This window comes from Miniopterus natalensis, chromosome 10 (genome assembly GCF_054644295.1).
Source record: "Miniopterus natalensis isolate mMinNat1 chromosome 10, mMinNat1.hap1, whole genome shotgun sequence".
NCBI classification, from domain to species: domain Eukaryota; kingdom Metazoa; phylum Chordata; class Mammalia; order Chiroptera; family Miniopteridae; genus Miniopterus; species Miniopterus natalensis.
Window position 1 is genome coordinate 41,700,396 of NC_142090.1, and position 144,179 is coordinate 41,844,574.

Consider the following 144,179-nt stretch of genomic DNA (forward strand, 5'->3'; position numbering starts at 1 on the left):
CAGATGCGGGGAGTACCAAGGCCAAGGGGGGGAGACGCTGGACGTGGTTGAAAGTGTGTATAGGGAAAAGAAGCTGGAGACAGAACCCTCAGGAGCACCAAAGTTTTAGGGATTAGAGAAGGGAAAGAGAAATGAAAGAGGAGGAGTCAGAGCCCTGTGGGAATTGTGTCCTAGAAGACAAAGAAAAAGGACTCTCAGGAAGGAGGGAGTGACCCTGTGAAGCAGATGCCACAAAGAGATCCAATAGGCTAATGCCCATTGCATTTAGCAACTAGAGGGTTGGAGGTAATTACTGAGAGCACTGGTGGAGCTGTACGTTATTGTGATAGGAAAACGGGAAAAGCAGGAGGAAACTGTAAGTGCAGACTATCCTTTCAAGAACCTGGGCGATGAAGGCAAATGGAGGAGAGGAGGAGAGTAGAAGGTATGTAGAATAAAGGCAGGTTTGGGGTATTTTTTCCTCTTCAGATGGGGAAATGGAGCAGGTTTGTACGTGAGAGCACTGTTCTTAGGTGAGAGGAGGACACACTTCCAGGACAGAAGCACAAAAGATTAAGGGTGGGAATGAAGGTGGACAGATTCATAGATGGAGTGGGCAGAAGGTGAGTGTTATACATGCCCTCCCCTGCACATATACATGCAAAAAATAAATAAATAAAATAAAAAAACAACAAAAAACCAACAAATCTCTAGTTTTCTTAGCAGTGTTAAGTTTACTACTGAGTGGGGTGGTCAGGAGAGCAGAGGGGCTTTAGAAGAGTGTTGGAGGTGAGAACTCTGCCCTTTGGAGAGGACACTGACCTGGGACAGGTATAACTGTCTTGTAGCCAGAAGGGCTCAGCTGCTGTGAGAGCAGAGGCCAGTCTCAGGAAAGAGGCAGAACTGAACCACGCTTGCAATTTGAATAGATGAAAAACTGTAATAATCTACTCTGGCCCAGGGTATTTAATACTTGACAGGGTGAAAAGAGATTTGTCTTTCAATATTTTTCTTTTAATTAAGCTCTGAAGACCATGCATTGCAACATCAGACCCTCTCAACAGCACCTGCTTTCTCAGCACTCTCAGGGCTGCCCAGCCAGCACCTAGGATCCTGAGCAAGTTAGAGACTGTAGCAGGGCAAGTGCTGATTTGGTGAATAATTAATGCATGGCTAAGACCTGAGGCTCCTGCCCCCCTCAGCGGAAAGCATGTTTATAAACTCATAAAGCAGCTTACTGTATGGTCTAATGATTAAACTTTCCTGGGCCCTATTTCATTACAGCTAAGTTAAAAACTGACCAACTGACCACTCAAACCTTCTCCCTGGGGTGATTAATTAGAAAACAAGCAAAATTTCCTGACTGGACTAGCAACTAACTACGCTTCCCTCATTCCAAGCACTTTTGCCCAGAGCAGGACTCAAGAAAGCTTAAGCCTTGACTCCAGGCATTGCTAAGGCAGGAGAGCCCGGCGAATTCGCGGCAGGGGTGTCAGGGCGCTGCGGCCCGCCGGCCTCTCCGCCTCTCCGCCTCTCCGGCCCCGGCGGTGAGTGCGCTTGCTTTTACCACTATTTAACCAGACAGGTCACACACGGCGTCAAGGTGAGAAGGGAAAAGGCGTCACTTAACAAGCGTCGTTCGAGAAATTATCTGAATTAGAGCCATCGTCTAGATTAAGGTAAAGAGCACATTTTTAAAAACAGAATCAGATGGGTAATTCAATGCCGTGGCCAGCTGGCCAGGCCCTGGGTAAATGTGTGCGCAAAGGAAGCGTAGTAAAGGGCAGTTTCCTTTCCTCGAATGAAGACATAGGTGCCGCCTAGCCGAAGCTCAACGATGCTGAGACCAGACGGTTCTCTCCTTTCTCAAGAACCAGCCTGACCCGTCCACCCTTGCCAAGGTTTAGCCCGCCTTCCCAAGTGCAGGAGTTAGTAGCCTTGGGCACCTTTTAGTGACTCACTCCTTACAAATGTAAATTGCACCAGTGCGCGGGAGGTCCCGACCAGCCCCCCAACCCGGCGATCTGAACACCCACCTCCGAGACTAGCCCAGACGCAACGCGCCCCCTTCACACAGCTGGGGACACACACCCGGTGGCAGCCCCGTAGCCCCTCGCGGGGAACTGGAAGAGCCAAAACTCGGCAGCGACCCCAAGCGCGTTCCTAAAACAAAAGCTTCCCGGGAGGGTGGGACCTCGCCCCCTCCAGGCCAAGTTGTGGCCTCCCGCTGCCCTCCCCCTTCGCTGGCTCTCAGAATGCGCATGAGCAGAGGCGCCTCCCTCCGTTCCTCCCAAGGCTAAACTTTCTAATTCCCTTCTTTGGCTTGGGCTGCGGGCCGCCGGGAGAGCGCTCGCACCGCAGGGTGAGCTGAACAAAGTGGCTGCGCTATTTCCCCCTCCCCACCTCCTACCCTCCCACCCCTCGCTTCCGTGGGAGAGGCAGGAAATGGAAGGGCCCCTCTGCTCTCCCTGAACATTTGCCTTTTTCCCCCCACTCCACCTCCATAAAGGAACACAGGGCAGGCGGCTCGGTGATCGCTCCTCTGCCGCGTCCCCTCGGCTCAAGGGACTGGACATGGGGCCGCTCCAGGTGTTCGCTTTCAGTGTCTTAGGTAATTCCGAGGAAACGGTGGGGGAAGGGGTGGGCTTGGATGTGGGGGAGGAAAACCCCAAAGCTGTTTGACCCAGCTTTGAGGGCGCCTGGGGGATTGGGAGAGGGGCTGGAGTGGAAATTAGTAAATACCAGTGCCCTCGGTGGCGGCTGAAGGAGCGCGAGGATCGTCGCGGAGCCGCATAGCCGGCTCCGGGTCCAGAGCCCCGAGTCCCGGGGCCGCGGCGCGGGACTTTACACCTTCTGCGCGCTCCTGCTGGGGCTCTCCACCGCCGGGGCAGGCTCCCCGGGGGAAGGGCTAGCCGCGGAGGGTTCCGCGGGACCCCATTTCCCAGAAAAGGGCCGGAGCTGAGCGCTGGCTTCGTCCTGGGAAGAGACTGGGGCCATGTGGCTTTAATTAACCAGAGCTGTCTGCCCCCGGATGGCGCCAGAAACAGCTGGACCGGGAGCTTCCCAGGAATGGCGAAGCGTTGAAGCCGCTCCAAAGCCTCAGGGATTGTCCGCTGGCCCCTTGCTCGGGGAAAGCGGCGTCCCACGCGAACCCGCCACCTCACCCCCAACCCAGGGATCTTTGCGCGTGCACGCACGTGCGCGCACACACATGCACACCCTCTCATAGACCCCCACGATCACAGATTTCCGCGCGCACACACCCTCGCACGCACAGCGAGGATGCACAGGCTGCCACATGCACGCGGGTTCACTTACACTCCAGTGCAGATGTACGGCGTCTGCCTGCCCGCCTCCCTGCACCCAAGCTTAGTCACGTCGGAATGGTGGGTTTGCACTTCTGTCTTTTGTGCCCGGAGCTGCTCCCCCGGGGCAGATCGGGGTGGACGCGGTGCCCTTGGCTGCTGGACAAACCTGAGATCGTTTGTGTGTTTTTCCGAATTCTCTCCACGTCTCTGCCTCCCCCGCCTTTCCCTCACTCACCTCTCCATTGTGTCGCTTTCCTGTGCATTCTGCTTCCTTCTGAACCTACTCTATCCCGGCCCCTGCTTGTTCTTTTGGCTCGGGCTCGCTACCTACTCCCAATCCCTCGCCCCCCCTCCCCGTGCCTCTGTCTGCCGCTTCCACAGCGCTGTTGGGAGCCCGAGCGCGCGCCCAAGAACCGGAGTTTAGCTACGGCTGCGCCGAGGGCAGCTGCTACCCGGCCACCGGGGACCTCCTCATCGGCAGAGCGCAGAGGCTCTCGGCGACCTCGACGTGCGGGCTGCACACGCCCGAGCCTTACTGCATCGTGAGCCACCTCCAGGTGAGGGCGGAGCCCAGCCGGACTCTGCGCGCCTCCTCCTGTCCGGACCAAAGGGGCAGGCCCAGGGGACTGCACATCCTGCCGCCATCCAGATAGGAAGCCGCGCCAGGCGGGGAGGTCCCGGGTTAGGCTGGTAGCTCACCCTTTTCCCCAACTCAGTTTGCGCAGTTGCATCCGCCACATGTTTCCTGCGGCCGCCGCCGCGGGCACGGGCTTTAGGCAGAGGCAGAGATGCGCGCAGACGGGCCCGGCGCTCCCCGGGATTCCAGAAGTGTGCGGGCGCGAGCGCGGGCGGTTTAATCTTTCCCCTTTGAAAAACGTCTGTAGAAATGGTTCATCTTTCTTTCTTTCTTTCTTTCTTTCTTTCTTTCTTTCTTTCTTTCTTTCTTTCTTTCTTTCTTTCTTTCTTTCTTTCTTTCTTTCTTTCTTTCTTTCTTTCTTTCTTTCTTTCTTTCTTTTTCTTTCTTTCTTCTCCTTCCTTCCTTCCTTCCTTCCTTCTTTCCTTCCTTCCTTCCTTCCTTCCTTCCTTCCTTCCTTCCTTCCTTCCTTCCTTCCTTCCTTCCTTCCTTCCTTCCTTCCTTCCTTCCTTCCTTCCTTCCTCTCTCTCTCTCTCTCTTTCTTTCTTTCTAATAACGAGTAGTGATCTTGGACCTTTTTTTCATACCTTGCACTTGGATGAAGGATATTCCAACACTGACAGACGCTTTGTCTCCAACATCGGACCTGTCTTTCTCCCCTCTCTCGGTGCTGTTCTCCAGCTACATTTATTGCTCTCGGGTTCAGATGCTCTTTCTCAAAATGCGCTGGTTGCCATGGCACCCTGGTAGCTGAGCACCTGAGTGAAATTTCAGGGCGTTTTCTGTTTCTAAAAGAGAACCAGATTTTAGATTTAAGAAGTCACATTTTTACAAAATCAAAACTAATTTTAAAAGAAGACAACGTGTAAACTACCCAGAATGAGAATTCCTTTCCTTGATTTTTAAAAAGGGGACTGGTATCTCAGGCCTCTCTGGCAAGCAGGTGTTAGTCTCCCACGTGGGGCAAGTTCCAAGTCAGTTGCTCTAATTTTGTTCACTCCACCCACCTGTATACCTGCCCTTCAGGAGCAGGACAGAGAGCGATAAGCTTTACACAGCAGATTCCTTAGGATGGAGTCACTTTTACAGAGCAGGAGAGCCCATTCTGGAGACGTGATAAATTAAACCAAAGGAATGTGGTAAAGTAGATTCCACTCCCACTCCTTTGCTTCCAGATTTATGCAGAGGTGTCTAGACTGCTTCCTCCTGATTAAAAGGGAGGCTATAATTAAACACATTGTAAGTTCTGGTAATTGTTCTTCAGTATTAGTATCCTTGACTACAAGCTAATGAAGGCAGTAGATGTTACTTTTTCTAATATTAGCATATAAATTCTATCTAAAATATTATGCTCACATTTACCTCAGAGGCCAGGATATCCTGTAAATGAATCACCCAATTCTGAAACCAGCTTTGACCAGAATGAGAATTGGACTATTTGTGTTGAAAGCAAGTAGAGCTGTACTCTCTGGTTTACATGATTACCCAAGAAATTGTGGAGTGCTCTGCACAGATATCAGAGCCTAAAGAAAGGGGCCGGGTGTGCACTTTTCTTAGGCATTTAGTGGGTGTGAAATTGAATCAGGAAATTTATGTATTTTGTTCAGGGTCTTACTGCATCCCTAACTTCTGGTCTCTATATTTTCATTAGTGCATCTTGCCAGGCTCTGAATCCTTTTGTGGGGAAGGAGATAGATAAATTGTGAAAGTACAGTTTATATTGTACTCGTAAGAATATCACCCTTGCTTAAATGTTGTTTGTAACGTGTGTTGATCTCTCTAGATTTCAGTCTTAGCATCATTTTCAGACTTAAGGATAATCTGCATTTCAGAAAACTTAGGTAGAGAACAGAGCTCCATGTGGAAGGGGAATGATTAAGTTTCCCTATTTATGATTTGCCATGCTGGAATACCAAGAGGGTTCTCTGAACTCTCCTGACCCAATGCCAGAGTAGCTGAGGTCCTCATTTTAAGGAGAAGGAAACTTAGAAGAGAGCATTTCAAAGCTACTCTAAAACCTAAAGTGTGCCTCAGTTCCAGTTCAGGTCCACTTTGGTGTTCTTTGAGTTGGTCATAGTGTATAGTGCTCCCAACACAATAGGACAGTTTGGTCCCTGCTTCCCCAGGTATCCTAAGAAGTTTGTAGTCTGCAGGCAACTATCACTGGTTCATAGCTTGGGCAGAGTAGAAGCTAAGAAATCTTGTTCTGTTCCTAAAGGTTCTTAAATATGTCTGCCTAATACTTGGGTTTTGCTTTATGTAGGTTTTAGAAAATCAGGCCAAATGAATTGTGTGAGTTTTTTCTTAAATTTTCAGTCAACAAAAATTCTCTATTATTAATACCTCTTCTGCATTTTACTTGAAGAGTAAGCTTCTATAGTTATTTATTGAGATTAAGGCTTAAGCCTAGAAATTTCATTTTGATTATATTAGCTGGTGGAAACAATGCTTTCTTTTACTTTTGACCTTGAATTTGCAAGAGAGGAGGAAATTTTCAGGATAATTTCATACTGAGTAAATTAAATTGTGAAAGGCATGTGATATGTCATTTAAGTCATTTTGGCATATTCATTTTTCTTGAAGCAAGTAGGTTTGATTTTTGTATTGTGGGCCTGATTTTTAGCGTGTGTGCGCGCGTGTGTGTGTGCGTGTGAGTGGTTGTTTCCTAGACTTATGAAACTCACTTTGCTTTCAGGAGGACAAAAAATGCTTCACATGCAGTTCACAAGATCCTTATCATGAGACCCTCAATCCCGACAGTCATCTCATTGAAAATGTGGTCACTACATTTGCTCCAAACCGCCTTAAGATTTGGTGGCAATCTGAAAATGGTATGTGGTTGGTGTGGGAACAAGTGTGTGAACTGCGATCGGTCACTTGAAAGGGTTTTACAGACTCCTGGGTGTTGGGTGTTTGCAATTACAATTGGTTCCTCTGACCTGTGATCATGGCCTTGGACAGATTTACTGCCTGAAGCACTAACTTCTCTTGGTAAAATCTGTCCTTCTTCCTGAAGCATGCACGTCCTATCAGAAAGCAGTCTTTCGTGCTAGACCAGAGTATTTCGCAGTTCTCGTTCTGAGGGGGGCCTGTGGGGAATGTGTGTAGGTAGGTGCTGAGGAGGGCGTGGGAAGGTCCTGTACTATCTCAGGGCCTTATTCTTCCACAAAAATGTAGCATCTTTCATTTTGATTAATCCCAAATGAAAGGGCAGAATCAACCCCCACCACTATCACCATTTTCTTCTATCTAAAGAAAAATTTTTTTTATAAATATTCCTTACTGTCATTTATTTATTTATTTTATTTTTAAAAATATATCTTTATTGATTTTGAGAGAGGAAAGGAGAGGGAGAGAGAGAGATAGAGACATCAATGATGAGAGAGTCATTGATCTCCTGCCTCCCGCAACCCCCTGACTGGGGATCGAACCTGCAACCCAGGCATGTGCCCTGATCAAGAATCGAACCCCGATTGCCTGGGATCCTAGGTCAACCCTCAACCGCTGAGCCACGCCCGGCTGGGCTAAAGAAAATTTAATAATAGGACTATGAGTGAGCACTGGCTGTGATTTTTCAAAGACTCGGTCAACATAGATAGGACCCCAAGTCAGTTTCCTTAGTGAGTGTGTAAATTCAATCCTTTGTCCCTTCTTTGCCGTTTAGATTTTGGTTTAATAAATTCATCAAATGTGATGTTATTATTGCTGTGGAATTATGCAAAAAATTAGTTTTGCATTTGTTTCAAACTTGAGTGCTAAACTTTGGGAAATAAAGGTAGAGTTATTATGTTTGTTAATTAACAATGTATCATTAGATTTTTTTTTAAAAAATGAGAGAAAAGGCTCTCAGAAGCAAACCTAAGCCTGGCCATAGAAAGCATGGACACTACTCGATCTTGTTATTATATGCCCTACACCTGAGAAGTTTTTGGATGCTTGCAGTCATTCATCATTCTTAAGAAAAACTCCCTTAATAGACTTCCTCATCATGACTATAAAATCCCTCATGCTTTCTAGAAAGCTGTTGGTTTCTGAGGAGGCTGATTATTCACTGGTTGGCCTGGGGGCTCCATTGGTTACCGGCTTGATTGAGACAGACTGGTCCTCAGAAAGCATGTATCACTTAGAGCCTTATTGATTCTTTCAAGAGTGTATCTTGGTTGATAGATCAGTGTGACAGAGAAGTTTCTGTAACTCTGCACCTGAGTCACAGAAGATTCTGAAAGAGCACAGAGCTTGTTACAAGCAGACATTTCCTGACTGCTCATGTTCTTCCAGTGAAATGGAAAGACAGAAGAAGGATGCCTCAATGTTAGAACAAGACTGTTTCCATTTTAGGTGATAGATATTAAAATAGTTCATCATTTGCTACAATTGTAGAGGAGGGGTTTTTCTTGGTTACATCAGGAGTTTAAAATTTTCTACAACTTAATTTGTGTGGCAAGAGAGGCCAAATGCCAGAAAGAAGAATTTTTCAATGAGAGGGTCTTGATTTCTCTGTCACTCTGACACAAGATTAGATGATGGGACTGATGGAATTTGGCCTTCAGAAAGTCGGACCCATTGTTACTGTCCCTTGTCATCTCTCTGTTGTCTGATGGTTCACAATTAAGGATTTTCTTTGTTAATGTGATTTCATCTATTTTCTGTGTGTTTTGTCCAAATTGAGCTTTACATGATGGCATTAAATTATCAGTTCTCAGGCATAGAATCAGGCTTGGCATGTTCAGCTACTTTTAACTTACCCTTCATAATGATCTATTCCTAGATCTGACAGAAATCAAATACACTAGAAGAATGATCTTGTTTCCTTTCTCCATGGATTTTTCTTCCCACATTAAAAAAACTGTAGTGCTTTATTAGGTTATAAATCTAAAGTGGAATGTGCTTTTAGGCCACACATTGCAGCACATGGTCTTATGTTGCAAAAATGGTACTAGTCTTATTTGTACTTTATGATTTTTGTTATCTCTTCATTTTGAACAAATATTGCAAGTTTTTAAAAGCCGGGGAGAGGAGAGACATATAGTTGCTTGGCTAACATTTCATCTGAAATGAAATGTCTAGAACAGGTTTATAATATGGTTCTTTTAAATAATTTAGATAAAGTTAGTGTGATTATAACGTTTTTCTTTTAACATTCCAACTAACTCATATCCATTCCAGTGACCACTTCCTCTCCCCCAGTTGATGTGGTAGATTTCCAGCAGGAGAGTTTATTGCAAAAGTCCTACTGATTTCCTGAAAATAACACCAGCTGGTGACATGATTCATTCTGACACATTCCTGTCTTCTTACATTTAAAGCTTCTTTTGCTATGGAAGATGGACCCCCCAAACTCTCTGAAGCACAAGAAAGATATAAAGATCTCCTTTACCAAACTGGCAGGGCCCAAAGGATTGGGGCGGAGGTGTTTTCCATCTCTGGAATTCCAGTGGCCTTTCAGTGTGTTAAAGCTGGTCTGATGGAGCCTCGGGGCATGGTGCAAAGACTCATTTGTTTGTTCAGGCTCTCCACTAGAAAGGGGGGATGTTAGTATTTGTCTGGGCTAGTTTGTTTATTGGACAGACCCTTTGTCTCTTTGGCATTGTTTTTCATTTGTGGAAATGCATCCAAAGCCTTCCCCATAAGGGCTGGGTTTTTCTAAAATGGAGTATAATGTATGTGGTAGACTCATTTCTTTTCCTTGCTGCTGCATAGGAAAAAAGGAGTATTTGTGTTTCTGCTGAAGGGGGATTGTGTCCTTGTGCTTTAGACTGCAAGCTGAGCCCCTGCTGTGCACAGGAAGCGCCCCTCTCCTCTCCCCTTGGAGAGCCTCTTGGCTTCTTAGACGGATGGGAAGATTTTTCACTGTTTCCTAAGTAAAGATGTCCTTGATGCAGCAGGAGGCATTCTGCCAGACGCCTTATTCCAGTGAGCAGATTCAACATGCTGAGCTCCAGAAGGTTTGTGGAAGACGGAGGATCCTCTGACTTGTGCTTTTCCGCTTGAGTCAGGACAGAGGTTTATTGTCATCTTACCTGCATTTTCAGATTAAGATAGAAGGCAAGGAGGATTTCTCTGAGGAGCATAAAGACAACCTAAGAAAATAGTCTCAAATGTTCACAGATGTTCCTGTTTACCTTACTGTTTCCTTTTTATTTAAAAATATCTATAGGCGTGGAAAATGTAACCATCCAACTGGATTTGGAAGCAGAATTCCATTTTACTCATCTCATAATGACCTTCAAGGTAAGGAATCCATAACTTTCCCACAAATGACACATGAGAACACCATGTAATCCCCCTTTCAAAACAGATGTCTGTTGTGAATTGACTGAAACGGGAACTTAAATATTATTGTTGCCATAAATTGGGATAATTGAGCAGTTTTTTAAACACGGGCATGAATAACTATGCTTAATAAATACTCTACACAGCAATAATTAGAGAAAGCCGCTTTTCTAAGGTAATTCAACTGTAAACTTTTAATTAGGTATCTTTTTATTTCCCCATGGAGAGAGGCAGCTCTGGCTCTCCCACACCACAATGAAACATCTGGAGAGTAAATCCCAGATTGCTTGTGTTGACAATTTAATGCTGAGTTTGGTATCTGAAAAGGAAGTGTGTTATCTTTAGTTTCCAAGGTTTTGCAAAATTGATGGGAACAGTTTTACAGTTCCTTAAGAAATGTGTATGCCTTCTTAAATGTAGATTTTCTCATTCTTTTTCTTTCCGAAATGTAAAATGACTCCGGGTCTAGGGAATGCCTCTGTACAAAGTCCCTTTGTTTCTTCTTAAGCAGCTGCCTGGAAATGACAGACGTCACATGGCTTAGAGTACATGTTGGTTCACACAAAACCCATCATTTACTTATTACTTCTCAGATTAAAATCACTTGTGAATAGTTTTCAGTTGGAGTTGGGGACCTTATCTATAACCTCTCAGGTTAGGAAAAGGTGCCAGCGTAGATTTACCATGTGGGCAGGTAGGCATGAAAGTCTCACTTGTGTCCTCTACTGAAGCCTGGGAGGCCGGGGGCATGGCTGGGAGCGGAGGTCAGAATGTGACCGGAGGGGTACTGGGCTGTCGATTCCCTGCCGTTACTGCTGGGGAGGAAGGTTTACACTGTGACACCTGATACTGAGAGGGTTTCCACTAAACATCTGTGTCTTTTTTTCCTTGCCCCTTCATTGATCACACACTCAATCTGGCAGTTAGAATTAACACTCAGCTACGCATGATGATATTACCTTCACGTTATATACACCTGAATATACTCAGTCATCTTTATTAATGTTTATGGTCCTATCTTTTACTTTGGAAAGGCCATATGTTTACATACATGGGTAGTTCTGACATTTTTTTTTATATCCAAAAGTCCTTTGGACACATGTTCTGTAGTTGAAACTCATTCACATGAATACAATGGGCCAAAGGTGAAATTCTGCACCAAAGTGCAGGTTAAATGGAGGAGGTGGTGATTTAACTGAGATGTGAAGGATGGGTACAAGTTGTCAGACTTTAGTTTATGAGCGAGAACTCATCCTTGGGTTCTAGTTCATGTGTGAAAAGCAACATCTGTGGGGTTGAACAAACTTGGGTGTGAATCCCCAGTCTGCCTCTCACTGGCATGTATGGAAGCTTTGGCATCCCCTTTGGTAAATGTGAACAATGCTAACACCTATGTTAGAAGGTTGTGTGACATATCCCTCTCCTCTGGTTATAGGGGTGATCTTGCTACCCTGGCCCATAGTGGTAATGTGATCATTTTTATATGTGCTAATGCTTAGCACATAATTGCTCTACACATATTTAGTGATAAATGAATAAGTGAATGAGTGAATCCAACCACCTTCTGTTTGTAAGATACTGCTTCAGGCTTTATGGGATTTTTTTTTTAAGATTTTTTTTTTTATTGGTTTTTAGAGAGAGAGGAAGGGAGAGGGAAAGAGACAGACAGAGAGACAGAGAGAGAGAAACATTGACATGAGAGTGAAACATCAATCGGCTGCGTCCTGCACCCGCCTACCAGGGATCGAGACCCGAAACCTGGGCATGTGCCCTGACCAGGAATTGAGCAGCACCCTTTTAGTGCATGTGATGATGCCCAACCAACTGAGCCACACAAACCAAGGTTTAGTGGAGAAACATACTTACAAATAACTCGTAATACAAGACAGAATGTGTTAACTGCTGTAGTAGAAGTTCAAATAATGTACATTAGCACAGAGCATTGGGAGAGTAACTTGAGCCTGCGATAAGTGAGAAAGCTTCATGAGGAGAGGACTGGGGCTGCACTTAACCTGGACCTGGAAGAGTGAGCAGGATATTAGTGGGAGGAGGTGGAAGAAAAGCCATTCTGGGCAGAGGAAACAGTGCGAGAGCACAGCTCTGGTGGCAGGACTGTTCTGGCAAGGTTTGTTCAGCACGTACAGTGTAGATGTGCCTCGAGCTTTGGGTAGTGAGGGGAGGAAGGGAAGTAAGATGACAGAAGACCGTGATTCCTTGCTGAGGAATGTAAACTTTACAGGAAATAGGGAGCAATTGACAAGGAATTGAGAGCAGTATTTCAGGAAGGGAGCCTAGTGGAAATGAAAGGAGAGCTGAAACAACACTGGGGGCTCTTGTTGAGGTCACTGTAAAAGACCGGCTGACTTTGCTGGTGTGCACACAAAGGCTATCTATGGTCCTCAGGTAGGAGGGAGCCACCTCCTGCAGCCCAGACGTCTTGAAAGTGTTATGGGGAGCTTTTTCCGATCACACATATCTGTTACCCTTGCTACTACTTCCTCTGAGAATGATCACTGAGAGGTGGAGCCTGTTTTCTAAGAAAGTTGGTTGGATCTTTTAGAATCAAAGGTTAAACCAAGAATTGGAGAAAGATCAGAAGCAGAGCAATGGAGGGAAGGGCAAGGAAAGGGATGAATCAAAGATTACTGGGATGTCGAAGCTAAGTAACTAGAGGGTAGTGATACTGTTAACGGCAAGGACAGGAGGGGGTGAGGATCAAGAACACGCATCCTTACGCGTGCTTGCCGTGGAGATGGCTCATTGCCAAGGGGATTGTGTCTACTTAGGCTAGCAACATTTATTTAGCATATATGCAGTATGTTCTTATGTATAGCCAGATGTTTCCAAACTCATAGCTCTTTTATTTAGTATAAATTCAGAGGCAACTCTACAGCAGTGTGAGGCTTGAAAAGGTTGGTGACTAAGCAAAGAGCATGGAAAGGCTTCCATTCTGTAGGTAAAATGTGTTGTTCTCATTTGCAGCAGCTTCTTAACTCCACAGGAAATTGGATAACCGGTCAGTGGCCCTTTGGGACTCAGAAATTTCCAGAAGGGAGGGAGAAGGAAGCCTGGCCAGGACTGGCTGTAAGGCTTTTCCTCTCTGCTCCCTTGTGACACACACATCAGGCTAGTCTCTCCCCAAGTATCTCTATCCAGGAGCTCTTCTCAAGGGGAGTTTGCCCTGGTTCAGTTAGCTATTGGGTTTTCCCCCCCTTACTTTAAATTCTAATAAAATATCATTTTTTTATATTCCTGAATAGGTCAAAAAAACACACAAAAACTTGAACAACTAGCAGTTGCATAAATCAAAGGATCTGTCAAAATGTGACCTTTATTTTCTAACCCTTGTCTCGTTTTATCAGTGGAAAGGACCATCAGGATTATTATTATTTTTTTTTTTTTACTTTTTAAATTGATCTTTATTGTTGAGAGTATTAACAGGTATCTCATTTCCCCCCCCCCCCCCAATTGATCCCCTCCACTTCCCACCCCCTTCCCAGGCCTTCACCCGTTATTAACTGTGTCCATGGGTTATGCATATAACTTCTTTGGTTAATCTCTTCCCACCCTCCACCTCCCTTCCCTCTTCTCTCTGAAATATGATCTGTTGCATGTGTCAATGTCTCTGGATTTATTTAGTTAATCAGATTCTTTTGTTCATTAGCTTCTTCTTAAAGAAGACCCTTCAACTTTTCCTGTAGTGCTGGTTTGGTGGTGATGAACTCCTTTAGCATTTCCTTGTCTGAGAAGCTCTTTATCTCACCTTCAATTCTAAATGATAGCTTTGCTGGGTAGAGCAATCTTGGTTGTAGTTCCATGTTTTTCATCACTTTGAATATTTCTTGCAACTCCCTTCTGGCCTGCAACGTTTCTGTTAAGAAATCAGCTGACAGTCATATGGGTGCCCCCTTGTAGGTAACTAACTGCTTTTCTCTTGCTGCTTTTAAGATTCTCTCTTTGTCTTTAACCTTTGGCATTTTAATTATGATGTGTCTTGCTGTGGGCCTCTTTGGGTTCCTCTTGTTTGGGACCCTCTGTGCTTCCTGGACTTGTAAGTTGATTTCTTTCCCCAGGTAGGGGAAGTTTTCTGTAATTATTTTTTCAAATAAGTTTTCAATTCCTTGGTCTCTTTCTTCTCCTTCTTGCATCCCAATAATAGGAATGTTGGGCCTCTTGAAGTTGTCCCAGAGGCTCCTTATTCTATTTTCATATTTCTGGATTCTTTTTTTCTTTTTGCTCTTCTGGTTGGGTGTTTTTTGTTTCCTCATGTTCCAAATTGCTGATTTGATTCTCAGTGTCCTCTTCTCTACTGTTGATTCCATGTAAATTATTATTCATTTCAGTTCCTGTATCCTTCATTTCAAATTGGTACTTTATTATGTTATCGATTTTCTTAGTTATTTCCCTAATAGTCTGCTTAAACATCTTTATAACCAAAATTCTGAACTCTCTATCTGTTAGCTTGCTTGGATCTATTTCATTTAGTTCCTCTTCTAGAGATTTCTTCTGTTCTTTCCTTTGTGGCATGTTTCTTTGCCTCCACATTTTGGCTGCTTCCTGGTGTTTGTTTCTATGTATTAGGTAGAGCTGCTATGTCTTCTGGAATTTGTAGAGTGGCTTTGTGTAGTAGGTGTCCTGTAGGGTCCAGTGGCTCAGCATTCCCAGTCACCTGAGCTGGGCCTTCTAGGTGCTCCCCTGTGTGGGCTGTGTGCACTGTCCTGTTGTAGTTGACCCTTGGTTGCTGTTGGCGTCCCTGGGAGGAACTGATCCCCAGGCCAATCAGCTGTGAGGACCAACTGCAACTACAGCCAAAGAGCTTCTGTGCTGGAGACACCCTTATGCATCAGGATTTATTTCAGTGGAGCTTTGGTGTTCACCAAGTGCGCCCCTTGAGTGTCACTCGTGGATGTGGTAGGGTTGTAATCCAGCGTGGTCAAGTCTGAGCACCGGGTGCACTGTCTCTGGGGCCTCCCAGGAGATGCAAAGTCAGCCTCTGCCAGTGCCTTGCTCAGGGCCACCCAACATAAGCTACACAGCAAACTGTAGTTGGCTGCTACTTGTGCTGGGCTTAGTGTTGTCCAGGAGGGGCCAAGCTATGAGCCAGTGCAGGCTGCCACTAGTGCCAGGCCTGGGGCCACTTATCAAGCTGTATGGGGCATGCTGTTGCTTGTTTGAGAGAATTTAGGAAAGTCCTAAGCATGAGGCTAGAGAGGCCACGGGCACAGAAAATCCACTGGAAATGGCCTGGATGAGCCTGCAGGTGGGGAGGGGCGGGGCCTCCGGGAATCATGGGGCGGGGCCAAAGGTGCAAGTCAGGTGCTGGAGATTCAAATATGGCACCTGCCTGCCGGCTGTGTGTGGGGAGGACTCACCACAGGAGCCATGGCCTCCGCCAGCCCTTCTGCCTGGGAGAAAGCTGCCCCTCTACCTCTCGCCTGGTTTTCAGGCAGGTTAGTTCCTCCCTAAGTGTCCCAAGTTTCTTTCAGGCTGCTGCCCAGCGCTGGGCTCGAGGGAGCGCGTCCTAGTGAGTCCATGCGCCGGCCCTTTAAGAGGAGCTGCTGGGACTCCAGCTGGGACAGCCCCCGATGGTTTCACAGCCTGAAGTTGTGGGGACATCTGTTCCCGGCCTGGAGCCCTGGGCTGAGGGCCTGCTGTGGGGCTGGGAACCCCTCCCTCCTCCGGGAAACCTCCACCGCTGAGATTCCCTCCTGGGTTTAAACCGCAGCACCGGGTGTGGGCCCGAGGCCGGGTCTCTGTGATTCAGCCCCGACCCGCCCGTGACTGCGCCCCTCCTACCGGTCTCAGTGCTTCTTCAGCTCCCTGGTTGTAGGGCTTCTTTTCAGCCAGATTTCAGGAGGCTCTGAGTGATGGCGGTTCTGTAGTTTAGTTGTAATTTTGATGTGGTTGTGGGAGGCAGCGGGTGCAGCTGTTACCTACGCTGCCGTCTTGTTTCTCCACCATCAGGATTATTAAGAGAGGAAGAGGAGGTCTGGGAATGTACTAGTTTTCACCTAGATTTCTGTAAGGCATTGGTTTTAATTGGAAAGTGTCTTTGTTCAGCTTCTGTTTGTGAGGTCCGCTTAACTTTCTTGATCTTCCCCCATTGGAATCTGACTTCCACGTCCCAAAATGCACTTACACTGTTCATCAGTGTTGAAGCATTTGCTCACTTTTATTGCTTGTTGACCTTGCCGCCCCCGCCCCGTCCTGCCTCAGCTTCCAGGGTTTTGTCTTTGTATTCCTTCTCCTCTGACAGCCGTTTTTCACTTTTCTGTTATGCCGTTAGCTAGTGAGGCAGAAAGATAGGTTTGGTCTTCATTCAGCCTGGATTTGAATCTAAGCTCTGCCGATAGTTAGCAAGTCAGTTGATGTCTCTGAGCCTCAGTTTCCTCATCTGTAAGACCAGTGTGCTGTGAGGCTATAGTAGTTCCCCAGGGCTGCCTTACAAAGTACCACACACTGGGTGGCTTAAGCAATAGTCGAGGTCAAGGTTTCAGCAGTGTTGGTTTCTTCCATGGCCTTTTCTTTCTTTCCTTGACTTATAGATGGTTGTCTGCTCCTTGTGTCTTCACATGGTCTTCCCTCTGTACATGTCTGTAACCTAATTTCTTCTTATAAGGATACCAGTCATAGTGGATTAGGGCGCACTGTAGTGACCTCATTTTACTTTACTTTAATTATCCCTTTAAAGACCCTACCTCCAAATACAGTCAGTCTGAGGTCCTGGGGGTTAGGTCTTCAACATAAGAATTTTGGAAGGCGCAGTTCAGCCCATAACAGAAGGTTAAATGAAATAATATAATTAAAGTTCCTGGCACCACTCTCCTTCCTTGTCTAGCCCTTTGTTGATGCATTTCCTGGAGCACCGACTTTGGGTCTCTTTTATCTTGCCCATTGCTTTTGTTGGGTTTGTGTGTGTGTTTTCCTTAGAGAGAGAAAAAGGGAGAGGGAGAGAGAGAGACATAGAGTGGCTGCCTTCTGCATGCCCCCAACCAGGGACCAAGCCCAAAACCCAGGCATGTGACCTGACCAGGAATTGAACTGACGACCTTTTGGTGCACAGGATAACACTCAACCAATTAATCACCAAGTGCAATTCAATATATTCTACTTTCACTAAATTTTAAGAACAGTCAATTGCATCCCTTTATCTGTATTCAAACTGTAAGGTTTGAATTAAAACCTTCATCTTTTTTCTATTACTTGGTTTCCTTGTCTCACTTTTTCCATGTCCAATATCTCTGCCACAGAGTTATTTTTCTAAAGTACAATCTGATCATTTCATTTTGTCCAGTCAAATCTTTGTGTTTCCCTTTCATTGCATAAAGATTATGTAAACCCCTGCCCAGCCGGGCGTGGCTCAGTGGTTGAGTGTTGACCTAGGATCCAGGCGATCGGGGTTCGATTCCTGGTCGGGGCATATGCCCGGGTTGCAGGCTCGATCCCCAGTTGGGGCGTGCAGGAGGTGGCTGATCAATGACAACTCTCTCATCATTGATGTTTCTGTCTCTCTCTCTCCTTCTCCTTTCCTCTCTCTGAAATCAATAAAGATATATTTAAAAAAAAAAAAAGATTACATAAACCCCTTAGCATAGCAAACAAATTCCTTCCTACTCTGCCCCAACCAACCTCTTCTGTCACCTATAGCCACCTCCTCCTCCTGCCTGGAAAATACCTAGGTACCCTTTTAAGATCCAGTTTGGTGCTGTCTCCTCTCTGAAGCATTCTCTAGTTTTGTGTGTGATAAAAATATACAAAACACAAAATTTGCCTTTTTAACCCTTTTTAAGTGTACAGTTTGATAATAGGTATAGTCACAACATTATAGTTTCTATTTGGAGTCATGAAAAAGTTCTTGAAATAGAACTCTGTACCAATTATGCAGTAACTCCTTATTGACCCCTCGCCACAACTCCTGGAAACCTCTAATCTACTGTCTGTTTCTGTGTACTTGCCTATTCAAGTTATTTCATGTAAGTGGAATCATACAATATTTGTCCTTTTGTGCCTGGCTTATTTTGTCTACTATAATGTTTACAAGGCTCATCTATGTTGTAGGAAATAGTCGAATTTCATTCCTTTTTATGGCCGAATAACATTCCACTGCATGTGTATAGTTTTTATTTATCCATTCATTTGTTGAGGGACATTTGAGTTGTTTCTGCTTTTGGGCTGTTGTGAATAATGCTGCGCTGAACATTCATGTACAAATATCGGCCTGAGTTCCTGTTTTCAGTTCTTTTGGGTGTATATCTAGGAGTAGAATTGCAGGACTCCCCAGATGCCTGAGTTAGTAATTCCTTCCTCTTGTTTCCCCAAAGCACATCACATGTGACTCTACTGTGGGGTTTGATGTATTGTGTTGTAAATGATTTATACCCATATTGATAAACTTATTGGACTATTTACAGCATATAGACCAGTGTGTGATACTGAGTAGCAATCACTACACATCTATTGAATAATTAAATGAATGGTTTAATAAGTACTCAAACTAACCAATCATATTATGGCACTGTGACTAAATATATCAAAACTTTTATGCGATTAAGGCCTGTTTATAATCAGCTTCTAAAGAGAAACAGCTTACTAATCTTTGGTAGGGTGGGAGAAAGTGCAAAATTTAGAGGCTAGACACTTTCCTTGCAAGAAGAGGATCTACCAAACAGCTTGAAGTATTTGAAATCCGGCTATAGTCTGAAATATCAACCACAACATTCAAGGTTGTGGCACACAGTTGAGTGATATTTTCATTTGAGATTTAAAAACAAAACAAAACATTACAAATAAAAAACATCAAATGAACCTTTTCCACCCTGCCTTTAGACATTCCGTCCAGCAGCTATGCTGATAGAACGATCATCTGACTTTGGGAAAACCTGGGGCGTGTACAGATACTTTGCTTATGACTGTGAGAGCTCGTTTCCAGGCATTTCAACTGGCCCCATGAAGAATGTTGATGATATAATTTGTGATTCCCGATATTCTGACATTGAACCCTCAACAGAAGGAGAGGTGTGTTTGCCTTTTTTGTATTACATTGTACTTGCAAATCTAGTTTTTGATCATTGCAAAAATACCAATTACTCTTTTATCTATTTTTAGGTGATATTTCGTGCTTTAGATCCTGCTTTCAAAATAGAAGATCCTTATAGTCCAAGGATACAGAGTAAGCTTGTTTTCAAATAAAAGTTTGATGCAAAATAACAATCATGGAAGAACTCTTACTTAGAGCACTGCTACCTAGAATCTAAATATTCAGTGCTAAATTCACCCTCTTCATTTCTTTTATTCTCTGCAAAACCCTACCAGAAGCTCTAGAAATTGGCAGTAATCAAAGTCCTCTTTGATGGGGATCATGTTTTAATAAAAGCAAAAGATTTATGTTATAGGTACTCAAATAGTTATGCTTCTCATAATACCTTATTTAATTTTTTGCTCAGTATAATATGTGTGTGTGTGTCCATACACACACACACAGCTTTATTAAGCTATTGTAACAAAGTGTCTCAAAAAATACAGTGGCTCAAATAAATGGAAGTTTATTTCTCTTTTACAAAATTACCCACAGAAATTTTCAGAGAAGAGTAGCTCAGTTACCACATGTAGGCTCACTACATAAAAGACACCCAGTTAAATTTGACTTGCAGATAAACAATGAGTTATTTTTTTAGTATAACTATGTCCTATGTAATATTTGTGACTAGTACAAGTGTATCTCATAGTATAACTATGCCCCATGTGATATTTGGGACATACTTATACTAAAAAATGATTGTTTATCTGAAATTCAAATTTAGCTGAGTATCTTGTATCTTTAATTGCTAAATCTGGCAACCCTAGCTAGTAGGTCACCCAGGTCCCCAGGTTCCTTCTGTCTTATTGTATTTGTCCACATGGTTAGAGCTGAACCAATGTCCTTGTCTCAACCTGTAGGAGGGGAGGAAGTGGAGAGCAAGTGACACACAAGTTATTATCACTTCTACTTACATCCCATTGGCCACAATTAGTCACATGGCTATACTGCAGGCAATGCTGCAGGACAGCTCTAGCTAGGTGGCCACGTGCTCTCTCTCATACTCTTAACTGGGGCTCTTATTATCAAAGGAAGGAAAGAAAGAGTAGTGGGGGAAATCAGAAGTCTCAGCCATGTTCAGTATGTTCAATAAGGTGAGGGTTCTATTTCCATTTTACAGTTGAGTAAACTGAGGCTCAGAGAGAGAGATGTCAGTCAGATCCTAAACCCATGTTAGGACTCTCAGTTCAGAGCCTTTGCAACATTCAATAACTATGCTTATGTTTTTTTCAGAATTACCTTTTGATCTTTTTGGGAGGCAGAATGTACATGAATTGAAAGAATGGGATTTGGAGTCAGACAGATTTGGGTTTAAATCCCAGTGCCAGCATATTATAGTTATTTGACATAGGGCAAGCCATTTGCTTAAAACTTTTTTAATCCTCTGGTTTCTTTTCATCTGTAAATGAATAGTATTGACCTTAGGGTTGTTAGGGAGGGAAAATGAGTTAATGTATATAAATCACCTACCAAAGTGCCTGACGCATAGAAAGTGTTTGGTACATTGAAGCTGTACTGCTACACTGTCGGCTGTGGCTTAGGTCTTATGGAGACCTGGTGCTGTGGTCAGAGTGAAAGGGTGAGGCTCCCCCCTCCTACTACTGAGTCATCCAGTCAGGTAAGCAGGGGCAGGGCTGATTCTTATTTCCCAGCTGAGCATGGCCCTGTTTTAACCAAGGCCCTGTGAAACCACCCAGCCTAAAGCATGGAAGAATAGAATGGAAGAAGACCAGGGAATATTGCCAGAAGAGTGCTGTTTCTCCACTTAACTTAATTTCACATGTGGCCCGGACTGTCTCTGGTCTGTAATTTACTCTTTCATTCTGTTGTAAAACAAATATTTAATGGCACATCCAGCCCTGTGCTTTTTCTGAGTGAGTTCTGTGAGGCCTGCCCTCCCTCTTCTCAAAATCCAGTTGTGAGAAATGTCCACCTGGGCTCCCATGACAACCCCCCATCCCCACTCCATTGCCAGGTACCTAAAAGCACTCATAGTTTGCTCCTTTTTAGGTGAAACTTGTGGGACTTGGGGAATGTGTTGCCATTATAATTCTGTTGTTCAATGGCATCAGAAAATCTATTTCTATATCAAAGAAGCACCCATTCTAGCTGTTCATGCTTTTGATTTATTTTGTAATCAAGGAAACAATAGCTCTTTAGTTGTTGCTATTGTCGAGACCTTTGAGACTCACTTCAGAAGTGATTTTTGCCTCTTGGAACAGCAGTCAATTCGAGACTTAGTTGTTGTTAAATATGGCAGGAGAGTGGAGGGGAGTGTATTTGCTCTTCTGAGGGCTTCCACAAAGATCAGTTCAAGGGTTTCTAAATACTCCAGCTGCTCTTCAAGTTTGTTGTTTGGCCTTTTCAATAGGCGTTTGTGCTCTTTCTGTGCAGGAGCATTTGTGCAGGAGGAAATGTTGGCATTCATAAATTCCATTCAGCTCAGTAGGCCACAGTTTCTCTGTTTAGTTTTTGATTTTACAAAGAGCTCAAGTTTAATGCATGGACTCATGGACTTTCTCTTTCAACCCACAGCTCTTTCTATAGTCACTATTATAAGCTATGCATATATTATAAGAATTTAAAATTGTACTTGGGCTTTGAAAGTACCTGATACACTGGGCCAGTTCCCTGTTGCCCTGTGTTGTAAATTATCAGACTGCATCAGCAGAAATGAAAGTAAAGCTTAGGAGCAGTTTCAGGCTACAGAGCTAAGTGGGAGGGCAGATGGAACAATCAATCTTTTGGGTTCCGCTTTAGCAAGAGCAACTTAGTAATTAATGAAAACACTGGTAAGAAGGTAGAACAGCTCGTGGTTTATAAAGTTACTATAGAATGCAATTGACAGCCCAGCTTCTAAAATCATCATAGGTCTATAGGCCCAGGGAGAAGAAGATAAGAGAAATTGAGAAAAAATGATTTGCCCCAACATGCTAATACTAAGCTCCTTTATCCTTCTGCCACTATATTGTATTGGTAATTATATTGCTAAATTTGTATTGTAAAACTAGGGCAAAAAAGCAGATTATCATGCCGCTTAAAAACTTGGTTGAGATATTCTGTACCTGGACTGTGGTTATCATAGTGTTAAATCTGTTTTAGTAACTTGGATTTCATCTAAATGATGGGAAATTTCAGAGAGTATTTATGTCTTCAGAAATAAACACAGAAATACAGCGTATGGGAAAAATAGGTTTACCATTGTGAGTATGTGAAACAGAGTTTATTCTTGAATTATTATTTATTATTTATTGTATTATTTTCTATAAGAACAACTATAAACCTACTTTTGCCCCACCCTGTATGTTTCTTTCTAAATATCTTATAATAATGTTAATAAGGAGCTTTGATAAACTCTTTCCCACCTGAATGGAATGTTCTCATTTTGAGACTGACACTAATTGCTATGGGAACCAGATGGTATTGCAATAGTTTAAGATTACTGTGTACCAGTGGGTTCTGGCAATCATGCTGCCACTTTCTTAAATTTCTCCACTCTTACATTCTTCCTGAAACATCAATCTGCAAACAAATTCATCACAGAATAAATGTTCTCTTTAAATAATGGGAAGACCTTAACCTTTCTTTCTTTCAGAGACTGCCGCATTATGTTAAAATTTACTATTATGATCATCTAGATCATACAAGCGGGGTGAACCTGACTTCTGCTATTTCATTTGTCATGCCTTCTGTAATGAGAAAAGGTGTTTAACTGCAAAATAAATCTTGATTGATTGATCAGACTTTTCATCTTGGTGGCCTTCACAGATCTCTTAAAAATCACCAACTTGAGAATCAAGTTTGTGAAACTACATACTTTGGGAGATAACCTTTTGGATTCCAGAATGGAAATCAGAGAGAAGTACTATTATGCAGTTTATGATATGGTGGTTCGAGGAAATTGCTTCTGCTATGGCCATGCCAGCGAATGTGCCCCTGTGGATGGAGTCAATGAAGAGGTAGAAGGAATGGTAAGCAAGTGCTCTGTGTGGCTTTCTCCTTCACACAGGTGAATCTAAAGAAAATTGAAAATTAAAAAAATATATAAAGAAAATTGAAACTAGTCTTACCTTAAGCCTTTCATATTTTCTAGAGGTTTTATTTTTCCAGACTTACAATTAGGCTTGCACAGTAGTTGATTTTCTCTTCGCTGAGTTTCTTGGACTATGAGAATGTAAGAACTCCTCATAGACAAGTGAATTCATTTTTGGAAATTGTTGCTATGGGCTGATGCTACAGTAGATATTTTAATCAACAAATATTAAAACATTTTCTAAATAACAACACATCTTTCTTTACTTTAAGGGAGATGAAGAATAACAAGCATTCTGGTCTTTATGCTAGAGGGAATAAATTGATGCCAGTCCAAAGAAACTGGAAATTTGAATCTAGAACCAGAGGGTATCATTTAGGCATCAAATGGACTTTGTTTGTTTATATCTTCTAGTTTCATTCATCCCCCTGTGTTTTTAAACTATGTACTTTTAAAATTTGGGGATTTGGGTGATTTGCAAAAATGGGTAGAGTATTTTACCAGTTTCTAAGTACACTGATAACTCTCGTAGATCCGTAGGATTTTAAAGCCAAACAGGATTTATTAAACCAACTATCCTTATTAGAAGAGACCAGGGATTAACTAGTTTGCCAGAGGGCTCTAAATAAGTACGTGACAGTTGGAAATTCAAACCTGGCTCTCCTGAGTCTGCCGCAGGGTTCCTTCCTCTGGACCGTGGGCCTCCCTTCCTGGTGAAGGCTGTACCCTGGTGGCTCGCTGTTTGCCTTTCCAGAGCTTGGTAGTCCTTATCTAAGAAGGTGCAGGACTGAGTACATTCGACTGTCTAAAACTTGTCTTCCCTTTACTCTAGTGAGAAATTTATTGCATAAAGTTGAATTTTTAACAGAGCCTAAAGGGAGGATTTACCCCAATCTTGTTGCTACATCTTTCAGAGAACCCTGTGAGAGTATATTTACTTTTAGAGTAACAGATTTGGTGTGTAGCTAATGTCTTGCAGTCATGTCACTATCACGCATCTCGCAGTACATTAGACTGTTTATTTAGAAATTGTCGAGTCCTGTGGTATGTACTTAGGAGCTATTTTTCAGTCTATGTGAAACCACCTTGTGATGACAGGATTTTAGTCTTCTGCTAACTGCATTCCTGTCAAAGTGGGTCTGGGGTGGACCTGTCTGTCCTGTTCCTGAATTCCATTCTGTAGAAACAAGTATTAAAGTGAGATGCCTGCACACATGCATATTTGGTAGACTGAAAGAATTTATGATGTATGTGCCTCAGGGGCTTAGTGTGTTTTGCAAAATAGTGCATCATGAGCCCTCATAAAGAAAAATAATGTGTATCTTTTTCTGAGATTTTATATTTCTTTTCTTAAAGGGAAGAAATAAATGTAAAAGGAAAAATGTAAATGTAAAATAATTGGTTGAAAAAAAATTTTAAGTGCTATGCCTGAAGTAAAAAACAAAACAAGCAAACAAAAACCTTTTAAGTGGCATAGTGATAAAACTTACAGTAATGTGAGTTGTTCCCAAGTGGTGTGTATACATTTAATTCTCCATTATAACTTTTGTTGATTTCTGTCATAATACATTTTTTAACTGATAAGTAACTAGTTTTTGTTGTTGTTGTTTTAATTCTTAAATTACTAATTTTGTTCATCTGGGTTCTTTACATTGATACGTTAATAAAATATTTATTGAGTATCCATTATATAATAGGAACAGTTCCTAGAGATGAGAGTTATCACCATCAACAAAATAGATAGAACGCACTGTGGGAGGAACAAAATAAAAACAGAGAAACCCTCACTGTGGTGCACTAGAGATTAGAACTGGTATGAAAGGAGGTTTATATTTTCCATTGACCGTGGAGAAAATCTAGTCATTGGCATATCTCTTACTCTGCTCTTTCCTGTTTTTACAACTTTCAAGGTTCATGGACATTGCATGTGCAGGCATAATACCAAGGGCTTAAACTGTGAACTGTGCATGGATTTCTACCATGATTTACCATGGAGACCGGCTGAAGGTCGAAACAGCCATGCCTGTAAAAGTAAGTTTCAGTCAAAGGGGCATTTTGAGTCAGTTCAGACTCCGGTACCCATTTTTTGATAAAAGATAGGATAATAGTACACTATTTTGCAAAAAAAAGAAAAGTTACTACCCTTTTCCCAGCTTTACCCTGATACTCATAGGAAACCAATATTCACTCAATTAAATTAATAAATTACTATTTACTGAGCAGCACCTATGTATTTAGCAGATTCAGTAGAAGATGAAGATGTTGTCCCTGACATTGTAACTATTTTTAAGGCAAGATGCTCGTGAGAGGAAAATGAAAGAAATATATGGTCTGGTTGATCATTAAGGTTGAGCTATGGAATAGAATGTTTGGCCTATTACTTTGCCCGCCCAGCTGCAGCCTCTGGCTTATTTCCACCCATCTATCCATCCATCTAACCATCCATCCATCCCAGGGGTGTTCTCTTGGCGGAGGTGTTTCAAACACCACCACCACTCTGACCCCACACACAGTGATTCTCATATACTGCCCCCCCCACACACACACAGCATGTCTGTCTCTGCCCACACTGAGAAGGGCTGTTCTAGTTTACAAAGCAGTTAGGGCTGGAGTAGTCAAGGTTTTGTTAGTAATACAACCCAGCTGACCCTGGATGAATAGTTAAGGTTGTTTAGGTAAAGAAGAGAAAGAGAGAGAGAGGGAGGGGAAGGTGGGAGAGAGTTTAGGTGAGGAGAACAACATTTAGCAAAAGGCCCCAAAGACATTTTAGTGACCACCACAGAGTCTATGCTGGAAAATGATTCCCATGTTTAATTCAACCAACATGTCAAGGGCAACATTCTGCTGGGCACTGAGGATACATCAGTGGATAGTACACATTCCCTGTTTCCAGGACTTGTGTTACAGGGAGGACAGGTTAGGCTAGAATGTAAAGCCCCGTGAGGGCCAAGCTGAGTTAAGCTTCATTGTGAGAAGATAAGAGGAATCCATGTGGATTGTTGATCATAAAAGTGAGATGATTATGATTAAAGCTGGATTGCCAATCCAGCTAGATGACTGCCGAATAGGCTAGAGGAGGAACAGACTGTGCTGAAGCCAGCTAGACTGCTGTTAAGCAGACCTTAATTCTCACCAAAGAGCCTGGCCTAGTGCAGTAGTGGGAATGGGGAGGAAGGGAATCAGGCCTTCAGACCATGTTCCTCAAAGCTGGCAGCCCACACAAGCTCTTCTAGGAACGTATTTCCTAGAAAATCCTCTAGAGTGATGTATTCCCATCCCACCCTAGCGGGACCGAAAGGTGTCCTCTGTGCAGTGAGACATCCTTCCTTCTAAGAAGTTTCCATGGGGACTTTCTCCAAAGGTTTTCAACTTTTTGTAGCTATTCTTTCCCAAGGAGGGCAGATTATTGAGTTTATTTCATAAAAATCCACACTTTGAAGGTTTCCAGCATAATATAGGATTTGAACTGCTGTCGTGAGTGGATATGTCCTTTCTCACCACAAGTGCCTTCTTGTTAAGTGCTGTTTTTCCTGAACTTCATCTCTGATGTCCAAAATGAGCTTCCTTCCTACCAGCCTCATCCTCCATTGGTAAATAGACTTAAAAAGGCTTTACTTGACATTGGTCTTATCACGCAGAATGTAACTGCAATGAACATTCCAGCTCATGCCACTTTGACATGGCAGTCTTCTTGGCCACTGGAAACGTCAGTGGAGGAGTGTGTGATGACTGTCAGCACAACACAATGGGACGCAGCTGTGAGCAGTGCAAACCATTTTACTATCAGCACCCTGAAAGAGATGTCCGAGATCCTAACTTCTGTGAACGTAAGTGGGGAAAGGTCATGAGGTGGGACCTATTTGAGGTCACCTTTCAATTTGAACAGTTGGGTAGTCACCATCCCTCTGTTGGAACTCATAGTATAGGCATTAGACTCAGCCTTATTTTATCTGCTATATAGGATGCTAAGAGTGGAATTTACTTAGTGGTAAAGCCTTCTTTAATATATTTTGTGACATATGAAGGGTGAAGGAAATATGTGTATTTATACAAACACACATTGTGTAACCTGGTGCTTTTCATTCCGTTAGAATGTACCTGTGACCCAGCCGGTTCTCAGAATGGGGGAATCTGTGACAGTTACACTGATTTTTCTGCTGGTCTCATTGCTGGTCAATGTCGGTGTAAATTATACGTGGAAGGAGAACATTGTGATATTTGCAAAGAAGGCTTCTATGGCTTAAGTACCGAAGATCCATTTGGTTGTAAATGTGAGTATATTTGTTAAAAAGTTTGGGAGTTCTCATTTGTGCATAAGTCTCATTCTACTTTGCAAATCTAAATCCAGACTCCTGCTTCCGACTCACTTTGTTTATGTTTCTTCTTTTTTTGTTCAATAAAGCTTGTGCTTGCAATCCTCTGGGAACAATCCCTGGTGGGAATCCCTGTGACTCTGAGAGTGGTTACTGCTACTGTAAGCGTCTGGTGACAGGACAGCATTGTGACCAGTGTCTGGTAGGTAAATCCTAATTACATTGGGTGGATAGGTTGTGAATATGACGTTTTAATAGAGAATCTTTTCCCTATTGTAGATTCTGTCATCACTCTTATATGTAAATGTTAAAAGACATGAGTAGATACTTCACAAAAGAGGAATTACTAAGGAATAATTTTGACAAGCTATTCACCATCACTGTTAAAGTTGTAAAATAAAACCTCAGTGAAATATCCTTTTTACAGACAAAATTAATAAAAGTTTTAAAAAATGTGAATGTTGACTAGTGAAGACAAAAATGAGGGGCTGTGTACCCATACGCTGCAGATAGAAATGCAAACTGTCTCATACTTTTGAAAATGTGGGGATATATTTCAGTAGCCTGTAGAAATTCACATACCCTTTGACCCAGTAATCACACTTCTGGGAATTGATCCTAATGAAAAAAATCAGAAAATTGGACAAAGATGTGTTCACCAGAGGACTCATTGGTAAATTATTTTACAGTTGACATACAATATTTTTGTATTATTTTTCAATTACAGTTGATATACAATATTATATTAGTTTCAGGTGTACATTATTTTTCCATTACAGTTGACAAGCAATATTATATTAGTTTCAGGTATACAACATAGTGATTAGACATTATATACCTAATGAAGTGATCACTCAATAAATCATTGCATCTTTTATTAATCATAGTAAAAAACTTAGAAGCAACAGTGGTGGAAAATAGTTAAGTAAATTTGGAGGTTTCTATACAGTGTGATATTTGGTTGCCACTGAAAATAACAGCAACATGAGGAAATGTTTATGATGGTATTAAAGAAAAGCACTCATAATATGAATAGTATCTTGATTAAGTAGGAAAAAAAGTCACCAAGAAAAACAAAGTCTGGAAGGAAATACACCAAAGAGGTCATATTCTGAATTCCAGGTGGAATAATTATGAAAATTTTAAAAATTATTCTCTATCTTTTATAACATTTATGTGGTTGCTTTTATAATTTGGGAGAGGAAATCTACTGAACCCAACACTATATTTATGGTCACTAAATATGCATATTGCATATATCCTGATAGATTCTTAAATTTCTGGAAGTCTGATTTAAATAGTGAACCTGGTTTTTTTACCTGCTGATTAGGAAACATGTATATGTTGAGGCACAAAGAGATCTTTTCCTCTACATAGATTCTGTCCCATTTCTTTTATTTTCATCTCTAGTGGTTTCAGGATTCCGTGGTCTCTTCACCTTTCAGTTGTGAAAATAGTCCTTGCTTTGTAGGCTATGTTTCCACATAAACAAATCCTTGAAAAGCTTTCTTTATGGAGTTTATGACAGACTGAACTGAAGAAAAATTTTAAATCCTGCCAAATATTTGCCAAAACTCTTACTGCAGAATAATTCTGTTGAAGAAAATTGGCATCTTTGCTACTTTCTCATGGTGATTATTGGATGCAGGCTATTTGCAGGGCAAAGAAACTACTCTGGTCTGGCATTATCATGTGATTATGTTTAACCCTCTCTGACCCCAGGGACCTGCAGCTTGGGTTTCCTTATTTCAGAATATTTGTACTCATTTCTTTTGTAGGCTTTCTTCTTTTATAGTACAAATGAACGTTTGGCAGAACAACCAAAACATGCCATAACTTGTTTTTTGCTGAGTTTATTGTGTAATTACAGGAACCCACCTTTAGATGTTTAATCTTTTGTTCTACAGCCAGAGCATTGGGGCTTAAGCAATGATTTGGATGGATGTCGACCTTGTGACTGTGACCTTGGGGGAGCCTTAAACAATAGGTGAGTGGAGCTTCACTTACGCTCCTGTACTCAGTCACCCAGGGAAGCACTCATGATCCCTCGGAGAAGTGACATTCATTCTCTGAACTTGGTATTCAGAGTATGTTCACCTTGGGTTTGAATGCCTGATAGTTACTTTTACCTGTGGTCTCAGTGCTTTCAAAGATTTGTTTATTCTGAGAGTTAGCTTTGAAATCTTCTAGTATGTTTGTGTTTCTTGGTTTTAATAGTGTTGTTCCTTGTTTTTGTGCTTTTCCTTTATAATATTTTTTAAATTATGGAAACTGTATGCCCATAGTTCTAAAAACTTCAAACAGTTCAGATATCCTGCCCTTTCACTCCCCAAGTTCCACTACCTAGTGGTGCCACTGTTTACAGTTTCTTGTATCTCTGTAGAAATTAATAATAGTGCTCAGAATACCTGTTAAAAATTACAATTTCTTTCATTTCTTTTAAAAGAACATGTTAGGTTTTATTTTTTAAAACAGACAGGTACAAATAAAAAAAAAGCCCATGATTTCCCACTTAACTTTACTGACTTTTTTTTTAATCTTCACCCAAGGATATTTTTCCATTGCTTTTCAGAGAGAATGGCGGGGGAGAGAGAGAGAGAAACATTGATGTGATAGAGACACATTGATTGGTTGCTTCCCACACACGCCCCAACCAGGGCTGTGGATTGAGCCTGCAACCATGGTACATGCCCTTGGCTGGAATCAAACCTGGGACCCTTCAGTCCCTAGGCTGACGCTCTAACCACTGAGCCAAAGCGGCTAGGACACTTTACTAACATTTTTTGAAAATCAAAGGAATAGATGTTATGTACACAAGTCCTCAGCTTTTTTATCTAGAGATCTTTTTTCATATCAGCGTGTATTTATCTGCCCCCTTTTTGTATTCCATCATGTGTAAGTGCTATGATTTATTTATTTCTAGTCTTTGTGCTTTTCATAAAAACGTTGCAGTGAATATCCTTGTAGCTATATCTTCATGAATGTTTGTAGATATATCCATAGATTAGGTTCCCAATGATGGAACTTCGAAGTCAAAGTGGATGTACATTTTTTATTTTAATAGAATGTCAGGTTGTTCTGCAAACAGATTGTGCTAATTTATTTTTCTACAAACCAGTTACAAAAGTACCTTTTTTTCTATTCCCACCAGAGGTTGGTATCAACATTTTATTTTTCACCATTTTATAAGATGAAAAATGAACTCCCATTTTGATTTTTTGTAAAGAATCATTTCATTTTCTTCTTTCATTTTATTCAACTTCCAAGCCTATTAATGATAATTACATGTAATAACTTTTAGTTACTTAAATATGTTGGTATTCTTTGAATAGATGAGACATGAAGCTCACTTGGCAAGATGTTAAATTTCTGGGAGCTTAATTAACCACCTTTGAGCCAAAGAGAGTTTTGGTCTCTGTTGGTTACAGGATCAGATTCAGAACATCTGGTAAAGATAGCATGAGTGACTGCTGAGAGAACAAGCAGGTGTTCCCTTGGCCCTGAACTTTCCCAGAGAGAACATGCTGAATTCATTGAGCAAGCTTTATGTACTCAAAAATTGACTCTTTTACAAGGTTATTTCTCAACACCATAGTAGTCTGCTGGCAGGGAGCTAGATTTCAGGCAGCAAGAATGTGTTCTGTTTGTCCTCTGTATTTGGGTTTGTCCTATTCTGGATCGTGTAATAAACTCAGTACAGCATGTATATAGCTCTCTGAAACTCCAGTATTGAATGTCTGTTCTTCGAAAACCTGCAGAGAGGAGGAAGCAAGGACAATTCCATAAAAATTGGAAAGAAAGACAAACTACTTTCCTGCTTATTGAATCACTTCTCTGACTTTCCTTTGTGAATCCCAGGACACATACTAATTCATTTAGTAATTTATTCTTCAATTCAAGGCTGTCATCACACCTAGGATTCTTCTCGACTAGATGAAAATGGCATCCATAATTCTCCAAATTATGTTATAAACTCAGGAATGTCCCTTTACCGTAAATGGTTTATATTACTTACACTCCCTTCCTCTTTTTCTCTAATGCATACATGTTTCCTGTCTCCGAATCTACCCATACACAACTCCTGAGCTGCCCCTCCTATGTCCTGCAGAATTTTATAAAAACCAGAATATGCTAATGAAGAGAGTTTGTGAAGCAAAATTTTTAGTGAAGATTTTAAGGCAGGTAATTTGATCTCTGTGACGTGATTGATGAGACACTGTATCTTTTGGCATGATTGATGGAAGAAACTTTCAAGATGCCTCTAGTCCTGTGACTCTACTGTGCTTTGTAGTGATCCTTTTCCAAGTTTTCCCCCACAAGGACTTTCTCTAGGACCCCCAAAGGAGTGGTTGAAGCCCAGTTTTCTGAAGCACCAATTCCACTTGGAGAATGCTTGGTGTGTAGCAGATACTCAGGAAATACTTGCTAAATAAATGATTTGTTGCAACCACTCATCAATATCTTCTATCTCATAATATTCCTTTGCTTAGCCTTGGACACATTTAGGTATTGACTAAATGTTGATTGAGTTAATGAATTTGAGACACAAAATATTTTTGAAATATAAAAACTAAATGTGTACTCCTTAGGAGAGCCAGTCTCTACGTAGGATCCCAAACATTCCTTAGTTACTTTGGCCAGGGACAGAACTAAGTGTAAAAATCAGGTGAAGTGGAAAAGCTTTTAAAATATTTTATATAATGAGCCAAATGGATTTTTGTAGAACAATAAAAGCTTAGTAATCCATTATGTTGATAGCTAATCTGAACTTTTGAATATTTTTAAGCGGTAAGACCTAATTAATGTAAATAACCCAAGCCAGGTTAATGAAGCTTTGCCTACCAGATAACCTGCTTTGATGAATAAATAAGAATGGTTGCTAGGTAAATAATACTTGTAAATGTTTTTAAAACATTGAAAAATGTAAACACCTTTACATCATTCTTCAAAATCATTTCATTAATTAATTTAGGGCTTTGATTTCTAACTTGGAGGCTTCTAACTTCTAGACCAATTCCCCAGCCCTCATTTGATGTTTCAACAACACATTACTTCTGCATCTCTTTTAGCACTTATTTTAGTTGGCTATGTATTATAGCTGTTTGTATTTGAAAGGTCGCTTTAGAAGGGATTGTGTCTTACTGGTCCTTGCATCTCCCTTTGTACCCAACACAGTGGGCCTTGCAGGTGCTCAATAAATCATGAACTGAAATTTATTATATTTTGAAACAAGAGCAGAAATTAATATGTGTTTTCAGGTGTATTGAGTAGGTATCTAACCCTTTGTTAATTACAGGTAACTAGACATAAAAGGATTATAAAGCACAGCTCCTTCCCCTTAAGAAAGTATCCTACTCTGGAGGAGGAGTGGGGCTACTCTGGATAAAATGAGTAGTGCTGACTGCTAGTCAGTGTAGAACCAACTCTTATTTGTAATCAGAATGGTGGAGGAGAAACCAGTGTTGAACCATGGTGGTTCTTATGAGTGATGCTTTTTATCCTTTAATTTTTCTCCCAGTTTCTTAGTAATAGAGAAAGTTGAAACTGTACAGCATTTGCTCTGCGTATCACTATTTAAATGAAATAGAATTTTCCTTCCAATAGAATTTTTAAACAAGTTGCTAACTTTTATATTTATGAGAAATCTGTGTTGACTAAAGTCAAGATGTTGGTAGGGCTGAGTTTCTGTCTTAAGGCTCTAGGGGAGAATTTGTTTCCTGCTGACCAGAGTTGGCAGAATTCAGTTGCTTTTGGTTGTAGGGTGAGCTTCCCATTTTCCTGCTGGCTCTCAGTGAGGGGCCATTCCCAGCTTCCAGGGGCTTCCCACATCCCTTGACTCATGGCCTCCTTTTTTCATCTTCAGAGCCAACACTCTGAGTCAAATTCTTCTCATGTCACAGTTTTTACCCACTTGTCTGCTTTCTTCTTCCACTTTCAAGAATTCATGTGATTATATTGGGCCCATCTGGATAGTCCAGGATAATCTCCCATCTCAAGGTCATTAACCTTAGTCACATCAGCAAAGTCCCTTGTGCTATGTGGGGTAATATATCCACAGATTCTGAGGATGAGGCCATGGACATCTTGTGGGGTCATTATTCTTCCTACCACAAGGCCTGACTTATTTTTTCTTATCTTAAATCATTATTCTACCTTACTAATCCAATAAATTAAATCATATCTAGTTACAGGGAAATTTGTGGGGTTAACATATAAACTTTTAAATGTACCATTTCTATCCAATATGATTTTTACTAGGATACAGGAAAGAATATTACATGTAATAAATCTTTTGTCTCACTATGGAGGAGGCAGCATTTGAGCTTGGCTTTTAAAAAATGAATGAGATGCCCAGCCGGGCGTGGCTCAGCAGTTGAGCGTCAACCTAGGATCCAGGTGATCAGGGTTTGATTCCCGGCCAGGGCACATGCCCAGGTTGCGGGCTGCAGCCGATCAATGATGTTTCTATCTCTCTCTCCCTCTCCTTTCCTCTCTCTGAAATCAATAAAGATATATTTAAAATAAATAAATAATAATAAAATAAAATAAAAAATGAATGAGATTGGAGAGATGTGACAAGTGGGCAGGAGGGCCTTCTAGCTGAGAGGAAGACTGCTGAAGGCATGGAGATGGAAATGAGTATGGCAAGGTCAAGATCTGGTCCGATCTTGACTATCTCTGCTCACATTTCTCCATTACCCCTCTTTGCTCCTATTATTCCTGTCCTTTCTTTTCCTGTCACGATCCTCTGCGACCTTCAGAGCCACCTCTTTCATGATTCTGCCCTTAACCAGATGAACGGTGCCTTCCTCAGTCTAAACCCACAGTACTTAGCTCATAGCTCTATATAGATACTTACAGCATTTTGATTTGTTATATTGGTCATTTGCTTTATTATTTATTTCCCAAATTAGATCGTAAATTTTTTAGGACAAAGACCATTTTTCCTCCATTTTTCTTTCTCATCATTTAGCCAGAAATAATGGACTTTACCAAGGAAGTAGGATTGATTCAGAGGAAAGTCGACAATGGACCAAAATGTGAGAGTATTAACACCAGGAAGCACAGCCTCCAGGGCCAATATTTGCTCAGTAAATATTTGTGGAAGAGTATGAGGAGTGTGGCTGATCTGAAAGCAAAGGGCGGGCACCAGAAAAAGAAGTGTGGGTTATAAAGGCTGCTGGAAACCAGCAGAGGCATTGTGACTTGATGTAATAAGCAGAAACAATTGTGGATTTTTGTGAAATGATGAGAGCAATGCTATGGGAAGATTGGTTTGGCAGTGAAGACAGGATGGACTAGGCAGGAGGAGAGAAGAGCTTAAGAGGTCGGTTTGGAAAGTTGCTAGAGTAGCAGCTATAGAATGATGCCTAGGATACTGGCAGTGACAATGAGCAGAAACTAGGTTAAGAAACATCTTGAAATAAGACTTGGATATTGAAGAAAAAGGAAAAGGAAGGTTATGTCTTGCCTACAACATGAGAAGAATTTTAAACCTGCTAACAGAAATAGCAAAGCTGAATATAAGAAATCAGTGTGAGAGGCAACAAGCAGTTGGGGACAAGATGAATTATTAGAGATGACGCCTGGCAAAACCATGGAAATGTCCCATGTGTAGCTGGAAGTGTGCAACCAGAGCACTGCTGAAGGAATGCTGAGAGCCATCGGCGTGAGGGCCATCTGCACAGGGGCCAGTAAAGCTACAGAGTGAGTTCACTGAAGGGGTAAGTGTTGAACTGGAGTGGTGCCCAGCAATGACAACAATTCAGGTCTGTGGACACAAAGAGGAGTGATTGCCGGGGCTGATGTTAAGGGAACTCCTTTCATCTGATCAGGTTCTCCTGAGCTGTTTTTTTAGAATTGGGCTGCAGGTGAGTCTGCCCACTGTCCTTGCCTCAGCTCTATTCGCTTATTTTCTAGTGATGGCATATGAAGAATCAAGTTCTTTTCTTTGGTGGTTCATGTTTTGGACATTTGTTCCCTCAGTAAACATCTGGGGAGGATATAAAGATTTTCTTTGTCCATATGATGCAATGTCTGATGCCTGGATTTTTGAAAATGGCTTTTGTTGGAGGACTGTGCCAGAAGAGGGCTAGGTCCTCAGTGGAACAAGCTTTCCTCCGCTGGGTATTGGCTGCGGGATGTTAAGTATTCACATTTCTGCGGGGTATGAACGACTCACATGCTATACAGAGGTGACTTCATTTGGACTTAGGTACTTGGTTTAAAATGAACTTTGGGATGAGGGGGAAAAATGAAGTCTGGGAATGGGTTTAAAGTAACAATTTCAAACCACATGACTTTAATGTAGTAAAAATGAATGTGTATAATTTGGTTTTATCATGAACACAAAGTCATGATACTAAGGGAAAAGATAGATAGATAGATGGCTGAAAACGAAATGAATATATTATAGTTTATCCCAAGGCCTTTATTACCTAAAAGAGTAATGCCTTTTTTTAATAACTTTTTTAAAAATTTATCTTTATTGTTGAATAATGACTAATTTTTTAAAGTTTTATTATCCCATTAAATTTTCTATTCTTTTTCTATTTTTTTATTCAGAACTACTATCCTTCACACATTTAATTGTTCAACCAGTGTGTGAGTGTGCTGTGCACGCAGAGCACTGGGTCAGGCCCCACAGGGGCTGACTGGGGCCAATAAGGCACAGCCCAGGCCCTCAGGGAGCTTACAGTCCAGTAGGGGGTTAGGTAGACCTGCCAATAATTATACTCCAAGAGAGAAGGCCATACGTATCTTAACAGTACAGATAAGGAACAACTGAAGCCTCAGGAAGCACCACTTGAGAAGGGTAGAGGGAAGGAACCAAACAAAGCTTCATGAAAGTTGAGCTGGGCTTTGAAAAATAAGTAGGATTTGAAGATACAGGGCCTCAACTTTAAAAAACACCTACTGTGTGACAAACTCTGTTGTAGATGGTATGAATACATCGTGTCTTCTAGAAGGAGATGGTGGCATGAAAGAGAAGGTGATGTATTCTGTGGAGTGGGGCGATGGTCAGGAAATGCCACAGCAGGAGTCACTGGTGAGCTGAATCTGGAAGGAAGAATAAGTGAACCTTTGCTGGGGGAATCAGGGTGAAGGGCATTCCAGGCTGTACGAACAACATAAGCAAAGGCAAGAGGTCCTGAGTCACCCAGCGCATTTGGGAAATTGTGCGTAGTTCGGTGTGGTTGGAGAGGTGAGCGGCGAGATGGGGATGGAAAGGTGGAGAAGGGCCAGGCTGCACCGCCCCAAGGCCGTGGTGGCCAGGAGGTAATACGGTTCATGCATGTTAGAAAGGTTCGCTTGGACGGCTCTAGGGTAGCTGTTTAGGTTGGGAAGTTGGAAGACTGGCAACAAAGATACCAATTAAGAAGCCTGTAGCTGCTTTTCCTATGAGAGAAGGAAGAAAGGTATGGCATAGCCCATGGAAAGGGGAAGAGATGTGCCAGATGCTAGAAGGTAAATTTGTAGAAGTTGGTTCCTAATTGATATGAAGAAGGAATCCAGAGAATAATTTCCAGGTTTCTGACTAGGTTGACTCAGTGGTGGTGGTGTTTCCCCCTAGCAGAGAACATGGGAGGGATTGAGTGCTGCCCTTTTGAGTGCTGTTAGCCTCTGGGATAGCTAAGTTAGAACTGTTCTTCTAGGATTTGGGGATTTGGGTCTAAGGCCCAAGAAAGGAGTTGCAGTTGAAAATAAGGCAAACAACCTAAGCAAAAATAAAAACAGGAACATTTGTTGAATCTATAGAAAACACCAACATGGTGTGGATGGAGCATAGTGAAGACAGGGCAAGGGAGATAAAAGTGAAAGACCAGGTCATGCAGAGCTTTCAATGGCAGAGTTTGGGATTAATCATAGGCAATATTTTTTCCAGGCACTTATTTTCCAAAGGGAATAAGAAAACCCCACCTGAATATTTCACCCTGTTTAATGTTTAATGGCAAATGTACAACTGTGTCCAGTGGGTTCCTTTCTAAGTGGTGAGCACCGTTGACCTGGTTCTGCTCCCTTCCAGCTGCTCCGCGGAGTCAGGCCAGTGCACCTGTCGACCCCACATGATCGGACGTCAGTGCAACGAAGTGGAATCTGGCTACTACTTTACCACCTTGGATCACTACATCTATGAAGCAGAAGAAGCCAACTTTGGGCCTGTAAGTAAGGGGGTGCTTGACAGGTTGGTAAAGCAGTGTTTGGGGAGTAGTAATGGCATATACACATTTTGTAAACAGACCATTTAAGAAGTATTTTGTCAGTGAGCCCAAAGTAAGGATCAGGACAATACCGACTTGGGAACAGTCACATTTAAAACTAAATAAATATGTAACTCACAGAAACTCTGAGGCATTCACTAATAAGGCCTTTGATGGTTGGGGGTTTTTTGTGTGTGTTTTTCTCCTTCCATTCTCTCCATTTATGCTTCACGGTTACTGTTGATCTGTTACAGTAAGTACTCAGAGAGGATATTGTTTCCATTTTCTATTACTGTGTAATAAGCCATTCAAATTTTAGTGGCTTAGATGTATGTCTGGCACTCAGCTTGGATGGCTGAAGCAGCTGGTGGCTGGCTGGGTGTTTTTCTCTGCGTGACCTCTCCAAACAGCTGTCTTGAGCTTCCTCACATCAGGATGGAGTCAGGATAGTGAGACTTCGTACATGGCATCTAGCTTCTAAGAAGGAGGAAAAAGAAACTACCCGGTCTCTTAAAGCATGGGCTCAGAAGTCCGAGAATGTCATTAATGTCATTTTTCTCCCATTTTTTGTCACCTGATAAGTCCATACCAGAGCCAAGGGCAAGGTAACCTAGGTCCTACCTCTTAATGGGGAAAGCCGCACACACATACATACAGGGAATGAAGGAGTTCTTTGGAGATGACTGGTCACAGGTATTATGCAACCCTGTGAACAAACTCAAATGCTTGCTTGAGTTAAGCAGCTGCACTTGATCAAATCTCAGTCTCGGTGACAGTCACAATTAACTCATCAGTAGTGAACATTCAATGATTGTATCGTTTCTTCACTTGTACTTGGGGCTTGAGAGGAATGCCAATGAGAAAGACAGACAGGAATAAATCCACTAAATATTGGACTAACCTTGTAGAAAATCTGGGAAATGCCTCATCGCTCCTAGGCTTGCTGATAACAGCATGTGAGATGTTCTCTTTCCTTCCTTTATGTTCATTCCCCCACTTATATCACAGAAGGTCTGTCCTAGCCCTTTGAGTCCCATCTCCAATATCCCAAGACTACCTCAATCACAAAACCAAAAAGTAACCAATTTGCTGTTTATATATTAAAAACGTTTTACAGTCTACTGGGAAAATGTGACTGCAAAAAATAGGTATGCTTTATACAGTTTTGGACCTTCGGGTGACTTCGGATTACTTTGTTACATTTAATTGAACTGCATTTCAAGTAAAGCATAAAGACTCTCTCTTTGTCCTCAGGGGGTCACCATAGTGGAGCGTCAGTATGTGCAGGACCGGATTCCTTCCTGGACTGGAGCGGGCTTCGTCCGAGTGCCTGAAGGGGCTTATTTAGAGTTTTTCATTGACAACATACCGTACTCTATGGAGTATGAAATCCTAATTCGCTATGAGCCACAGGTAAACCCTCAGTAAATTATTGGGGATGGGGAGGATATTGGTAGAGAAATCTTTCTTTTAATGGCACTGTCTTTGTGAAATTTGGAGGTTGCACTGGAATAAAGCAACTTCTCTGACTTTCTAGCCTCCATGGAAGTGAAAATGTACATTTTTCTTGAATTCAATTTCAGAAACATTTAGCAATCTCTTGTTAGGCACTTAACCTTGCTGAGACCCGAGGTGGTGGCGAAAATATATCAGATCCTCTCCTTGCCCTCAGGGCCTGTACTGCACAGCCACACACTCGCGCACACACACACACACACACACACACACACACACCCCAGACTGTAGTAAAAGGCTGAAGGTGGAAAGTATAAGAGCAGAAATGCAAACAGTGCTGGAAGATGAGAGCTTCATACTGGCCGGGCTGGGCCAGGGGCTACCAAAATATTTCATAGAATCAGAGTAGACCTTGCCTTAAACATAGATGAAATTTGGCATGAGGAAGTCAGGTATAGCATGAGCAGAGGAGAAGAGAGTGTTTTGAGAATCATTCTGCATAGCTAGGTGTAAGGGATATGGTTAGGCATGTTGCTAAGAAAAATGCTAGGATCAACAAGTGAACTTGGGCCCTATATTAAGAGGGAGCTATTGAAGGCTTTGAGCAGGGGATTGTGATTATCTGAGCTGCATTTTAAGATGGATGGAAAGGGACATTGGGAGACGCAGCAAGAGCAGTTGGGAAGCTGTTTTAGTGTTCAGGTGAGGAGGGATTAGGGCTGGAACTGGGGCAATAGCAGAGACAATGGTAAAGAGGGACGAGAAATACAAGTGAGTATTTTCCATTTAAAATTGACAGAGGTCTTTATAAACAGGCAGCAGTGGGCCCATGAAGATGGTCTTTTTGATTGATTGTTTCTTATTCTAGCTACCTGACCACTGGGAAAAAGCTGTCATCACGGTACAGCGACCTGGGAAGATTCCAACCAGCAGCCGATGTGGTAACACAGTTCCTGATGATGACAACCAGGTGGTGTCCTTATCACCTGGTTCGAGGTCAGTGTGACAGTTGTTTGCAGCTCAATAGAAATAATATGCAAATTTATTATTATTATTATTATTATTATTATTATTATTGGTATCTTGCCTTGTGAATTGTACAGTTACCATTTCAGGCCCAAAGGCAAACACTGACTGTTGACTTTCTTCCTTCAGAATGAGCTGCATAGCTCTTTGACTGACTGATTGGATACTTAAAAGTTGACTTTTGTTGTTCTCTTTTGGTCGGGGCAGGTACATCGTCCTTCCGCGCCCTGTCTGCTTTGAGAAGGGTGTGAACTACACAGTCAGGTTAGAGCTACCCCAGTACACCTCCTCCGACAGCAGTGTGGAGAGCCCCTACACGCTTATCGACTCAGTAAGTGCAAGGCCGTTTCTGACGCGCGCAGGGAAGGCTGGGCAGAAAGTGTTCATCTGCTTCCCCAGAGGGTTTTGTGGAGGGATAATGCTGAGAGGCTACGCAGAATCCATTTTTTACCTCCAAGGCTGCTTCGCTTATTTACTTTAGTAAAACTCTACCCTTTGGCCCTGGCCGGAGTGACTCAGTTGTTTGAGCACCGTCCTGTGCACCAAAAGGTTGCCAGTTTGATTCCTGGTCAGGGCACATGCCTGGGTTGCAGATTTGATCCCAGTCTGGACATGTACAGAAGGCAACCGATCAATGTTTCTCTCTCACATCAATGTTTCTCTCTCTTTCTCTCCCTTCCTCTCTCTAAGCATGTCCTCAGGTGTGAGGATTTTTAAAAAAAAAGCAAAACCCACAAAACTTCACCTTCTGATTCTTTCTGAAAATAGGAAATGTCTTAAAAATGACACTTCAAAACCCATCAAACTATCTAAGGTCTATCTAAACTCTTTCTGGAAAGAATATTTTAAGAATGGGAAGGTTTATTGAATGAATCTAATGTTTTCTTTTCAAGAATCAAAGAAGCATTTTGGGGTTTTATGTGTTTACTTGCTTTGAGAACACATGACACCAGCGTAAGACTGCTTTGCTGTTCTTGTTCCTCCATAGCTTGTTCTCATGCCGTTCTGTAAATCACTGGACATCTTCACTGTGGGAGGTTCAGAAGATGGGTCTGTCACCAACAGTGCCTGGGAAACCTTTCAGAGATACCGATGTCTGGAGAACAGCAGAAGTGTTGTGAAAACGCCAATGACTGATGTTTGCAGAAACATAATCTTCAGCATTTCTGCCCTGTTACACCAGACAGGCTTGGGTAGGTATTAGCGCAGGTGCTTCTGCTCTTCTTTCTTGAGAGCCAAGAGTACACTTGGCGTCGTGAGGTATGTAGGAAGGCATGCCCTATAGCTCCGTTAGGCAGTCAGCACAAAGAAAATAGTGTCTCAATGACAGTTTGTCTTTATTTTTTTAAAAGAATATTTCAGTGATGGAGCACCATTGCAAATGCAATCAATACTCAAGAAACACACCACCGGAGACTGGGGGGAAGCCCATGAGGATGCAAAGTTTCCATAGGCAAGATGGATGGAGTCAGAAGAGCAGCACATAACTGAAATTTGGTTTTCTCTTTGAAAGTTTGGACCAACTCCCAGAGGTCACTGGGCTTTTGTCTTAAGGTCCTGTGATATTTAAGCTTTGAAGGCGAGGGGAGAAAACCTTAATGGCCTCTTCCCAGGAAAACTGCTTGTATCTGCCCACTCTCTCTCCTGTTGCTTCCCTCCTGCTCATCATAGGGATGAGATTGTGTTCAATGGGAATTATGAATAACCCCAGATAGTAAAGGAGGAAGGATCAGGGAAAGCCTAAGGGAAGGGACGGGCCAGCCCAGAGCCAGGTGTGACAAGCTGCCCTCATTTTGGGGGGGAGCAGCTGCTCTGTGTCACAGATTCTGGCCTCTTTTCCCCCTGCAGCTTGTGAGTGCGACCCTCAGGGCTCTTTAAGCTCCGTCTGTGACCCCAATGGAGGCCAGTGCCAGTGCCGGCCAAACGTGGTTGGAAGAACCTGTGACAGATGTGCTCCTGGAACCTTCGGCTTTGGCCCCAGTGGATGCAAACGTAGGTTAATCAAAATTGTAATGTATTCATTCAGATTATCTGACAAATACTGTGGGGTCACCATAGTGTCAGAAGGCAGTGCTTCACTCTGAAAGTTGATCATGTGAGCCTGTGAGCATTCTGAGGGTGCTTAAATGAGGGGTATGTTTGCATTTAATTAATTTCTCAAGGTGGTTCTTTGGTTGCATGTCTCTTCAGCTTGTGAGTGCCATCTGCAAGGATCAGTCAATGCTTTCTGCGACCCCATCACTGGCCAGTGCCACTGTTTCCAGGGGGTGTATGCTCGGCAGTGTGACCGGTGCTTGCCCAGGTACTGGGGCTTTCCGAGTTGCCAGCCCTGCCAGTGCAACGGCCACTCCGATGACTGTGACGCAGTGACAGGGGAGTGCTTGAGCTGCCAGGACTATACCACGGGTCATAACTGTGAAAGGTATGTGGATGCGGCCTCTTGAAAGTAAAGAAAACGAGATCATTTTTGGCTATGCAAACGTCTTACAGAAGCCACAGGCTCCAGATGGCTCAGTCGTTTCTGACCACTTCAGTATTTTCTAGGCACTCATTCATTCATCTAATATATATTTAGTTTATACTTTCTGTGTGCCAGGCATTGTCATGGGGCTGGGGATATGCCAGAGAGCAAACCTGGTGTGAATCTGCCCTCTTGGAGAGTCATCCTAGAGGCTGCCATAGATCTGTGCAGAAATCATCTCTCAGCAGATTCTGGCCTAGGATAGAATTGTGGAATGTTAATGCCTAATTTCAGTCAAACTAGAAACCCAATCCAAATGGGATTAGACATATTAAATAGCTTTGTTTTTTGAAACATTTTATGTAGCTATAGTTTCCAGGAAACCACATAAAGTGTGCAAAAGTAGATCTGCTCTCAGGTTAACAGATGTAAGTGGGATAATTATTATGGATGCAAAGCACTGCACTGGGTGTAGTAAGAATGGGACATAGAATGTGCTTCTAATAGCATGACAGCCCTGCTCACTCAATAAGAAATAGTCCATATGAGAAAATGACATGCTGATTTATACTATTCATCACTAATTAGGAAAAGCAGACATGCTATTAGAACCTGGTCTTTTCGGAGTACTAGTCTCCACATTCCATATCAATAAATTTTCTTTTTTTTAATATCCATCCATTCTATATGTGATTTTTGTTTTTAAAATTTCAGCAAGCTGCTTCAGCTAGTGCAAAAGTTGCTCAGCAGATGAAAGAGAAATTGATAGTAAAAATGAATGTGATTAACTTATGGTGTGAAGATGTTCATGGAAGCAAATGTGTGGCTCTTAGCTCTGTGCTAGAGGGTATTCAAGAATTTGGAGGTTCCAGTGATTACTTCTTTAAGTAAAAATTATTCCTTCCAACCGCAAAACTGTGTTGTAAAATCCTACAAGGAAACAGTTATATAAGATATACAAGATCGAGAGGAAGGAATTAGTATATTGGTGTCATCTTTTGTTTTCTGCATTAAGTTTTCTATTGTTCTTTCAATGGGAGATGGAAAATGAATTAGAGAAAAAGAGACAGATGAGAAAATCAGGTGAAAAGGGGGAGCGCAGTAAACGAAGGCGGTATCCACACGCCTATTTGAAATCAGCACACTGTATGATGTCTTTGCAAGAATATCCCGTGAGAATGTTCTTGGATATTACTTGTAAAGCATTTGATTTCTTGCTGGACAGTGAGAGCGGGTGTGGGAGGAGGAAAGATATTTAGCCCTAGTTTGGATGACAAAACTTTGTTAAGGAATTTGGAATTCTGCTGTCTAGTTTGATTCAATTTCTCATCATTCTCTTCCTCTTTCCAAGATAATTAATATCAGTCCCATGAATGTAAAAAGAAGCTCTAGGCTCAGGTTCTTCCTGAATTGGGAAGTGGAGGGGGAGGCAGGAAATGAACAATTTCTGTAATGATGTATTTGGATTTATTTCACCAAGAAAACTTTCTCAAAAACCAGGGTTTGAAATTGCTTCACCACCACCAGCTCCCTCAGCACATGGTTAGTTTCCTCTGAACGACTCTTGCCTTCTCTTTCCTCATCCTCTCTACTCCTCTGCCTCAAAACAGAAAAAACACATGAAAAACAAACTGAGTTGAAATCCTGAGTTTCAGGCTCGTTCTGCTTCTGACCTGCTTTATTACATTGGGGGAGTTATCTCACCTGTCCAGGTATCCAACTTTCTGTTAGTAGAATAACTAGGTTGGATTAGATGATCTTCAGATTTCTTTAAGCTCTTATGTTATAGGAAGTAAGAAAGTAACCAAGCACCGTTCATGTTGAGAAGCAGCATGACATAGTCGAAGAGTTCCTTGCTAAAAGTCAGGAGGCTAGATTCAAACCCTGGCTGATTACTAACGAGTTGTGTAAGCCTTGCAAATCATTTAACCTCCATGGGTTCCTTATCTGGGAGGAGAGGAGATGGGACCTGTTGGATGTGGAAGTTGATAAATAACATTTCTCATTTCTGCCTGAGTTTGAAACCACCTGAGAGACAGACGCAAGAGTCATGCAGTTAGAGACTTCCTCATCAGCTGTTTCTGATAAAGGGTGGATTGTAGAACATGCCACCGTGGGCTAGCTAACATGTCACCCTCTTAGGCAGAGACAGAGACAGAGAACCACAGATCCCCCCACCCTTTCCTCAGACTCCTAAATGCAAGGAGGAAGCCAACTAGAATGCTCAGGGCAGGCAGGCAGCTGATAGGACAGTAGGGTGCACATGGGGAGATACACCTCTTCTTCTGGGGAGGGGGGAGGGTCCAGGTGAAGCCAGGGGTAACACCCTAATGCAGTGGCCTTGCTCGTGTGATCCCCAGACCAGCAGCATCAGCATTACCTGGGACCACCTAAATCAGAAACAGGAGAAGCCCAGCAATCTGAGTTGCAAGAAGCCCTTTCAGGGGACTCTGATTAGACCTAACATTTGAGAACCACTGCTCCATTGGGAAGAGCTCCATGTGGGTAAAAGAGGAATGGGGAATGTGTGCTCCCGAACAGTTTCTAAGACTTTCTTGTAGCAGATTTCTTACAAGTCTGATTCATGGCCCTCTGTCTTTTGTGTCTGATGAAGGTGTTTGGCTGGTTACTACGGTGATCCCATCATTGGGTCGGGAGATCACTGCCGCCCTTGTCCATGTCCAGATGGTCCTGACAGCGGACGCCAGTTTGCCAGTAGCTGCTATCAAGATCCTGTTACTTTACAGCTTGCGTGTGTCTGTAATCCTGGGTACATTGGTAAGTAATGTGGAGACTCTTGAAAGAAAAGAGGTGTCTTTATGAGTTAGTTGTTAATGAAGGAAATAGATGAAGAACAAGCCAATTTAGTTTCATTTTTACAATCCTTAATTAAAAGTGAAGGAAATCTAAACGGATGTTCTTTTCTTGTTTGGCATGTGGGGTAGAGTCATTCCTGAGCCTCAATGATAGTAATGTTATAATACAGAGCAGGAGATCAAGCTCATTTGAATCCATAAACAAATCCCTATGAACACTTAATAAGCAGTACAAATTTTAATTTACTTTTGACTTCTCACTTCCCTTATTCATCTCCTAGCAGAAGAGCCTCAAAGTAGTGAAATCGCCAGTGGACAGAAGGAAGAAAGGAATATCATGTAGGGGGTCCCCAGAACGCTGAATCAGCCAATGCTATATACATTCTTCTCGTTTGTTATACTAACATTTGTCAACACTTGAGTGTAGTGAGTTGTGAAAATAAACTTCCTTTTATTTCATACTTGATGCCAGTCTTTCAAATACTAGTTATGCTTATTCATAGCTCAGTAAACATTTACCTGTAGTTTAGGGATTTCTTAGGGAATTTGCTCATCACAAAGGACCCCATTTTTCAGGTTGCTAAGGCAGGAGCAGTGATTTTTCAGTTAATATAATCATTGGATTAGAATTTAACACCAAGCTAATCTTTACCCTGTTAGATCATTAATTTAGCTCCTCATCTGCTCCATTCCTATGTAATGGGAAGCTAGAGTTCCATGGGCTGGAACTCCTACATCCTTGCCCCACTGTGGCCTCTGAGCCAGGCTGTGTTACAGATGACAAAACACTTCTTTCCCCTCAGCTTTCCCCCCTGAAGATGTGTTCACCCCGGGCTGGGTAACTAGTGTGGTAACGAGCACAGCCTGGGCTGACTCTCTCGGCAGGAATGTGGATGGACTAGACCTTTCTGTCAGCAAGCTCAAGGTATTGCACTTGGTTTTATTGGACAATAGGCTCCAGATGCGACGACTGTGCTGCAGGCTTCTTTGGCAATCCCTCCGATGTTGGAGGAACGTGTCAGCCTTGCCATTGTCACCACAACATTGACACGACAGACCCAGAAGCCTGTGACAAGGAGACTGGGAGGTGCCTCAAGTGCCTGTACCACACGGAAGGGGAGCACTGCCAGCGCTGCCGATTTGGTTACTATGGAGACGCCCTCCAGCAGGACTGTCGAAGTAGGATCACATTCATTTTGCCCACTTATTAGAATGGTTTCCACTGTCTGCATAGGGGGGATTTTATTCAGGTATTTGTTTCCTTTGGGAATACACTTGTCACTTGTTCAGAGAGGTAAAATTTCCCTTTCAACATAAGAAAGATGAGACTGATCTTTTTATTTCTTTATATTCTCATTTTCTAGTAGAACTGAAGCCTCAAAGCATGACTCAGTGCCTGAGAGAGACAACCAAAAGGAAAAACTATGTAACTGTCACCGTGATCAATGCCATCTAATAAAGTGTATTGATTTTATACAAGTTCTGCCCACGAGCCTGATGAATGGCTAGGACTTGTAGACCCTGGACACCCACTCTGGCCCACAGCTTTTCTGTCATTGATGGACAGAGCCTTCTAGTTTAAGCAGAAGAAAGAACCATCTCTAAAGGCTCTCTTTCAGAACTCCTTATTTCTCATCGAGATCAGCAAGCATTTCCTCCTACATCTGCTGCACAGCCCCCAGGCCCCTGTCTCTGTTTATACAAACACGTGTGGAATGTTGAGGACCTGCAGGACTGGATTCTTTACTAGTTTAAAGGGCTTCTACCTGCTCTGTCTCACACATCCATTACTGCTGCTCCCTGCCAAGAGTTTGAAATCATTAGATATCTCAATTCCCATGGCATATTTTTTATTATTTCCAGTTAAACCCTCAATTTTAAAATGATTCACCAGCAGCTTATTAAATCTGCATATTTTGAAAATTCTGCTAGACAGAGCCATGTCTGCCTGGGAAATGTCAGAACTGTGTAGAACATCATCAGAACTTCTGAAGAACAACTGTTGCAGTTTTATGTGTTTTTTATCACTTCCATTTTCTCTGCTTATTTGCCTTTCCAGGTTGAAACCTAGAGAGTGAACATCTTAGCCCTTGGGATATAGCTCGCTAACTTTTGCATTGCCTGTATAGTTTATGAACGTGACTATATAAGTAAGTGTGGCCGTGTTCTTTTTCAGAGTGTGTCTGCAACTACCTGGGTACTGTGCAGGAGCACTGTAACAGCTCTGACTGCCAGTGTGACAAAACCACGGGCCAGTGTTTATGCCTTCCTAATGTGGTCGGGCAGAACTGTGACCGCTGTGCACCCAATACCTGGCAGCTGGCCAGCGGGACTGGGTGTGCCCCATGCAACTGCGACACTGCGCATTCCTTCGGGCCATCCTGTAATGAGGTGAGGTGCTGTAGCTAGGGTGAGCTGTTATGGCTAAGGAAAGATGCCTTTATGAGTCCAGATCACAGCTATTCGGTGCCTTTGTTTCAGTTAGTGAGGGAAAGGCACCTTCTCATGGGGTCGCAGCCTTTCTTGCAGGGCACAGCTTGCAAACGCAGCACAGCCTGGATGTCAGCCATCACTTGTCTCCCTCAGCTGGGGCATAACTGTACTTGAGGCCCCATCTGATGCAACCATAGCATTTCATTTTATATTATTTTATTTATTTTTTTATCCTCACCTGAGGATATTTTTTCCATTGTTTTTCAGAGAAAGTGGAAGGGAGAGAGAGAGAGAAACATCGACATGAGAGAGACACATCGATTGGCTGCCTCCCGCACGTGCCCTAACTGACCAGGGATGAGCCTGCAACTGAGGTACATGCCCTTGGCCAGAATCGAACCCGGGACCCTTCAGTCTGCGGGCCAATGCTCTAACCACTGAGCAAAACTGGCTAGGGCCAACCATAGCATTTTAATATAGAGCCCCAGCTGCAGACTCATTAGAATGTCCCTGGCTGCTGAATCAGGCTGTTTTCTGAGCCACACCGCCTAAAAGAAACGCAAGAACCATATGCAGCATTGTCAGAAGTGCTCATGTTTCTGTATACACACTTGCAAAGAAGGGCTCCCATGGCAAGTGAACCCCAAGTGGCCTGTTACTGAGTGGTGAGGAAATGTGTAAATAAAGTGTGATGTGCTCTGAACCTGTCTGACCTCCGTTACAGACCAGCAGCTAGCCTTAGCACCTGGGATAGAAGTAAGACTCCCTTCTCCCAGTCAGGGTGTAGAGGCCTTCTCAGGCCAACAGCTCAGTCCCACTTCCTCTAACTGGCAGCCGAGGAAGAAAGTGAGACTGGCTTCTGCCCTACAGCCTGTTGACCGAGGTCTGTTTTCTGGCCACAGTTCACAGGGCAGTGCCAGTGCATGCCTGGTTTTGGGGGCCGTACCTGCAGCGAATGCCAGGAGCTCTTCTGGGGAGACCCCAACGTGGAGTGCCGAGGTAAGGCTGTGGGCGTTCCTGGGTTGGTATTTGATCAAAGTGGAAGCAACATCTGTAACAGCTTTTTATAAACTCTAAAGTGCAGTACAAATTAATTTGTCTATTAAAAACTCTATGTTTAATTACAAAAGAAATTCATACTCATTGTTTAAAAAATCTAACAATCTAGCCCTAGAGAAATGTAGGTAGTAAAAAGTGAACCTGCTGTATTCCTCAGGAGTAATGTTTGTCTGTCTCTGTGCAGATAAGCACACATGTACCACAAATACACACAAATTGCTTTTTAAAATGCTTTTAACCAAAATGGGCTTATATCAGCCATGTATTTCAGTAAAATGATTAGCTTCTCCTGTGAAAAGTATTGTGTGGTCAGCTTCCTTGTCAGCACATGCTAAGTGGTGGTTGTAGTAAGATCGTTAGACTGCGGTGTGTCAAGCAGACTCTGCTGGCATTAAACCCTCAGCATTCGTACTGCGTGTGATGTCCCCACGAATGAGAACTGCGGGGCGTTGTCACAGCGCCTGCATATACAGCAAGACAAACATAACAGGAGCTTCAGGTCTGTCAATGTGAGTAAAACCCAGATTCCCACTCAAGCTTCTGATAAAATGGGACTGGGAGAGAAAACTTGACATTTTCTTAAGAACAGAAACTTGTTGAAATCATGAATCATAAGATTGCTTAATTTTTATGCTGTTGCAATTTTTTTTTTTTTTTTTTGACCTGTGAGATTACTTTTCAGATCTTGAAGTAAACAAATTTACAGAATACTATTTCCCTATTTGGTTTTTCTTCCCTGTGTTTTAAGTTTATAACTATAGATAAATATCTCCTGTAGTTTCGTATTTGTTCTTAGATATCTTTTCTTTGTTACATATCTGAAATCCTAGGTCCCTGTTGGACTCTAAATTTAAAAATGACCTTTTCCTTTTTTGGGTACAACTATAGGGAGAAAAAGTGCAGATCTTCAAGTTAGTACATTCAGTTATATCCTACTAAAGGCCAGAAACCTAGTACTATGTGTTCTTTAAGTCAACCACTGTTCCTTAACAGCGGGAAAATTTCAAACACTGAACAAGACCGGGACAAAAGGCATATGATTTGTTTTTCCAATTGAGGCTTAGCCAGAAGGATTTAGACCAACGTCTTAGGTTAATGTTTGTTCCACAGAGGACATGATGTTTGCTGTGTCAATAAACAAGTGCTTTTTCATTCATCAGTCCTCAGTCCAGATGTTGGTTCTTAAGGGAGCTGATTTTCCCACTGCCATTAGATCCTGGGACATGCACAAAGATGAACTCTACAAGAAAAACCTTGCTTGGAATCTGATTTCTCCAGAGTTCTAACCATGGTTCTGTTAAATCCCTCAATCTTGTAATGCTCCTAATGGCCCAAGGGCTTGATTTTCCCCCAGATAATGGTTCTATCATTGCTTATAGCCTGGATCTATTAGCATGTGTCACTGGAAAAATAGCTCTGGCTGCCAAAGCTTTCTGACCTTCTGCTCCATCCAAGCTTAGTTAGCATGAAAAGCCTGTTATCCAGAGCCACAGTCAATCAGAGAATTGTTCCTTTAATACTCAGAACTTTACCCTTTTATCTTTTCTTTAACGTTTTGGCTCTAAATCTGCCAGAGGAATTGTGGGTTATAGGAACAGTATCAATTTATTTAGGTCAAAAGTTGATCATGTTTTAGAAACTTTGCCAAGAGTGAAATCCATGACATTAATGTTTGCCAAATTTTTTGCTTTACCCAGAAGAAAGGTCAGGCCATTACTTAAGAAACTGTTGTGACCCAAATGCTTTTGACACCCTGGGGAGGAAGCTCCTAATTTACAAAGCAGCCAGCAAGAGTGGAATTGACGTGAGTTAGCCCTGGGCAGTCAGCGCCAGCCCCGAGCCTCCTGTGTGCAGGGTGGCAGCAGGAGCAGGACCAGTATGATCTGATGAGGGCAGGGACAAAAAGGCAGAAGCAGATGGAGTTTGGGGCTCTCGGTGTGCTGAATGCAGTCACAAATGCAAATGGAATGACAGGAACTTGAAGGGAGTGGACCCGACGATTAGCAGGGACAAGAATGAGTATCATTGGAAATTAGATGGAACTATGGGAAAAGAATGTGACCACTTTTCTCAAACTACATAATTAATTGTCAACTTGTCTTCAACTTCAAATCTTTCAGTTGAACAGGGCACAAATTTAGACTTTCTGGTGCCACTTCATTAACAATAACCTTATAGAAAGACTTAGGTCATAGCTAAGTATTCTCCTTATGGAAAAAAATGTAGTTATGTAAAGGACAAATGAGTAGAGTCTCAAACATATAAATTGTTGAATGTTCCTATTGTCCAGGCGGGTTGAGGCTCTTGGCCAGCCGTGCCAAGTCTGAACAAGCCCACCACTGTGCTGGGATGGAGGGAGAATCTCATCCTCCCACTGCTGAACATGTCAGAGAAAACCTCAGTTTAGAGCTCTGAGTTGTGCCCCTCAGGAGTCAAAGGGTCACATGAGGAATCTTTCTGTTGACTCATAGATAGCAAAGAGCCTCTGGCTCTTGGGAAAGTCCAGTGTCTCTGAAACCCAGGGAAATTGGAAATATGGGACACAGGTGGGAAGCTCTGGGTAGAGGCCACTATGCTTGATTCTCATTTCAAATTGTTTTAGTAGAAAAATTAAGTCCATTTCTTTGCTCAGACATAAATTTTTAGAATGCTTGTATTCTTTTCTTAGCCTGGGATTCATTCACAACCACCTTATTCTTTATTTATTGTCGATGTGGCTCAGGAAATCAGATTTAATTTGATTCTTTAGAGAACCACCAATGCTCTTGTTAATAGAGGAAAGGCTTGTCTTACATAATCCTAATCACAGAACATGGCCACTGAAGAGCTGGGCTAGATCAGAGGTAGGCAGACTACAGCCATGTGCCAAATCCAGCTCACTGTCAAAGTTTCATTGGACAGAACTGTGCCCATTTGTTACCAATTGTCCAGGGCTGCCTTCACACTCCAATGCCAGAGTTGAATAGTGTGACAGAGACCATATGGCCTACAAAGCCTAAATATTTACTATCTGGGCCTTGATAGAAAAAGTTTGTTTACCCCTCGACCAGACAACCAGCTTATTTCTGCAGTAAAATCATAGTCATTCTCCAACTTTCATTCCAAAACCAAAGTTATACTACTGAGGCCAAAAAAAGGTGGAGCTGAGGGAAGGAGAGGATGTAAGGGGGAAAAATCACATTTGAGAGATTAAAAATTTTTAAATTTCCTGTACTTACAATAAAATAGATATGCTTACGTAAAGTATCGTTAAAATTTTTTGCATGATACCTGGAGTCCCTTGTTACTTTGAGACAAAGTTCATGGCCGAAGAGAATGGACCCTGTTTCCTGATGGTAGGATGTAACACTTCCCCTGTCCCATGGCAGATTTGTTTTAAAAAGAAAGGTAGCCCAACCAGCATGGCTCAGCAGTTGAGCATCGACCTAGGATCCAGGAGATCTTGGTTCAATTCCCCGTCAGGGCACATGCCTGGGTTGTGGGCTCGATCCCCAGCAGGGGGCGTGCAAGACTGTCTCGTCATTGATGTTTCTGGTTCTCTCTCCCTCTCCCTTCCTCTCTCTGAAATTAATAAAAATACGTATTTTTTTTTTTAAAGTAAAGGTGGATAACCAACACAACACTGAGCACTACCCATTGGGACCTGTAGGGAGTGGACACACAGAGACTGCCACCTGAACGGGAGGCACTTGCAGGCTCTCTGGGGAAGTGGGGTACGTAAAGTAATGTGGTGGCAGGAGCAGGAAACAACTGGAGATCTTTTCACCTGTCAGAAGAGGCAAAACCAGTAGGAGCTGGAGTCATTTGGCAAGGTTTCATAGGAAAGGTTAGCTCTTCTGGTCACTTACAGAGAATTTTGCTGTGTGCTGAGCACTTTTAGGGATATTATATGCAAATTCTTGAGTTTATCCTTACAACAAACAACTTGTGAGTGAAGTATAATCTCTGTTTCACAGTCGAGAGCTCTCAGGCTCAGCGAGGTTAAGTGATTTGCCCAAAGACAAAGGCAAGTGAGGATCTGCTGTGATATTTAGAGAAAGGGAACTATTGTCTGGCTAAAGGACAGTAAGGACAACATGCGCAGCAAGACTAGGGTAGGAAGGGTGCCCTCAGGAAACTGTCGTACTGTACAGAAAGTCATGGAGAGATTCAGTTTCACCAGATTGTGTAAAGCCTTGTATACCAAGCCATTGAGGATGGCCTTTCTTCAATGGGCAGAGGAAGTCTGGAGAAGGAGAGGGAAGGATATAAAGAAAGAAAAATTTTCCTACTGACAAAGAGGTACATTGGCTGTTTTCCATTCTTGCTAGTGTTTTCTTCCAGGCCTCAATATCTATAAAATGGTGCAACACTCTTCATTTACCTACCTTTCAGAGATCCTGTTTTAAATGATGAGAAAACTTAGTAAAAATAGAGGAAATCTGATCTCGTAACCAAGAATGTATTTACAGATGAAGGTGGAATTCTTATGGCTCATTGAAATGATTGTCCCATTTTCAAAGCACTATTCATCTTTACTATTTGTTCACTTTTGCTATATACTCTCTCCTTCTTTCCAAGAGAAAGTTTTTGATCCTCTGCCCAGTAATCGTATTTCTTAAAACAAGGCTGAGCTACAGGTCCACCTGGACACTTATCCCTTGCCCTTGAGAAAGGAGAAAATCCATTGGACCTCAATGGAGATGTCCTGCACAGTTAGCTTAATCTATAATGTTATAGATACTTGTGAATGTGAGAGATGATATGATAGTCTCCTTCATAGTTTCAGTGTCCGTGAAGTTTTCAGTTGTCGGGTGAGAACCAACCTTTCTGCTTGATTAAAAATAGTCTAGGGGAGTCTTTTTACAATGTCATAAATGTGGGCCTTTTAGTGCTTGCCTCCCAGGTAACTCCATTGGAGAAGCAATCCTGAAAACAATAGGAAGGGAAGGAAGCACACGTCCACAGGAGCTTTAGCAGGTTCCCAGCTTCAGTTTGAAATTAAAACCTTCTGCACATTAATCATTTGGTATCCTTTCAGAGAAAGTTGAAGGTCGACTTTTCAATGATGAAACTACAATCCAGCCATCTGTGAAATTTGACTCTACTTTTCAATGGAAGGAAAGGAATGTTGGTCAGTTCAGCTGAACTGGTTCTTGTCTTCTGGAGATAGCTGAATTTCTGCTGGCCCTTCAGAATACTTCTCTTAAAGGGACAAGAGACAGGATCCAGAGATCAGCAGGAACAGGAATAGGTGTCATCCAAAATTAGATGGAGCTATGAGAAAAGAATGTGACCTCTTTTTTCAAATTATGTAGTTAATTGCCAAATACGTCTTCAATTCCAAATCTTCCCATTGAAATGGTTTGTTGAAGAGCAGAACTTTGGACTTTCTGGTGTCATCTTGTTAACAACACGCTTATGGAAAGACTTACGTCATAGCCAAGTATTCTCCTTGTGGAAAAAAACATGGTTATGTAAAAGACAAATGAGGAAAGCCTTAATAGAAGTGCATTTGCTTTTTATTTATTTTTTAAATCCTCACCCAAGGATATGTGTGTTTTTTAAAATTGATTTTTAGTGGGGGGAGAGAGAGACATCAGTGTGAGAGAGAAACATCAATTGGTTGCCTCCTGTATGTGCCCTGACCAAGGATCGAACCCGCAACCTAGATATGTGCCTGACAGGGAACCGAACCTGCAACTGTTTGTTGTATGGGATGATGCCAAACCTACTGAGCTACCTGGCCAAGGTGTACTTGCCTTTTAAATCCTATAGTTTAGGGCCAGTATTTTTCTCCTCAAAGATGCCCATGACAGAATGAGAGCAAGATATGCCTTTACCAATGAAATAAATGAAAAGTTATTAGAGAAATTAAAAATAAAGTCAACATACACACATCCCTTGACCCAAGCATGAATCCAGTAAAAACCCCTTAGGGCTGAACTAAAGTGTAACTGTGCATTATCTACGGAAAATAAACCATTTCCTAAGTAAACTAAAAGCATGTGCAAGCATCTGCCTCAATTGTGCCAAGCCTATGGGGGATAGTAAAGCAGACACAGGTCTAACTGGGCCCTTAGACCCCACATAGGCTACCCACTGGGGCCTACTGAGCAGGGGCAGACTGAGAATCTGATGGATTATAAATGGCATCATTAAGGACCTCTGTTTACCTGGGTCCTTAGGTTTGTGCATCAGCCTATATTGGTCAACTTCTAAAGTCATGACTCTGCTCCAGCTCCACATACACTCTCTCATCCCTGTACCCACACATTAACACACAAGAGGAAGGCTAGAATGGCTGGCAAAATAACACAGACAATACTCCTCAAAAGGGGGTCTAGTGGCCCTTAACATCAGCATCATCTTGCAACTGTTACACAGATTCTCAAGTTCCACCCCAGATCTGCTGATTCTGAATCTGGGGCTGGAGAAGTGGGGAAGCGATTGTGTTTCATGAACACTCCTGGTGATTCTGATGCATGCCTAAATTTGAGAGGCTAAGACATAGATAACCCAAGTAACTTTTAGCTTTTTGGAAGGTGACTGAATTTTACCAGATGATATGGAAATCCATTCCTAAAGTCTACATAAGCTTTCAGACACGGGATTATCTAAATTCTTCCCATTTTCCTGATCTCGGGAATTAATGAAGGCAATGGCTTTCCCAAGGCTTTCCCATTCTGGGGTGTCACTAGGTATTCCACTAGAAAAAGATTCCATAGTCAAATGAGTTCAGGATATGACTGGGTAAAAAAAATGTGAAACTGGTTTTCCTGCAGACCTCCTGAGTCTTGAATACTGATGTTTGTTTAGAAGCTTCAAGAGGAGGACATAGAATGTCCTGAACCCACTTGATTCAGGAACCCTTATTTTTAGGCAGAACTAGAACGAATAGTCTAGTTATGTCCAGCTCGCCGAAGCTGTTCCCTGAGTCATGAGAATGCCCCAAAAGAACGCAGGAGAAATGACCAATTGCTGTTCCTGGGAGAAAACAATATTCTTAAGGGAGAAAGGTTTAGTTTTGAAAACCCAAGGCACCAAGAGAATGCTATATGCTTTAAATCCTGATGGTTGAGGATTAGGTTACAAACTTCAGTTTTTTGAATAATCATGATGTTGTTGGCAAATATACAAATGTAAACAGAAGGACGGCCACGGCCACTTGTAGTTTATTCCTCGCCCAAGGGTTTTTCCCCCATTGATTTTTAGAGAGAGTGAGAGGGAGAGAAACATCAATGTGAGAGACACATTGGCTGGCTGCCTCCCGCATGTTCCCCACTGGGGCCAGGGATTGAACCTGCAGCCCTGCAACCCAGGTGCGTGCCCTTGACCAGGAATAGAACCCGAGACCCTTTGGTGCATGGGCCGATGCTCTGACCGCTGAGCAGCACCTGCCAGGGCGATGACCACTTTTCCTCCAGTGGAAAAGTGATCAAGCAACACTTTGAGCAAGAGACCACTTGACACTTGCATAGAGTAATAATAATAAAAAGCATTTATGGGTGCCTACTCTGAGTCAGACACTTCTGAAGCACTTTAGAATTAAGTTATTTCATCCTGAAAGCAATCCTATGAGGTAGGCATAATCATGACTCCTTTTTTTACAGATGTGGAAACTGTGACTCAGTTTCCTTACCTCCCAGAGTCACATAGCTGGGTGTGGGGAAGGCAGGATTCACAACCAGACAGCTGAGCCCACAGGCTATGCTCTGACCACAACACTGTACTGGTCAAACTTGCTACTCGAGAACTTGGAGTATAGTTGGCTAACAAAGGCAGTGAAAATGTAACTAATAATATAAGGCAGGATGTTGGGAGGGTCAGATGCAAGGTCACAGGCTGCAAACACATCTCTCTGGGTTTAGAGGATAGAGGTGCTGTGAGCAGCTCTCAAGACAGTGAAACTGGGCCTGGAAGATGTTTAAATTAGAAAGTCTTTCAGAAGCAAATCATAGCTATTGACCCAAGAAGATTTTATAAAGATATCTTAGAGAGTATGAATCCGTTGTGCTTTGCCACAGTTGACATTTTAGGAGGATTATTTTCTTTTATAGAGGAATGTAAATGTCCTTCGCATGCCTGTACCAAAAATGAGGTCAGGGCCTCATTTGGCAAAGATAACTGAACTCCAGTTTGCAAGTTAATCTTGTGCTTAGTGCTGAGAATGGAAATATGGTTTAAGATGTACCCCTGCCCTTAGAATCCTCAGTCCAGTTAGAGAAATAAGACATTCAAGTTGTTTTTGTTTTGTTTTTTTATCCCCACCTTTTCCCAGAAAGGATTTAAGATCAGAGATAAGATGTGTGTACAGGTTTTTTGTTATTTAAACACTATACAAATGCTCAGAAATATCAAGTGTTGATATAAAAATGAGTTTTTCACCTGAGATTTGAGACTATAAGCCAGGGTTCAGTGGCACAGGCATTGTGATTAGTACCAGTTTTACTTGACACCATCGAGAGGCTGGGACTGGAATGGCTCCCCAGGTCCCTTCTATCACTGACATTTTACGAGCCTGTGCTGTTCGTGGTCATCACAGTGGCACTACCTGCAAGTTAGATTAGAGTTAGTAGAAAACCTTTGAACTAGATACTTAGAATTCCTGTGACTTGTTTCTGATTTGGTTTTCTTTTTATCAAGTTTATTGTATTTTGCCAAGTATTCATCATTCTGTTTGGGGACCAGGTAGGGTGAGGTATGTTAGGAGCTGTTCTTTAGTGTTGTATCTTAGGTCAGATGCCTCGTGGCATCAGGAAGTCCCCTGAATTGTCTGTACTGATAGGGTCTAAGCAAGGGTGGGGAACATCTGACCCCATGAAATCATTTCGTCTGGCCCTGTCAAGGCAACCGCAAGTGGGACTCAAAAGTCAATAAATCTAGGAGCTTTTTTCATAGATAATTTTTAAGTTGATAATTTTGTATGGCCCGCGAATGATGTTATAGATATCCAAATGGCCCTTGGCAGAAAAAAGGTTCCCCGCTCCTGCTCTAAAGGGAAGTCAGAGTAAGGGAGGCAGAAGCAGGACAGAGCTTACAAGCACAGACTCTTGACTTGCAAAGTGCTATAACTGAATCCTGGCTCAGCCATTTCCTTGCTGTAACACTTAAGGCAGCTCACCTATCCCACAGGGTTATTGTGAGAGTTAAATGAGACATGCATGTAAACCATTTCTGCAGTGTCAGCACAATAAGTGTTTACTTTAAAAAATTATTGTGTGCTATTACTACTGTTGTTAAGAAGTGGTCAGCAAGGGTTGAGGTAATGCAGGTTCTGGAGGAAGCTGCTGAGGTCTCTGAGAGCTGTTGGTAAATGGTCGTCAATGCTTGTCACCTTGCCACTGTAACAGTGACTGGGAATTCTAAATGCCAAATCTTGTCACTGAGGTTTGTGATCTAGAAGATCAGCTAGCATTGCTGTTTCCCTTCTAGCCTGTGACTGTGACCCCAGGGGTATTGAGACGCCGCAGTGTGACCAGTCTACTGGCCAGTGTGTCTGCATCGAGGGTGTCGAGGGCCCACGCTGTGACAAGTGCACTCGAGGGTACTCAGGGGTCTTCCCTGACTGCACACCCTGCCACCAGTGCTTTGCTCTTTGGGATGTGATCATCGCTGAGTTGACCAACAGGACCCAGAAGTTCCTGGAGAAAGCCAAGGCCTTGAAGATCAGTGGTGTGATCGGGCCTTACCAGGAGACTGTGGACTCCGTGGAAAAGAAAGTCAGTGAGATCAGAGACATCCTGGCCCAGAACCCAGCTGCAGAGCCACTGAAAAACATTGGGAGCCTCTTTGAGGAAGCAGAGTAAGTAGTTAATGAGCGTGAGTGAGAATTCACAATGCTGTTTCAGTTTCATGAATACACAACAGAGATGTCTGATGGTGCTTCCATCAGAAGGTGTGGTTAGTCCTGTAAGTGAAAACAGATGTGGGCCATTCATTTTCTGGCAGTCTTTACTCTGGGCATTGGGTATGTGAATGCTGGCACATCACTGTGGAAGCTGCAGTATAGAGTGTACATGTTATATTCAGGGCCCCTCCCTGCGGTGGTGCTCTCAGTCAGTAGCATGGTAAGAACAGTGGTTTCAGAGATAAAGGATCCATGACCAGTCACAGCCCGGTTACTTGCTAGGCTTGTGAATTTGAATGACTCACTTATTCCTGAGCTTCTTTTCTCTCCTGTGGAGGAGGGGAAGATAATGTTTGCCTTTACCTTACAGAGTAGCAAAAAGATTGATCTATGAAATGGGTAATGTAATTGCAAAAAACATTATAAATATAAATTATCATTATATGTTTTGCTACTACCAGGGAAACTCCATGACCACAGATAAGACTTATTCCCGCTGCTCAGCTGTTGGTCCACTAGACCAGTGCTTCAGTCATCTGATTACAGCAATTCTAGGCAATGAAAAATCCCCCTTAGCCTTTCTCTGGGTAATCACCTCTGTGACTAGATAGTGTTTATTTTACCAGAGAAGGCAGAGAACTGAGCTGAGTGATGCCTAACTTCACAGGGTTCATTTTTCTACTGTTTCTCCTGCTCTGAAGCATTCCAACTACCTTTGCCAGAAAGGACCCCCAAAACCAGCACAATCAGATCTAGGCTGAAGAACAAACAGGAAAGGGTAGGAAGCATTTGTGTTTCCCCAAATGCTATGTTTTTTTTATTGTAGACTCACCATTTGCCATGAGCAAGGGAAATGTTTCATAGCTAACCCCTATACACTGAAGTGATTTTACATTATGACAAAACTACAGTAGCATTTTTTGATGGGACTTTAATCAGCATCTCTAAGAAACCAGATGGACTTTTCATCTCAACACTGCCTATGAGTAGCAGGAAGGAACAACTGACATTAGCTCATGTATCTTATAGAAGGTCCTTCCTAGACCTTCTAGATTTAAAGTCCCTTGTTGTCAAACCTCAGGTTTTGTGTTCAAGACCATGTGGTTGAACAGGGTGTTATGAAATGTCTATGTGGAGCGATAATGCATTTAATGAGGAATTTTCCCTCATTAAAAAGGCTAGTGCAGCTCAGCCTCCTAACATGTAGCAATGATGAGTTTTAGAAGGCCGTGTTCTGAGTGCAATCCCATTTAGGAAATGATTCTTGGCCTTGGTCTCGTGCCTAAGGAAGAACGAAAAAATATGGTGCCCTTTGAGACCTGTCAGGGAACTTACATTCCTGAAACAGCTGTTTCTACCCTCACTATTCAATTTACAGACAGATTGTAAGCACCTCAAGAAAACTAGTTTCATTAATCCTTTTTCAACACAGTATACAAAGATGCATGTTTTAGGTTCCAAAGTGGCAGTATTTAAAAATGTACAATGTTAGATTTTATTTTTTAAAAACTGTAACATTGTATGAGACTTGAGAAAAAATGAAATCCTTCTGTGACTCAATTGGTTAGTAAGCACAAAGCACTGAGAAACTATATTATAGTAGCCTCAAGAAAACAGTCATTGGGTTTATAAAATGTAATTTAACCCACAAATCCTTTTAAGTACTTTTTCTCTGAATTGGGTCATTGTATTATCTCAGCCTTAAATACCATTTTCCTAATAGTCCCCAACCTTTCAGCTCTACATTGTCCCAGTTTTTTATTCTGTTGTATCCCTGAGAAGACAATTATATCCATTTAGGTGACTCAGTAATACCCAGAGCTAAGGCCTTCTCAAAGATTACATTTTTGTGATGTATACACACGTACACTATATATACAAGTAGATGCCTGAAGTACAGCTTTGAAGATATGAAGATACAGAACAAGGTGCAGTTGGGTTTAGATTCCAGTGGACTATTGTGAAAGCAACATATTTATCATATTTCATTCTCAGTAGATACTACCTTCTTTCTCTTGTAAAATAAAGGGGTTGCTTGTTGGTAGAAGGAGGCTCCTTTGATGGGTCCTTGCTTACAGGGGGGACTGTGTGGAGAGCAGGGTGGCTTCCTGCTGGCTCTTGGGCTTTTTTTCTGCATGTCCCATCTTGAAGGAGCTCTCTGAGGTTTGGATCACAGCATTTTTGGTGGTTGGCTGGGAGGCATACTTCTACACTGGAGACACTTAGTCTTGAGTTTGTGAGATTGTATGGGCTTGAAGCTGTTTACGGAGAGCTGGAACTCCGCCCTCTAGGCATATGCTCATATTACAGCAGAGATTCCGAATCCTTCCAATGGCCCATCTGCCACAGCAAGCTGCGTGGTGCTTCAGTCCTTTAAGAAAGAAAATGTTAGATTTAATAAAGTCTCTTAATGATAAGGAAAATAAAACCAGTATTTAGAAATAAATTGTTATCTACTAGAACTGGTTTGAAATTACAGAATTACAGTATTAGAAAATGTAAAAAGGTTTATTTTACTTGGATAAACTTACCCTTCTCTTTACAGGAAACTAACCAAAGATGTTACAGAAAAGATGGCTCAGGTAGAAGTGAAATTATCTGACACAGCTTCACAAAGAAATAGCACAGCCAAAGAACTAGATTCTCTACAGACAGAAGCAGAAAGCCTAGACAACACAGTGAAAGAGCTTGCTGAACAATTGGAATTTATCAAAAATTCAGATATTCGGGGTGAGCATTTTTTGTGCAAGTACTCAATCCTGCACAATGGATTTAACCATCTGTGTAAACTTTTTAATACAACACTTTCAGGGGGGTAAAATTAAGTGCTTTCTAATAATTTTAAAGCTTTTTCTCATTGTATCTCTAACACAAATGAGGACTGGAGTCTCCATTTTACAAATGTGGGACCTAGGCCACAAAGAGACTAAGAGACACAGCAAAGAGACTAAGAGACCAAGGAGTGAGCAGCAGTCATTCCTTTCCTTATTTCTTTCAGTTAGTGATTTAACCTCCTTGGCTTTTCTTGGAAAGGGGCTCTTGAATAGTTAAGAAATTAAGTTGATACTTCTGCAAACTCTTTTATTTATTTATTTATTTTAAATATTTCTTTATTGATTTCAGGGAAAGGGAGAGAGATAGAAACATCAATGATAGAGTCATCATTGATCGGCTGCCTCCTACACATCCTCAACTGGGGATGGAGCCCACAACCCAGGCATGTGCCCTGACCGGGAATCGAATGAGCCATGCCTGGTTGGGCTCTGCAAACCCTTTTACATTCAAGAATATTGGTTGGTCAGGAAATACTTTTGACAAATCCTTCATTTATTGTTATCGTAGGCCATAAATAGGAACCTCCCCAAAAAGCAAAAGAAAGTAGAAATATGTCAGATCATACTATTCATTCCAGTTAAATGATCACTTATTTTTTAGTTAGGTCCTTACAGCCAAAACAGCCATGATGCTTTATGTATATAATAGTAGTTGAGTGCATCTAAATACATGACTGAGAAAGGGGGAACTTAGTTGGAAATATAATCTGCAGGGTGCCTGACACCAGCTATCTAGAAAGAATTCCATGCTTGCCTATATAGAAACATCTGCATGGGTGACTTAATTTTTCATTCAGATGTTTGGCATCCTCCAGAGCCAGAGTAGGCGCTAATGGGACAAAGTATATTCATTGACCATGACAGGAAAGTTTTATTTCTTAATAAAGATTTTATTTCTTGAATTTTAAAACAAACCATATAGTAAATTTAGGGCTGAAAGACACCAAATATGGACATTGCTTGATGAGTACAAGGGGATTAACTGTGGGCAATTTCATTTCATGCTCTAGGCGCCCTAGATAGCATTACCAAGTATTTCCAGATGTCTCTAGAGGCAGAGAAGAGGGTGAATGCCTCCACCATAGACTCCAACAGCACTGTGGAGCAGTCTGCGCTCACTAGAGACAGAGTAGAAGACCTGGTGTTGGAGCGAGAGTCCCAGTTCAGGGAAAAGCAGGAGGAACAGGCCCGTCTTCTGGATGAACTGGCAGGCAAACTGCAAAGTCTTGACCTTTCAGCAGCCGCAGAAATGGTAAGGTTAGGGGCTTTGGCCTCAAAGCTATGGTGCTATAGGAGGAAAAAACGCCTGGTTCGTCTTTAATATTGTTCACTTTGCAAATGAAATCAGCAGGAGTGAAACCCCAGGCTATCACTGGACCACAGTATGGGGTATCCATGACCAAGCCAGATTGAAAACAAGGCTGTGTGCTTCTAAGTTTCCTTCTCTTCCGGTGGTCTCTCTGTGGTACAACCAGAGAATCCTGCCTGCTCTCACACTGTTGTACTGACTCAGTGACTTCTTATTTAAACTTGATCCTTGTAATACTGTGGACATTTCTTTTTTTACTTTGTTCTGATTTGAAATGCAAACTCCATCTCAGTGGAGCAATTCAGAATCATTCTGGGAGGGATTTTCTAAAAAATTAAAGGGAGCTAAAGAATATTTTCCATGGGTGTTAGTTAAAGTGCTCCTTTGTTCCTGTAACTTTACCTGGTGAAAATTAACCCTGAGACTAGCCTAGAAAGTAGATTCATTTTCCAGAAGCTTTTAAAAAGTAACTCTGGAGCCAAATGAAATTGAGCAGTGACTTTAACGAAAAGTAGGCTGAAGGCCAAAAAAGGCTAAAGTAAGCCTGTTTCTTCCTTATTGTTTTTCATGGAAGATACCTGTTGAAGAGAATTCAGAGGGTACTTTTTATAGACTTTTATTTAATAAGGTGTGTGCTCTCTTAACTTAGAAAAAGAGGCTCAGTAAAAGGAGGAGAAGGTGAGTACCTAGAAAACTGTGAAAGTTCAGACTTAATTTGTTTTGTCTTAGTGATGGTTCCCTCCATCCCTGCCTCTGTTCCCAAACACCCGTTCTCTGAAATGGACAAAATCAGTCTGTACTGTATTGTGACTAATTTAATTGATGCCTACAATATGTACTCATTATTTCAAGAAACTTCATAACATCTAGTGGAAATAGGGCGTAAGTAATCCTGTCACTATTTAATAAAAAAATGGAAGCCCAGAGCAACATGTAAATTGCACCTAATAGACAAAGTTGTTATACTTAGACATGAAATGCCAGTTCTTTCAATCTTCTTTGCTTTCACTGTTGACTCCTTCCATACAAATCCCAATAAAAAACCAGTAATCACAAATAAAAAATCTGCAAACTAAACTGAAAAGCAGCGAAGCATGCTAAAAGATATTTGCTGTGCAACAGAGAAAGCGTCTTGGGAGTGGGTGGCTGGTTCTGGCCATCTGAATGGGCACCCTTCCCTGTGCTTGCTTTTCCATGTGGTGAGCTACCTAGGGATTAGCCAGCTTCTTCTGGTCTCTCATTATATGTGTTTGTCTTAGATAATTATTCTATGAGAACTCCATACTGCACTTCCTGTGTAGGGAGATTTTTGTCCCTTTGTGTTTTTTCAAGTGCCTTCAATTCTTTGTCTTTTTAGCTAGACCCATGCCGGTTTTCTCATGCCTGGTCTGTCTGTTGAAATAAAACAGATCTTCTGGTGCTCTGTCCGATTGTTCTGTGAAAGCATCCCTGAGGTCTTACACTGCTCCTCCTCCTCTTTGTTTTTTAATGTTTTCATTGATTTTAGAGGGAAGGGAAGGGGATAGAGAGAGAAACACCAATGAGAGACGATCGGCTGCCTCCTGCATGCCCCCTACTGGCATGTGCCCTGATCGGAAATCGAACTGGTGACCTCGGTTCATGGGGCAACACTCAACCACTGAACCACACTGGCCAAGCCACACTGCTCTTCTTGATTAAAGCTCATGTTCTGTAGCACACAGAATAAATTTTATTTTCTGAAGTTTTTTATGTACTGTAAATGAGATATATGACTTTATTTATTTTGAGGTGGGATTGTAATTATTATAAAAGTATTGGTCTAAAGAGTCGATTGTATTTATTCAAAAACTACTTTATTACTTCTTAAAAAAGAATACTTTTCCACCCTGGCCAGTGTGGCTCAGTTGGTTGGCATGTCCTCCATACACTGAAAGGTCTAGGTTCGATTCCCAGTCAGGGCACGTACCCAGGTTGTGGGTTCGAGCTCTGTCAGGGTGTGTACGGGAGGCAGCTGATTGATGTTTCTCTCTCTCCTTCTTCCTTTCCCTTTTGCTCTCTCTTAAAAATCAATAAAAAAAAGAATACTTTCCTTGTTTGGGAGTATTCTGTTAACTTTTCACTGCAGTAAATCTTTTTCCTCTTTAGTATGAGCCTCTTCTACAAAAGCTCTAAATACAATGTTCTTCCTGTTCAGCCTTTTACATCATATAGCAAACATGTAATTTACCAATTTGCCATGTCTATGCCATGACCAAGCCCTGATCTTTGGAAATTTGTGGTAGATAAGAGAGGAGGAGAGCCTGTGGGTTATTGCTTATTTGGAAAAGTTCCATCCACCTTTGTTCCTACTGTTTTCTCTCTCCCCCTCACATCTGGAATGCTCCCCCACTTTCCCTTCTCAAATCGCACCAGCAAATATCGTTCCCCAACTACAACTAGTATAGCCCTCAGTAGTCTCTCTTTTGTCCGTTTTCCTTCATACTTACTGCATCTGACCTATTCTTAGCTGTTTTATGTAGAGTGATCCTGTCTTCCTAACTAGATGGGAAGTTACTAAAAGGCCACATAACAGACCTTTTGTGTCACCCAATTCACCAGGACATTTAACGTGGCACTAGTCTAAAGAAGGTTCTCAATACCTGTTTTTGTTTTTGTTTTGATCCAACTGGTTGGAATAAAGGGGAAGCATTCTATGGCTCTTGTATTGGCAGGCTTCATTCTGATAGAGCGAATAATGTTTGCACCCGGCACAGAGCCCATGTGGTATTCCAGTTCATTAGGGCAGAAGGTATTGATGAGGGTTGTAAATTATGTTTTTCCTTGGAAATAAGCAGGTTAGCTTATTCCTAAACTCTCTGCTCCTTTCTCCACCCTGCATCCTTGTGGATGACCACCTACACGCGCTCTGGGGCTACCCAGGCCCTGCACAGCTGTTCCGGTGCAGCAGACTCTCTCTGAACTTTGTGCCTGCTCCTTGGCTTGTTGCAGACCTGTGGGACACCCCCGGGGGCTTCCTGTTCTGAGACTGTGTGTGGCGGCCCCAACTGCAGAACTGATGAAGGACAGAAGAAATGTGGGGGTCCTGGCTGTGGGGGTCTGGTCACTGCTGCACACAGTGCCTGGCAGAAGGCCATGGACTTTGACCGAGATGTCCTGAGTGCCCTGGCTGAAGTGGAGCAGCTCTCCAAGATGGTAATTCAGGGGACGGCCTCAGTTGGAACTGTTTGTTTGCTTTCAATGTGGAATGGAGGATCTGAAAAGGAAAAATCCATTCAAAGTGCGGACTAAAATAAAATGCATTTCACACCAAGTATGAAAGCTCAAGTTTTTGTGAGGTCAGGGAAAGAAACGAGGTTTTATTCACATATTTAAGAATTTGCTTTCTTCTCATGACAATAATTTAAGATAACCACGTTACTTACCATGCATGCAGGGTTCTGAATATATCCAGCTGCACTACAATAATTCTATACTAAGCAAGTGATGCATGAAGTATTAACTTCATATTAACTAAAGTATTTATGGTGGTACCTGAGAAAAAGACTAAGGAACATTTTATAGGCCACCAAATGTTTTGAAGGAGTTTAAAACAACTAGAAAAAATTCACATGCTAGCCCTATCTATATGAGAATACTACACAGAAATCTGTGTACTGAATACTTTCAGTCTGTAAAGGACTATAATACGGTTAAATGGGAGACACTTGTTTAGAAAAGCCATGATTCTAAATGCTAGTTTTTCAACATCATTTTCTGGACCATTTATAACATTCTGGTCTGCTTTAGAAAGCAGAGCAGAAGACAATTTATTCCTCATATTTAGGTCTCTGAAGCAAAACTAAGGGCAGATGAGGCAAAACAGAATGCTCAAGATGTTCTGCTGAAAACCAATGCTACCAAAGAAAAAGTGGACAAGAGCAATGAGGATCTGCGAAATCTGATCAAGCAGATCAGAAACTTTTTGACGCGTAAGGAATTTTTTCATTCTACTTTTAGGTATTTCTTCCTAGCTTGGAATATAAAAGTATTTTATAAGAGTCCGTGTTTGAGAGGCCATAATTCAAATCTGCACTTTAGAGAAAATCAATTTCTGGCAGGAAATAAAGTAACATTTCCAAATTTTAAAAAATTAACAATTTAAGAAATGTTTCCGTATGTCAATAATCCTCTCCAATTTTATGCAGATACAGACATACCTGATGTGATACCCAATCTGGAATTTGTTAGAGATTACATGTAATGTTGTTAGCCCCTTAACTTGAAGTAGAGTTCGTTTTGGCATTGCCCCCCAAAGCCTTGTAATGCTTTCATTTACAGGATGGTATACCTATGGTTAGACAGCTCTGTACCTTAGAGTTTTGTAGAGAAAGGAAGTCTCTAGAATTTGTGATCTAGCACATAAGTATTGCTGGTCAGTTTGAGTGTTATCAATAAGGATGGTTTTGGCTACAAGCTACAGAAGTGAAATGGACTTAATCTAAAAGATGTGTAACACGTAATTAAGTTCAGTAGTAGGACAGTGCCGTGGTTCAGGGACCCATGTACTTTTCATCCTTCTGCTCTACCATTTTAAGCATATCAGCTTTGTTCTCAGGCTAGCTCCTGGTTACAAGGTGGCTGCCTAAGTTCCAGACTTCATATAAAGACACTTAGTATCTAATTGCAGAAGAGACCACCTGTCCCTTTGTTGTATCTTTTCTAAAGGAGGGAAATATTCCCCAGAACCCTCGGAGCAGTCATCTCCATAAATCTCACTGGCCAGAAGTGAGTCCTATGTCCATGCATAAATGTCACTGGCAAATGGAATGGGACTCCCGTATTCAGCAGACTAATTAGAATTTATGTGGACATCATTCATTCATCGTGTTGCCAAGAGCTGGAACTGACTGAAGGGCACATAATACACACAACCAGGATTTAACTCTGAGTTGATAAGCTTACCTTACCTTAGAGGCAGATGCCTGAACAAAATCAGTATTCTGTTAGCAAGGAAAAAGGGGAAGTGGCTAATAAGTAAGGAGCTAACAGTATTTACTAAAGATACCTTATGGAATATCCTGTGGAAGCCATTATTCAATGATATGTTTTCCTATACTTAAAACTTTATGGGTCCATTTTTAAGTGGACAGTTTTCATAGAGGGTTAAAAACTAATGACATACTTAAAGTTTAACTTCTTTTGTTGTTTTTACCTCTTTTCACATTTGACATTTGAAATTTCTTGGCTTCTGATAGATATGCCATCCTGATTCTCTTTCTTCTTTGACTGGATTTTCTTTCTGTAATTTCCTGAATCCAGATCATTTATAAGGAATATCAACTCTTTATATCTGCATTTACAGTAGTTTCCTACCTATTCTTTAAACCTCAATTGAAAGTTTTCCTTGCCTGTTAGGATAAAGTCCCAGCTTTCTACCCTGGCCTCTATTGTCTACAATCTGAACCATTCACTCCACTCAACTTTCACATAACATTCTCTGCCCCACACTGTTTCTCCATTCAAAGATGTCCTCTCTTCTTTCAAATACTATTATCCTTCAAAACCTGATCGGTTCCTCAGTCTCCACAAAGACCTCCCTGACTCCCAGACTGCAGCACATTCCAGTATTCCTTGTTGTCTGCGTTACTTTCTCATGTGTGCAGGTCTCATCTCCCGACACAATTAGATTATAAGCTCTTAAACAGGAAGTGTGTTTTGTCTGGTGTAACCCCTGCCCCCCCAAAATCCCCTGCTAGTCACATAATAGATGACTACTAATTGGTTGACTGAGTGAACCATATGTGATTTTCACCTCTTTATGGAAACGTCTGTTTTTAACAGAGGATGGTGCTGATTTGGACAGCATTGAAGCAGTTGCTAACGAAGTATTGAAAATGGAAATGCCTAGCACCCCACAGCAGTTACAGAACTTGACAGAAGATATTCGTGAACGAGTTGAAAGCCTTTCTCAAGTGGAGGTTATTCTACAGCAAAGTGCTGCTGACATTGCCAGAGCTGAGATGTTGCTAGAAGAAGCTAAAAGAGCCAGGTATCTGAAGATATTAATGGCAGTTAGGGGGGGCTTTTTTTGTGTATCTAGGCTAGAGTAAAAAAGTTTTAACCAACAGAAATTTTTAAGAGTCTCTCTGGGTCATTTCAGGAGGCTGTTCTTGAACTATTCTTTTCTGAAAGGGAGTACGTCTTATGTTCACATATATTATCTCATTCTTTCACTCAGCAAAAGTGCAACAAATGTGAAAGTCACTGCAGACATGGTAAAGGAAGCTCTGGAAGAAGCAGAAAAGGCCCAGATCGCAGCAGAGAAGGCAATTAAACAAGCCGATGAAGACATTCAAGGAACCCAGAACCTGCTAACCTCGGTGAGATTTTAGTCATTCTATGTAGGTGAAAACACTCGTATGTACTCTTTTATCAGAAAAGTAAGGGCATTTGATATTTAAAAAATTCTTACAGCTGAACATTAAAGGATTCCTTTAATTTAAATAAATCTGAACTATTCCCTTAGCACAGATACTAAAAGTGACATGTTTTCAAAGAAGAAAAAGGACACTGAAGACACTGGAACCCTTTCATTTTCACCCCCACAAAAAGCTTAAGATAAGTTTCTGTTCTTTCAAGAGATCTAATACACTCTATTCAGTAGTATGAAGTAGAGCAATAATTTCAAAGTCCATTGTTAGGAAACTCCTGCTATTATGAAGCAGCCCAAAAGCAACTACATGGTTAAAACCAGTGTTTTAAGATTTATAAGGTGATCATTCATAAAATTTTACTAGTTTGAAAAAGACTGGAAAGCATCAAAGTGTCAAAATGTCAGTTTCCAATGTTATTCTAGGGGAACTTAGTAGAGATTGTAACAGCTAAACGATCTGTTGTGTTCAAAATGCACGGAAAACATGATGTTTTTTATAAGAAAAGTACTCTCAGGGACTACCAGATAACAAAAGAATTTTCCATGTGCATTTAATGTTTTATTTTAAAATCCCTCTATCTCTTAAAGTAATGCAACATAGTTCTATTTTTTTTTAAATCAGTTCTATAAGCAAATCTTTTTCCAATTTCAGGAAAATTTATTAATACCTGGTAGATGGTTTTTCAATCTGCTTTTCCTGCCATTAGTTGATACAAACCTGCCTCCCTTATTCTATTGCTCTCAGTTAATACAGGCCTGGCAGTTCATCAGCCGCTTTCCCTTCTTCTTCTTTTTTTTTTTAATATATCTTTAACGATTTCAGAAAGAGGAAAGGAGAGGGAGAGAGAGAATATCAATGATAAGAGAGTCATTGATCAGCTGCCTCCTGCACGCCCCCGACTGGGGATCGAGCCCGCAACCCGGGCATGTGCCCTGACCGGGAATCGAACCCCGATCGCCTGGATCCTAGGTCGACGTTCAGCCACTGAGCCACACCCGGCCGGGCCACTTTCCCTTCTTAAACTTTGAGCACCAATAAGGCCTTTTCTTCAGGCTACATGTTCAAGTTTAGAAAATTATGTTTTTCCACCAGGCTATGTTCTAACCCTGTAATTTTTATTTTTCTGTGTGGTTTTTCAAATTTCTCAGTATGCTGCTAATATGAACAGTATTTCAGTAACTTTTAAAAAATTACTGTTTTGAAAAACAAGTTAATAATCAAATTATAGGTGAGGCATATTTGGCTTGATGATGCACGTTAATAATGGTGGTTCTGTTTCCCAGGGCCTCTGAGGGACAGCAAGTGTTTTAGGTTAGTGACAATAAGAAATAAAGACAACCTCTAACTAAACTATGTGAATGAAAAGCTTGTCAGAAACTGTTTACTCATAAAACTATAAAGCTTATCTCCTAACAATTATAACTACTCAAGAATTTTTTCTAAATTAATTAATAGATAAGCTTTTAGGTTAAGAATCATTTGATTTGAAATACAAATTTTAGCATATTTCTACACTGAACCTTAGTTTCATTATGACATTATTATTCAGATAATTCTATGGAAATAGACCCATCCTTAAAATCAATTCTAAGAAAAAGTGAGTGCTGAATGAAACTGATTTTTCTATCATGGGCCAGATTGCTTATTTTGGCTAGCTTTAAAAAGTAAAAAAATAAAATAATTAATGTTTACTCATTATACTTTGAAATCAAATGTGGATTTTTTACCAGTTGCCCAGATGAGATATTTTTTCCCTAAATAACTTTATAGCTCCCATCTCCCAATCCTATCAGCAGCTGTTCAGTCTTAAAGAACATTCCTGGTCTCCATGTCTTCAGTAACAAGCTAAAAACACCAAAATTAACTTTACAGGTAGTTTCTGAAGTGCCATAACCTCCATTACTCGAGTTCCATTTAAAGTTGATAGAAAAAAAACTAAAGGTGACTGGAAGTTATAATTTTCCTACCCACATTAATTTGGCAGTTTATGTGGAAATCCCTCTTCTCACATCTGCTTATTTGTGAACATTGGCCAACATTTGCAGGTGTCATTAAAATGTTTCTCAGCACCTCAAGCTGCCTGGGGGTGGTTCTTACCGTAAGAAGAAATTTTACGTGAATTTTAACTTAGATCACCATAAGTATCAAAAAAAATAAAGTCAATGAGATGTAGCAAAGACCATTTAAAGTTGGGCACTTTACATAAGCTTTCTTGAAATTATACTTTCTTTTTAATAATTACTTCTTTTGGTCTAGAGTAAAATGGCATAGCTGTCTTTTAAATCTTCCTTGAAATTTAGATACATAGCATTTCCTACCACTTCTTAAATTAATGGCTTTCTGAATGGTTGACATTATACTTTTAGATTGAGTCTGAAACAGCAGCTTCTGAAGAAACCTTGTCCAACGCCTCCCAGCGCATTAGCGAGCTAGAAAGGAATGTGGAAGAACTTAAGCGGAAGGCAGCCCAAAACTCTGGAGAGGCAGAATTTATTGAAAAAGTAGTATATACTGTGAAACAAAGTGCAGACGATGTTAAAAAGGTAAGTAAATCTTTGTAACTTCACAGCTGTGGTGATCAAGGAGCAAACGAGGCCCCTCACTGCCTTCCTTGGAATAAATAAGAAACACAGCTGTAATATGTCATCAGAAACATCCCAAGTGACCTGCTCTGACAGAGCAGTCTTTAAAGACACAGATAGAAAAGAATGGGAATGGATATGAAAGTATCCGATAAGCATGAACCTAGGCCCTCAAATCCAAACATGGATGGGGTTTAGAAAATGAATTTAACTTAGGGGTGGAAGTCTTAAAACAAGCATATTGAGCATTTATTTCTGTATTTCAATCAGGAAGGTCTTTATGGCATACAGTAATTACCTGGCCATTTGAGAAATCTTTAAAAGCAGTGTAGAAGCAGCTTAGAGTTTCATAACAGAGAACATCTGGTAGGAGGGGAACCAACATCTCACCCCTTCTGCACCCATTTTGAATTAACATAGTGACTATCCGATACCTCTGGGGTGGGGAGAACAAAACAGTAAGAAAATTTCACTTCTAAATCTCTTTTCTACTCTTTCTACTCATTTCCTGTGATTCTGAGAGCCTGAGTCTCCCAAATAATCTTCTTAGAGAGCATTTTGCATAAATATGACATTTGATTACAACAAAGAACAAAACCCTTTGACATAAAATTCCTATTATTGATGGCTGTTATTCAAAGTGTTTCTCAGAATCACTTGTAACCATCTTTCCAAACCTACACCAATTTCTCCTCTCAACCACCCACTTATAATCTCACCCTTCATTAAATCTGCCTTTTCCCTCAGATTTCCTGGTATCAAGTCTCTACAAACCCTACATTAGTCAGGAATCCAGAAACGGTCCTCCTTCCATTTCTTCAAAATGACCCTTTTTTAAGGTCTAAATGTTTGGATTTTAGCACATCTACTTTTGAGAAAATCTCTTATTCTCTCTGCATAGAAAAGTGCTAATCAGCAGAAGAAAGAGGGCTTAGCTCTAGGGACGTGTTACAACTCCAAAAATGTTTTTTAAAATCAGGTCAATGTTGCATTTAATTCGCTGTTTCAAGATGTTTTCAATTACCATTGAATAGCTTGAAGCCTGAGTCCCCTTGATAGTGACCCTTAATCCAGAATGCTTGCTGTACAAGTTAATATCTATGTGATCCAAATTTGCCACGATTATACTATGTTCTGCTCTTAAATATAATTACTGACACTAACATTATCACTACTTTATGGCTAAATGTGGAACTGCAGACTCTGGATGGTGAACTTGATGAAAAATATAAGAAAGTAGAAAATTTAATTGCCAAAAAAACTGAAGAGTCAGCTGATGCCAGAAGGAAAGCCGAAATGCTACAAAATGAAGCAAAAACACTTTTGGCTCAAGCAAATAGCAAACTGCAACTGCTGAAAGGTAGTTCTTTTTACTTAACTTAATGCTTTCATAAAGTATTTTAAAGTAAATACATCCAGTTTCTTATGTAAAAGGTGAAAATCCATTCACTTTGCCTTGAGTGCTTAATAGAGCCTTGTAAGCAAAAATAATTAGCAATTAGATTTTGAGATCATCACAGTATAAATTGCTCAGACTTTTTCTTTTTATCTCTCACAGATTTAGAAAGAAAATATGAGGACAATCAAAAATATTTAGAAGATAAAGCTCAAGAATTAGTAAGATTGGAAGGAGAAGTCCGTTCACTCCTAAAGGATATAAGCCAGAAAGTTACTGTTTACAGCACCTGCTTGTAAGGAGGAGGAAGGGGTGTAAGCTGGCTGCAGTGACCAAAGTAAAATAGCTACATTTTAAACTGATTTACTGATCTTCAAAGTAAAACTCATGGCCTATTTAATGTTTTTAATCCCCACGTTTTGTATGGAGTTTAATAAAGTACAGTGCTTTTGTATTAATGTTTAGTATACTTCTTGAATTGTTACTTTTACTGATTTAATGTTCACGTAAAGATGGATTTATAAACAAGTTGATTGCCTCCATGGAGACCCTAATTTCTGTTGTCTATATACAAGCTGTTACTCATCTGTTTGCTAGGTCAATATCCTTCATAAATCCACCCCAAAATCACCTCCCAGTGATTTCTGGATAAGGATAGAGCCTGAGCTTTCACAATTTCAGTGGCTGCTCAGTTGCTCCCATCTCCAAAGCTCCTATAGTATTCCTTGCTGTAGGAAAGAGAACAAAAAGCAGCAATTTTTAGGAAGTTGTGGCTTTTAAGTATTACCACCTAGAATAGGTTCAGGGTTGCTATGGGGAAGATTTAAATTAAAGCGGGTCAGAGTTTACATTGTAGCTGCCAATTGAGCAGTGCTACTCAAAAGTACAGAATGATGCTGTAATTTCTCAGCTTTTATATTGTATTTTAATTCGCAAACTACAGATTCTCTGCTAAGATCTGCAGGTGAGGCCAAAACAATCATATGAATTCTAAAGAAAATAGCTGGAATACAACTCTGAAGCCTGTGTCAACTTTATAGCTGAGCTAGCTGAATAACAGGCCGGGTGCTAAGTGATTTTTTCAGACATTCTTCTTAGAGCAAGACTATTATTCTGTGTATACTTAACCACCACCCACACATCCAACACAGCTGAATTGGAAGATGGGCCTTGAACAAAAGTTATGTAAACAGCTGTAATTTAAACAATAAGGCAACTTACCTCTGGTTGAAGGCAATTATTTGTCACTTTTACTTAGGTAGGAATCCTAATAACTAACAAAGGGTAATACCATATCACCTATCACCTACTAGAACTAAGTATTTTTTTTACCGTTTTACTTAAAATAGAAATCGTCACTACTCCCACTCCTTTACAGCTGAACAACTAAAGATCTCACTTTGAAACTACTAATTTTAATCAGCTTAATGAACTGGACAACTAACTCGGCCCCACCTTTCACAAGCCAAGAAAAGTATTTCGAACTTAGTAAATAGTAAGTAGACATTTAAAATTTGTTTTGTATCAGCCCCACCCCAATAAATTTGCATTCCCATATTGAATGGGAACCCTTAAAGTTGAATTTATTGTCTCTCTCTAAAGCTAGGACTTCATATTAAATTATATTTCACTATTCCCTAATTAGCAACTTTTTCCCCAGGAGACATGTTTGAGGTTTAAATAAACTAGCACCTCAAATAATATTGCGATTTCAGATTTTTGAAGATGCAGAGTTCATTTCCAATAATGGTAAATAGCACAGATCAGACCAACCCTCCTGCTGCTAACAACTGCAAACTCTGAGCAAAATGTGTTTTTGCTCCCCCTAAAGTAAAGATAAGAGAATAACCAAGCAGGCAGAAGGTAGAGGGGGGTCAACATTCAAGAAAATTAGCATTGGATGAAATTCCCATTTTTAACTTTTCACTTGAGGGAAGATCCCAGTAAGTGGCAACCTGGGCAGACACCAAGTTTTACTGGTTAAAGACTTGGAAGACAAAATTTAGGGCAACCACAACTGAAATAGGAGGGAGGGAACCACCAAAAAAGAGAGGCAGAGGACAGGACCCCCCCAAATTGTGTACTTAGTCCAATCTCTGGTTGACCAGTGAACTACACACGGATGGAACAGACTTCAGGCAGCCAGGTAAAGGTAAAACACCCGAGATCTCAGCTGCTGTCCCCAACAAAGATAAGTTTGGAGTAGAGGTCAGCCAAGTTAACTGCCTACTAAAACAAAAATCCACTATTTTTTAGATGTATGTAACAGAATCCAGAGTCTTTACATTGTATCATTCAGAAGAATCATATGCAATCCAGGACCACTGGACATAAGAAAAAGGAAAATGTGACCCACATAAATAAAATTAAAGCCTGAGGACTATTAAACTCCTTTTAGCTATGATCAACTGATGGTATTTTATTCCCTGCAGCTTTCTGCTGATAAATTACATTCTCCAAACTTTCCTTAAGACCAGTATAACCTTTAAATTTCAATCAAGTGAATATCTAGTTTGCATATTTCTAGTAATTTAAGATAATTTTCCTCTTTAAATTTATCCTATCCCAGATTTGAGAACTACTTAATCTAAAATTATTTTTAATTTAGTTAATATAGGCAAAAGCCTATTTGTCATTTAACACTCATTTAAATATTTCAAGAAATGGCCATTTTTAAATATTTACCCATAAATAAAATTTTATAGCACTCTTTAAAGAAATAGTCATTTATCAAGCCAAGTATACACAGTGAAAATCTACATAGGAAAAGACAGCAAATTAAAGATTTCCTTACATTGTATAAGCTAAACATTTAGTGTAGGTATCATTAAAACAGATGGAAGGGTAATGATCTTTTAAATGCCTTAACACTACAATGTGGAGAAAAGGTTCATCCAGGCTTATAAGAGCCACAATAATGAGTAATAAGCCCTGGTCAGGTGGCTCAGTTAGATGGAGCTTCATCCCATACACTAAAATGTTGTGACTTTGATTCCGTTAGGGAACATACCAAGGTTGGGGGTTCAATCCCAGGTCGGGGTGCATATGGGAGGAAACCAATATGGATGTTTCTCTCTCATCGATGTTTCTTTCTCTCTCTCTCTCCCTTCCTCTCTCTATAAAAAATAAAAAACATATCCTTGGTTAAGGATTTAAAACAAAACAATTAAGCTTACAACTATGCAGCAGAGATGGACCTGGAGATTATTATGTTAAACAAAATAAGCCAATCAAAGAAAGACAACTAGCACATCTCACTTATATATGGAATCTAATGAACAAGAGAGGTCCAGAGACATGGAAGCATGGAACAGACTGACAGATCTGGTGGGGGGGGGGGGGGGATGGAGGAAGAGGTTAACCAAAGAACTACTTATATGAATATATGCATAGCCCATGGACACAGATAATAATGCGGTGAAGGCCTGGTGTGGGGGCGGGAGCAGGGTGGAGGAGGGCAAAGGGGGAGGGGAATGGGAGACATCTGTAATACTCTCAACAGTAAAGATAAATTAAAAAAAAAAACAATACACACAAGAGGTAGTCATAAAAGAATTCAGACCATCTTGATATCCACTCAGAATGAATATTTAAGAAAGATTTATTTTCATTTCTTAATTTCCCATTGTAATACATGAGTTGCTATTTAACATTTGAATTTTGCTGATATATCTCCTTAATTTGGTTAATTATATACTTCAGACTACAGACCTCAATGGCAGCTTAAGAATCTAAACACATAAATTCTACCTCTAAACTGCAAGAATTTGGGGATTAAATAAACCAAGTGATAGATGATCATTTTTTATTTACATGAGTTCAGTTTATACATATTTAAGTCTTATTCTAATGACTCTTATGTCCAATATGAAAAACAAGTTTAAAATAACTTGATCACCTTGCTTCAAACACAGCTGTTCACATACCATACTCCAGCTCCATTCATGTAATAAGTAAATCTAATTTTACTATACTAGAGAGATAAAAGCTACTTAGCATAAATTCAGTGAAGTTGAACCTTTCACAAACAGCATAGAATTATGTGTTGAAGAAAATTTTCCAGGGTGCTACTATAAGTAGCTTTTCTTTTGCAATATTAATGCACCAAAACAAAATATTAAATTTATTTAAAATACAGATATGAGATTATTCCCTTCTGTCCAAACCAATTAAATAACTTCCAAAAGTTTCATAATTCAGTCCTAGAAATTCTTGGAGCTGTGAGCATATCCTGTTCAGAAACGTGATCTCTAAAAACTCCCAAGAAATTTCAGGAAAAAAATATAATCTTCTTTTTAAAAGTTGATTGATTTGCCAAATGATGCAGCCAGGTTTGCTTCTCTAAAAGCTTCTGATAAGGTCTGCAAGGGAAGAAATTTAATATTAAAAATCAAGGACTTGTGGGTCAGAAGAAAATTTAGTAGCCATTAACTCTGTTATGCTGTTAATAATTACCGGATGAGCATGACAGACTCTAGCTATATCTTCACAGGATGCTCCATATTCCAATGCAAGAGCAGCTTCATTTACCATTTCACCAGCACCCTTTAAAACAGTAAGCCAAGAAATAATTATTTTCATGGCGAAACAACCACACTAATGGTACAGATTAGTTGTAAGAGCAGTTCACTAACTTCCTCCAGTCAGGAAGAGCTTAACAGAAAAGACGGCACAGAAGTCAAGAGCTTGGGCTCTGGATTCAAATCCTACCACTTTCTACTTCAAGTACTCACAGACTACTTCATTCCACTTATTTGCCTCAAAAATGGGAATAGCAATTCCTATCCCACAGAGTTGTGAAAATTAAAGTTAATGCATGTATTTAGGGAAAATTAGAGTAGGAACTCAAATGTTCTACTTTCATGATTGTTACATCAGATACCTAGGGGGAGGGCATGCTTCAGATTCAGTGGCAGAAAAGGCTTCTCTTAGAAGACAACGCTTGAGCTAAGACATGAATAGTAAATGAGCCAATCATGCAAAGATCTGGAGGCAGAGCATTCTAAGCAAAGGGTACTACTACAAGCACAAAAGCTCTAAAAAGAACAAGTTTGACCTGTTATGAATTTGAGAGAGAAGGCCCACGATGCAGGGATTAACAAACAAAAAGGAAGAATGGAAAGAGATGAGGTCAGAAAGGTAGGTAGGACCAGATTTAGTGAGGACTCTGTCTAAGTCTGCTGGTGCATGTTTTAAAAGGATACTCATAGCTGCAGTGTGGAAAAGTAGATGATATGGTGGGCAAGACTGTGAGAGTGTTGCTGGTACCTTGCTAGAAATGATGCACAAAGAGACTATATTCAAACTTGACTGGTAAATATAACCTCAGAATGTAAACACCTGGCGGTTTTAAATCAATCTACTAAATAGCAATGATTTCCAAAAATCTTTTCTTTTTTTTTTTAAAATATATCTTTATTGATTTCAGAGAGAGGAAAGGAGAGGGAGAGAGAGAGAGAAGCATCAATGATGAGTCACTGACCAAGCCCGCAGCCCGGGCATGTGCCCTGACCGGGAATCGAACCCTGATCGCCTGGATCCCAGGCTGATGCTAAACCGCTGAGCCACGCCCGGCTGGGCCCAAAAATCTTAATGGAATTTCTGGTTTTACAATACTCACTGGCCCTAGAATATGTGCTCCCAATACTCTGTCTGTTGACTTCTGCCCAAGAATCTTCACCATGCCATCTGTGTCAGCATTTGTCTTAGCTCTGCTATTAGCAGCAAATGGGAATTTCCCAACTTTGTATTCAATACCCTGTGAGAGACAGAAAATGACAATCTACAGAGAAACTCTGAAAAAGTTTATTCCCATCAGTGAAATCATCTACAATTTTTCAGAAAATAAATCCCAAGAAAGTAATTCTTCATGGAACATATAGAAGGAAATACCAAAAGGCTTGCTAATGAAATATATTTTTGTATAAACACAAGCAAATGCAAATTTCAGTCTATCAGTGTATATTTCAAAGACAAAAAGAAAAACTCTGGAATTACCAGTTTCTGAATACAGGCAAGTGAATTATCTCCTTTATGATATTAAGGAAAAAATATATATGTAAACTAAGTATAATGTTCTACATAATAATTAAAATATATTAACATGTTAATAAAATAATTCTCAGTCACTAGTGTCATTAACTCAATTCACACACTGGAGTAAAACAACCCTAGTTCAAGATTACCTCTTCTTTCAACTGCTCCTCTGATTTGCCAACCCAAGCCACTTCAGGGTGTGTGTAAATCACCGATGGTACACAATTGTAGTCAATGTGCACAGCACCACCAGCCATTCCTTCAACGCAGATAATGCCTTCATCCTCTGCTTTGTGAGCCAGCATTGGACCAGCCACGACGTCACCAATAGCATAGATACTACAACAGAGATCAAAAGAAACAGTAAACTGAAATCACAGATACTAATCTTCATTTATGCCATGTTCACAAAATTAAGTTTCTAGTTATTAAGTCACCAAAAAAATATATTAAATACAGCTCTTTAAATAGGGGAGTTTGTGTTCTAATTTTGGGTAATGGAAAAACTCAATTATTTTGCTCTCACATATAATTTACTACTTTTCCCCAAAGCCAACGCATATTTTAAACTTGAAGAAGTCTTATTTTCAAGGTAGTGTTAGACATAAACTTCAAAATTATCAAAAACGCAGCTAATTTTACAACTTACTTTGGAATTTTAGTTTGGAATCTGGAATTCACTGGAATTCTACCTCTAGGGTCTAGTTCGATGCCAAGCTCTTCTAGTCCCAAATTCTGAGTAAAAGGTCGTCGGCCAATGCAGACCAAGAGGACATCACAAGTGATAACTTCAGCTTTACCACCAGAAGCAGCTTCAATACTAGACAATGAACAGTGTTATAACTATTAAACATACATCTACATAAATAGCTGACAGACTCGGAAATTTTTAGATCAGACATTTCTCAAGTATTGATGACACTTCTAATAGTTTATTTATTATAAATATAAGGGTCAGACAATGAAAAAAATGTACATATTCTCTTGAGATCTATCATTAAAATCTTATAAAAACAGACAGTATAACACGGGTTAAGAACATAGATCTTAGAGTCAAAAAGATCCAAGTATAACTTGTACAGTAGTGATTCTGTCACTCACTAACTGTGTGACCTTAGGCAAGTTATTTCATAAAGTTACAAAAGTGTTTAATAAACAGAGTGCCAGGCACATAATAAGCAATCTAATTAACATTACTGCTTTCCCCATATACCTGTCTAAAAATACTGAATTCACTTTACTGAATGTTGGGAGTTTAAATTTTTCTGAATGTATATTATGAAAAAGTACATTAAAATGAAAACATTGGATTAACTTTTCAACCATCAACTTAATTATGAATTTCACTAGACTGATTTGATCAACAATACTGAGTTATACTAAGCAATAAAATGGTCTTAAGTTAGAAAATAACCTGCCCTAGCCAGTTTGGTTCAGTGGTTAGAGTGTCTGCTTGCGGACTGAAGGGTCCTGGGTTCAACTCCAGCCAAGGCCACATACCTCAGTTGCAGGCTCCGCCCCATTCAGGTGTGTGCAGGAGGCAACCAATCGGTGTATCTCACATCTATGTGTCTCTTTCTCTCTCTCCCTTCCACTCTCTCTGAAAAGCAATGGAAAATAATATCCTCGAGTGAGGATTAAAAAAGAAAATAACCTAAAATTATAAAAATACTGAAAAACTGAAGGTTTTTCTTAAAGAAAAAGACACGGACATCATCAAAATCAAATGTAGCATACTTACGAAACATCAATTTTTCCATCTGACTTCTTGGTAGCACCAGTAACTTTTGTATTCAATTTAAATTTAAATCCTTGCTTTTGAAGGATGCGTTGAAAGTTTTTAGATATCTCCATATCAATTCCAAGTCCACCAACATGACCCAAAAACTCAACTGCTGTCACATCTGCACCAAGTCTTTGCCAAACTGAACCCTGCAAATAACAAAAAAATTCATAAAAATAAAGATTTCTATAGCAAATGTTTACTAAATTATCTTAAATAATTTATCATATTTTCTTTTGTTAGTATGTTCCTATTAAGAGGCTCTGAGGTTTAACACTGTGATAAATATCACCTATAGCTTTATATATTTATTCACTCTGTTCAACATTTATTGAGCACCATTTTAGGTGCCAGGCACACATTGCCTCAGGAAACTTATGCCCCAGTAGAGGAGATAAATAAGTAAAATTCATAAAGAGAATAGTAAGGTGCTCTGAGAAAAATAAAGCAGGAAGTAGAGCTAGGGCTACTGAAAGGAAAGGAATTGCAATTTTAAATAGCATGACTGGGTGAAGGCCTCACTAGCAGTGACATTTACATAAAGGCTGGAAGAGAAGGAATGAACTATACAGGTCCAGGTAGAGATGAACAAGTGGGAAGGAAGGTCTCGAGGAGGAAAAAGTAGCTTCTTAATGCTACTAATTACGAATGCTTGCAAAATATTAAACTGTCTTATAATTTTATTTTCTCAACAGAGAAATGCTTACTTTTTCATCCAAATTATAATTTAAACTGAATGCTGGTTTTTTAAAGAACATTTTAACAATTTTAATTTCTGAATACTTTTATGTGAAACAGTCAAGAGGACATAAGTAACAAGCATATATAAAAATTAACTCAAGCCTGGCTGGCATGGCTCTGCGGTTGGGCATCAACCTATGACCCAGGACATCAAGGTTTGATTCCCAGTCAAGGCACATGCCCAGGCTGCGGGCTCGACCCCCGGGAGGGGGTATGCAGGAGGCAGCCAATCAATGACTCTCTCATCATTGATGTTTCTATCTCTTTCCCTCTCCCTGAAATCAATAAAGACATATTTTTAAAAAAAAATTAACTCAAAATGAATCACGGACCTAAATGTAAAACACAAAACTATAAAACTTCTAGTCTGTGATCTTGAATGACAAAGACTTAGCTACAACACCAAAAGCACAATCCACAAAACAAAAAAATGTATAGAAATTATACCTTATCAAAATTAAAAACCCTTCAGAAGACAATATTAAGAACACAAAAAGAGGACAACGATGTCAGCATCACAGAAAAAACCACTTGGTTTTCCCCCTTGAAGTTATAAGTTGGACAACTATAATTCAACAAATGATGCCCTGCCCAACACACACATCTGAGAGATCCATGCATCAAGACGATGAAGGTGGGTGTAGTAGAATGAGCATGGAAGGCAGGAGGGAAGAAGAACAGAGATGGGGCTACAGATGAGGTCTAGCATTTGCCGCAGCCCCAGCTGATGCAGTAGCATGGAAGGAGTCAGGATGCAGCCCTAACACAGTATTCCACAGGGCCAGAGGGACAAAAGCACCATTCCAGCCTGTATGGCCAGCATCCATTGCAGTTAAGCCTGGTGACAAGGCTGAACATGTAGCACAGCGGTGAGGCAGCAGTAGACTAGTGGCTACCATTACTATCAAGCCAAAGCTATAGACTCAGAAGCCCCCTACCCCTACCCATCATGGCGGAAGCCAGTAGAGGCAACAGAGATGCTTCAATACCACAACTTGGTTGGCAGCCTCTAGTTACAAGGAGCCAGCACTGGAAGTCACAAGGCCGGAGTCTCGCCACCAGCCATATCCCATCAAAGGGATAGTATCCTAAGACTGAGGCAACCAGGGCACAGAGAGGATGCTCACCTCCATAGGTAATACGAGGCATTTTTCTAGACCAGGGGTGGGGAACCTTTTTTCTGCCAAGGGCCATTTGGATATTTATAACATCATTTGAGAGCCATAAAAAATTATCACCTTTAAAATCAGCTAGGAAAAAAGCTCCTAGATTTATTGAATTTTGAGTCCTGCCTGTGGTTGCCTTGGCAGGGCCAGACCAAATGATTTCGAGGGCCATACAAGGCCCTTGGACTGGAGTTCCCCACCCCTGTTCTAGACCAAGGCCCCATCAACCTACTGAGATCTCAGAGGGGGCAATAGTACAGGTAAGAAAAAATAAAAACTTGCACTATAGTATCGTCTACTGGGGACAGACCTCAACTTAACCTGCTAAATTGTTAAGAACAGAACAGTGCCTAAAAAAGAAAAGTTCACTACCTCAAATGACCAGGCAGAGTAACAGTTCATCAAGTACCATAAATATCCAAGATAACAGGGTAGCTCAGAATGAAAATAAAAAGTCCCCAGAAATCAAACTCAGAGACATGGAAGACTATGATTTAAATGACAGAGAATTCACCCTATCCAGTTTTGCTTAGTAGTTAGAGAATCAGCCCGCCAAATGAAGGGCCTCCGGTTCAGTGCCAGTCAAGGGTACATATCTCAGTTGCAGGCTCCATCCTCGGTCCCAGTCAGGGCACGTGAGGGAGGCAACCAATCCCTGTGCCTCTCTCATATCAATGTCTGTCTGTGTGTCTCTCTCCCTACCCTACCCTTTCCACTCTCTCTGAAAAGCAATGGATAAAATATCCTTCGGTGAGGATTAAATAAGTCAGTCAGTCAGTCAGTCAGTCAATAAATAAATAAATAAATAGAGAATTCAAGAGAGCAGTTATGAAAAAAACTTAAAAAGATACAAGAAAACACAGAAAAGCACTTCAATGAGCTCAGGAATAAAATCAATGAAGAAAAGGAGTACTTAAATAAGAGATTGAAACTATAAAAAAGAAGCAAACAGGAATTCTAGAGCTGAAAAATTCAGTAACTAAGATGAAGAATGCATTAGACAGCCTGGGAAACAACAGACCAGATGAAACAAAGAATTAGTGAGCTTGAAAATAGAAATCTAGAAATGACTCAGGTAGAAGAAAGAGAAGTTAAAAAATATATATATCAAAGAACAATGTAAGAACTATCTGAATCCATTAGAAAGATCATCATAAGAATAATGGTTATGCCAGAAGGAGAATCGAGGGAGAAGGAAATAGCCTATTTAAACAATCAATGAGAACTTCCCAAACCTAAGAGCTGGACCCTCGAATTCAACAAGCTAACAGAATACCTAATTATTTTAACGCAAAAAGTCCTTTTCTAAGACACATTATATAAAAACTGTCCAAAGTTAATGACAGAATTCTCAAGACAGCCAAAGGAAAAGAGCCCACAACCTACAAAGGAAACCACATTAGATTACTATGGATTTTTCAACAGAAACCTTACAAGCCAGAAGAAAGAATGAAATATTCAAAATACTGAAAGAGAGAAACCACCAGCCAAGAATAATATATCCAGCAAAGTTATCCTTTAGAAATGGAGGAGAAATAAAGGCTATCCCAAACAAAAAAAAAGCTGAGGGAATTTACCACAAGACCTACATTATAAGAAATGTTGAAAAGAGCTTTTACCTGAAACAAAAAGATAAAAGTATACAAACCGTTCAGTAAGATGCCAGACAGAAGCAGGAAATTGCAATTCTATTTCGGAATAGAGTATTAAACACCTAATTCTAACATAAAGACTAAAAGGGGGGAAAAACTTTTTAAAAGACTATAAAACTTCTGCAGTTTGGAAACAAAAACAGCATAAAAAGGGATAATTTGTGACAACAAAAACATAAAAGGAGAGGGGGAAAGGACTGAACTGCACAAGTGAATGAAGACTAAGATGCAATTAGAAGGAAAAGGGCTACTGTATATATGAAACATTTTTTCACATAAACTTAATGGTGACCACAGAATAAAAATCTAGAGCTGAGACACATAACATAAAAGAGAATATGAAAAAAAATCACAGACTACCAACATACTAAAATGGCAGACAGAGCCTGGCCAGGAGTGGCTCAACGGTTGAGCATCGACCTAGGATCCAGGAGATTGAGGTACGATTCCCAGTCAGGACACATGCCAGGGTTGCAGGCTCTATCCCCAGTCAGGGGCATGCAGGAGGCAGGTGATCAATGACACTCATCATTGATGTTTCTCTCTCTCTCTACCTTTCCCTTCCTCTCTCCAAAATCAATAAAGATATATTTTTTTTAAAATAATAAATAAATAAATAAATAAATAATAAAACGGCAGACAGAAACACAAGGGAAAAGAAGACCTAGGGAGGGGCTGGGGACCAAGGGGGAGAAAAGAGGGGCCATCCATAATACTGTCAACAATAAAAGTAAATTAAAAAGAAACAATGGAGATACAGGGCAACTAGAAAACAAAAGATAAAATGGCTACAGTAAGTTCTCATATATCAATAATCACCCTAAATGTAAATGTACTGAACTCACCAATCAAAAGGCACAGAGTGGCGTTGGTGGTATTGTGGTGAGCATAGCTGCCTTCCAAAAGGCACAGTAGTGGAATGGATTAAAAAACAAGACCCAACTATATATTGCCTTCAGGAGACCCATTTCAGCTGCAAAGACAAACATAGGCTCAAAGTGAAGAAGTGGAAGATGAAACTCCAAGCAAATGGTATCCAGAGAAAAGCAGGTGTAGCCATACTTATATCAGAAAAAAATAGATTTCAAGATAAAAAAGGTAACAAGACAGAAATTAACAGTTATAACGACAAAGGAGACAATATGTCAAAAAGATATAACACTTGTCAATATATATGCACCCAACCTGGGAACATCAAAACATATAGCACAATTATTAACGGACATAAAGGAAGAAACTGACAAAAATACAATTGTAGTTGGGGACTGAATACCCCATTGACAACAATGGATAGATCATAGAAGTTAATAAGGAAATATTGGCCATAAATAACACTAGGTCAAATGGGCATAATCGATATTTACAGAACTTCCTATCACAAAACAACAGAATATACATTCTTCTCTAGTGCATATGGAACATTCTCAAGGATAGACTGTATGTTGGGACACAAAACTAATTTCAATAAATTTAAGAAGACTAAAATCATACCAAGAATATTTTCTGACCACAACTTTATGAAAATGGAAATTAACTATAAGAAGAAAGATGAGAAAACCACAACATGTGGATATTAAACAACATGCTACTGAACAAACTATTGGGTCAAAAAAGAAATAAAAGAGATCAAAAGATACAGAGACAAATAAAAATGACAATACAACATACCAACATTTGGGAGATGCAGTAAAAGCAGTAGTGAGGGGGAAATAAACAGCATTACAGGCCTACCTCAAGAAACAAGACATATCTCAAACAATCTAACATTATACCTTGAAGAACTAGAAAAACAACAAACAAAGCCCAAGGTATGTAGAAGGAAGAAAATAAAAATTAGAGTGGAAATAAATGAAAAAGAGAACAAAAGACATTAAAAAAAAATTAGTGAAACAAAGATCTGGTTCTTTGAAAAGAGAAATAAAATTGACAAACCTCTGGGCTAGACTCAGTGAGAAAAAGAGAAAAGACTAAAATAAATAAAATCAGAAATGAAAGAGAAGTTATAACAAACACCATAGAAATATAAAGGATTATACAAGATTATTATGAAAGGTTATATGCCACAAAATTCAATAACCTAGAAGAAATGGAAAAATTCTTAGAAATACATAATCTTCTTAGACTGAATCATAAAGAAATGGAAAACTTAAATAGACCAATCACTAGTAAGGAAATTGAAATAGCAATCAAAATCAAATTAGGTTTTTAAAAAAAAAGAATTCTTGAAACAAAGGATGTAAGGTTTTCATCTGACTACAAGCTCACTATGTGCTTAAAACAAACTGATCATAAAGGATTACATTAAAAGAAGTATATTACACATATCAAAAGACATTCTCTCCAAAATCCAGACTATGCTTAGAGATTTATAAGTGATTCTGACAGACTAGCCCGGATCAAAAGGATGATGACAAAATAATGAATCTAGTATCTACAGGATCTAATAACAAGCATTATGAAAAGCAATGGAGATTCAAATATGAATAAAACTCAGTCAAGGAGTTTATGGTTCTGTAGGAAAGACAGACATAAACAAATAAATGCAATATATTGTTAGATAATAAAAAGATGTAGACCCATTATACTAGAGGCAAAAAAGGACTTGACCTTTCTTAAAAGAAGACTTCACCAAAAAGGTAACTTCTAAGCTGACTGTTGAAAGTTGTTATATCAACAAATGTTTTTCATTAACGATTTTTTTAAAAAGCCACTATGCTAGATGCTAAAGACACAGTTAATAAAACCACGACAATCTCTGCCCTCATGGAGTTTATGACTTATTGAAAGAGAGACAAGTGAACAAGTAATACCAAGAAAGTGGAAATACTGTATTTAACAAGAAGTACAAGGTGCAATGGAGACCTCAGCAAGAGTACCCTAAGGACATCTAGGGAGTCAGGGAAGGTAAAGGGCTCATTAGAGTGCAGAGACTAAAGGGAAGAAATGTTCCAAACAGAAGGAAGGCCTACAGGTAAAAGAAAGCACAGCTTGTTCAGGAACTGATATTTCAATATAACCAGAACATAGTTTGAGGAGAGGGGTTAGCAATGAAGCTGGAGATTTAAGCCAGTGCCACATCATGCTGACCTTTAAACATTTAAGAGTTTGGATTTATTCTAACAGCTACAGTGAGTCACTGATGGGAAGGGACATGATTACACTTATGTTACAGAAAGATCACTCCAGCCACTCTGGGCACTATAATTAGAAAAAGATGAAAGAAACAAGAGAGACCTAGGGCAAGACATGATTCTGGCCTGAACAGGGATCTAAGTAGGTACATGAAAAGAAGGAGACGGCCCTGGCCCAGCAGCTCAGTTGGTTGGAACATCATCCCGTACACCAAAAAAGTTGCAGGTTAGATTCCTGGTCAGGACACATACCTAGGTTGCAGGTTCCATCCCCAATCAGAGTGCATACAGGAGGCAACTGATTGATGTTTCTCTCTCTCTCTTTAAAAATCAATAGAAACATATCCTCGGGTAAGGATTTTTAAAAAAGAACAGGATACAGTCATGAGATCTCTATCAGGTAGTATCACATGGAGCACAAAGGCATGGGAGAAGTCATGTATAATTCCCAAATTTCTTGCTTAGGCCTCTAGATGGATGGCAGTACCACCCTTTGAGAGAGGAAATGAATAGGCTTGGTTTTCCTTGTTTTGGGGTAGAGGAAGAAGGAAGGTAAGGTTAAGGTTAAGTTATACGTTTACTAAAATGAGGGCCTGTGAGACCAACAAGTAGAGGTGCTAGTAGGCATTCAGATATAAAGATTAGAGGCAAGGAGAAAAAATTAGGTTGCAAATATTTAGAAGTTCTTAGGTAATTGAGATAGGAGTGAAAAGAATATTCTGTGCAAAGACAAAAAGGGCTTGGAATAGAATCTAGAGTAATACTAACAATTCAAGAGAATGCTGAAAAAGGGAAACCTGCACAGAAAATGGAGAAGTCAGTCCAAAGGGTAGACAGAAAACCAACAGAGTATAGAATCAGAGAAGCTAGGGGAAGCATTCCAAAGGCAAGAGAATTAGCAAACCTGACTGCTATCAAATAAAGGAGTGAAGAAAACAGTCCATTGGACTAAGGAATAAATCCATTCATGTCGTGCAAGAGCAATTTGATGGCACCAGAAGCCATGGACTGAGGAGTGAGTGTGAGCTGGTGAAATGGAGCATGGACAACTCTTTCAAAGAAGTTTGGTTGTGAAAAGGTGAGAGGGAAATTAATAAGTAAAGGAGGACGTGGGATGAAGAGAAGGCTTATTTATGTGTACAAAGCCTTTGTCTACGAGTGGAAATACATCTGAGCATGTGTGAATGGCACATAAGTGCCCACAGAGAGGCACGTTTAAATCTAAAGAAGAAGGAAGCATAAGTACAGGAGATTTTGAAGACTAAGAAAAGTCAAAAATAAAAATCACAAAGCAAAGATCCTGAGAAGGCAGGAGACAATGCAATACTAAGCAGAGGTGAAGGGCTCCATCTTAGGAGAAACAGCATTTCCAGTTATAGAAGAGATCAAGAAATGGGTGTAACAACAGGTAAAAACATTTTCAAATCTGGACATCAAATTGAGGAAGTTTTCATCTGATGGTTTCTCTTTTATGTAGTATTTAGGAAACAAGGTCATCTGCAGGCAGAGGAAGATAGTATACTGGCAGAGGTCTGAGACAAGCAGGAAATGAAACAGCCACTGCAGATACCAGTAGAGTGTACCAACTAGGGCAATAATGGGATTGTCAGCAGGCTAAGGTTCCTGTTGAAATTTATGACCAAGAATTATACAGGCATTAATCTGCAGGGTGTGTTTTTTTCTCCCGGCGTAGTCAATAGCCTGGATATAGCATAAAGAAGGTAGGACCAGAGTTTTGCCAAGCAGCTATGAAAGCAAGGCAAGGGACTCAAGAACACCTGTAAGACAGTAGTTAAAGTGATAGGCTATGGAATTTAAGCTGAGCTGGAAAGCAGTCAAGACAGGAAAGGGAAGATAGCAAACACGGAGAGGGGTCTATGAACTAGAAAACCTGATAGAGTTAAACTGCCTGTTTACTAGAAATAACTGAGTAAGAGAGAAAAGGAGGTTATGGCTAGAGAATAAAATGTCTAATTTGTTATTTTAGTAGAGCAATTCTGGGTGATTAACAAAGTAAAATGGCCGTGGGGAAAAATAACTGAAAATGAGGGAAGAAGTCTCTGTAAATACAGGAAAGTTGCCAGGTGGACAAGAAGGGAGAACAAGGCACGCAGAAGATATGAAATAGCATGGTCGGGGGAAACAAGATGGCAGCGTAGGGAACAGCTGCACCCGCTGCCTCCCTAAACCACATCAAAATTACAACTAAAATACAGAACTACCATCACTCAGAACCTCCTGAAATCTGGCTGAACAGAAGCCCTACAACCAGGGAACTGAAGGAGCATCGAGAGCGGTAGGAGGGGCGGAGACGCGGGGGATCGGGGATGAATCCCAGAGGCCCAGCTATGGGCCCACACCCAGTGCCGCGGTTGAAACCTGGGAGGGAATCTTGGCGGTAGGGGTTTCCTGGAGGAGTGAGGGGTCCCAGCCCCACAGCAGGCCCCCAGCCCCGGGCTCCAGGGCCAGGAAGAGACGTCCCCACAACTCTGGGCTGTGAAACCAGCGGGGACTGTCTCTGAGGGTCACGGAGGCTGCGGGAGCCCCAACAGCTATTCTTAAAGGGCCCGCGCACGGACTCACTCAGACACACTCCCTCTGAAACCCAGCGCCGCACAGCAGCTTAAAAAGAACCTGGGACACTTGGGGAGGAACTAACCTGCCTGAAATCCGGGCAAGAGGTGGAGGGGCAGCTTTCTCCCAGGCAGAAGAGCTGGCAGAGGCCATTGCTCCTTTGGCAAGCTCTCCCGGCACAGAGCCGCAGGCAGGTGCCATATTTGAATCTCCAGCACCTGATTCACACCTTTGGCCCCGCCCCTCCCTACCTGCAGGCTCATTGAGACCATTTCCAGTGGCTCTTCTGTGCCAGTGGCCTCTTGAGCCTCATGCTTAGGACTTTCCTAAAATCTCTCAAACAAGCAGCAGCGTGCCCCACACAGCTTGATAAGTGGCCCCAGGCCTGGCACTAGTGGCAGCCTGCATTGGCTCACAGCTTGGCCCCTCCTGGACACCTCCAAGCCCGGCACAAGTAGCAGCCATCTACGGTTTGCTGTGTAGCTCATGCTGGGTGGTCCTGGGCAAGGCACTGGCACAGGCTGACTTTGCACCTCCCAGGAGGCCTCAGACAGCGCACCTGGTGGTCAGACTCGACCACACTGGATTACAACCCTACCACATCCACAATTGACACACTCAAGGGGCACACTTGGTGAACACCAAAGCTCCACTGAAGTAAATCCTGCTCCATAGGGGTGTATCCAGTGCAGCAGCTCTCTGGCTATAGTTGCAGCTGGTCCTCACAGCTGATTGGTCTGAGGGTTAGTTCCTCCCAGTGACGCCAACAGCAAACAAGGCTCAACTACAATAGGACAGTGCACATAGCGCACACAGGGGAACACCTAGAAGGCCCCACTCAGGTGAATGGGGAGGCTGAGGCACTGGATCCTATAGGACACCTACTACACAAAGCCACTCTACAAATTTCAGGAGACATAGCAGCTCTACCTAATACATAGAAACAAACATCAGGAAGCAGCCAAAATGTGGAGGCAAAGAAACATGTCACAAAGGAAAGAACAGAAGAAATCTCTAGAAAAGGAACTAAATGAAATAGATCCAAGCAAGCTAACAGATACAGAATTCAGAATAATGGTTTTCAGGATGCTCAAGGATATTAATAAGAGTATGACAAAAATAATTGAGAAAAATCGATGACATAATAAAGTACCAATTTGAAATGAAGGCTACAAGAACTGAAATGAAGAATAAGTTACAGGGAATCAACAGTAGAATAGAGGATGCTGAGAATCAAATCAGCCATTAGGAACATGAAGAAACAAAAAACACCCAACCAGAAGAGCAAAAAAAATAATAATAATCCAGCAATATGAAGATAGTGTAAGGAGCCTCTGAGACAACTTCAAGAGGGCCAACATTCTTATTATTGGGGTGCAAGGAGGAGGGGAAAGAGAGCAAGAAATTGAAAACCTTTTTGAAAAAGTAATTACAGAAAACTTCCCCTACCTGGGGAAAGAAATAGACTTACAAGTCCAGGAAGCACAGAGGGTCCCAAACAAGAGGAACCCAAAGAGGCACACAGCAAGACACATCATAATTAAAATGCCAAAGGTTAAAGACAAAGAGAGAATCTTAAAAGCAGCAAGAGAAAAGCAGTTAATTACATACAAGAGAGCACCCATACTACTGTCAGCTGATTTCTCAACAGAAACGTTGCAGGCCAGAAGGGAGTGGCAAGAAATATTCAAAGTGATGAAAAACATGGAACTACAACCAAGATTGCTCTACCCAGCAAAGCTATCATTTAGAATTGAAGGTGAGATAAAGAGCTTCTCAGACAAGGAAAAGCTAAAGGAGTTCATCACCACCAAACCAGCACTACAGGAAAAGTTGAAGGGGCTTCTTTAAGAAGAAGCTAATGAACAAAAGAATCTCATGAACTAAATAGATCCAGAGACACTGACACATGCAACAGACGATCATATTTCAAAGAGAAGAGGGAAGGGAGGTGGAGGGTGGGAAGAGATTAACCAAAGAAGTTATATGCATAACCCATGGACACAGACAATGATGGGGTGAAGGCCTGGGGAGGGGGTAGGAGCGAGGTGGAGAGGGTCAATTGGGGGGGGGAATGGGACACCTGTAATACTTTCAACAAGAAAGATAAAATAAAAAAAAACAAACAAAACAGCATTGTATTCAGAGAACGGCAAATAGCTTGACATTTCTAACATGTAGGTTAAGAGGGACTGAAATAAGGATACAGAGGAAGGGAAGAGCCAGATCATGTAAGTCATGGTCTTTATCTGAAATACAATTTGCTCAGAATGAGAACTGCCTTCTCAAAGGCTGAAGGGCCTGAAGGGCTATCAGATTTAAATAGCTGAAGGACTGTAAGATTTTTAAAAAATCAGTCTAGGGAACAGGAAGGGTGGAAGATACAGGAAACAAATTTTAAAATAAAAGAGAATGTTCTAATAACTAATAATTACATAAATAAGTTGTCTCAAACTCTTTACTACTAGAAATATTTAAGCAAACTCAATGCTGATCTGCCTGTGACATTATACAAAAAATCAAATAGGACTGTTAAGTTGCTTCCAACCCCATGGAGATAATATGACATAGGAAAGACATCACTTACCAATTCTACACCTATTACTCCTGCACCAATGACCACCATCTTCTCTGGAACTTTTTTTAAAGATAAAGCACCTGTAGATGACACTATTGTATCTTCATCAATCTATTAAAAAATATATATATAATCAAAATTATTTGGAAAAACCTACAGATTTATAAACTGTGATCCCATGCAGTATAATCACTAGCTATAGTAAGTCATTTATTTGTTTTGAGGTATCTACGACTACCACCCATATACTCAACTAAAAATTAAAATACTTAAAATTTTATCATTCAGCATATCAAAACAAAATAGTCAACTTTAACTTCATATTGAATTCAAATATATCTTAATGTAAAGTGTTCTATTTCTGGTCAAATCACTACAGAATAAAAACAGGCAACTTCCCAAAGTTGAATGACTGTCAACATATAGTATTTCAGTAAGAAATCTCTCAAAGATCCTAAACAGCACAAATAAAGTAGTTTATAAAATATACTTCTGAAGGAAGGTTTTGACAGTTGTAGAATGCATAAATACCGTGATTCCAGGAAAAGGAGTAACTTCTGAACCTGTAGCTATAAGAATGTTCTTTGTATCAATAACTTGAGTGCTGCCATCCGCTTTTGTAGCAGTGACCTGATTTTTGCCAGTTATCTTTCCATATCCATTTACATGAATAACCTTTATAAAATATGCATAAATTCACAAAGTTTAAAATAAATTTTTGACAAACAAACATGATTAACAGCAAAAAGCTACTCTATTAAATAATTTATCTAATACAAAATGCTTCCTTACTTAGTAATGCTATACATGGAGCAGCATTTATGTATTTCAGGTTAGCATACTGTTTTAAATTAAATATCATCCAGCAGCGAAGTTCAAATAGCATCACTCTATTAGCATAAAGCATGTTTAATGTATATATAAAATAAAGCAAAAATGTGAACATAAAATACACTGACCTTATTCTGTTTGAATAAGTGGGCAATTCCACCTGTTAAAGCTTTTACTGCTGTACTCTTCTGCTCCATCATCTTCTCCAAATTTAAGCGAACTTCAGACACTGTAATTTGTTAAGTAAATCTTTAGTACTTAGCTAAATTCTTGAAGCAGTGTGTGATATTTTTCATTAATCAAAGTCTAGAAAATTTCAGCCTAACGCTTATAGAACTGTAATATAAGGCAATATTAACATTTTTCCGTTTAATAACTAATATATTAATCCTAGCTGGCAAAAAGCCAACAGCATCATATCATAGTAACATAACCTATAAAACAGTATAAAAAATCCACCTATGGGGAAAATGCCATCCAAAATAAAACATTTCCCACTGTGACAACATATTCTCCAAACACATTATGATCTTAAGTCTGGAAGAGATTTAAGTAGAAATGGCAAAGTAAAACATTACCTGAAATTTTAAATAAAAGGAAATGCCAAATTTCATGAAATAAAAACTAATAAAAATATACATGAGAAAACTTCAAATACAGAAGCTTAATATAAGAGTTTAATCATTCAACTCAGAAGAGAACTCTGAAGCAACAATATAAGATGATAAAGAAGTTCAACTCAGAACTTTAGAAGACAGAATCTTAGAAATCAGCTCACGCAACAAACACATATTAGAGATGAGAAAGCAAAGATCCTGAGAAATTAGATTTATCTAAGATCACAGAGCTAGAACATGAATCTTTGCCTACAATGCACATCTCTTGACTAATCCTGTCTCTTCTTTCCTTAGTAGGTAAGGAAAATGGGTTTTGATTCCACTCTTCATCTAGTTTAGTAAAGTATTGGCTTTAGTGTATATACACCCCCTCCATACCCAAGGGATTGCCCACGTTATAGCCCATTCTTTCAAAAACCTACTGCTACAAAGAAAGAAAATGTCCTTTTCCACTGTGCCACATCCCTTCCTCTCTCCTCAGCTCTTTCCCCTACCAACAATTTAGGTAGACCTTCTGTCCTTCATCTGTCCATAGCACTCAGGAATCCTGTGGCCACCCCAATGATTTCCAGGTTTCAGGAAAATGAAAACTGACTCTTCACACACACACTCATTCACACACACAGAGTAGACTTCATACAAAAGTTGACAAAGGAAAAGAAGATGTCATGGTAGAAATCTGGATTAAGCTGTCTTTTTTAAGTAAATCTTTCCATATTTTTAAGATCTCTTCCCTCACTGAACACATATTACACACATAAGTCTTTAGCCAGAGAAGTAAAGTACGGCTAGTAATATCACTAAATATGGAAAGTATACTTACTTTCAATTCCCCTAGATGCAAAATCTTTTCCATGGGCCATGTGGTAATAATGAGAGTTATTTAATAAAGCCTAAAGGACATAATACAAAATTATCAAATTTTCAAAAGCACTTATGAAATAACAGTCTGTACATGGAATAGTACATAGGACTATACCAAGTCAATTCCTGTAATTAGTCTAAGACAAACAATGACATAAAATGTTTAACAAATAATAAAAACAAAACATCTTTACTTTCTTTAGAAGCAAAGGCATTAATACACATTTCAGGGTGGCTTGTGAAAAAGTCAGTCATGTTTACTAAATACATAAAGTAACCAAAAGAATTTACTACCTACTATCTGTTTCATTAGTAAAGGAAAGCTAAAGAGGAAAAAAAAAGTAACATCAGAGTCTAGCTGACTGGAAAGGCTAGGTATTCTGAGACAAGAAAGCCATTTCAGGAATGTATGGCTGACTGATAAGAGCACTCTAAATTTTACAGAGGAAAAAAAAAGTGTATATCACCCATGGGTTGTTTATTTTTTAATAACTATTAGTCTAATAATTCTAGTCTCAATATATCTAACTGGTGGCCAATGAAAAAAATCTCTGTACTGTACAAAAATGTATGCTCACCTTAGAAGGAATACAACCAACATTCAAACATGTTCCACCAAGTGTTTCATTTTTCTCAACGCAGACTGTCTACAACCAAAGAAAACATTAGCTGCACATAAGCTGCAATGTTTTAGTTGACTAAAATTCCAAATATATTTCTCCTCCTTCTAAAAACAAGCTACTCAAGCTGTGTTTGTGAGAATAAAATGTAGTCCTTTATAACTTATCATTTGAATACCAAACTCAAGTTAACCCACCAAAAGTGAATTATTCTAAAAGATATTTTTGTTTGTTTAACATTACCAAATTCACACTTTTAGCTCTATTACTGTATCTTTCAAAGAGGGATTAGAAGCCAAAATGAAAAGCATTGAGAGAAGGGGGGAAATAATGACTTCACTTTCCACCCTTCATTAGAATACTACAACTAATGAACCCTCTCTTCATTAGTCTCAGGCTTAAATATAATGTATAGAATTAATAAATTATTTACCATTAGCATCTACCTGCAAAGTATTTTGTGAATATGATCAACTATTCCCAAATAAAAATTAATCAAAACCTAGTTTTAATCTAATACTTACCTTGAAGCCTAACTGGGCAGCTTTAATAGCGGCAACATACCCTCCAGGGCCAGAACCTACTACTGTTACATCAGCATCAACTACAATAAAAGCAAATTGATATAAAACAGTAAATTGCTTAATACTGACCAAAATCAGTGCATCAAAACAACAACAACAATCTGATATTTTAAACCTCCAAGAAAGTGCAAATAACCAGCATTTTCTACACAGTACTATTTTATTCCTAGGTACTTAGTGTTCCTTGATGTATCTGAAAATACCATAGGTTTTTATATTTCATTTTCCATTTATTCATTATGGGATATGGAAATACAACTGATTTTTGGACCTACTGATCTTGCTAAATTCCACAAAATTTTATTTAATGATATGAGCAGCCATTTAGTGACACTGGAATACACACATCTATGTAGAGAGCCTGAGCTTTGGAATCTGATATACCTGGCTTAAATCTTAGCTCTGACACTTATTAGTTGTGTGACCAAGTGACTTAATTTTTCTGTAATAAATAATAATATTCCCTTAAATGATTGATGTTAGGATTAAATAAGGTAATACCTTAGTACTGTGAATAAATTTAAAACTGATTACTCCTTTCAGGTTCTTAACTTCTGAGATATCAAGAGAGGGGGAATCAGCTTTCTTATAACACATGGCAAATGTTTTGAACTTTATGTGAATACTGACAAATCTTACATAGTTTAATAGGTTAACCAGAACATTCAACTAACTATTCTGGATATTTACTATATGAAGATAAAAAAATTAAGAATTAACTCTGAGCAGCAGCCTTAGGAATTTAATAATTATAACACAAATATACAAAATAAGTCCAATTATTCCCATTCTCCTCAATCCAACTTTTAAGTTAGGAGAGTCTCCCTTCTCCCCCTCCACTGTCCTTACAACCCCAATTACTTCAACATTTAGCAGTTTTTAACACATTTTTTAAAAAAATAACATGCTTTCACATATTATTATTGTTTGTGGTTCTCAGAACTTCCTATGAGGAAGGTAAGGATGGCATGCATATACATATATCTAACATTTCACAGCTAAGAAACATAAGGTTCAGAGAAGTCAATTAACTTGCCCAAGGTCATCTAGCAAGCAAGGGGCAGAGACAAAATTAAGCTTTTTGTCTCTACTTCCAGTGATCTTTCCATTACTCAACACTATTCCTTTCCTCAATTTCAACTATCATAAACTAAAATCCCCAAGAGCAGTAATCATGCTTTATAATTACTAGCTACCTGACCTTAGGTCAGTAATTTAACCTGTTTCACCTTCAGTTTCCTCATCTGCAAAATAAGGACCACAATATAGCTATCTCATAGGCTCATAATACAGAATAATGTATGTAAACAGCTTAGTATAGACCTGGAAGATATATAAGAAGTGTTCCCTATATGGTAGCTATATTCTGACCTACAAAGAAGGGAATTTTAATTTCTTATGATTCCCTTCCCCAAAAAACACACAGCCCTGAGGAGATGGGAGTGCTATTATCATTCAAAAAACCTTAGCTGGCCTTGAACAGAATCACAGAACCTGTGTTGGAAGATAATTAGTTAGTTATCCAACCCAATAATCCACAAAATCTAAGAATCCTTTCTACCAAATAAATCAAAGTACTGATTCTCCTGGGTTGTATCGACAATAATTAGGATAACTCAATACATAAACAAAATATAGCTAGTCCAATACATGAAAAAGTATTGCTTCAATTTTTACTGATCCATTTGTGCTTTTTGGCCACACTGCTGGGTTCACTGATTCATGTACAGAATTAAATACATAATAAAATATATTTCTATTTTCAAATCTTGAACCAAATTGCGGTAGGCAGGTAGACAGATATGAGCAGAGCAAGGATGATGGCCCAGGTACAGAAGGTCACCAAAGTGGAAAGCCCTGGGTGCCTAGCAAAAGACAACTGTAGGGTGGGACCTTGTCCCCAGGGTGACCTTTCCTTTCCTAGGATATAGGTGGTCATAGGTCTGGACCCCCTGACCTCTCCTCCCTAGAGGTAACATCTAGACCTCAGTTGTATTTCAGCTCCAGGCCCAGAAAAGCTGCAAAATCGGGTAAGTAATGCCATGGCTGACCTCAGGACCAGCTGCATTAAATAATGACCCCCCCCCCCCCCCAGCACTCAATCAGTGGAGAACCCGGACCCAGAAAGGACACACCTGAAAAGCTGCTGAATATTCTATTGAGATCTTCCCCTGGGATCTCCCCTAAAATCTACACCTTTAAAACCCTTAGGATGGAGAACCCAGTGCCTCTCCCTCTGCTCTCCCTTCCCAGGCATGCCCCATATTCACACCTTTCCCCTCCTCCTTCCTCTCCCCATCCCTTTTACCTTCCTCACTTCTAAGCTCCAAGGGCCCTTCCTTCCTTTGCCTCTATAGCTTGTTTCCTAAGCTCATTTCTTCCAAGAATTATTTCTTCCAAAATCAAAGATTTTATAAATAAGTGTTCTCTTATAGTTGGAGTCTTGGCTCTGAGTTCTTTCTGGCCAGAACTCAAGTACTGAGGATGCTGAACTCAAGTCCAGTCTAACCCCACTGGTCTAACACCTGGTGCTGTTCCCGCCACCACCAACAAAATGAGGACCTAAACAATATCCCTTAATTTGGGTTCTAATTTTTACTTTCACAGTAATGTAAAGAAAAGCTACAGAAACAAGTTTCTTTGCTGAATTTTTAACATCTTTTTGAATTATAAGATATAGATTTGTTTAATAAACTGAAATGCATAAAAGCTAAAAAACTAGAATTTTATTTCCCAATTTATTATGTGATCTTAGAATTTTTTTTAAACTACAGAAAACACCACAAACTCAGAACAGTTCACCTCTCACTAAAGATCTACCATTCCTTCAGAATACTGCTAATGTGCTAGGAAACACAAAAATGAAGGGAAAATAGAAGTCCTTATCTAAAGATCTGTAAGCTGAGAATATAGGAGGGTATGATCCAATGACAAACTTTCAAAAATAAGCCAGTATTTAGGGGAAATATACCAATGTCTGCAATTTACTTTGAAATGCACCAAAAAAGGTGAATTAATGAAGAAATGGATGGGCACATGTGATAATGTAAGTACAATAAAATGTTCACAGTAAAATTCCTACTTGTCTAATGTTTGCAATTTTTCATAAGAAAATGTTGGGAAAACAAACTAACTAGCTCTCACCTGTACCAAAGGTACACTCAAGTGAAAGTTTGCAACGATTGCGATTTACTATCTCCTTGTCAAGATGCATTTCTCAGTTTGGTTCCCATACATAGTTTTAAAAATCAAGGCAGAAAAGGAGTGAAATGAAATACATTAAGGAATACTTGATGGAAACTTTTATAAAATTAGCATCAGCCTTCAAAGGTGAAAAGAAAAACTGAAAAGGATATACAAACTGACAGCAGGAGAGAAAGATGACTAAGTCAGGAAAACTGGGAAAAGACAGTCGGATAGCAATCTGCATTTCAGGTGGCAGTGAAACACCAGGAGAAAGCTATCAGATTGATATTTTTAAAAATGATAAAAGGAGAGATGATCGACTTTAAAAACGTGGCAGTTAATGCCATGAAATGAGAACGAGCAGGGAAAAGTGCTCTATAAATTATTCTACAAATGCTATTTATATCATTATGAGGAAAATAAAGACAGTACATTACTAAGGTTACCCCTGAAATAAAGGTGTCATGCTATAAATAAATTGTAATCATCAACAAATTACAAGTTATATTAAGAAGTCAGTCTGCATTAATATCTACCGTTTTGGGTAATTTACTATGTGCCAGGCAGTGAGCTAAATGCTTCATGTTGTCTTATTTAAGCCTCATTACATCTCTATTAGTTATTACCTCCATTTAACAGGGAGAAAATTAGGCTGAGTAACGAAATAACTTGCATAAGGTTGCACAACTAGCATGCGATCTAGCCAGGATTCAAACTAGGTTCTTTAGAGTCTGAAGCCTATTATGTTCTCATGCCTTTTAAAACACTCAGATAATCCTATAACTTCCTGGGCAATCAGGAGCTCAAAATAAAATGACAAGAAACTGCTTCATTTTCAAAATGAAATCAATAAATATTTATATATGCCTACCCTATGTGAAAACATCACTACCTTCAATAACCTTACATTATAGTTAGGGGAAATAGGCATCTATCACAATGTAGATAAATCAAAATTATTTTTAAAAAGAAAACAGGAACAGGGATATTATAAGGCAGTAATCATTAATTACCAAATTCACTAAATGAGTATAAAGCTACTTAGTGGTAAGGTTTATTTGTTGTTGTTTCATTGCAGAGGGAGGGTTACTGTTTTTGTTTGTTTTAATCCTCACATGAGGATATTTTTTCCATTGCTTTTCACAGAGTGAGAAACATCAATGTGAAAGAGATGACACATCAATTGGTTGCCTCCCGAACCTTCCCTGCTCAACCAGGGCCAGGGATCGAGCCTGTAACCAAGGTATGTGTGCTCTTGGCCCAAAATCGAACCCAAGACCCTTCAGTCTGCAGGATGATGCTCTAACTACTGAGCCAAACCAGCCAGGGCAAGGGTTGCTGTTTTTAAATTATCAGTGCCCTTAATCTTCAGTCTATTTCACTGACCTTCTTCTATATACTTGTCACCACCCAAAATTGCTCTGCCCCTAAAATCTTGAATTCTAATACTTCATTTTCTGATCGTAACACTACAACCCCCTTGTCCATAAGGAAGCAGAAATACAGTAAATGAGAAAAAAGATTTGAAGTAAACCTGAATTCAAATATGAGCTCTACCGTCTCTTAATTTCTAAGGCAAATTATTTAATCTCTCTGGGCTTTGATGTAACATAGGGTTAACAGTGATAGTTAATACCCACATCTCAGGGTTGTGAGTTCAGAGATAATGCATGGCAAGACCCTGGGAAGATGCCAGATGCTTATTAGGCACTCAATATATGTTTCTTCCCTTCTCAGGTCCACCTCCCAACTTTAGGCTTGGAGCCTCCAGTATCATTCCCACCATCCATAACACCCCCACACAGTGTTACTCCCTGCTATAACACAATTTGGACCTTATCCTCCTACTTTTCATTGGTTTCCCTGTCTGTTGTTGGGTAACGTCTGAGTTCCTAAATACAGCATCCAAATCTCTTCAGGGTCTATTCTCCAGCCTCATCTCCTGCCACATTTTGCTTATCCACTAATATCATGCAGTTTAAGCTTCAGGAATAGTGAATTACTGTTAGCATACACCACAGAATTAAAATAAATCCTAACAGCATGCATTTCACATTACAAACACTAAGCTCTTGGGCTACGTATAAAATGACATAGCCATGTTTCTTAGTCTAATGAGAAGGAAAAAGAATTATAATAAACACTTCAATCTGCAACCAGAATGATCTTTAAAAACAAACCTAATCATATTATTCCCCTGCTTACAACACTTCAATAACTTCCAACTACCCTTAAAATAAAGACTTAGGGTCTTTCATAATCTGGAGAAGTCAACTTGCCGTCTTCAACAGATTTGAGCCACACTGGCCCTTTTCAAGTTCCTCAAATGCACTATGCTACCTCACATCAAAATATTCCAACATGCTGTTCCTTCTTCCTGGAACACCTCCTCCCACACCCATTACCACTCCCTTTTCAGATACCAAAATTATTTCCTTAGGAAAAAATTCTGTGAATATTCCCAATCCGTATGTAGATTTCATGGCTCCCTATGCTTAGCCTGTGGAGTCCTTATCACAATTATAATTAATTATTTGTTGGATGTTTGTCTTCCCCAAATAGATTATAAACTCTATAAAAGTTGCATCTTATCTGTCTTGTTCAATGCTATATCCCAGAAACTGGCCCCAACCAGATTTGTTGAAATAATGAATAAATATGTACTGAGTTACCTACTGTGCCATTTTAAGTACTAAACAAAGGGTCACAGTCCTTGCCATTAAATAAATACCTCAGATGGATATAAATATGTAAGTAAAAATGCTTGTTACTTCATCCAATCAAAGACTTTATACACTGTATCTACATAGGTACTAAGGGATTTATCATTTACTCAATGTCAAGAGATCACTAAACTGATTCATAAGGGCTCAGATACCCAGTTCCATTAAATCTAAGTTCCTGCTTTTAACTGCCCAGTAAACAGAATAATCTTTGTTGAATGATTCCAAGAGTGCAGAATTAACCACGAAGTCTTTAATTGCATGCTTTAGAAATAAAAATCTAACATTTCTACTAGTGTGAGTATAGAATAAGTAATATTCCCACTTAACAAAAAAGACAAAGAGTGTATGCCAATTACATCTCAATAAAACTGAAAGAAAAAGAAAAAAAGGAACAAAGGGAATAATGGTCCAACCTAATTTCCCACCATCAAATTAGTATTTTTTTAAAGGATTTCTTGACCTGTTCAGAGCTAGGATAAATTACTCTGTTTATTATTGGTAACAGAATCCTCCCCCTACTCTTTTTTCTAGGAATAAAATCTCCAAAATGATAATAGTTTGAAACAGTTAAGGATATAGGATAAAATTGTTTTACAGAATACAGGGAGACTGATGGTCACAGTCTCCCTGTATTCACAGTCATTGTATCGGTCATTAGGTAGTTTCCCCTACCTAATGACTGGTACAATGAAGCTTAAAGACTTGATGTGCAACTTCACTTGTAATCACATGGGTGATTCCAGTAAATGTCAAAACAGATAATTTCAAATAATCAATATCATTGGTACTCGAAGGCCAACATACCTTACAAGCCCATTGACTTCCTGTTTTAAATACTTTAAAAAATAAAATGCATATCCTTTATAGAAACTTCAAAAATATAAAAAAGTATAAAAAAGAAAAAATCCATAATCCACAGCTTCCTTTCAGTCACATCCTTCTAGTCTTTAAAATGTGCTTTTGATAAGCCCATAAAGATTTCATTCAGGATTTGAAAAAACTCATGTCACCATTCTAAACAGTGTTAAACAACCAACACAATCTGACCAAGGGACAGAATTAACTTTTACATGTAAATATATAAAATCACCCCCCACACACCCCTCTCACACTCCTACCCACCCTCCAGCTCAAAACCCTTCAGTGGTGTCTCATCACACTTGAAGTAAAATCCAAACTCCTTGGCCATGATCTGATCCCTGCCTACCTCTCTGATTTTACATTCTTTGAGCACACCGGCCTTCTTGCAATTCCTAAACATCACAATCAAATTCTCACCTCAGACCCTTCTCACTAATGTTTCCCTTTGCCTGAAATAACATACTCACTCCCTCACTTCACTCCAGCACTTGCTCAGCCATATCTGCTCAGAAAAGACCTGACACCTTATCTAAAATAGTATCTTTTCCTCCCAATTACCTGCTTTAATTTTCCATCACTTCCCAAAATATTTATGTTACTTGTGTATTATTTGTCTTTTATGGAACGAGACTATAAGTTCCATAAGAACAGGGCTGTGCTTTGTTCACCACCTGGAACACACTAGGTGCTCAATAAACATTTAAGTGAATTAAATATATGAACAATTTTGAGGGGGAAGTCTGACTAAGTACTTACTTGATTGATCTGCATAAGTTCTCAGAGGTACTGCAGAAACTCCCTGTAGGCCATGAGATACTCGACTGAAATGGCCTCTCTGGAAGAAAAAAGAAAATGTCCCTATTATGTAAACAAAGCACTACTGAAAGTCGATGAAAAATAATGATTTTGAGCAAATTTATCAAGCAATAAGTATTAACGTATCTTCCATTGCCACCCAGAGGTTACGTATCAATTTCTCCTAGTTGATAACAGCAATTATTTAAAGTTTTCAACCTCAGCTTACCAACATTATCTTTTTATTATAGATATTCAAACATCTCATGTTTAACCTAATAAAAATGTTACTCAATAATGTTAATTTTTATTAAATTTTCAGAAAGCATGGCTCACTTATGTGCCAGGAATCACTTTAACGTCAAAATTAAAGTTCTTCAAGTTCTAACCTAAGTACCTGAGTAATCTACATTATGACAATCCTTCTACTCGTAATTATTGTTTCCTAACTCAAATCTACCACGTACAATCTGTGAAGAGATTCCTGAATCATCAACTAGCGAAAGAAAATTAGACGTAGTAATTTAGGAAAAAGTACTAAGTAATGTATTCATATTCAAGAGCTACTGCAATTTTACAAACTGCATCATAATCTCCACAATCTCTAAATATGGATGACTGCTATTTCCAAGAACAGCGAAGCACAAAGAAACAAAGCAAATATCTCCAAAACAGAGGCAGTGAAGATCTAGCAATGTTCTCTATTCCAAGGCATTTCTTGCACCTGGGGTCACGCAGGTAGAGCAAAGAAGGGCAGACTATATCTCAGTTCAGAGTTTTAGCCCGAGCTCTGGCCCTCACTAAACTTTCGAGAACACAGGCTACTCATCTTCGAAACAAAGGATGATCTGTTTCATCCTTTATAAAATGGCCCCAAAGTAACCTGACCACTGCAGAGGAGTTAGGCCATTAGGGACCGAGATTAGGAAAGGGTAGAAGGTATGAAAAGCCAGACCGACCATAAGGAACAAGGGCAATTTCTGCTTCCTCCTCCAAGGTGGAGAGGCCTTTGTGTGACCGCATGCTCCATGGCCCTGGGAGGGTGAGCGGAGTGTGTGGGACTCCTGTCACAAACCGGCGGCGCCTCTGCAGCCCCGGCCTTTGCGTCCGAGCGGCGGCCTGGGCAGAGCCGGTCCAGGGGCGGAGCTGCGGGTGGTGCCACAGAGGCCGCCGGCCTCTCTCACTCCCACCAGTCAGGCGGCGTCTCGGACCCCGTCAGCGGGCTCTCTGTGCCTTCGGCTCAGCACGACCCCACCCAGTCGGCCCTCACCTTGGCCAAAGAACAGTATACACGACTCCAGCTCTGCATTTTGCCGCTGTACTCTCCTTTCCGCCAAGGCTTTCACCTCCGCAGAACCCCTCCACCTCCTCGCCAAGGTCTACTCGCCCTGCGCATGCACAAGCGCAGCTTGCGTCGTTAGTCGGAAGTAGTGCGATTGGCCAACGCTGTGCGGACCCGCAGAGAAAGCCGTTCCTTTCCGGCTCGGCGTGGTTCGCTGTCGTAAGGAGCATAGTGCTTTGTGGCAGCAGGGGATTAAGGGACCTTTTTGGCGGGGGGTGTCGGGAACTGCGATGTGGGCTACTACTTGGAAGGCGAGATAAATAAATGAAACCATCCTTTGTTTAATGCACGCTAGGGAAAGTAAAGCTTGCTGAGTTTTTGATTGTTTTAGGCTGGGGAATCTAAGAACTTTCTGGGCGTTACCTCGTTTCATCTTTACAACAATATAGTGCGTGAATTTTCAACCTTTTTCATCTCATAGCATAAACTAATTGCTAAATTCTGCAGCATGTCAAAAAATACATATAATTTTGACTCACTCACACCAGACCACTACTGTTGTGTTGGCTGTTGTCATTTTTTTCATTGACAATCTGAGAAAAGAGTTCAGTGCCCCCAACTAAAACAGGCACCACAGCCCAGCCTGGCTGGCTCGGCGGTTGCGCGTTGACCTGGGATCCAGGTGATCAGGGTTCGATTCCAGTCAGGGCACATACCCGGTTGTGGGCTTGATCCATGACTCCCTCATCATTGATGTTTCTGTCTCTCTCTCTCTCCCTCTCCTTTCCTCTCTCTGAAATCAATAAAGATATACCTTTTTTTAAAAAGTTTTAAAAAAATAAATAAAATAGGTACCACAGGTTTTAAAAATTTAAGCACACCAGTTGAGAATCTCTGATATAACACACGAGGAGTATTTCAACTTCTTAGAAGAGGCCCTGAGTTTAAACAATACCCCCAAGGTCTCACAAGGGGAAGACGATTGCAGCTTTGAGGGCAAAGCCTTTGGTCTCAACCACTGCTTTAAAACACCCCCCAATCTAATGCCACTCGAGGGGGAGGGGGCCACAGACTGGCATCACCAGCATCTTGCTGTAAGTAAGCTAACTGGCAATATGGAAAAAATAGTCTCCTGCCTCCTCAGCTGGGAAAAAAACCTCCTTGGTATTATAGTATAGTGTGAAGCCAGGAAAATTCCAGGACACGCAGAATAGGGAAACTAAGACATAATTAAACAGCAGTTTTGTGGCCACCTAGTAAATCCTATCTTCCATAAATCAAGGACACTTAGGAGTAAATAGTTTGCATTTCTCCTCCCCAGCCAGAGAATGTATAGCTTAAACCACCCTCCTCAGGGAGACAGATAACAGAAATCCAATTAGTGCCATTTGCCAGCCACACTCAAGGACAAATGAAATTAAGAGAGTAAACTCATTTTGGTACATCAGCATAAAGCTGATGAATATTCTATTTTCAACTGGAATTTCTTTCTGATGACCATAAATGAGGGCACCCTAAAATTACCTCAAACCATTAGTTCTCCCTTTTACTAGCTACTACGTTATTTACATTAAGAACCTTTTTGAAAAACTCTCCTCTGTCTACAAAACCCCATAGCTTCTCTGGACACACTAGCTGTATTTTCGTTTTCTGCTCCTTTGCCCTGGTTGAGCAGAATTGCCTGCGCCCAGATTCCTAGGCATATCCCACCCCAACCAGGTCTGTGGAGACACCTGTCACCTGGTAAGGTTTCACTTCCCATCTTCTGAGGTTATGGTGAGATTACATGATCTCATCCCTGCTAGACTGATAAGGGCACTTAAAATATCCAAGGATTGAGCACCTGAATTAATCTGAAATATAATTATATTACTTATAAAATTGTAGAACACATATACTTATGTGAGCAGGGATTTAAGTTTCTTTTTCCTTAAGTTTGTTTTTCCTAGGCCTTTATGCCTGTATACTCCCCTTGACTCTAGACAAAGCAGTTAAGGAGGTGACACAGCTATGGACCATGTATCCTTGAACAGGCATGGTCAGGCCTCAGGCCAGCCCAACCAAAAGTCAAGATATTATCTTATTGAGACATCGACAGATGACCAAGAACAATAGCTGACTCCTGCAGACCTCCGGGGCTGCACTATAACTGCATTCTGTTCCCAGTCTCAGTTTACCCCATTTCCTTATATAATTCTATCTCTCAAGCCATTCCCTAAGACAGGTTTTGGATGCTCACATGCTCCCTGTCTTCTTGGTTGGCTGGCCTTCTCAATAAACGACTTATATAATTCAACCCTGCCTCTGTTGAATTGGATACAGCAACAGGCAGCCTGAACCCCACCGGGGTTTCCCAGTAACAAGACCTCTGAGACGTCAGACACTAGCCCTTGAGCACTGAGATTCCAGGCTCGGGAATTGATCCCAGGATGCTAAGCTCTCTAATTCCTAAGCTCTCTAATTCCTAAGAAATTATGATGAGATAACATGGTACCCTCTGTGTCTCATCCCTGCTAGGTGGCTGAGACATCAAAAGCTAGCCCTTGAGCACTGGCATCCTAGGCTCTGGAATTGACCCCAGGACACTGGGCTCTCTAATACCTAACCTTTTCTTCCTTCTAGATAGAAAATCAACAATTTATACCTTACGGGAGTCCCCTGGCCTGTATATTGGCTAATGGCAAATTTCTGTTGTCATTTGGTCTGGCCACAGTATAAGGTCCCCAGTGGGGAATCATGGCCTCAGAACAGGAGCATTAATTATAATGCTGTTATACCTGGCTTTTGTGAGATTAGTTCACACTGAGCCCAAAGTGACCGTTTGGAGATTTATTAGCCTGTGACTGTGAGCAGGCTCCTGCCCTGAACAAATTCGCAGCCCCAAACAGTCTTCACAGGGAGAATATAAAGGCAAAAACTATATCCTGGTTGGCATGGAGAGGGGTGGGAACCTAGTTAAGCAATGTACAGAAGCTAAAGTAAGCATTGTTTAACTGTTATGGTTGGCTATTTCCTGACACTAGCTTGTAACTTTTTGTTCAGGGTTATAGAACAGGGTTGGCAGTTAGATTAAAAATGAGGGTTACATGCTCCATGATTAAAAATGAGAATTACAGGTTTCAATGCCATTCTCCAATTGAATTTATAATGCCACCGCCTAGGTAAATGGTCTGAGATGTCCTATCTTCAGGCTTTTTTTGAGCTTCAACCCATCCTGAACTCTGCTCCTCCTGTCATATCCTCTATGCCTCCACCTCTAGGCCCCTAAAACCTAGAGAAACACCCTATTTTGCCTTCTCTACTCACCCCACCTCCCCCAAAGAGCAGCTGTCTCTGCTAAAGCTTTTCTTTACTATAAAACTGCAAACTCTTAACAGCCCTGCTACTAGCAGAAACAGAACTCATTATCACCCAAACCTTAACACATTATCTCTAAGGAATGTAAAACCTGTTAAAGGAGTTGTTTGGGTCTGTTAAGGGCTGAGCACTTTGGGGATATATTTTATCCAACAGACAGCCCCAAACAGCAAAAGAGAATTATAAAAACTAGCCGTAGGATCCCAGACCCCCACTGAGCAACTGGTAGAAATAACTCTCAGTATTTTTAATGACCAAGACAGGACAGAGAAAGAGCAATAAAGTCATCCCATAGAAAACGGCTCAGCTTTAATCCATATGTCACTTTAAGGGCACCCAGATCCCGGAATACAAGGAACATCAAAGGTCTGGTGTTATTTCTACTGAAGAGGGACACTAGAGAAGGGAGTGCCCTGGGAAAGGGCTTACTCAAGGGCCAAGCCCCCTCTGTCACAAGGGGGTCTGTTTCAAGGGCTGGAGGGTCCCTCAGACCAGAACCTAACCATGCAATGGCCTTGAGCTAACTGGGCCCAGCACTCCAGTCAGCCCCCACGAGCATCATCATTGAAGGGACGGAGCCAAGCGCGACCCTTGATGTGGCAGGTAAGCCTATCACATTTTTAGTAGCCATAGGGGACTGCTTGCTCTGCTCTGACCCACTCACCAGTACCTCCTTTTCCCCCAAGACCTATTTGATCACTGGGGGATTGAAATCCTCAATGCTACTCAACCCCTCAACTGCAGCCTCAAGAATCTGCAAGGAGGGAGGAATGCTGCCCCTCCGCTTGTAAAGGAAAGAATGTGGCAAGTTTGAAATCTAAGGGACTGGAGGCCTGGGAGCTGCAGTCCTGGGAACAAGCTGTGGGGCAAAAATCTGTAGATGGATTTGGACCTAATGCATGTCTTGTGATTTTTGGAGGTTTTTTCTTGAAAGTGAGAGTATGGCCCGGCTCAGCAGTTGAGCATCAACCTAGGATCCAGGAGATCGGGGTTCAATTCCCAGTCAGGGCACATGCCCGGGTTTTGGGCTCTGTCCCCAATCAGGGGCGTGCAGGAGGCAGCCAATCAAATGACTCATCACTGATGTTTCTATCTCTCTCTCTTCCTCTCCCTTCTTCTCTCTGAAATCAATAAAGATATATTTAAAAAAAAAAAAAAGTAAATAACCAGTGTTCCTTAGATTGACATTTTTTAATACATTTTAAACATATTCTCACTTTTTTTCTTTTATTTATTAATTAATATATCTTTATTGATTTCAGAGAGAGGAAAGGAGAGGGAGAGAGAGATAGAAGCATCAATGATGAGTCATTTGATCGGCTGCCTCCTGCACGTCCCTGACTGGGGACTGAGCCCACAACCCGGGCATGTGCCCTGACTGGGAATCGAACCCCAGTCTGGATCCTAGGTCAACGCTCAACCACTGAGCCATGCCCGGCTGGGCTGGTTACTTACTTTTTGGTTAAACTTATTTTTTTCCTAGAACAATTTGGCAAATTATATCCTCATAAGCAATATTGAAGCATTTATATTTTCCCCCTACCTAATCCCTACAGAATTTGGCAACTCTCAACAAGAGAAAGCTATTTTCATGACAGTATGTTTGTTTGCGTAAATCCAATAAGAATCTTTTCTCTTTACACATAAAACCAGGTTTCAATTGTAGTCTTATTAACCAAGTCTTTGACTAGAATGTCATGATCAAAAGACATGCCTGGACTCTGGGTGTCATCAGAAAACCTTAAGGAATTAAGATTGACTCTCAAAACTAATTGAAGCCAATCAAAAGCCACTTGCAAGAAATGGCCCCATACCTTGGTTGGTCAATTGTTCATGGCAGTCTCTCAGGTAAGGGACGAAGGTTGATCCTGGGACATGGCAAGGAGAAAACCTCGACATTTTGGGGACCTCAGGAATGTGAAGAACCCACCCAAACCTATAGGTATTGCAGGCAAAACCAGATGGCAACTGTGGCTTGGCTGCTGTACCCCAAGGGGCTGACTAAAACTCAATCTGAAGATTTCTTGTGAAAGAAATTCCAGCAAAGCAAATTTTTAAAAGCCTATGTAATCAATTGCTTATTGAATTTGAACAAAGAGGCCAAATTAAAATTTTATCTAGTGCACTCTCTCTGATAAAAGTGAGGGTGATTTTAAGGAGAAAAAGTTTCAATGGAAATCACAATGCCCAATTGTGGATATTGGACTCTAGTGTAGCTAATTGTCTTTAAAGTTTTATTTTTACCTATAAACTGAACTGATTGCTGAATTCTCTAGTTGTCTTCAACCCTCCAAGCTAATGTTTTATTTTTCTCCCATGCTTTGACTTGGAATTATTGAGAACTGCTGATGCACTGTCAACCATACAGAATTTACCTGAGCATCTGATGCTATCATATTATCACTGCTTTCATTCCAGAAAAAGAAACTTGAAGCCTTCTTGACTAACAGTCTTACAGACTTAGAAACTGGTTTCTAAGTTGCTATGATAATTAATCCGTTTTTCCCCTTGTTTTCATAGGCATACTCCTTATTAAATATCTAATCACTTATTTACAGAACATAGGTCTCTCTACATCTCCGCCTCCTGAAGTGAGACTCCATGTCAAACTGATGACGCTTCGGGAATTCCAGCCCATCCCTACTTTAGAAGAATCAACCAACAGCCTCTCTATTCCAGTTTCAAATTCCATTCCCTTGTCTCCCTTAGATCAGGCAGGGAGAGAGACTTCCATACCCTCCTGTAGGCAGGGACTATGGCCATTAGCAGCAGGAAGCAGTTACTGAGGACAGACCGTCCTCCCTCATCAACCCTAAAAGATTTTAGGGGTGGAAGTCTCTTAGGGGGGAATGTTGTAGTATAGAATGAAGCTAAGAAAATTCCAGGACAAGCAGAATAGGGAAACTAAGACATAGTTAAACAGCAGTTTTGTGGCCACCTAGTAAATCCTATCCTCCTTAAATCAAGAACACTTCAGAGTAAATGGCTGCACTTCTCCTCCCTAGCCAGAGGGCAGATAGCTCAAACCACCTACTCAGGCAGACAGATAACAGAAATTCAGTTAGTGCCATTTGCCAACCACACCCAAGGACAAATGAAGTTAAGGGAATAAACCTCATTTTGGTGCATCAGCAAAAAGCTGATCAATATTTTATTGATCTTCCCTAGGACGGTCCCTAAATGCCCAGCCTTTAAAACCCCTGAAAATGAATGTCTCAGGGTGCACTCCCTCTGCCCTTCAAGGGGAGCATGCCAGTGCCATCTCCACTCCTCTGAGTGGACCCCACGAGACCTGGAACCAGGGGAGCAATGGGCAGCAGCAACTCATCCTGGGCTTACCCCTGAACCCATCTCCAGAGTCCCCGAACCTGTCCGCCTTCCTCTCTCTCTGACTGCCCAGTGAGCCAGAGCAGCCCAGCCTCGGCTCTCCTGTTTCCTCTTCTATGTCCCTCCTTGTTTCACCATCAAAAGTATATTTTTGCTGTGGCCAATAAATTTTTGCCTGCTTTTCTACACTTCCTGTCTCTTGATTGAAATCTTTCCCTCAGGAAGACAAGAAACAAGGTCTCCTCATTGTCTCCCCTGTAACACTGGTAGAGTGATTAAGAATGAGTGGAGTGGTGGAAGAGATTTTAGATTTTCATAAGAGAGAAAAACATTGTATTTAAGACTGAGCAAAGAGGTCTAAGGTCTGATTCTTGCTTTGTATTAACTATATAGTATAGATAAAAGTTAATTCTACATTTCTGGGAAGGTTATTGCCCAGGCACTGTGCTGGGCTCTGCGGATTTAAACACTAGTTCAAAATTACCCCTTACCTAACTAAGCTCAGTTTTAGAGAAGAAGATGTGGATGATATCCAATATCCATTCTCGCTGCTCTTTCCTCTATACATAGCATTTTGGCCATCCTAACCATTTTCATGTCTTTAGCACCTGCCTACATATACCAATAACTCCTAGTTCTTTGTCTCCAGTCTCTACTTCTCTCCTGATCTCCAATTCCACATTTTCAACTGTCTGCTGAACACATCCAACTGGGTGGTTCTGCCAGCACCTCAGTTTCAATTAGCTAATATCTAAAACATAAATGATACCTGCAAAAAGCCATTCATATGTAGTAAACATTTATAGCCATTCTCAACTCCTCTCTTTATCCCAATGTCTAATTGGTCACTGTTTTATCTGACTATTCCTAGAAGCAGTCACACAGACAGCATTTGAATGCAATGAGTTTGTTTGAGAGACAATCCAAGGAAGCATTAGATGGGGATGGAAAAGGCATGAAAATTACTTCAGGTGCATTAATAAATAGATTACCACTCTGGGCAATCAGGACTCAGACTCACTGGAGGCCTCCGGGAGACAGCATAGAGAATACTTCAGAGTTGTTCTCCCCAAATATATCCATCAACTTCCACCAGTCATTGGTTGAGGACTACTCCTGATCTGGGCTCATAGTAATCTGGGCTTATGGCCCAAGGCCCCATCTGGACTCACAAGCTTGGGAAAAGAAATCAGCTGAAACTCTGTGATTAAGCTCTGACCTTTACACAAGGGAATGTTTTTGAAATTGCCCCCCAGTTCAGGGAACAGAAACTTAAGATGGTGCCTAAGATAAATTGACTAATGCTTGTTTCGGCTTCTGTACCCAACTGCTTTCGCAAGACCATCAAAAGAGCTCATCCCCTCCAGACAAGGAGGATTCCTCCCACCTCCCCCCAGCCCCCCACCCCCCACTTTAAATACTGCTAGTGTAGGGAAGAGGGGGTATGTCAGATTTGGGTGCAGTGCCCCTGTCGTCCGCTAGCCTAATAAACTTGGCTCCTACATTTGACTCTGAGTGTGGTGTTCTTTGTCATTCTCACTGTTAAGCTATAACACTCCCAGGGGTTTTAACTCCCTGGCACTTCTGGGCTCTCAATAAGTGGGCTGAGTGAGCACCAACAGCCAGAGAAATCTCTGGGGCAGAGTCCCTGGTGCTTGCAGTAAAAAGGCTTTGGGTGAGCATGCAGGGAAACATGAGTGCTAAAAGGATATGGGCAAGACACCAATAAGGCCTGCTACCAATTCAATCAATTCAGTGTGAGAATGAGAGAGAAGGAAACATTGAAGATGGTTCCAAAGCTTCTAGCTTAGATTGCTGGGTGGATAGTGAAACCAATATAGAAATAGGCAACATAGGGGGAAGAATAGCTTTGGGGAGAAAATAATGTGTTAAGTTCTTTGAGTTTTTTATGCCAGCTGGACAACCCAGTTGAGATCTTCAATAGTTACTAGAAACACAAGTCTAGAGCTTAGAAACTCTAGACATGGACTTGAAAGTTTGTTGGCAGATGGATAGTGGTTGACATTTTAGGAAAAGATGAATTCACTGAGGGTAATACCTTGAAAGGAGCTTATGAAGGAGAATGAGAAGGAGCTATCAGAAAGACTGTGCTCTTAACACAGTCTCCAGCATGGAGCAAGTCCCAGTTACTATTTGTAAATTTACTTTTTTTAATTTGGAAAAAGGTTTTAATTTAAATATTTACCTACTAACTTAAAAACTAACAGCCAATTACATTCTCTATGGCTATTTAAAAAAAAAATTATTGTTGAAAGTATTACAGATGTCCCCCCCCATTGACCCCCTCCACCCAGCATCCACCCCTGCCCCCTCCCCCAGGGTCTCAGAGATATAGGACCATGGGGCAGTTGGATGAATTTAAGAGGGAAGGCGGGAATGGGGAGTAGGGCGGGGGGAGAGAGTAATCAAGTTAGATGCATATATACATGACCTATCGACACAGATAATAGTGTTAATTTACTTTTAATTGAGCTACGTGGCCCTCTAGAAGAGGCTTTTGTATAAGTAGAATCCCCATATACTGCCACTCTCCTCCAAACTGTCTCAGACAAGGGTGATAACCACTCAGTGGCATTTAGGGGGTCCTTAAATGTCCCTCTGCCCCAATATTTCTACTCCACCCACCACTGCCCTAACTCCTGACCTGAGTTTCCCATTAAGATATTCATTTCTATTGTTCTTTTCCCAAACATTCTCTATTAAAATAAGCCATCAGTTGCTGGCTACAATTTTTCCTTTAGGGGAAAGAGAGAAGAAGTTAATATCTGTTGAAGAGATGTTCTAAACCCTGTGGTAGAAGCTTTACAACATTTCCCCATTAAATTCTCACCCCAGCCCTGTAAACTGGTTTATCAGTGGATCTTCTTCTAGATACTTGGCAAAAGAAATAGGATACCCAGGGGGGTGGAGGGATTATTCTAGAGGGTGAGAATATTCCCCTATTGGGAAGACCTGGGGTGGGGGAATGGAGCAGAGTAGATGACAAGTGAACATCAGGTGAAAGCCATAGGCAGAAAGAAAAGAGAAGCCAAAAATATATGAGAAGTCAAAGACTTCCACCCAACACTTGCCTAGAGTTTGCATATAACCACTGCAATAATAATAGCAAAAACTCTAAAATAACCTAAATTTTCTTTACAGTCTGCAAGCTCTCTTTATCCACTTATTTCTGCACTTATCAATAACCACTGAGGTTATTGTGCTAAAACTTGGAGAAGTAACAGGGAATAAAAACGGAACCAGTCCCTGCCCTCATGGAGTTTATATCTAATGGGAACTTACATCAACCAAATACTTCCATAATGAGATAGAAAAGTGTAATTATGATAGTGCTATGGTGATGTAAGAGGGAATTTGTACTATTTGGACCAGTAAGGGACAGAAGGCTCTCCTATGAAGCAATGCTGAGCTAATGTCCACGCAATGAGAAGGAGTGTTCCAGGCAGTAAGCACTGTCATCTTACTCATTTTTACAGATGGGAAAGGACGAGGAGAACTGGACTGACAATTAGGACACCTAAGTTCTGCACCTTGCTGCTCTTCACTCTCTGTGTAATCTAGCATAAGTCACCTCTGGGGACCTTGCTTTCCCAGACTTTATAATGAGGGCTACAAGCTCCCTTCTAGCTCTAAAGCTATGCCACCGAGTTGCAGAGTTGGCTTTCAGAGAACCACATAATAGTTATACAGATATTTGCAGAGGATGTTTGTTACTCTGGTGGCTGTTTCCTTTGGAACCTCCTTTATATGTTTAAGAGATCTGTTACAATGTGAGACCAGACTCCACTAGGAAGCCCAAGTGGCCACCCCTGGCTTTCCTGGGCCACCAGCAGGTAAAACAGACACAGGACCCAAGCTAACCAGATGCTTCCACAAGAACCTGAGTCAAAGGGGAGGCACAAAGAGGTTAATTTAGAATCATGCCACTGACAGTTTCAGTGGCTCCAGTGTCTGTAATCATTGGTGACAACGGCAGTGTCCTATTCAGACTTCCTGCGGGAAATTTCAGCAAGAAACACCTAGCTAAAAAGTCACATTAAATGAACTATTTGTTTAAATCTCATAACTGCAAGACAGGCATTATTGACACCATTTTTTACGGAAGGTAACAGAAGCTCAGAGAGTTTATTTTATAACATACCCACGGGCGTATATTCAGTAAGCAGCAAACTCCAGTGTGTCCCTGCTCTTTCCACAATTCCATGCAACATCCATTCACACTGGAAACAGTACTTACTAATAAGTAAGGGACAGAGTTCCTTAGCTCTTTCTTTCCACTACCTCATACTCCTGTGGAAGACCGTCTCTGCCATTGGCCTGCCTTGATTGTTTAACTCAGGTTTACTGGGGTTGAATTTCCGCATCTATCATGAGAACAAACTAGTTTAAATGATCTCAGAGTTATTGCCATACAGTCCTCTCCCTTGGATATTTTATGGTTTTATTGAGGAAATTACTTTACTTCCTAATAATCTCCTTGTTCTTGATAAATTTCATATTCTTAGATGATGCTTAAACAACAAAATTGTATCAAAATGCTAATCAAACATTTGTGTTTGATTGAGTAGGTAACAGTGAGTTACAGTGTAGTTAACAGTACAAGTAAACTGAGTCAAAAGCTGCTAGTACTACCTGCCCTGAAAGGGGACAGTATTCTCTCATGCCATTCACTCTGATAACTTCTGAAAAAGCAGGAAACTCCAAAAAGAAAATGTGCATGTTGGGGCAGGGATGAAGGGATTTTCCATTAATGCTTCAAAATGATTCTAAATATGAAGATATTAGGCCACTAATGTGCAGAATCAATAAATCAACAATTACCAAGAATTGTTTGTTGAGCACCTACTAGGTACAAAATATTGTGTGAGACATTAAAAGGAATGCAAACAAACAAACAAACAAACATTATCAGCAAATCTCCCTAATCTCAGAAAACTCACAGTTTAGTGAGGATATCAGGCATCCATGCAAAAAGGAAAGAAATATGAAAAAATAGGTTGGCTCAGGCTGGCCCTCTGTTCACACATCCCAGCCCCAATCATGATTCAAAGACTTGCCTCCTTTAAGTCTTCAATCAAGTCCCTTTCTCAATGAGGCCTGTCTGACAACCCTAATAAAACACTGCCTCTGACTTTTACTCTCATTCTCCCTGATCCGACTTTATTTTTCCTCTAGCACCTATCATACTCAAAAATACTGTATAATTACTTTATTGTGTTTATTTTATAAAGTTTTCTGCGGCCACAAGGATCTAAGCTCAAAAGGGCTAATATTTTTGTCTGTTTTGTTCAGTGATAGATCCCCAAAGCCTGAAACAGTGCCTTGCATGTAATAGACATTCCAAAAAAAATAGTTGAACACCTGAAAGTAAGTAGAAAACCTAGTAAGTCCTGTAGGAACTTGAAGGTGGAGAGATCATAGTGGGCTGGGGACCTGAGGGAAGTAAGTCTTTATGCAAGATGTAATGACTTAAATTGGGCTTTGAAAGGTGGGTGGGATTTGCATAGAGAGGAGAGGAAAAAACAAGGAGAATGTGATTTATGAGGCATGAAGACATCTGGGCAAACAGGAATAAAATACAAAAAAAAGAACCTAAATAGACACATCTCCAAAAAGAACATACAGATAAACATGTAAATTGATGCTCAGTATTACTTATCATCAGAGAGATGCAAATTAAAACCCCAATGAGGTATCACCTGACACCTCAGAATGGCTGCCATCAACGAATCAATGAACAAGTGTTGGCAAGATGCAGAGAAAAGGAAAGTCCTGTGCACTGTTGGTGGGAATGCAGGCTGGAGCAGCCACTGTGGAAAGCAGTATCGAGTTGCCTCAAAAAATTAAAAATGGCCCTAGCTGCTTTGGCTCAGTGGTTAGAATGTCGGCCTGCAGGTTGAAGGGTCTCGGAATTGATTCTGGCCAAGGACACAAACCTTGGTTGTAGGCTCAATCCCTGGCCCCAGTCAGGGTGTGTGTGAGGCAACCAATCGATGGTCTCTTCCTCACATCAATGTTACTCTCTCCCTTCCGCTCTCTGAAAAGCAATGGAAAAATATCCTCAAGTGAGGATAAAAAAAAAACTAAAAATGGAACTGCTTTATGACACAGCGATTCCACTTCTGGGAAGAGACCCAAAACACTAATTAAAAAGAATATATGCACCCCTAGGCTCATTGCAGCACTATTTACAATAGCCAAGATTTGGAAGCAGCCCAAGTGCCCATCAGTAGATGAGTGGATAAAAAAGCTGTGGGACATTTATACAATGGAATACGACTTGGCAGTAAAAAATAAAGAAATCTTACCTTTTGTGACAGTATGGATGGACCTGGAGAGCATTATGCTAAGTGAAATAAGCCAGGCAGAGAAAGACAAGTACCACAAGATTTCACTCATATGGGAATCTAATGAACAAAATAAACTAACAAACAAAACAGAAACAGACTCAGATACAGAGAACAGACTGACAGCTATCAGAAGGAAGGGGTGTTAGGGGAATGGGTGAAAAAGGTGAAGAGATTAAGCAAAAAGACAAAAAAACAAAAACTCATAGACACAGACAACAGTGTGGAGATTACCAGAGGGAAAAGGGGTGGGAGGAGGTAGAAAAGGGTAAACGGGGGTGTACATGGTGATGGAAGGAGACTTGACTTGGGGTGGTGAACACACAACACAATATACAGGAGATGTATTATAGAACTGTACATCTGAAACTTATATAATTTTATTAACCAATGTCACCCCAATAAATCCAATAAGAAAGATAATAACTCACAGTGAATTAGAGGAGCAAAGGTCATAAAAAAGGCTTAAGAGTTATGAATCTTCTTTCTGCAACTCATTTAATAGTGCCCTTGGACAAATTTGCTAATCTCTTTAAATTGTTTTCTCATGTGTAAAATGAAGAGAATAATACTTACATTAAAGATTGTTAAAAGGATTTTCAAAAACTCAAATAATGCACTTGGCACATAATAGGTCCTTAGAAAGGGAAATTTTTATTACACTGTTGTAATATGCTGGGACACTTATCAAGCAATTTAGTTGAATTCATGTTCAAAATACATTTTGAGTCGCCTGACTTGAGTTGTTTAACCCAGGTTCACTGGGGTTGAATTTTCCCCTCCATAATAAGACAAAGTAATGATCATGAAGTGCGAATCTTTAAGGATCTCTAAGAATGAATGTGTGACTAGCATTTTACAATTTATAAAATTCTGTCACACACGTACCAGCACTGGTCTACATAGTGACCCTGACATTGGTAATATTAGTATCATCATTTAGTGAGCTGAAGTCACTTGTCTAAGTAACATTTAAAGTCACACAAATCTGCCCGGCTGGGTGTGACTCAGCGGTTGAGCATCGACCTATGATCCAGGAGATCGAGGTTTGATTCCCGATCAGCGCACATGCCCAGGTTGTGGGCTCGATCCCCCAGTTCGTGACATGCGGGAGGCAGCCGATCAATGACGACTCTCTCATCATTGATCTTTTTATCTCTCTTTCTCTCCCTCTTCCTTCCTCTCTCTGAAATCAATAAAGATATATTTAAAATAAATGAATAAATAAAGTTACACAAATCTATTAAGTGATGAAGGCAGGACTTACAGCCAGATTTTCTGGTTTCAAGTTCTTTACTCTTTCCATTAAATGATTCTCTACTTCTAGCCATTTTAATAGATTTGAACCATACAATTATATTGTTAACCTGTTCAATCGATTGAAAAATTCCTGGTGTTTCTCAAATCCATAGCTGCCTAGACTTCATTCAGTCTCTCTTGTTGAGATTGAGATAAGAGGAACTGGGGAACTAGAGTGTGTCTCTCAAGGCCATTTCTGGCCAGCTTATGAAAGATTTCCTCTTCGTAGTTTTTTTTCTCACATAATTTAAACCCCTTCAGGTGGAAATGGTACCTGGGAGGAAATGAGTTGGAAATACCCTTTATTTTATTCCACTCAACATATTTCATTTAACATTTCCAGTTAAGAAAGAATTCATCCTAACCATTAAGAAATTGGGGGGAAAAACAATACTTGAAATATGTGAATAAATACACATTAAGGTTGGAGGGTTGTTGCTAGTAGAGCAAGAAATAATGTAGAAGAAAACTGTGGTAGGGCATTAGAAAATTCATCAAGCAGGGAGAAATTGGGCCTTGTTCTTAACATGACAGTGTATGAAAAGGGACATAGGGGCAGGATTACAAATTAACTTGATGTAATGGGATTAGATGAAGCCTGGATGTGAGAGACATAACTTTGGTAGAAATGATAGCTATCCCTATGATTAAGCGGGTTCTCGGTTATACTAAAGAACATAACCATCGTCTACACAAATCAGGCATTTCTTTGATTCCTATCCACAGGCCAAGTAGGTATTTTCTTCATTTATTCACTAGAATCAAAAAGAAAGATGCTCAGAGGTATTTTTGTAATTCATTCTTCCTGCATTTCCTAAAGAATTGCAAATTTCCTCTGTGCCGAAGGTGTTTACACTTTATCATTATTTTTGTAACAAAATGAGCCCTAGTTGTTAGCTAAAACATGCTTCCATCTAACATTTTCCTGGAAGGGTGTCCAGCCAATTCTTTTAAGTTCATCTTTTTAAAAAGACAATAACAACACTCTCCTAAAAATGCCAAAATCCTATCCCAATGTAGCAATTAATCAACAAATCAAGTAGTACCCAAAGTTGTATACAGTGCTGTAAGAAATAGAAAAACTCTTTATTCTTTTTAATTTAATTTTATGGAAAATTTAAAACACACACAAAATAGAAAAAATACTATAAAGAATCTCATATATCCATTACCCAGCTTCAACAATTATCAACTCATGGCCAGTATTGTTTCACCCATATCACCATCCACTTCCCTCCTCCTGTTTTATTTAAGCAAAACCCCAGTAGTCATATCGTTTCATCCATAACTATTTCAGTATGTATACCTAAAATATAGGATTTTTCAACATAAGGATTTTTAAAATTCAAGTTTCCACTTAGGATTTGTCATTATGAACAATATTATTTACAAAGGTCTTCATATATGTCAGTCACTGTGCCAAATACTTTACAACCAGATGCAATTTGATCTTCCCCACCGCGCTGTAAAGAGGCTTACATTATGCTTCTTTTCACAGCTGAAGGAACTAAAGCTTAGAGATGTTAAAAATATTTCTTCTGGTGACTGCCTTCAGAAGGTATACAAGAATAATGATAGAAACAACATGCAAAAACAGAAAGCAGGAACAAGTACAATAGATTACTGACATGTGTATCCTAAGGGTGTAAAAAAAGAGAAAATCTATGTGTCCTGAAGTGGGTGGAAAAAACCGCCCTAGTAAACATAGGTTTGAGAATCCAGAATACAAACTATTAAGACTTTCTGACCCCTTTGTAAAGTATATGATTACCTAACCACTATGCTGTACAACTGAAACTAATTCAAAATAATATTGAATATAAACTGTAATTGAAAAAAAGTTAAAAAGGAGTAGCTGGACTTAATTTTAGTATTCAATTTTATTTAGCCCCCCCCTCCAAGGTTTTCTGTGCTCTGGTATAAAGAGGAATTCCAAAGGAAAGTCATCTCAAGATACAGTTAAGAAGGTGTGTTGCCAGAAATTTCAAGGGTTCACAAATGACCAAAACCTGCTGGGCTTATGTGGCTGCAATACGTGCTACAACCAACAGGTGGCAGCAGCATGCAAGCAATGTTAAATGTGACTCATTGCTTGATCTCACCAGAAACAACTGTCTTTAATCTTCAATTCTCAACTGCTCAAATAAGTTTCAGTAGACCTCTCAGTACTCCTACCATTATAAATGTGATTTGGGGAACATAGGAGAAATAAAAGAGCCTGTAAGACAGTGTTTCTCAAAATATGCGTTAAAGAGCCCCCCCCACACACACCTTTACATCGGCATCATTGGAAGACTTGCTAAAATGCTTTTAAAGACAGTACAAGAAAAATGTATAAAACACTGCATTAATAATATTTTATATTGATTAATGTTGAAATGATAATAGTTTGGATATACTGGATTAAATAAAGTATATCATTAAATTTAATTTCTCGTGTTTCCTTTAACTTTTTAAAATGTGGCTACAAGAACATTTAAAGTTACATATGTAGCTTACATCTGTCTCATATTTGTGATTCCCATTATATTTTTATTGAACCTTTCTGCTTCATAGGCTGCAAATAGAGCATAGGACTCAAGCCTGACCAATCAGAGCAACACATTCCCATGGTAACAGTGATTGGCTCAAGGACTTAGGACAAAGTTAGAAAGTGAAACAAACTCTTGTTTTTTTTTTTTTTGTTTTTTTTTTTTTTTGCCTATTAAACTAGTTTGGGTTGGAATTTCTATCACTTGCACCAGAAAAGATTCCTAATTGTTACACCTTTCATTTGACATTGGTGATTTTTCAGGCAAACTTTAGTTAAAAAGAAGTGGAAGCCATAATTCAAAGATTCAAAACTGAGTGGTAAGGAAATGCAGGCAGAAAATGTAAACATGACTTTTTGTGGTAAAAGAAGAAAAAGGTCAGGGTCTACTGAAAGGAGAAATGGATGAAGGGGAATGGGTTTTCTGTTCCTTTGAGATGGTATTTGTTTGGGTCTGGGGAGAACTGGAACATTCTCACTGCCTTGCTTGGCTGCCTTTGGAGTCAACAAGAACAGGTAGACTTCTCCCATCACTTTCAGGAGCGCAGCCTTAAAGTCAGGGCTCTCCTCACCCTAGAAGAGAGACCTCTTGAAGTAACCCAAGCAACAAGTGATTAATGCTTGCGGGGAAAAGAAGAAAAAAGATTGGGCAGATAGTAAGAACACACAACTAAAGGGCAGGTAGTTGACTAGAGGTAAGTGATAAAAAAAAGGGCATGATGAGAGGGACCCTCCGTTTCCTGATTTGAAACACTTGGTGGTTTGTGGTGATGCCTTTCACCTACAAGAAAGCCAAGGAGAGGGAGCAGATGTAACGGGGAGTAAGGAGGGTTACACATGCTCCTTCGTTTCTGTGCTCTCCCAGTACCATGGGAAACTAGCTGAGAAGGCCCCCGAACCTTCTCTTCTCAGTCGCACTAGGCTATTGAAAATAGCCCTCTGCCTCTGGAGATCTCTAGACAAGAATTAGACACCGGTCTCCATGACACAGGAAATCCCTCACCCTCAGGGGACAGACACACGTGGGGCTCTCCTAAGAATGCTCAGCTAATCTCCACCCGCTGCAGCACCAGCGTGAACTGCATGCTTGGTGCCCAGCCAGGGATCAAGAAAAGGGTCTCCTCTCGCATGACCTGAGTTAGGTCTCTATGAGTGATTCTCTTGGAGACCCACAGCACCTTGTTCAGAGGTGAGGTGGGGAAGAACCTTCCCAATAGATAGGATAGATTCACCCCCACAAACTCTTGACTCCTCCCCCACAAATCATCTCCCCTTCCCCAGGCCTTTCCTTATTCAGAGGGGTGGATGTCCATGGCAAGAGGGCTACCAAGGATGGTGTCTTTAAGACATATTTTGATCACACTTATATAAAATTATATACATATTTCTATAAATATATAGCATGAATACTATATATTAATGCATTGAAAAATATCTGAAACGTTATTTGCCAAATGCTAACAGTGATAATACCCCCACATCACTCTTTTAAAAAAATTCCATTGGAATAAAGATTTGGATATAAAAACGAAAAAGGAATTGGAAGAAAAATAGGTGCAATATGTGAAAGTGTTCTTATACCTTATATAATTAAAAACTAGATTGAATACATAAATCTTTGAAATTTCTATGAGATAAATGCCATAAACACCATTGAAAGGCAAATGAAAATCTATATTTGCAATGCACATGGCAAAGTTTTAATACTCATAATATTCAAAAGGCATTCAAAAAACAAACAAAAAAAGCCCCCCAGAACATTCTAATAGAAAAATTAGTAAGTAACAACAATAACAAAAAAGGCAATTTGCCCGGCCGGCGTGGCTCAGAGGTTGAACATAAGCCTATGATCCAGGCAACTCTGTTCCATTCCGTCAGGGCACATGCTGGGGCTGCAGGCTCGATCCCCAGTAGGGGGCGTGTGGGAGGCAGCCAATCAATGATTCTCTCTCATCATTGATGTTTCTATCTCTCCCTCTCCCTTCCTCTCTCTGAAATCAATAACAACTTTTTTTTAAAAAAGGAAATTTACAAAGGTTAGAATACAAATGGTCAGAAGACACAAAAACTTCCTACCAAACTATAAATCCAATGAGACACTCCACCTATTTAAAGTTATTGATTAGGAATTTTTAAGCTCATTTTAAAATAAATTCACCTAATCCTCAAATAAGCCTATTGTTTCATATTATTATTTATTACTATTTATATGTATTGTATTTTGGTTATTTGTATTAATTGCTATTTTTCCCATTCAATAGACAAAGAAGTTGAGGTATCGAGAGGTTGACTAACTTGCCAGTGATCACACAGTAAGTGATGGAGCAGGGGTTTGAATTTAGATAGTCTGATTTCAGAGTTCATTTCTCAACAACACATAATGTTTAAGTATAACATTCCCTCTCCAGGGCCCCCAGTGGATTCCCAAAACCATGGATAGTACCAAACCCTATATATACTATGTTCCACCTGTATACTATGTATAATACACACCTATGATAAAGTTTATTTATAAATTAGGCACAGTAAAAAATTAACAGTAACTAATAATAAAATAAAATAATTATAGCCATACACTCTAATAACTGTTATGTAAATGTGGCCTCTCTGAAAATGTCTTATTGTATTATACTCACCCTTTTTCTTCTTGTGATGATGTGAGATGACAAAATGTCTACATGAGGATATGAAGTGAGGTGAAAGAGACAATATTAAGTAAAATAAGAGTTACTTCAACATAACCACTGTGATACCATAACAGTTGATCTGATAATCTAGATGGCTACTAAGTGATTAACAAGTGTGGATATGCTGAACAAAGGGATGATTCACATCCCAGACATAACCAGGCAGGGTGTCATCACACTACTGAGAATTGTGTGCAATTTTAAATTTACTAATTATTTGTGGAATTTTCCATTTAATATTTTTGGACCACTGTTGACCCTGGGTACCTGTGAAAACTGAAACAGAGGATAAGGGGAATGACTGTACAGATCAACAACATCTAATAACACTACCTACCTCTCCATGCTCATCCCATTTCACTATTCCCCATGTTCTCCAGCCACACTGACCTCTTTTCTGATCCACAAACATACTTTCCTACTGTGGAATCTTTGGGTTGTTGGTCCTTCTGCTTGGAACACTCTTTCCCCACTCTACCTAGGTTACTTGCTTCATTCGTTCATTCTTGCATTCATTCATAATGCATTCAAACTTTGTACCAGACACTGTTCTAGGGGCTGGGGATACAACAGCAAACAAATCAGAAAAGTATCCTGGTTCTTTCTCATTCTTTATGTATCAGTCCAAATGTTATCTTTTAGAGAAGCCTTCCCTAATTACCAATCTAAAGAGGTGTTATGGTAGAGGTCATGAGGATGAACCCTCATGATAGGATTAGTGCCCTTAAAAAAAGAAGCACCAGAAAGCTCTTTCTCTTTCTCTCTGTTCCTACCATGTGAAAACACAGAGAGAAGGTAGCTATCTACAAGTCAGGAAGAGAGCTCTCACCAGAACCCAACCATGCTGGAACCTTGATCTTGGATTTCTAGCCTCCAAAACTACAAGAAAATAAATTTCTCTTGGTTAAAATACCCAGTCTATGGTATGTTGTTATGGCAGCCTGAGCTTACTAAAACAGGTTTTGGTACCAAGAGTGGGTGCTACTGTAACAAGCACCTAAATATATGGAAGCAGCTTTGGAATTGGGTGATGACAGAGGTTAGAAGGGTTTTGAGGTTCATGCTGGAAAGATGGACATTAAGAGTGATTCTAGGGAGATCTTAGAAGGAAAAGAGGAACATGTTACTGGAAACTGTTCTGGGCGGACCCTCGACAGACGACCACCAGAGTTTGTGTTTGAATTTTGGAGCCTTTATTAGCTGGCCAGTGGCTACAGTTGCAGCGTCTCACCCATGTAAGAGCCGAACTGCAGCCCTGACCCTTAGTTCTTTCCACATTTTATACTCAGTAACTACAAAGGCCACTACGGTAAAGGGGCTTCTAATAATTTGATAATTTGTTAGGTTGTCAGCTTTTGTAACATGAAACAAGCGGGGACCTTTAGTAACATAAAAGGGAAGATTTAAACACAATGTCTTACAATGAGTAATGGGGTTATGCTTGACCGGAGTGTGACTGGTTTGTTTTGTTTTTCTATAGGAACTCAGAGGGGGCGGTAATCACCCCTGAATTATTGGGCTAGCTTGTCGGGCCTTGTCCTCTACAGTAGGGATCTTGTTCTACCTTTACTGTTAGTTCCTTAGGTATATTCTTCTGGCCATTGTGGCCAGAACAGAAACGTGTAAATATGATCCCTGTTACAAAGTGTCAAATTAGTTGGCTGAAATGTGTTCTACTATTTTGTGGAAGGTAGAATTTGTGAGTGATGAAATTGGATTAGCTTAGGAGGTTTCTTTCTTTTTTTTTTTTAAATATATCTGTATTGATTTCAGAGAGAGGAAAGGAGAGGAAGAGAGAGAGATAGAAACAACAATGATGAGAGAGTCACTGATCAGCTGCAGCCCGCAATCCGGGCACGTGCCCTCACCGGGAATCGAACGCTGATCGCCTGGATCCTAGGTCGACGCTTAACCCCTGAGCCACGCCTGCCGGGCATAGCTTAGGAGGTTTCTAAGCAAAGTATTGAACGAGAAATTTGGGTCCTCCTGACTGCTTATAGTGCAATGAAAACAGAGAGATGAATCAAAGAAGGACATTGTGACTTTGTTTATAAAGTTTGGTAAGTAGAGTCTTGGGATGTCAGATGGTGAGCCACAGTTCAACAGAACACTGCAAGGAAAAGTGAAACAGACAAGTTTATTACTCATAGGTCCGGAAGGAAATATACAACACACCTGAGGAGCCCACATGGGGAGGTCAGGGTAGGGTGTGGATAGCGAGAACTCAGCAGGACCTGGGGCACATGCCTTTATTAGGGTCCATGGTGGGCATTGTGTTTTGAGGTTCTTGGGCTAAGCCTGGATTGGTCAATTCATACCAGAAGAGGCTAGGTTTTGGTGAACATTGAGTGGGGGTCTTAGCTAAGAGGTACACAAGGGAAAGGCCCTGGGCTTCAGGGACAAGTGCTTATTATAAGGGTGGTTGGGGGAGTCATATCAGGATCTTACATTTACTTACTACTCTGTAGGCTGTTTTCTAGGACGTGCACTGAGGGAGGGGTTAGTGTCTGTCCAAGCCCACTACCGGCAGCTTTGCCACACAAAATGGATGCCGAGGCAGCAATATTATGGAATACTTTAGCTAAACTCTGAATAACAGAATTTGTAAGCAAAAATGAACCAGAATTTGAAGATTTGGAGAATTCTCAGCTTATCCATATTGCAAAAAATGAGAAAGCTAGTTCTTAAGAGAATGCTAAGGTTGTGGTTCAACAATCATTTGATAAGATTAGCATAAATGTGAACCACAGATCTAATCACCCATCTAGGCAGAAGATTGGAATAGAGATGGGATTGTACCCGCAGAAATTGCCAGCTGAGACTAAAGGAAACGGAGAGTGAAGGAGGGCTGCAAACTTGTTACTTTTCAAGAAAAGGGAAGAATGAAACTGAAGGTGATTTAGATAGCTGTAGCTCTATCTAGGTGGGAGGGGCCCTGCTGGGCTGAAGGGACAGGGCTGCTCTGCAGAGCCTGGGGGTGATGGTGCCATCCCAATGGGCCTGGAGGGCAGAGTATTGAACCACAGTATTGTTCTTGAGACTTAAGATCTAATGGAGCTTGCCTTGCTAGGTTCTGTACTTGCTTGGGGCCTGCCACTCCTCCCTTCTTTCCCATTTCTCCCTTTGAAAAGGAAATGTCTATCCTATGCTTGTCCAGTCATTGTATTTGTTTGGTCTCACAGGTTCATGGCTGAAGAGGAATTTTGTCTCAGGAAGAATCTTACCTAGAGCCTCACCTATATCTGATTTAGATGATATTTAAGTGAGACTTCAAATTTTCGATTTAAGAGTTGATGCTAGAACAAGTCAAGAATTTAGGGGCTGTTTGGATGGAATGAAAGTATTTTGCATGTGAGAAAGACATGAATTTGGGAGGAATACTATGTATTGAATTGTGTCTCCACAAAATTAGATGTTGAAGCTTAAACACCAGTGTGATTGTGTTTGGAAATGGGACCCCTGGGAGATAACTACGTTTAGATGAGGTCATGAGGGTAAAACCTTCATGACTGGATTAGTGCTTTTTTTTTTTTAATCCTCACTCGAGGATATGTTTGTATTGATTTTTATTTGTTTGTTTGTTTTTAGAGAGAGAGGAATGGGGAGAGAGAGAGAGAGAGAAACATCCATGTGAGAAACATTGATTGGTTGCCTCTTGTATGCAGTCCTACAGGGGATCAGCCCGCAACATAGGTATCTGACTGGGAATCAAACCCAGACCTTTTTGGTGGACAAGATGATGATCCAACCAACTGAGCCATACAACCAGGGCAGTGCTCTTTTAAAAACATTTTTTTAATTAAAAAAAATTTTTTTTTCAGTTACCGTTGACATTTAATATTATATCAGTTTCAGATGTACAGCATAGTGGTTAAACATATAACTTACAAAATGATCTGCCCAATAAATCTTGCAGTCACCTGACACCATACAGTTATTACAATATTAATTATATTCTCCATGCTGTATTTTACGTCTTTGTGACTATTTTGGAACTGCCAATTTGTACTTTTTCCCTTTTCTTTTCTTAAATATGTTTATATTGATTTCAGAGAAAGAGGAAGGGAGAGGGAGAAAGAGAGAGAAATATCAATTCAAGAGAGAAACACCAATCTGATGCCCACCCCCCTCAGCCTATACACACCCCAACAGGGGACTGAGCCTGACAGGAGCCGAAGCCAAGACTACTTACTCAGTGCACAGAATGATGCCCAACTAACTGAGCCACAGCAACTACGGCCATGTTGTACTTTTTTTTTTTTTTAATATATCTTTATTGATTTCAGAAAGAGGAAAGGAGAGGGAGAGAGAGAGATAGAAACATCAATGATGAGAGAGTCATTGATTGGCTGCAGCCCGCAACCTGGGCATGTGTCCTGACCTGGAATCGAACCCTGATCTCCTGGATCCTAGGTCGATGCTCAACCGCTGAGCCACGCCTGGCCGGGCACATGTTGTACTTCTTAATGTCTTTATCGTTTTCATTTTTTTTTTTTTACATTAATCTTTATTGTTGAAAGTATTACAGATGTCTGTTTTTTCCCCCCCATTGATCCCCTCCACCCCACATCCACCCCACCCCTAGGTCTTCCCCAGATCAATGTCTGTGCCCATAGGTCATGAATATAAGTATATAAGTTTTTTGATTAATCTATCTCCACTCACTCCCCCACCCCCACCATCCCTCTGAGATTCCTCAGTCTGTTCCATGCTTCTATCTCTCTGGATTTATTTTGTTCATCAGTCATCTTGTGTATTATATTCCAAATATGAATGAGAGCATGTGGTACTTATCTTCTCTGACTGGCTTATTTCACTTAGCATAATACTCTCCAGTTCTATCCCTGCTGTCCTAAAGGGTAAGAGATCCATCTTCTTTATAGCTACATAATATTCCAGTGCTAAATGGGACTGTTTTTTTAGTTTCTCTTTCTGAGAATACATTATTGGTGTATAAAAATACCATCTATTTCTGAGTGTTAATTTTGTATCCTGCTACATTGCCAAATTCATTTATTAAACCTAGCAGTTTTTTGGTGGAGTCTTTAAGATTTTCTATGTATAATATTATGGCATCTGCAAATAATGACAGTTTGCTTCCTCCTTTCCACCTTGGATGCCTTGTATGTTTTCTTCTTGTCTGATTGCTGTGGTTAGGACTTCCAGTACTATGTTGAATAAGAGCGGGGAAAGTGGACATCTCTGTCTAGTTCCTGTTCTTAGAGGAAATGGTTTTCATTTTTGCCCATTGAGTATGATGTTGGCTGTAGGTTTGTCATATATGGCCTTTATTATGTTGAGGAATGATTCCTCTACCACCACTTTGTTGAGTTTTTATTAAAAATGGGTATTGGATTTAGTTGAATTATTTTTCTGCATCTATTGATATGATCATGTGATTTTTTTTTCTTCAATTTGTTTATATGATGTACCACATTTATTGATTTGTGAATATTGTACCAGCCTTGCATCCCTGGAATAAATCCCATTTGGTCATGCTGTATGATCTTTTTAATATATTGCTGGATCTGATTTGCTAGTATTTTGTTAAGGATTTTAGCATCTATGTTCATCAGGAATATTGACCTGTAATTCTTTTTCTTTGTAGTGTCTTTATCTGGTTTTGGACTTAGGCTAATGCTGGCCTCATAAAAAGAGCTTGAAAGTGGCCCTTCCTCTTGGATTTTTTGGAATAGTTTGAGGAGGATAGGTGTTCTTTTTTTAATGCTTGGTAAAACTCCCCTGTGAAGCAGTCTGGTCCAGGTCTTTTGTGTGCTGGGAGCCCTTTGATAACTGTTTCAACTTCATCAGTAGTTATTGGCCTATTCAGGTTTTCTGACTCTTCCTGATTGAGTTTCGGCAGGTTGTATTTTTATAGGAACTTGTCCATTTCATCCAGGTTGTCCAGTTTGGTGGCATATAGTTGTTCATAGTATTTTCTTACAATCCTTTGTATTTCTGTGGTGTCAGTTGTTACTTCAGCTCTTTTGTTTCTGATTTTGTTTATTTGGGTACTCTCTCTTTGTTTCTTGATGAGTCTGGCTAAAGATTCGTCAATCTTATTTATCTTTTCTAAGAACGAGCTCTTGATTTTATTGATCATTTGCATTGTTTTTTTAGTCTCTATGTCATTTATTTCTGCTCTAATCTTTATTATTTCCTTCCTTCTACTTACTCTGGGCTTTTTGTGTTGTTCTCTTTCTAAGTCTTTAAGTTGTAGGGTAGAGAGTGTATTAGGAGTTTTTCTTGTTTCTGAGGCAGGCCTGTAGTGCTATGAACTTCCCTCTCAGGACTGCTTTCTTTGTGTCCCATAGATTTTGAGTTGTTGTGTGTTCATTTTTATTTGTTTCTAGGAAGTTTTTTATTTTTTTATTGATCTCTTTAGTAATCCATTCATTGTTTAAAAATATGGTATTTACCCTCCATGTGTTTGAATTTTTTTTGGTGTTTTTTATTGTAGTTGATTTCTAACTTCATGCTATTGCGGTCTGAAAGATGCCAATGTGATTTCAGTCTTCTTGAACTTGTAGAGACTTGTTTTGTGTCCTAACATGTGGTCTATCTTTGAGGATGTCCCATGTGCACTTGAGAATAATGTATGTTCTGCAGCTTTGGGGTGCAATGTTCTGTAAATGTCAATTAAATCCATCTGATCTTGTGTGTCATTTAGGGTCACTGTTTCCTTGTTGACTTTTTGTCTGGAAAACGTATCCAGTGAAGTCAGTGGGGTATTAAAGTCCCTCAGTATGACTGTACTGCTGTCAGTCTCTCCCTTAAAGTCCTTTAGAAGTTTTTTTATATATTTAGGTGCTCCTGTATTGGATGCATATATGTTTATCAGGGTTATATCCTCCTATTGGCTCAATCCCATTAGTATTATGTAGTGACCTTTCTCATCTCTAGTTAGGGTCTTCATTTTTGAAGTCTATTTTGTCAGATATGAGTATTGCTACCCCAGCTTTTTTTCATTTCCATTTGCATGGAAAAATTTTTCCCATCCCTTCACTCTCATCCTGTATGAGTCTTTTGTTCTGAGGTGGGACTCTTGTAGACAGCATATATTTGGGTCATGTTTCTTACCACTTAGCCACCCTATGTCTTTTTAGTGGAGCATTTAATCCATTTACAGTTAAGGTTATTACTGATAGGTACTTAACTATTGCCACTTTACATCTTTATGCCTAGGTTTCTGACTCTATATATATTTCTATTTCTAATTACAGCAGTCCCTTTAACATTTCCTGCAATGCTGGTTTGGTGATGATAAACTCCTTTAACCTCTTTTTCTGGGAAGCTCTTTATTTCATCATCTATTTTGAATGATAGCCTTGCTGGATAGAGTAGTCTTGGTTTCAGATCCTTGTTTTGCATTACCTTGAATACTTCATGCCATTCCCTTCTGGCCTGTAGAGTTTCTGATGAGAAGTCAGCTGACAGCCTTATGGGAGCTCCTTTGTAGGTAACAGATTGCTTTTCTCTTGCTGCCTTTGAGAGTCTCTCTTTGTCTTGAATTTTTGGCATTTTAATTATGATGTGTCTGGGTGTGGGCTTCTTTGGGTTCTTCTTGCTTGGGCCTCTATATGATTAATGAACTTGTGTGACTCTTTTCTTGACCAGGTTAGGGAATTTTTCTGCCATTATTTCTTCAAACAGGTTCCCTAACCCTTCCTTAGTTTCCACATCTTCTGGCATTCCTATGATGTGAATATTGTTACATTTCATGTTTTCTCACAGCTCCCTTAAACCATCCTCCTGTTTTTTAATTGGTTTTTTTTTTTTTGGATCTCTGATTGAGTGATTTTTTTTTCTACCTTGTCTTCTAATTCACTGATCCAATTCCCAGGTTCCTCTAATCTGCTGTTTATTCATTCCAATGTATTCTTTATTTCTGCTATGTCATTCTTCATTTCTGACTGGTCATTTTTCATAGTTTCCATATCTTTTTTCATGCTGTTGAGCAGTCTTAAAATCAGTATTCTAAACTCTATGTCTGATAGAGTACTTATCTCTATTCATTTAGCTCTTTTTTCTGGAGACTTCTCTTGTTCTTTCATTTGGGGCTTGTTTTTTTTTGTTTGTTTGTTTGTTTTTATAAATTTTGTGTTGTTTTATTTTTTTAAAAAATATATCTTTATTGACTTCAGAGAGAGGAAAGGAGAGGGAGAGAGAGAGATAGAAACATCAATGATGAAACAGTCATTGATCGGCTGCAACCCGCAACCCAGGCATGCGCCCTGACCGGGAATCGAACCCCGATCGCCTGGATCCTAGGTCGATGCTTAACCGCTGAGCCACGCCCGGCCAGGCTGGGGCTTGTTTTTTTGTCTCCCCATTTTGGCTGCCTATTTGGGTTTGTTTCTATGTATTAGCTAAGCCTGCTAGGACTCTCAGTTTTTTTGGAATGTCTCTGGTGCAGGCCAATGTCAAACACTGTTTGGGACTGTCCTTGAGTACCCTGTTTGAAGCTATCTACAACCCATGGCTTGAGGTCCCTTCTGTTAGTCTGGGTGCATTTGGACAGGACAAAAATGCATACCAAAGCATGCTTTTCCAAGGCCCAGGTCTGGAAGCAGATCAGGCAAAGACTCAAAGCACTCTGAGGTCGGCCTGTGTGCAGGCTGGTTAATCTGATTATCTTAATGATCCTCAGGCTGTAGAAACTCCACAGGGTAGGGTGAGAGGTTTTCCATCAGGGTGGGGCAATTGCTTTCCCCTCAGGCAAGAGCTGCTTGAAAGGTAAATGTCTGCCTTTGAAAGATGTCCTCTGCAGTATGGGGGAATTACTAAGCAGAGGAATCCAGAGTGGTGCCCCCTTAGCTCTATCTCCAGAGCCCACACAGAATCCTAGATTCTCCTCACACAGCTCCAGTCCACTCTGCCCTCCTTCTGCTGGTAGCCCAAGGTGAGTGGCTGCACACAAAACTTTGTCCGTTGGCTCTTTACGAGGGTGCCTTCATTTTCAGCAGTCTCTTCCTGGCAGACAGACAACCTGCTGCTTTTCACAGACAGATGTTTTGTAGGCACCTTTCTCAGTTCTGGTGCTCTGGGCTGGGATCCCAGCCTGGGGTTTAGGCCCCACAGTCTTTAGTGGGAACCCCACAGCTGAGATGTCCCTCAGGACCTTCAGCTGCTGCCTGTGGGAGCCCAGCCAGCCCTCTCATGGCTCTGCACTTCCTACCAGTCTCTATGAGGCTTCCCTCCTTGGTTATGAGGTTGCTTTCTACTCATCTTTGGTTGCAGTTGATTATTCAGGGTGTTTTTTCTATACTTTAGTTGTATTTCCAGGTTGGTCCCAGGAGAGTGTCAGTGTAGCTTTCATTCAGTCTTCTGCCATCTTTAGTCCCCTTCCAGTGTATTAGTGATATCAGATAGGGTATTCTTCATTTCTGACTGATTCTTGTTCAGGTTACTATTTTCCTTTTTATGCTGGCAATAGTTCCAACTAAGTTTCTTGTGATTTTCACTAAGTCCTTAAGCATACTTATTACCATTGTTGTGGAACCAGAGATGTTCACCTTATGGAAAGACCAAGCGGCACTCGGAGGCTCGGGAGGTTTATTTTACACTGGCGGGCCCAGAGGAGTCCAAGTCCAAAGTCTGAGCCCTGAGCACAATCGGGCAAGGAGTTATATACCATCCATGCTTCCACCTACGTGGCAGCTATACCTTGCTTAGGGCACGGAAAAGCCCTTTCTGGTTTGGCGCAGGAGAACATAGCAGGATGGCAATAGGGGAAGCACCAGGGTGTGTGTGGGGGGGGATGACTGTAGGCCATTTTAGACCGAGTTTTCCTTTATCATTATTACTTTGAACTCTATATCTGATAAATTGCTTGCCTCCATTTCATTTACCTCTTTTTTGGGAGATTCCTCCTTTTCTTTTATTTGGGTGTTGTTTCTTCATCTCTTCACTTAAGCTGGCTCTTTGTGTTTGTTTCTATGTATTAGCTAGAACTGCTATGCCTCCAAGATTTTGTTGGGTGGCCTTATGTAGTTAAGTGTCATGTGGGACCCATTGGTGTAGTCTCTTTGATTTCCTGAGCTGTATGCTCTAGGAATGTGCCGTGCATGGGTTATTTGCAATTGTGTCTTGATTTTGTTGTCCTGTTCATGGATTGTACCTCTCCTTAGGCTGGCTGGCTCTGAGGATCAACCCTGACCATATCATGCAAGGTGTAGTGCTGGCGCTGATAGAAATGAACAAAACAAACTAAACAAAAAACAAAGCAAAAGCATACAAAAGACCCCAACAATAACAGCCACAAAAGAAAAGAGAATTAGGAAAGAGAACAAGAATAATAACAGCAATAAAAAAGGAAAAATAAAGAAAATAATGAAAAGAAAAAAGAAAAATGCAGTTTGTCCCAGTAGAGTTTAGTGTCTGCTGAGATCTTCCCTTGAATCCTGCTCTTATGTTGTCTGAGGTGGTTTTGTGTGCCCGTTCGGGCCTCCTGGGAAGCACTTTGGTACTAGCCACTGAAGCTGACCATGATGGCTCTCCACAACTTCTTCGAAGCTTCAAGTGATCCCCAGTTTGTGGCTTCCTCCATAGGGCTTGGTTGCGCATGGGAGCAGCAAAGCTGCACTCTAAGGCCAGCTTGTTAGCAGCACAAAGTCCAGGTTTGGGTCAGCAAATGTCCCAAGGCACCCGGCCATCTGCCTCTGCCTGCCTGCCAGCTGTTAGACTAGTCACTGAAAAAGCTGTTCCTGAAAGGACTTTTGGTGGCATAGGGAGGATAACTATGGGTATCCCATGAGGGGGAGGTGCCATTCAGATTTCAGGGAAGATGGTGGGTGTGTTCACCTGTCTTAGAGCCACAAGTCTGAGTCTTTCCTGGAATATTTCCCTGACCTCAGCAGGGCAGAACCCCTCATATGCCCTCTGGTGTGGTCTTCTGGAGCCAGAGTTTCTATCAGCTCTCCCATGAGGGGGAAGCACCAGTCAGGTTCCCAGGAAAGCTGGAGGAGTGGCCCCACCCCAAATCCAATCACTAATGCCCCCTGACACTGCCCAGACCCATAGGCTTTGCCTTTGCAGTTGCCTCCTCAACACAGGTCTAGATGCAGGGTGGGAGGAGTGGGATTCCCAAGGGCTAGATGAGAGGGATTCCTGAGGCGGGGTAATTGCCACTCCCCAGACAGTTCCTGCTGGAAGAGGCTTGCACCTCTCAAGAAAAATGGCTGCTGTAGTATGGTCGGGGGATGACCAAGCGCTGGTATTCCTGCTGCCACACTTTCATGCCTCCACTGAAGCCTTGGGTGAGTGGCTGCAAACAGAAATCCTGTGCTCTGGTTTTTAGGGTATTTTTAAAGTGGCTTTGTGTCTGGCAGGCTTTCTCTCCCCTGGTGGGTAGAAGCCTTGGGGCCTTTCACCGCTGGATGTCACATGGGCCACTGTTCTCAGCTTTGGTGCTCCCGGCTGGAGAGCCCAGCCTGGAGATCGGACCTCACCCCTCTCAGGGAAACTGCCCCCACAGCTGAGATATCCCTCTTTACCCTGGCAGACTGCCTTGTGGGAGCTGGACCAGACCCCCTCATGACCTCGGCCTTCCTATCTGTCTGAGGTCATTTTTGCCCTTCCTTGTGAAAAGTCTCATCTTCAGCTAGTCTTCAGTTTGTAATTCATGGTGAATGTTCCCCAATTTAGTTTTATTTCCAGTTTGGTTCTGGGAAGAGGTGCAATAAAGATCCATGTACTCTGCTGCCATCTTGAAATCCCTGTACCACAACATTTTTATCCACCTTATAGACTTCAATTCTTATTAAGCTACAGTAATTAACTCAACCGGTAATTAATCCCTCATGATTAATTAAAACAATGATAATGTTAAGATAGTACTTTTCAGTTTCCAAAGCATTTTCTCATAAATCATTTCACAACAATCTACTGAGGAATACATTAGCAGTAGGCGTATTAACCACAGTTTATAAATTTAGAAACACATTCAAGGTAAGCAATAAGTTGGGGATTCAGGGATTGAGTGGGGTCTTTGAACACGCTGTGATCTTTCCTCTAAACCAAACTTCTCTTGTGTTCACCAAGTAATTTCCAAAAGGACAACTTTCTAACTCAAATTCAAATTATAACAGAGTTATTGGGGGTACTGGCCATCTCCTCAAAGCTCTATTAATAAATTTCAGGTTTCTTGTTATCCATTGAACAGTCTGAATAAGAATTACTCTATCATTGGTTGATTCCATTTTCTGTTTTATAGGAGAAAATACTTTAAGACTTTCCTCTATTATATATCAACCTATTACCAACATTTTATTTCGTAGGCAGTAACTAAGAGCTACTCCTGATGTTAATCCTAAACAACTGCTGCTTCTTATGAGCCTTTGTCATAGTCCTGTTAGGCTCAGAGTAGTAAGAATAGACACTTCACAGAATTCCAATCCTAACGATATAAAATAGGGGAAGGGTGCCCAGGATCCCCTCTTTCATGTTAGTCTAAGTAACTTGACAGAACTTTTTGATAAATGGGCTAGATGGCCATCTGCCTCAGCAAATCAGAAAGGGCTCTCTTCCTTCCATCTTCACCACGGATTCTCAATTCTGTTAGAATTGTGTAGAGAGCTTTTTTTTTTTTTTTTGCTTAATTCCTTCACCTTTTTTCACCCAGCCCCACCACCCCTCTCCCCTCTGACAGCTGTCAGCCTGTTCTCTGTCCTCTATGAGTCTGTTTCTATTTTGTTTGCTTATTTTGTTCATTAGATTCCACATATAAGTGAAATCATATGGTACTTACCTTTATCTGACTGGTGTATTTCACTTAGAATAATGTTCTCCAGGTCCATTCATGCTGTCATGGAATACAGCTGAGCAGTATTCCATTGTGTAAATGTACCAGAGATGTTTTATGCACTCATGAACTGCTGGTCACTTGGGCTGCTTCCAAATCTTGACTATTGTAAATAATGCTGCAATGCACATAAGGGTGCATATATTCTTTTGAATTAACGTTTCTTTAGATAAATTCCCAGAAGTGGAATTGCTGGGTCATAAGGCAGCTCCATTTTTAATTTTTTGAGGCAACTCTATACTGCTTTGTACTGTGGCTGCACCAGTCTACATACCCACCAACAGTGACAAGGGTTTCCTTTTCTCCACATCCTCGGCAACACTTGTGTGTTGATTCCCATTTTCCTGAGAGTTTTTATCATAAGTGGGTGCTATATTTTACTAAATGCTTTTTCTGCACCTATTGCTATGATCATGTGGTTTTTATCTTTCATTTTGTTTATGTATGGTATCACCTTTATTGATCTGTGGATGTACTGTACCAACCTTACATGCCTGGAACAAGACCCACTTGATCATGGTGTATGATCTTTTTAATGTATTGCTGGATCCAGTTTGCTAATCTATTATTTTAAAATGTTTTTATTGATTTTTGAGAGAGAGAGGAAGGTAGAGGAATAAAGAGATAGAAACATTGATGAGAGAGAAACATCATGGATCAGCTACCTCCTGCACACCCCCTACTGGGGGTCAAGCCCGCAACCCAGGCAAGTGCCCTGATCAAGAATGGAACCATGCCTCTTTGTTCCTAGGTGAATGCTCAACCACTGAGCCACACCAACTGGGCTGGTTTGCTAATTTTTTTTTTAAGATTTTATTATCTATGTTCATCAAGGATATTGGCCTATAAATTTTGTTCTTTACAGTGTCTTTGTCTGAATAAGGAATTAAGATAATGCTGGCCTTGTAAAATGAGCTTGGGAGTCTTCCCTCCTCTTGAATTTCTTGGAAATTTTAGAAAAATAGGTGTTATTTCTTCTTTGAATGTTTGACAACATTCACCTGTGAAGCCATCTGGTCCAGGACTTTTGTTTGTTGGGAGTTTTTTTGATTACTGCTTCAGTTTCACTAGTTGTACTCTGTCCATTCAAATTCTCTGATTCTTCCTGATTCAGTTTTGGAAGGTTGTATATGTTTCTAGGAATGCATCCATTTCTTCAAGATTTTCTAATTTGTTGGCAGTTAGTTGTTTGTAATATTTTCTTACAATTCTTTATATTTCTTTGGTGTCAGTTGTTACTTCATCTCTTTCATTTCTGATTTTATGCATTTGGATCCTCTTATTTTCTTGGTGAATCTGATTAAACGTTTATCAATCTTTATTTTTTCAAAGAATTAGCTCTTGGATTAATTGATCTTTTGTATTGTTTTGCTTTAGACTCTATTTCATTTATTTCTGCTCTGATCTTTATTATTTCCTTTCTTCTACTCACTTTGGGCTTTGTTTGTTGTTCTTTTTCAAGTTCCTTTAAGTGTAAAGTCAGATTTTATTTGAGATTTTTCTTGTTTCTTGAAATAGGCCTGTAATACTATGAATTTCCCTCTTAGGACTCCTTTTTCAGTTGACAATAGATTTTGGATTGTTTTGTGTTCATTTTGATTTGTTTCTAGGTAATTTTTTATTTGTTCCTTGATTTCATTCTTTACCCAATCATTGGTTAGTAACATGTCATTTATCCTCCATGTCTCTGTGTGTTTTTCAGTGTTTTTCTGCTTTCATACCATTATGGCCAGAGAAGATGCTTGATATGATTTCAGTCTTCTTGAATTTATTGAGACTTGCTTTGTGCCCTAACATGTGGTCTATCTTAGAAGATGTTCCATGTGCACTTGAGAAAACTATGTATTCTGCTGCTTTGAGGCGAAATGCTCTGAAGATATCAATTAAATCCATCTGATCAACTGTCATTTAAGGCCGCTGATTCCTTGTTGATTTTCTGTCTCAAAGACCTATCATTGATGTTCATTGGGTGTTAAAGTCCCCTACTATGACTATATTACTGTCAATCTCTTCCTTTATATTCATCAAGATGTGCTTTGCATATTCAGGTGCTCCTATGTCGGGTGCATAAATGTTTACAAGGGTTATATTCTCTTGTTGGATTGCTCCCTTCATAGTGTCCTACTTTGTCTCTTACTATAGTTTTGTTTTAAAGTCTATTTGTCAGATATAAGTACTACTACTTCAACTTTTTTTTCCTTTCCATTTGCATGAAATATATTTTTCCATACCTTTACTTTTAGTCTGTATCTTCTGCTCTGAAGTGGGTCTCTGGTAGACAACATATATATGGGTATTGCCTTCTTACCCATTCAGCTATTCTGTGTCTTTTTTTGGAGCATTTAAGCCATTTATATATTTTTTAATTTATTAAATTTATTGGGGTGGCAATGATTAATATGAACATATTGGTTTCAGGTGTGGGTTTCTGTTACAGGATCTGTATATTGCTCTGTGTGCCCACCATCCAATGTCATATCTTCTCTCGTCACCATATATTAAGACCCCCTTCACCCCACCCCCATCCCCTTCCCTCTGGCAACTGCCATACTGTTTGTGTCCACAAGTTTCAGTTTTATATCCCACATATGGGTGAAATCATATGGTTCTTAGCTTTCTCTGACTGACTTATTTCACTTAGCATAATATTCTCTAGGTTCATACATGCTGTTGCAAATAGCAGTATTTCATTCTTTCTTATGGCTGAGTAGTATTCCATTCTGTACATGTACTACATCTTCTTTATCCAGTCTTCTATCATAGGATGTTTCCATGTGTTGGCCACCATGAATAATGCTGCAATGAACACAGAGGTGCACCTATATTTGTGAATACATCTTTTTGAGTTTTTTCATGTATATACCCGGGAGAGGGATTGCTGGGTCATATGGTAACTCTACTCTTAATTTTTTGAGGAATCACCAGACTGATTTTTATAGTGGTTGAACCAGTCTACATTCCCACCAGCAGTGAATAATGGTTCTCTTTTCTCCACAACCTCTCCAACACTTGTTATTGCTTGTCTTGTTGATGATAGCTACTCTAACAGATGTGAGGTGGTATCTCATTGCAGTTTTGATCTGCATTTCCCTAATTTCTAATGAGGTTGAACATCTTTTCAAATATCTATTGGCTGTTCATATATCTTCATGGAGGAAGTGTCTGTTCAGGTCCTCTGCCCACTATTTATTTATTTATTTATTTATTTATTTATTTATTTATTTATTTATTTATTTATTTAAATATTACAAATGTCCCTTTTTCTCCCCAATGACCCATTCTACCCCATCCCATCTCCCTCCCAGTCCCTCTCCCCACCGTTGTCTATGTCCTTGGGTTGTGCATATATGCATATAAGTTCTTTGGTTACTCTCCCCCCCTCCACCCACCTGCCCTCCTCCATCCCTCTGACATTCATCAGTCTGACCTATGCTTCCACATCATTAAATCTATTCTGTTCATCAGTTTATTAAGTTCTTTTGATTCCACATATAAGTGAGATCATGTGATGTTTGTCTTTCTCTGCCTGGCTTATTCACTTAGCATAATTTTCTCCAGGTCCATCCACACTGTCCCAAAGGGTACAAGATCCTTCTTCTTTATAGCTGCATAGTATTCCATGGTGTAAATGTCCCACAGCTTTTTTGTCCACTCACCTACTGATGGGCACTTGCTCTACCCACGTTTTGATTGGGTTGTTTGTTTGTTTGTTGTTCAGTTTTATGAGTTCTTTATACATTTTTGAAATTAAACCTTTTTTGGAGCTACTGTTTGCAAATATCATCTCCCATCTGGTTGGCTGCCTGATTATTTTGTTGTCAGTTTCTTTTGCTGTGCAGAAGCTTTTTAGTTTGATATAGTCCCATTTATTTATTTTTGCCTTTATTTCTCTTGCATTTGGAATCAAGTTCATAAAATGTTCTCTATAACCAAGGTCCATAAGTTTGGTACCTATGTTTTCTTCTATGTAACTTATTGTTTTGGGTCTCAAATTTAGATGTTTGACCCATTTTGAGTTCATTTTTGTGGGAATAAACTGTAATCCAGCTTCATTCTTTTGCATGTGGGTTTCCAGTTTTCCCAGAACCATTTATTGAAGAGACTACCTTTACTTCATTGTGTATTTCTGGCTCCTTTGTCAAAAGTTATTTGCCCATAGATTAATCAAAGAACTTATATGCTTATATGCATAACCTATGGACACAGACGTTGGTCTAGGGAAGGCCTGGGGGTGGTGTGGATGCAGGGTGGAGGGGATCAATGGGGAAAAAGGGGGGACATCTGTAATACTTTCCACAATAAAGATACAAAAAAAAGTATCTGCCCATATGCCACTTACCTTTAAAGTGATTAGTGATAGGTATGTGTTTATTGTCATTTTATTCTTTTTAAAATGTATCATTTTTGTTGAAAGTATTACAAATGTCTCACGATTTTATTCTTTAACTGTGCTCCCCTCTTTTGTTTCCTTTCCTTCTCCTCCCTCCCCAACCCTCCTCTTTCTCTTCCTCCTCCTTCTTCAGGCCCTATAACATTTCTTGTAATAGTGGTTTGGTGGTAAAAAAAACTCCTTTAGCTTTTTCTTGTCTGGGAAGCTCTTTATTTTGCCTTCAATTTTAAATGATAGATTTGCTGGTTAAAATAGTCTTGGTTGTAGGTCCCTGTTTTTCATCACTTTGAATATTTCATGCCAGTCCCTTCTGTCCTGCAGGGTTTCTGTTGAGAAATCAGCTGATAGTCTTATGGGAGTTCTCTTGTAGTTAACTAACCACCCTTCTCTTGCTGCTTTTTTTTTTTTTTTAAATATATCTTTATTGATTTCTGAGAGAGGAAAGGAGAGGGAGAGAGAGAGAGAAAGATCAATGATGAGAGAGTCATTGCTCGAGCCCGTAACCCGGGCATGTGCCCTGACTGGGAATTGAACCCTGATCTCATGGGTCCTAGCCCGACGCTCAACCACTGAGCCACACCCGACCGGGCATTCTCTTGCTGCTTTTAAGGTTCTCTGTTTGTATTTACCCTTTCCCATTTTAATTATGATGTGTCTTGGTGCGAGTCTCTTTGAATTCATCTTGGCTGGGACTCTCTGCACTTCCTGGACTTGTGTATCTTTTTCCTTCACCAGGTTAGGGAAGCTTTTGGTCATTATTTTTTCAGATAGGTTCTTGATTCCTTGCTCTCTCTCTTCTCCTTATGAAACCTCTATGATGTGGATATTGTTACACTTCACATTGTCCCAAAGGACCCTTAAACTATCTTTATTATTTATTTATTTTTTCCTTTTTGCTGCACTTAATGGATATTTTTTCTACATTGTCTTCCAAATCACTGATTCATTTCTCTGCTTCATCCAACATATTGTTTACTCCTTCCAGTGTATTTTTTTTTTTAATATATCTTTATTGATTTCAGAGGGAGAAAAGGAGAGGGATAGAGAGATAGAAACATCAATGATGAGAGTAATTGATTAGCTGCAGCCTGCAACCTGGGCATGTGCCCTGACCAGGAATCAAACCCCAATTGCCTGGATCCTAGGTAGACACTCAACTGCTGAGCCACGCCCAGCTGGGCCAGTGTATTCTTCATTTCAGATATTATATTCTTCACTTAACTGGTTCTTTTTATGGTTTCTATGTTCTTTTTCATGCTGTTGTAGTTTCACTAAGTTTCTCGTAGCTCTCACTATTTTCCTTGAGCATCCTTATTATGGTTTTTCTGAACTCTATATCTGATAACTTGCTTGCTTCCATACATTTAGGTCTTTTTCTGGAGTGCTTTCTTATTCTTTCATTTAGGGCATGTTTCTTTGTCTTCCCATTTGGGCTGCCTCTTTGTACTTACTTCTATCTATTAAGTAGGTCTTTTATGACTCCCAGTGTCAGTAGGATGGCCTTATGTAGTAAGTGTCCTATGGGGTCCTGTAGTGCAGTCACCTGTGCAGGGTGCCCCAAGAATGTCCTTTGTGTAGGTTATGTGGTCCATTCTGATGTAATTGAGTCTTGATTAGAACTGGCTCATTTGTGTGTGGGATCTTCCCTCAGGCTGGCTGATTGTGGGGTTTAACCTCAACCATAGTTTGCTAGCTGCTGTGCTAGCTGCCTCAGCAGGGCCTGGTGCATTCCAAGATTTCCTTTTGGATATGCGGCTTGTGAAGCTTATTGGATCATGCTCTGATGTTGTATGAAGATAGCCACTGGATGTGTTGATTCTGGGAGGGACTTGGGTGACTGGCTCTGGGTAACCTGTTTGGAGCTAAAAAATGATTTCAGTTTGTGGTGAACTCTGCTGTGCCTGGGTGTGTGAAGGAAGCAATGCATCAAAGCTAGCTATTACCAGCACCAGGCCAAGGGGTAGCAAAAGTCCCAAGTC

The 144,179-nt window shown here is 40.5% G+C and overlaps 2 protein-coding genes across 5 annotated transcripts; one reads left to right on the forward strand and one right to left on the reverse strand.

Annotated features, from left to right (window-relative positions):
• The first annotated feature begins 2,322 nt into the window (after positions 1 to 2,322).
• On the forward strand, positions 2,323 to 73,871 carry LAMB1 (laminin subunit beta 1). Of its 3 annotated transcripts, XM_016199130.2 has the most exons (34): positions 2,323 to 2,341; positions 2,489 to 2,590; positions 3,669 to 3,844; positions 6,617 to 6,752; positions 10,079 to 10,152; positions 19,021 to 19,209; positions 19,300 to 19,363; positions 23,039 to 23,241; positions 25,214 to 25,334; positions 26,942 to 27,130; positions 27,395 to 27,574; positions 27,706 to 27,818; positions 29,524 to 29,603; positions 37,644 to 37,779; positions 39,073 to 39,231; positions 40,142 to 40,269; positions 40,507 to 40,630; positions 41,288 to 41,492; positions 42,148 to 42,291; positions 42,490 to 42,721; positions 45,375 to 45,538; positions 46,531 to 46,755; positions 47,753 to 47,967; positions 48,912 to 49,008; positions 58,483 to 58,852; positions 61,443 to 61,627; positions 62,742 to 62,983; positions 66,011 to 66,214; positions 66,846 to 66,990; positions 68,843 to 69,050; positions 69,240 to 69,381; positions 71,802 to 71,978; positions 73,218 to 73,377; positions 73,576 to 73,871. In XM_016199130.2, the coding sequence occupies exons 2-34, from the start codon at positions 2,554 to 2,556 to the stop codon at positions 73,710 to 73,712; spliced, it is 5,361 nt and encodes a 1,786-aa protein (XP_016054616.2). In that variant the 5' UTR covers positions 2,323 to 2,341; positions 2,489 to 2,553; the 3' UTR covers positions 73,713 to 73,871. The 3 variants fall into 3 exon arrangements, with proteins under 3 accessions (XP_016054616.2, XP_016054617.1, XP_016054618.1); XM_016199131.2 differs by lacking the exons at positions 2,323 to 2,341; positions 71,802 to 71,978; positions 73,218 to 73,377; positions 73,576 to 73,871 and adding an exon at positions 69,533 to 70,227 and having other exon boundaries at positions 2,450 to 2,590; XM_016199132.2 differs by lacking the exons at positions 2,323 to 2,341; positions 71,802 to 71,978; positions 73,218 to 73,377; positions 73,576 to 73,871 and adding an exon at positions 69,528 to 69,554 and having other exon boundaries at positions 2,451 to 2,590.
• Positions 73,872 to 76,996: 3,125 nt separating this feature from the next.
• Positions 76,997 to 105,528, reverse strand: DLD (dihydrolipoamide dehydrogenase). 2 transcript variants are annotated; one of them, XM_016199128.2, is made up of 14 exons: positions 105,429 to 105,528; positions 104,120 to 104,198; positions 96,531 to 96,610; positions 95,965 to 96,033; positions 95,346 to 95,415; positions 94,034 to 94,134; positions 93,606 to 93,749; positions 93,084 to 93,185; positions 81,191 to 81,381; positions 80,099 to 80,269; positions 79,599 to 79,788; positions 79,034 to 79,171; positions 77,869 to 77,958; positions 76,997 to 77,774 (listed from the first exon to the last, which is right to left on the reverse strand). In XM_016199128.2, the coding sequence occupies exons 1-14, from the start codon at positions 105,465 to 105,467 to the stop codon at positions 77,709 to 77,711; spliced, it is 1,530 nt and encodes a 509-aa protein (XP_016054614.2). In that variant the 5' UTR covers positions 105,468 to 105,528; the 3' UTR covers positions 76,997 to 77,708. The 2 variants fall into 2 exon arrangements, with proteins under 2 accessions (XP_016054614.2, XP_016054615.2); XM_016199129.2 differs by lacking the exon at positions 105,429 to 105,528 and adding an exon at positions 105,118 to 105,311.
• Positions 105,529 to 144,179: the final 38,651 nt, after the last annotated feature.

What these genes read in the sequence shown, in the direction of transcription:
- LAMB1 (XM_016199130.2), top strand. Translation starts at nt 2,554, where the DNA reads ATGGGGCCGCTCCAGGTGTTCGCTTTCAGTGTCTTAG. An exon ending in AACCCTCAACAGAAGGAGAG is followed by an intron (nt 19,210 to 19,299) that starts GTGTGTTTGCCT and finishes ATCTATTTTTAG; the next exon opens with GTGATATTTCGTGCTTTAGA. An exon ending in GATCAGAAACTTTTTGACGC is followed by an intron (nt 66,991 to 68,842) that starts GTAAGGAATTTT and finishes TGTTTTTAACAG; the next exon opens with AGGATGGTGCTGATTTGGAC.
- DLD (XM_016199128.2), bottom strand. Translation starts at nt 105,467, where the DNA reads ATGCAGAGCTGGAGTCGTGTATACTGTTCTTTGGCCAAG. An exon ending in TGCATCTAGGGGAATTGAAA is followed by an intron (nt 94,135 to 95,345) that starts GTAAGTATACTT and finishes AACAAATTACAG; the next exon opens with TGTCTGAAGTTCGCTTAAAT. An exon ending in GAGTAATAGGTGTAGAATTG is followed by an intron (nt 81,382 to 93,083) that starts GTAAGTGATGTC and finishes TGTTATTTGCAG; the next exon opens with GGTTCAGTTTGGCAAAGACT.